The sequence below is a fragment of the Grampus griseus genome, assembly GCF_964374135.1.
Source record: "Grampus griseus genome assembly, chromosome: 21".
NCBI classification, from domain to species: domain Eukaryota; kingdom Metazoa; phylum Chordata; class Mammalia; order Artiodactyla; family Delphinidae; genus Grampus; species Grampus griseus.
Genome location: NC_139015.1, coordinates 12353333 through 12497511, shown reverse-complemented (window position 1 = coordinate 12497511; position 144179 = coordinate 12353333). Strand labels below are relative to the sequence as shown.

At 42.4% G+C, this 144179-nt stretch overlaps 1 protein-coding gene across 1 annotated transcript; it reads right to left on the bottom strand.

The window, feature by feature from the left end:
* Positions 1-38996: 38996 nt before the first annotated feature.
* Positions 38997-141780, bottom strand: STOX2 (storkhead box 2). The gene is made up of 4 exons (XM_082680458.1): positions 141600-141780; positions 57113-57265; positions 45919-48184; positions 38997-40905 (listed from the first exon to the last, which is right to left on the bottom strand). The coding sequence occupies exons 1-4, from the start codon at positions 141763-141765 to the stop codon at positions 40710-40712; spliced, it is 2781 nt and encodes a 926-aa protein (XP_082536584.1). The 5' UTR covers positions 141766-141780; the 3' UTR covers positions 38997-40709.
* Between the last annotated feature and the right edge of the window lie 2399 nt (positions 141781-144179).

Genomic DNA, 144179 nt, shown 5'->3' with positions numbered 1-144179 from the left:
TGCCTACAGCCCGCTCCGTCATTAGAACGCCCTACGGGAACAGGCAGAGAGACCCACTCTAAGGTCAGTTAGTAATTTCAGACTAAAATGAATCCAGATTATTCATAAACTAGGTTATTAAAATGAAGATACCCAGGGCCGATTACTGGGTGGCAGGGTGACCAGCTGTCTGGGTTTGCCAGGGACAGAGGTGGGCTCACAGTGATGAAACCTGACAAACCCAGATAAGCCGGTCCCCCTACCGGGTGGACCAGAGACATTAACTGAAACCCACCACAGTGCTCATTTCACCCTTTCCAAGGAGACTGAAACGTGTCTTGGCAGTGACTTGCAAAGTACCCCAATATAAGGTTTCGATTTAAGTCTATGAACCTAGTTCCTCACCTCCAGTGGCAAGTACGGTAGAGTCCTGAAGCTCCAGCTGAAAGGCTCCACCTGCCTCTAATGTCTTAGTCTGCTTGGGCTGCCATAACAAAATACCAGGCCGGGTGGCTTAAACAACAGACATCGTCCAGAAGTCCAAGACGAAGTTTCTAGCCAGTTCGGTTTCTGGTGAGGGCTTTCTTCCTGGCTTGTACATGGCCACCTTCCTACTGTGACCTCATGTGGCCTTTCCTCAGTGTGTCTGTACCGGGAGAGAGAGAGAAAGCAAGCTCTCGGATGACTCTTTGTATAAGGACGCTAATCCTACTGGATCAGGGCCTCACGTTTATGATCTCATTTGACCTTAGTTCCTTCCTCAGAGGCTACACTTCATTCCAGCCACGTTAGGGGGTTAGGGCTTCAACATATGAATTCGGGGCAGATACCAAACATTCAGTTCGTAACAGTTGCGTCACTCAAAAGAACTGACCAATTTTAAATCCCCATTCTTAAAGATCTATTGAGAAAATGGGTATGACAGCCCTTGGAGACCAGAATGCCCTGTACAAGTTAATCATACTGTGATGATCAGGGTGGTGATAACCAGCCATCAGGTTGGTGTTTTCTGTCTTCCTCTCGACCACCTTTCTAAGTGTGTTTACTATTCAATGGCTTTTGTCTGCTGCTCATCACCTGTCAGCTGTGCCTTCAAATGAGCCCCAGAATGACCTCTCCCAAGACACCCAGCCTAGCTGCCAGACATCCTCTTCCTCCACATCCTCTGCCCTGCCTCCCCTCTCTCCACCCCGCTCCCATGCTCTGGTGCTGTAGCCAAAGCGCGGGTCAGTGGAGTGATGTGCTGTTTGTTCTGCATTTGAAGCTCCTGGCCCAGAAGGTTATTTTCCACATAATTGTGTAAAGTCTCCAATTACCCAGTTAACTTTATTCAATTCCCTCTCAGTCTTATTTGATAAGGAGGGGTGCCTACTGTCCTCTCTTTTCAGAAGTTTTTATGAATTCTTGAATTTATGGTTCAAGTTTTTCACCAAAGAACTCTGGAGGTGTTACCAAGTATAGTGAAGGGGGCCTTGGGCATAATCTCTCCACCATCCAAATCGACCTTGTTACCCTTTATCTCTAACTGAAAACATCCAGGCAAAGGTTTATTCCTAAATCTCAGTGTCGAGAGCCTTGAGTTAGTACCTCATTACTTGAATTTTCATGGAAACAACAGCATGACTATTTTCATAGGTTTTGCAGCTATACTTTTGGGTTTTCCATTATACGCCATGTATTGAGTGGCTTCCCTCGCTTTGTTAAGCGTTGTTTGTGACACTGCAGAAGGACAATCCCTGTTTGTCACAGGGAGTTTAATTATCCAGATGAAGTGCCCTTGTTGAATGTCAGGCCCATTGTAAGAATGTTTGTTGAATGACTACATGAACTTTGATTCTGTTATTTGCTCCTGCATTCCTGCTTTTGCTCATACTGGCTGTGATTCCATTACTGATAAAACGGGGAAGAGTTTTAAATAAGAATTCAAGCAGAGAAGAACTGCTGGCTGTTCCCAGAAAGTGTCCAGCATTCCAGCAGAAACTTTGGTTCCCCTGTCAGTGTGGTTCGTTCCCCGTGTTCAGCACCACAGCTGCAGTTTGGGGCACACACAACCTCTAAATATGTTTGCCTCCATTTGGACCATTGCACTACAGAACAGACAGCAAGGCCACGCAAACCTTCAAGGCTGTGCCTACACAAAGCATCCACTTGGTTACATAAGCAGCACAATCTAGTCACGAGAATAAGAGTTTTTGAAATTTAAGTCAGGAAGGGATGGACGAAGAGAGTAACTTTACAGTGGAGAAACCTGACAAACACTGCTTTAGCGAGGTGACCAACGTCAAGATCAACAGTCATAAATTATGTTGATCTGTACCTTTAATATGATGTGATGAAAACGGCACTTTACATCTGTGGCCTTCCTTTCAAAAACCTATAACACCAGTCTCAAAGTGAGAAAAACATCAGACAAATCCCAGTAACGGGGTGTCCTGTAATAAACCTGACCAGTCCTCCTTGAAACTGCCAAGGTCCTCAAAAGCGAGGAGAGGCTGAGAAACTGTCCCAGCTACAAGGAGTCTAAGGAGACATGACGTCTCTATGTAATGTGGCATCCTGGATGGGGTCCTAGAACAGAAGGAGAACACTAGGTGAAAACTAAGGAGATCTGAATAAACTATGGATTTTAATAATGATGTATGGATCCTGGCTCACTAATTGTACTGTACTAACGTAAGATGTTAATGATCAGGGAAGCTGTGTGAAGGGCGTAGTGTAGTATATTCCTATACACTCTCTGTACTATCTGCTTAATTGTCCTGTGACTCTAAAACTGTTCTAAAAATAAAGAATATTCATAATAGTAATAGTAATAAAATACATATAAGGCAGTGGTACTAGTTTGCCCAGGCAGAGGGGTGCATCAAGGATAGAGGAAATATTTGTTTAGTTTTTGGACCTCAATAGACCTTGACAGCATTATGTTAAGGGAAATAAGCCAGATAAAGACAAATACTGAATGATCTCACTTATATGTGGCATCTAAAAAAAAACATGAACTCACAGATGTGGAGAAGAGATTGGGGTTGCTAGAGGCAGGGAGTGGGGGATGGGTGAAGGGGTCAAAAGGAACAAACTTCCAGTTATAAGACAAAAAAAAAAAAAAGGGACTTCCCTGGTGGTGCAGTGGTTGAGAATCCACCTGCCAATGCAGGGGACACGGGTTCGAGCCCTGGTCCGGGAAGATCCCACATGCCGTGGAACAACTTACCCCTGCACCACAAGTACTGAACCTGCGCTCTAGAGCCTGCGAGCCACAACTACTGAGCCCGTGTGCCACAACTACTGAAGCCCATGTGCCTAGAGCCCGTGCTCCACAACAAGAGAAGCCACCGCAATGAGAAGCCCGCGCACCACAACGAAGAGCAGCCCCTGCTTGCTGCAACTAGAGAAAGCCCATGCACAGCAACGAAGACCCAGCGCAGCCACAAATAAATAAACAAATTTATTTTAAAAGAATAAATAAAATACCACCACACCCTTGAATATGAAAGTCTACTAAGGAGTGAACACTTAATAATCCTACTAAGTTTAATGTTTTCCACTTTATCTACTTCTTAAAGTAGAAAACGGTGCTTTAAAATAATTAACGAAAAAGTCAGGCACAAAGATCACATATTGTGTGATTCCATTCGTATGAAATATCGAATACAGGTAAATCCATAGGGACAGAAATCAGGTTAATAGTTGCCAGAGGCCAAGGAGAAGAAGGAAGGGGGGAGGGGGACTGCCAGTGGGTATGGGGGCTCCTTTGGGGCTGATGAAAATGGCTTGGGATTCCATAGAGGTGATGGTCGCACAACATTGCGATTGTACCAAATGCCACTGAGTCGCTGAGAATGGTTAAATTTATGTTAAGCAAATTTTACACCAATCAAAACTAATTAATGATAATAAAGTAATGTAATAATTTAAAAATAATGTTTAAAGAAATAGTTTAAGTATGATAATAAAATAATTAGTGATAAAAATCATAACATAAATGCTGTGCTTTTGGTTTATCTGCTATTTTTTTTCTTTGTCAGAATTCTGAATGTTAATTTAGCATTATTGTAAAAACTATAAATGACCAAATAAAATAAAAGCCCTTGTCATTTGGAAGAAGAAAGTCAGGGAGCAGTTAGATGACAAAAAGGGGGTGTGGCCAGGGGACCACATTTCGGCTGGTAGATGTGGTCTGTTGATATGATAGCAGGAGGATTGGGCCGCAGTTCCCATCCAGGCTCCGTCCTTCAGGGAATAACTTGAATTCTGTGGTTCTCACTGTCTCTGTAAATCGAGAGGAGAAAGCCAGGGTGAACATTAGAAGACCTTCCCAGGAAGAACGATCCAAGGGTTCTCCTGCAAAGCTTTAGACCATCGGTGTGTGGGGGTGTCAGCAAGGGTGAGGGATGGGGGAAAGGGGCCTTGCGCCAGGGGCCCGCTGACTGACGGCACAGGTGACGGCCTTCCCTGAACTGACCGGTTGTCCTGGCCTTGTGCAAACCCAGTGGCGGAGCCAGCCACGTGCTGTGGGCGGTTTCACCTGCGACAGGGCCTCTGTCTCACCAGTTTCTTGCGGCCCTTCGGCCATGCATCAAGGTCCTGGGATCCGGTGCTTTTCAGAAGGACGAGCTGGGAGCGGTTGAATCTTGCGCCTGGTTTGAGGGCTCCCCTTCCCTTTCCATCAGCCTCTCCGGCAGCCACAGATCAGGGCGTGCACTCTGCCACAGGGGAGAAGCAAGGGGGCCCAGCCCATTTTCCCTGTGTTGGGCACAACCAAGGAAACCCTCCACGGGTGAAGGGCTTAGGGTGCGGACCAGGGGGCTCAAGAGACTGCTACTTACCCTCCCTCTGCAGCACAATGTCCTTTTCTGGATGGGCGATGCCAGTGAGGACAGATTCACCACCACTGGCAAGGGGACCTACCGCCTGGCAGGTGTGGGCGTTACTCTGGAGGAGGGGGCTCTGAGGTCTCTCTCCCCACGCTGGCAGTCGCCTCCTCACACCCAGGACCATCCTCTGGCGAGGTGCTCAACACTGATGGATCCTTGCTCCCTTGCAGATTCGTTTCCATCCTCAAGAGTTACTAAGCCGTCCATCATCCGGGCCTAGAGCAAGGAGAAGCTTCCCCAAAGGTGGGCCACGATTACCTAACTCAGAGCTCCCTCTTCTGTCACTCCAAGTGTCAGAATTAGAACCGGGGGAGAAAGCCATCATTTTCAGATTCAGGTCAAATAGGCCAAGTTTAAAATCTTTAGTGCCTTCAATAACCGTAAAAGATGGCAGAAAGCAGACACCTGTTTAAGACATGGAGCAAGGGGCATTTACAAGTCATTCACCTTCCGAAATGTGCCGTCAGGAAGTTCCCAAACAGGCACAGTGAAAAGCTGCTACGTGCTATTTTAGGCTGAAGTTGTCAGTAAGTTATAGCCAGAGGTAACGGAAAGGAGAAAATTTCCACCCTTTGAAGTAACCATGATAAAAAAAAAAAGAATCTCAATCACTTAGCACACCTTTCTTCTAATGCAAGACAGCATAATAACAGGGGGGCATCTTCTAGATGTGGCCATTCGGACACGTGTTCATTCATTCATTGAACAAACATGTGTCAAAGGTTTAGGATGGGCAAATTGAGGAGGCAGTGGGAATACAGGGGTAGGATCTCCACGCTGCCCAGAGTGACTTTATCAGCGAACACAGGAAGTAGATAATTAGCAGACAGGAAGTACTCTACTATGAAACATATCCAGGGTTCTGTGAGAGGAAAAAGATTCATGTCTTCAGTTTCGGGAACATTCCCAGGAGAAGTGACACCCACCGCTGAGCCTAGAAAGACCTAACCAGGCACAAGGTGGTAAGTTGGCAAGGGAGTCAGCAACATGGGAACTGAACGAGGGCCCCGGAGACATTCCGGGAAACTTGGGTAGTTCCGTGGGCTAGCCCTGCAGACTTGAGTCTTCAGTGTCTCGAGAGCAGTGTGCCTCTCAGATGGTAGAGTGAGACCCGGGTTCAAATCCCACCCCTGCCACTTATTAGCTGTGTAAGAAGCTTTTCCCCACCCCCTGCACCCTTGACCCCATACGTGCACACACATCTTGGTCTGCTCAAGAGTGTTCCCACCTGTAGGGACTGCCCTGGCGGTCCAGTAGTTAGGACTTCATGCTTCCAATTCAGGGGACGCGGGTTCGATCCCTGGTCAAGGAGTTCAAGATCCCACAAGCTGTGCAGCGTGGCCGAAAAAAGGACTGGTCCTGCCTCTTAACTTAGAATCAAGAGGTCTACTAACCACCTAAGCCTAAAATCTCAAAGCCTTAACACAAAAGCAAACCTATTTCTTACTCATATTACACGTCCAACCTTGGCTCTACTCCACATGGACACTCGGGGACCCAGGCTGGTGGAGGTGCTACCATATTGCAGCTGAACCTTCTAAATAAGTGGCCTCTGGAGACACCACGAAACCCGAAGAGAGACCTGGAGAGCCAGGTAGGGGCTGCCGAGGCCAAGCCTTGAAACGACAAACCTTATTTCTACCCACATCTCCTCAGGCAGAACTGAGCCACCTGGGCCCAGTCTAACAGCAAGAGAGGCTGAGAAACGCAGGGGAACTTGAGGATTTTCAGTAAAAGCGGATCGTTGCTGCCGTACCTGGATGGTAATGAGAAAGATGAGTCGATCAAGTAAATAAGGTCAAGGTTGCAAAGCATCTTGATTTCCAGGGTCAAGTGTTAGCACATTACCCTGGAGGCATCAAAGAGGCACCACAGAGGCACAAGGAAAAGGCCAACGTTCAAAGTGTTGCTTTAGAAAATTAAAACTAATGCCAGGATAAAGGATGGGTTAGAAGAAGGCCCTAGAGTGAGGGAGACCAGTTTAGAGGATGTTGTCACAGTCTTGGCATTTGGTAATAGAGATGTCTTAGCACGAGAGAAGGAGAGAGAAAAGTGAAGTGAACAGTGCATTTTCTATAGAAGATTGATTACATGGACTGTCGAGATTGGAAATCCAGATTTTGGAGTCAAGAGGTGATATTTGAAACCATGAAAGCCTGCAAGGGAGGAAGGAGAGGGGTCCACCCAGAGCTTCGCTTTCCCTTGGCAAATAGGGCCTGGTGCAGGGACAGTGAAAAGTCAGCTCCCTCAAGGGCAGCCAGTGTTGAGAAGGCAAGATCTAGATTTGGGCTTTCTATCTTTTTGGACATTTCTCATGCTTTGCAGGAACAATCAAGGGACCAAGGATGAAAGTCAAGATTTCCCTGGTGGCATAGTGGTTAAGAATCTGCCTGCCAATGCAGGGGACACAGGTTCGAGCCCTGGTCCGGGAAGATCCCACATGCCGCAGAGCAACTAACTCTGTGCGCCACAACTACTGAGCCTGCGCTCTAGAGCCCACGAGCCACAACTGCTGAAGCCTGCATGCCTAGAGCCTGTGCTCTGCAACAAAGAGAAGCCACCGTAATGAGAAGCCCGGGCACCACAACGAAGAGTAGCCCCTGCTCGCCGCAACTAGAGAAAGCCCACACACAGCAACGAAGACCCAACGCAGACAAAAATAAAATATAAATAAATAAATAAATTTATATTTAAAAAAAAAAGACCCAACGCAGCCAAAAGAAACAACGAAATAAAATGAAGGCATGTTACCTTTGTAATAAGATTATAAAGTAAGGTTTTTAGTATAAAGAAGAAAAGAAAAATGTCGAATTAAAAGCAAATTCCATCTCCATTAACCAATAATTCTTCCATGAGAATCATATGCATTTTAGTCCTGTGACGCCTGCCCCTAATCCTGACACACATTTCCTGGACCCCAACACCCACGGGAACTGGCTGGGAAGATTTTACCTTGGTGAACACAACATAACACACACACACACAGCCCTGTTATGGGCAACTCAATGGTTCTCTCTTTTCATCTTTATCCAGTCATTCCCTGACCTATCAATTAGTGAACTAGACTTACTGTTTGGAATAGAAAATATCACATTCACTGGATGCGAAGAGAAAATCCCCTTTCTAGTCTTCCCATACTCTCCCCTTAGGCCACCCACCCCCGTTCTTTATTTCAGGAAGCTCCTCTTTAAATGCCAGGTGTTGCAACATGTAAGCTGTTGGGCACAAGACAAGTGAAACCCACTCAGAATACAGGTGAATAAGCAAAATTCTCCTACTGTTTTTAAGAAAAAAAAAAAGAAAGCTCAACGTGTGTGCTGTATGCGCAGAGTCAAGAGCCTTATCTTCATATATGAAGGATGACGTCCTATTAAAAACACAAAGTGTTTTGCTTTCATGTTTGACACTCTCAATCCATGGTGTCTTTAGGAGACTCCTATATCAACACCCGTGATAAGCATAAATGACAAAAATAGACCATAGAATAGCCCAACACAGTGGTTAAAGATACTGGCTTTGTATTTAATCGTATTTGGATGCAGAACCTGGCTCTATCCCTCCCCTCGTGAATGACTCTGGCAGAGTCCCCGGGCCTCCATTCCTGCTTCCTCGCCTGTGGAAGGTCAGCCGTGACTCCGCCGCACAGGGCTGCTGCAGCTACAGGAAGAGACAAGCATGGAAAGTGCTCAACCTCGTGCCTCGTGCACAGGGAGCCCCTACAGATGAGGGGCCCTCTTCAAAAAACTGCCGTATGATGAGAAAGTGAAGCCCCAACGTTTCAGGGCTCAGCATGGGCCAAGCCAACCTCCTAGGACCCTGGTCCCCTGAAGCCCCTGACACTTGCTGGTAAATTCACTCTTTTACTCAGTGAGGAGCGGGACCCACTCAGGTGCCCTCGGTCTCAGACATTTGGGCTGGGGAGGGCACCCGCAGTGGCAGCACAGTCAGACTGCATCCAGTCCTGGCAGGGAAACTGAAGGCAACACACTTCTAGAGATGCCGTCATCAGTCCCTTTGGTGGGATTTGCCCTTGGCTCTCCACGCTACAGCTCTGTCATTCTGGAGATCCAGGCTTTCCAAGGCCATGGCTGAATAACCAACTCTTCCTCTTGCTTCTACTCATCCAGGGCTTCCGCTGCCTAGAGGCTCTGCTCACTGCCTTTCTCTGCTCCTCTGAACTCCCGAGAAGGGACTATAGACATGGTAGGCGCCAAAGGCATCTTCTATGTAGCTAAAGCACATTGGATAAATTAAACATAGAACTACCATATGATTTGGCAATTCCACTTCTGGGTAGATAGCCAAAGGAAAGGAAGTCATTATCTCAAAGAGGTATCTGTTCTTCTATGTTCCTAGTGGCATTATTCACATAGCCAAAAGATGGAAACAACATAAGTGTGTGTCAATAGATGAATGGATAAGTAAATGTGATATATATATATATATAAAAAAATATAATGTATATATAATTGAATTATATATATATATATTCTTAGAAAAAGGAAGGAAATCCTATCATTTGCAATAACATGGATGAACCTAGAAGGTATTACGCTAAGCGAAATAAGCCAGACAGAGAAAGACAAATACCACATGGTATCACTTATATGTGGAATCTTCAAAAAAAAAAGTTGAACTCATAGAAACAGAGAGTAGAAAAGTGGTTTCCAGGGGCTGGGGGGTGGTGGGGAAAATAGGGAACAGACTTTCAGCTATAAGATGAATAATTTCTGAGAACCCAATGTATAGTACAGTGACTACAGTTGATGACACTGTTTTATAATTGAAATTTGCTAAGAGAGTAGAACTTAAATGTTCTCTCACACACAAGAGAAATTTAAATATGGGGGGTGGTGGATGCCTTAACTGACTCATTGGGGAGAATCCTTGCATAACGTATGCACGTGACAAATCAGCACATTGTCCACTTTATCTTACAATTCTATTTGTCAATTATACCTCAGTAAAGCTGGAAAAAAATTCAGATCCTTATGTATTCCTCTATTTGAGAACATTAATTTGGGGTATGCTGAAGTTGGCCACTGATTTCTCTTATCCATGGTCATCAACTCTACATGTGGGTGATCAGAAAAGGAACAGCTCATCTGTTTCAAATTTTGTCCAAAATTCACCATTCACTGATTTTTTTTTTCACAGTGGGAAATGTGATGGACTGGAAATTTTTCCGTAATATAAAATAATCATAATTATCGGATTCCATGAAGTAAGCAATGCCACTTAGGAAATTGGAAACAGTTTTCCATTCTACTCATCTTCACCGGGCTCTGGTTTCCTTTGAATACCTCCGAAAGAGACATTGGATGTTTTCAGTTTCAATGGTATATGCTCAGTAAACTTCCATTCACTAAACTGAGTTTGAAACTATCTCTAATCCGGTTAAACTTAATATGGGGCAATCTCAGAAGGCAGGGACTAGGATATGATTTAATTAAATCAACTGTATGGTGCCTTGATTGGAGAAAGACTGGGAACCAAAGCCTGGCAGGCAAGCGCTCAATAAACTTTTTCATGTGCACAGCTTGGCCAGTGGGTGAATATACATCCAGAACTTGGAAAAAGAGGAAAGGCCAAATAACCAGGGATTGACAAGACTGATGGGGCACAACCCATGCAGACAAGCAGGGAATCAATGGACACAGATGGAGTCAGAAGAGGTAGCCAGGCTGCTGTCTTCAGGCACAAGGAACAGGTCACTCCCGTGCCTGGATGCAGCCTCTCCTGAAACAGCTCACTTCCCTTGCCTCTGAATCCTTTGCTCACCAAGCAATCTACGGATCGCTTATTTAAATTCTCAGGTGAAATTCAGACTGGGAAAGGGGTAGAGACCTGAGCATTCTGATGCCTGGAAAGGGATAAATATTTGGGAAGCACTGAAAAATGCTGACTGTGAAACAACTTTGGAATCGGTACCCAGAAATCTCTGTTTCCCATGGTTCATTCTTCTCCTACTCCATCCAGAGCTCCGATAGATTTCAAAACCAGCCGTGAGCTTTGGGAAGCAATTTGTAAGAAGATGAACAACAACACATCTGACTCTAAGCTCCAAACTCTTCTCCTTGAAACACCGTGCATCTGATTTCTCCCAGAACACAATTTCTCTTAATCCAATTTAAAAGCATGGTTTCCGTTCACTTTTCAAGAATTATGCAAAATAAACATTGCAGCAGCCAGGACTGTGTATTAGCTTCGGCTTTGCCGCTTCTTGATAGAATTATCTCACTGCCTTCCACGGTATGGCTTTCTAAGCATGGTACCCTCTGTGGTCCCACATTAGATAAATAGCCGGTAGAACGTGCAACACAGTCCAGATACGGAAGTGTCACATTTACAAAGTCACTACTCTAGCCCTGCAACGAGGGGACAATATTGATTACCTTACTCCTGGTGTGGAAAATGACGAAAATGACCCATGCAACGAGGATGTCAAACTGTCTTTTTTAATCTGACACCTGCACTGGAAATGCTAGGAATCTGTGACACTCACAATTAAATACCTGAGATTACCGAGCACAAGTTCGGACAAGGCTAATTTAGAAATTATTGTCAAGACTCACTGAGGAACTGTCATCATCTAGGGGAGAACAAAAGTTTAAAATACCAAAAAGCCCTGCAGAGGGACTTTGCACATGGTTTCCCCATTTAGAAACTGAACTGAAAGTCAAGGACATTTACTTTATTTAGACTAAAAGTCACAAAGATTCAAAGACAGGTGGGATTAAGAACAGTCAGTGGTCTTGAGCTGTTTCCAGAGAAGAGCTCTTTCCAGGAAGAAAAAGGAGAAAAATCCAAATACTGAACCTCCCTTCTCTCCTAGGTTTTGGCAAAGAACAGAGTTCGTCTCTGACTAATGTTTTTTTTTTTTTTTTTTTTGCGATACGCGGGCCTCTCACTGTTGTGGCCTCTCCTGTTGCGGAGCACAGGCTCCGGATGCGCAGGCTCAGCGGCCATGGCTCACGGGCCCAGCCGCTCCGCGGCATGTGGGATCTTCCCAGACCAGGGCACGAACCCGTGTCCCCTGCATCGGCAGGCGGACCCTCAACCACTGCGCCACCAGGGAAGCCCTGACTAATGTTTTTGTGTTAAAGTTTTGTGACATTTTTTTCTGCCCTGCACCGAGTAAAATTGAGACAGGAAGTAGTAAAAGATAAAAGTGCCAGATGACGAGAAAACCAAGATCTATCCTAAGACGGACTCAGACCCTCAACAAGTCTCAAGTATAGCCCAAGTCATCCTTTAAAAAAAAACTAAACTAAACTAAAACTCGGAGAAGCACTTTCTATATCTTACATATGACAGGAAGATATTTCTCCTCAACCCCTTACCTGGCCAAATAAAGACTCTCTGACCCATTTCAAAGAGATTGTCCAAGTCTATCTGAAATATTAGTATTCAGAATATGAAGAAATAAAGTATTTTTGAACAAGGCATGACTTAATGTAAACCAAAGCTAAGAGAGTGGGAAGGAAGATTAATCTAAGAATATTACATGCAGCATAATGACAAACTAAAACCTGGCCAAGATCAGCTACATTTCTTAGGAAAAAAAACCACCCTGTACACTAAATCATGCAGTTGAGTTTTCAGTTCAGTAGCTCATGCTTGAACAACGGCAAGGTGGGGCCCATTACAAAGGTGGGTGTTGTGCTGCTGGAAAAGTTGGTGGAGGGGGGATTATAACATGAAAGCATTTGGCATCTGTTAGCCAATGACAGCTCCAGAAAGGCCCAGGAAAACCCACAAACCGGCTGTGGGAATGACAGGTGTGAGAGGCCAGCACTGGTATTTTTTGTTTGTTTTAACGTCTTTATTGGAGTATAAGTGCTTTACAATGGTGTGTTAGTTTCTGCTTTATAACAAAGTGAATCAGTTATACATATACATGTACATATATCCCCATATCTCTTCCCTCTTGTGTCTCCCTCCCACCCTCCCTATCCCACCCCTCTAGGTGGTCACAAAGCACGGAGCTGATCTCCCTGTGCTGTGCGGCTGCTTCCCACTAGCTATCTATTTTAGGTTTGGTAGAGTATATATGTCCATGCCACTCTCTCACTTGGTCACAGCCTACCCTTCCCCCTCCCCATATCCTCAAGTCCACTCTCTAGTAGGTCTGTGTCTTTATTCCCGTCTTACCCCTAGGTTCTTCATGACCTTTTTTTTTTTTTTCTCAGATTCCATATATATGTGTTAGCATACGGTATTTGTCTTTCTCTTTCTGACTTACTTCACTCTGTATGACAGACTCTAGGTCCATCCACCTCACTACAAATAACTCAATTTCGTTTCATTGTTTTGAGAGCTTTACATCCAAGACCCCAACCAGGAGAGAAAGAAGTGGACCCACCTGCTCTCCGGAGACAGCCTTCTCCTTCCCAGGAAGCGGGACCTGACTCAGGACGCAAGGACACATGCAGGATGTGGTACTGGAGGTCAGGCTGCCTACTCCCTGTGAAAAACCATTAAAACGGAGTTGCTACTTGTTTTTTGACATTCCTGCGACCGCTTTAAAGACACAATCTCTCCGCTTCAATCCTCAGGTTACCAGCTCAAATATCATAAACGCACAGCAGGCCGGGGGTTGAACTGTGAAGTAGGCAAAGCCAGTTTCTTGGGTGGCCGCAGCTGTCTGTCACTGAGCTGTCTTCTTTCCTCTCTACCTCCGTATGTGTTGGGGTCCGCGTGTGACATGGAACAGAGCTGGCTGGTCCTCCCTTGGCTGTGGTCGATAGATGCCCTTCGATGCTACTCTGGCTTGTGGTGCTGATGCGGGTGCCTTGTGCTGCACAGGGCCCCCCTCTGCTTCTAAGGATGGAGGGCTCACTGGAGAAAGAGTAACGGGAGCCGCGGGTCAGTCATCAGGGGAGGGAGCCTCAAATTTGAACCTGGAATTTGGAGGGAGAGCCTCAGATAGGACAAAGAAAGGGACCCTGGTTTCCGGGGCCACGATCTTGATGGGCGAGTACGTTCTCGGAAGATAAGCCAGGAGCTGGGACTCAACAACGCAGACGGGCTGACCCGGTTTGTGCCAGGTCTTTGGAGGTGGAGAGGAATGAGCTCAGCCTTTGAAAGTAAGCCTGTTTCAATGTTCACATGTACAGTGTTTGCTTTTTCAACTGCTTCACCTTCTAGAACCCTGTTTGAAGGGCCCAGTCTGTTGTAGCTGTATTAATGGGAGCACGGAGAAGGCAGTGGTGCCCAGGCTTGGGCAAGAACTTTCAAGTACGTACACCCTGGGACCAGGGTCGGCAGCAGAGCCCAGTGACATAACAGAACCCCAGCAGAAGTGAAACCTTTATGAAGAAGGGAGCCCGGGGGTCCCTCTCCACCTAGAGATTCTCCTTCTGGCTCTAACCTTTGATTCTGGACTTTGGATTCTCATTCTAGATTTATTTAATTTTCATTAGGACGTTAGTTTTGCTAGTTTTACTAGGAAAGTGGTGATCTTACATTCTAGGCTCTTTCCCCCTACCTCCTAACAAAGCTCACTCCTAAGAAAAAAATCAGATCGATTTATTTAGCCAACATAGTCAAGACTTTCTGTGTGCTGCGCTCCAGGGAATGTTCTGGAAGCTACTACTGGGTGCTTCACTCCTGGCCCGCAGGGAGCCGAGATTCCCACTGGTGAGTGCTATCTCCACCAGCTGGTTCCATTCTAAGCCTTATCTCTGAGAGGGAATGAGAATGTTTTATTTTATCCTCCCTTCAAGGAATATCCGATGTCACCAGCAGTTCGGGGCCAGTTTTCCGGACCCTCGTATCTTTGCAAGGCCAATTCCGGGCACGGATGCCAGCTGACCATATTCTCTTTCGTGGCTCTACAACACTGACCAGATGAGGATACTTAGCACATTACCGAGTGACTCGATCTGTTTACCTGTGAGTAATGAACAGGCGGAAACATGCTGCACCCCAGCTGCCTGGCTTTTAATCGCACTAAGTTCAATCTCCTAACAACTGTGTTCACAATATCTCGCCCACTAACAAATTTAAATCGACACCCGGATAATAAACTATATTAAATTACAATGACTCTCCTAGCCTTTGGTAAGATACATATGCTAATAAAGCCTTATTCTGAAAGGAGTTAAAAAGTAATTGTTTCCCTCCCTCTCCCTGTGAAAGGCAACACCCAGACAGGAAAAGAGTGAAAAGACAGAACTTGAAAATAAAGAGAACATCAAGGTATCATCCCTACAGATACACATCAAAAACCAGGGAAGTCCATCCTCTTCTGAGGAAAGTCTAAACTTCCAAGCCTTCTCTCAAAGCCTTCTCACCCCCAGTGCCATTTCGGCCTCAGGCTCAACGCCCAGATTCAGCGCTTACAAAATGCTGTGAAATTAAAAACAAGAAAAAACTAACTGCCGTAAAAATACGAAAATGAAACTACAAAATTATTTCAAATTCAATTAGATATCTAATGTATTATTTTACTAATACCTAATAAAGAACCACAGATTGGGTATTGAACAGAGAAATTTATTTTCTCACCATTCTGGAAGCTAGAAGTCTCAGATCAAGGTGTCGACAGGGTTGGCTTCTTCTGAGGCCTCTCTTCTTGGCTTGTAGATGGCCGTCTTCTCCTTGTGTTTTCATATGTGCTTCCCTGCACATGTGTTTGTGTCCTAATCTCTTCTTAGAAGGATGCCAATCATATTGGATTAAGGCCCACCCCATACCTTCATTTTACCTTAATTACCTCGTTAAAGGCCCATCTCTAAACACAGTCGCATTCTGAGATACTGGGGGTTAGAACTTCAACATATGAACGTTGGGGATATTTATAAAATATTTATAAAGCACATTATGTCCATATGATTATTAAACTTAGAATCTACAAATATTTTATTTACTTGAGATATTTTATAGATTTTAAAGGTTATCACTTTATATGAATTCCTAAGTGCTCCCAATATAAAAATTATGCCCAATTGTAAACTAGATGAATTACTTGTAGACAAGTATTCATGGGAGCGATTTATATTTCCAGCCCATACTTCCCTTCCAAACGCCACACCTGTATAATCTAATGGCCTGTTTGACATTCAGATGTCTACCTGACGTGTCAACATCAACAGGTGCAAACCCCCAAACCTGCTCCACCCACAACTTTCCCCTTCATCCTCATGGCAGCCACGTCAGTCGCTCAAGTCAAAAACCAGGGGGTCCAATCCTGGGTCCTGAGTTTTCTCTCAACCCAAATCCAATATAAGGAAATCCTTCCAGCTCCAACTTCAAAACACATTCATATCTGAACACTTCTCACCTCCTCCCCTGCAATGGTAGAGTCCCCGTTATCTCCAGCCTGGTTACTGCGCTCGTGTCTTAACAATCTCTTTGACCCAAGTCTTGTCTCTCTCTCTGTAATCTCTTCTCAACACAGCAGCCAGCGCAGTCTTTGTAAATCTCAGTTAGACCGTGGCAAACCCTGTCATGCTTTTCCAGTTCACTCAGAGTAAAAGCCAAGGCCCCCAAACAACCTACAAAGCCCACAGCATTCTGGTTCCCTGCTCCCTCTTAGAGTTCATCTCTCCCCCTTGCCCAGTCTCGGGGGCCTCCTTGCTGTTTTTCCAATGTGTTGGGGTGCTCTTGCTTTAGCAATTCCCTCCACTGGGAACAGCCTTCCCCTAGATAGAGGAAGGCTAACGCCCTGACCTCCTTCAAGTCTAAGGTCAAATCTAACCTTCTCTAAAAGGCTTATCCCAGCCACCATTAGGAAACCTGTCCACTCTCCGGGGATTCCAAATCTCCCTTACGCTGGGCTGCCCTTCCTTCCTTCCATGGCGCCCTGCAGCACACCATCCGTTTCGGATGTTTATTGCTGCTGCTGCCCCACCTGCCTGCAACCTGCTTGAGGTCAGCTCTGTGTCTGCTCCCAAATGCATCACTGCCACCTAGACTGACATCGGCCACACAGGTGGCGCTTGGTAAATATTTGTGGAATGACTTACTTCACTTAGGATGATAATCTTGAGTTGCATCCATGTTGCTGCAAATGGCATTATTTCATTCTTTTTTTACAGCCGAGTAGTATTCCATTGTATATATGTACCACATCAGCTTTATCCATTCATCTGTCGATGGACATTGAGGTTGTTTCCATGTCTTGGTTATTGTGAATACTGCTGCTATGATAAACCGTAATGGAAAAGGGTATTTTAAAAAAAAAGAATGTGTGTGTGTGTGTATATATATATATATATATATATATATATATATATATATATGTAAAGCTGAATAAAAAATATTTGAATGAGTGAGTAGATAAGTGAATTCAGGTACGAAATCTTTGTAACACTTTTCAATAATACATCAAAAAGTGGTATTGAATGTAGAATATGGAGGACTTTTATGTGAGGGTGTTGCTTCTAAAACTAAGAAGGCTTAGTCTCTTTGGATATTCTGCTCTGGTGGCTCCTCTATCTGTTTTTTTTTTTTAACAGAACTTTTACAATTCCTAATAAACAAGGGTATCATCTTCTGATTTCTGAGATAATTATTCACCTCTTCCTCCTGTTTCTCCACCAAACTAACTCCAGGATTCATGTCTCTTCCTTAGGACCAGGTATTTTCTGGACAATTTCTAAAAGAAAACAACATCCCCAAAAATGTCCTTCTGGGGCTTCCCTGGTGGCACAGTGGTTGAGAATCTACCTGCCAATGCAGGGGACATGGGTTCGAGCCCTGCTCTGGGAGGATCCCACATGCCGCAGAGCAGCTAGGCCCGTGAGCCACAACTACTGAGCCTGCACGTCTGGAGCCTGTGCTCCGCAACAAGAGAGGCCGCGATAGTGAGAGGCCCGCGCACCGTGATGGAGAGTGGCCCCTGCTTGCCACAACTAGAGAAAGCCCTCGCACAGAAATGAAGACCCAAAAGAAGCAAAAAAAAGACCCAAAAGAAGACCCAAAAGAAGCAAAAAAAAAAAAAAGACCCAAAAGAAGCAAAAATCAATCAATTAATTAATAAACTCCTACCCCCAACATCTTCTAAAAAAAAAAAAAATTGTCCTTCTGGAGCCCAACAGCCTGGGTTTGTACCTGGCTTCCCTTTCCTCATCTGTACAACGTAATAATTCGCGGTCGTTTGAAGATTAAAGGAATTAACACAAATTCTCCAGAACAGTACCTGGCATACAACAAGAGCTAAGTGTCAGCTATTTTTCCTGTCAGTGTTACTGCATCATAAAGAAATTTTTCTGTTAGATATACACTTTATTAGTTTAATTTGGTTTTAAATTATATAGATCAACAGAACCAAAAATACAGCAAAGCAAAAATAAAACTTCTGTCTTTCTGTATCACACAAAATATCCAGACAGGTTTTCACCAAATGTGGAATCATGTGACTTCAATACAGTGTCAGTGGTATGGTCAAAATTCACTTTGGGAAAACGCCAAAGGAAATTTCAGAATGATAGGGGGTATTTGTCCAGAAGAGCAGAAACTCGAGTGTAACAAGAATCTCATAGGACTGAAAATTAGGAGAGACGTGCTACACATATTAAGATGCCATTGACAAAGAAAATCGGAGACATTTTGAACGTAAGCCCTAAACTGCAAATCACAAGGGCAAACACTCCTAAATGCAGATACTGAGTTGCTTTCAAGCTACCTTCATATGAGTAACTCTGTGCAGGCTGACCCAGGTGAGATAGGGGAGTTGTTACATAATGGTTAATGCTTCTCCAAAGCAACTCTAGGGCGATCGTGGATCAGGTAAAAATAAATCAGTCCCTTTAGAAAAAAAAACGTGAAATTATTCACTCACTCAACTTTAAGTCTGAGGGAGACGATGAATCGTGGTGAAGCACAGGCTTTTGGGATATAAGGTCAACTCATGAGTAGGGAAGAGATTTATAACAGAATTTAAAAATTATAAGTGACTTTAGAAATGATCATTTTGCAGTTGAGAGAAATTAATAAATGGACAGGTTAAATCCATAGCAAAAAGAAAAGAAAAATCTTCTCTCTTGGGGCTCCCTATAATGTAAGGATAATAAAAGATTAAAACTATGTTAACCTGCAGTGTCAAAGAGACTGGAGAGGGGTCACGTGCAGATGAGGGATTTCCACCGAATTCTGTAAGGCAGAAAGCCCGTGGAAAGTGATGGATGGGCCAGGCAAGGAGGAGGAGGAAGCAGCAAGTGCGTACCTGGGGGAATTTGGATCAACAGGAGGGAGAGATGGTGGGCTCAGCAGGACTCCTCTGGGCCTTAGGAACTGGAGACTTCAGAATGGCAAAAGGGGGGTGAAACTTGAGGCCGCAAACATGTGGCTTCTTTAAAGATCAGTAAATTAAGCAATCAACCTCCCAGCCTATTACACAGAATACTATTAACCTAAGCATTCCAAAGCTGAAGAATCATAGTTTCTTTTTTGGAAAATGAAATAGCTACCCTCTTCTCAAAAGACCTCCACATTCTGGTTTTTGATGGGCTCCCAGCATAACAGCTGCCTTCCTGACTGATAGACCTAAAAAATAAAACAAAATAAAACAAAAGCCCAACCTTATCCCAGTATATAAAGTTCTCAACCTACTTTTAGAATCTTACTCTTAAATATGAATGGACAACCTGGGAGCAATAAAAAGCATAAAAAAGAGAGTTCATGATAAACAGATTGAAAATGTGATCCTAGAAGGAAAGGATAATGTGGAAAATAGGGAAAGAACTAAATAAACATACAACTTTGGCATTCCCAAAGACATTGAAGAATTACATTGTATCTATAAAATGAAAGCAGGATGTTTTGATAAAGGAATGGATAAGAAATAAGTTGAAAACTATTACAAATTAAAAGTGTGGAGCCAAGATGAAATAAACCAGTTGTGTAATTGGAGGAAGAGGTCAAGGAAATCTCCTAAAAAATAAAACTGACAAAGACATGGTGTAAGAGAAACTATAAGAAACTAAGAGGAATATGCATGAGGTCTTACATCTAACAAATAGGGATTTGGGGAAGAAAGACTAGAGAAAATGGAGTGAAAATCAGCAAAGATATAATACAGAAAAATTTCTGGTTGAAAAATCAGTCTCCACATTTAAAGAGCCCACTTGAATAAATGGACAAATGGATGTATGAAAAAAGACTTGTATCCAAGCACATCATAAAGAAATTTCAGAATACTACAGATAATAAGAAGAATCTAATAACTTCTTGGGAGAAAAATCAAGTAACATACAAAATATCAGAAAAGAGAAGCAATGCTGCAGCCTAGGAAAAAGTAGAGGGAAATGTATACTTGACCCTAGGCACATAATTAATCAGTTTTGAGGGTGGATTATAGTCATTTCCAGATGGGACAATCTGCACTTACTTGAAGATATGCTTAAATTAAGCAAAGAACAGGAAAATAAAAGGTGAAGGGAAACAGAGTCTCAGGCAAAGTACAGATGGAGGTAGGTCAAGGGAATTTCCATGTAACGAGTCTGCAGAGAAAGTAACCAAGCTTCCAGCAGGAGAATCAGAGCTGTGAAAGGGGGATTTCCCGGAAAACACTGGGCACAAGAGAAATACCTACTGTTATAGAACATTTCAAAAGCTTGAGGACATAATAAAGAAAAGCAATGCAAAAAATAATAATAACTTAAAACGCCAGGATAAATAAAAGGCTGTTTACAAGAAGAAATCTCATACGTAATTTTGTGAATTTTTAAAAATTGTGGTAAAATGCACATAATATAAAATCACCTTTTAAACCATTATACAGTGGTGTTTGGTGTATTGACAACGTTGTGCAACCATCACCTCTATCTATTGAATCGTTTCAGTACTTTTTTATCACTCCAAAAGGAAACGCCACGCCCAGGAAGCAGTCATGCCCCCTCCCCACCCCATTCCCACCTTCTCCCAGCTCCAGCAGCCACTTTTCTGCTTTCTGTCCCTATGGACTTGCCTATTCCGGATATTTCATGTAAATGGAATCATACAGTATGTGGTCTCTTGTGTCTGGCTTCTTTCACTTGGCACAATGCTTTCAAGGTTCATCCACTTTGTAGCATATACTGGTACTTCGTTCTTTTTATGGCTGAATAACATTCCATTGTATGTATATACCATATCCATTCACCAGTTGATGGACAGGACATGTTTGGAGCCTATCTCAAGCTTCAGTGGAGCATCAAGAATAAAGGGCCTTAAGATTTATGATTAAAGCTAGGCTCCAACAAATAACCGTCTCCTTTTGGGAGGTAACAGCTCCTGGCTTGTCATTAGACCTGGTGCTGGGGGGACAACTCCCTATGGTCCACCAGGTGACCAGACACCTGACACTTGCCATTTATGAACTGGTGTTCTCTGGTCCACCTGGCCATAAAATTGGAAATGTCAAGAAGTGCTCAACCATTCCAGAAAGATGATATACACAGGTTGATGCCTACCTGCTCCTGAAGGCACAGATTAGACCCAGGAGCAAAGCCAGTCACAACCCAGCACGCCCGCCCTGGCCACACTGGCAAACCTCGGCCGGAACCCATAGCATCATGGGAAATTCCCAATGACCAACTGATGAAGAAAGACAGCAATTCAAGCCAGATTTAGATGGCCCTGGACCAGATGCCAGCACCAGCCCAAAGTGGGCTATCAGTCATTGTAGCCCCACTTAGGGGCAGCCCTGGACATGGGCGAAAGGAAATCCTCCCATGGGCAGTGCTTTGCCTGTAAGGGGAGACGGCCTAGAGTAAGACCCTGAATTGATCCATGGAGTGGCTAATGGCTGGCCATATGGTCAGAGGCAATGTCATGGTTAAAAGAAACCCCAGCCATATATATATATAACACGAATCTAATTTTATTAATATATATATATATAATTTTTTTTTTTTTTTTTTTTTTTTGCTGTACGCGGGCCTCTCACTGTTGTGGCCTCTCCCGTTGCGGAGCACAGGCTCCGGACGCACAGGCTGTGCGGCCATGGCTCACGGGCCCAGCCGCTCCGCGGCATGTGGGATCTTCCCGGACCGGGGCACGAACCCGTGTGCCCTGCATTGGCAGGCGGACTCTCAACCACTGTGCCACCAGGGAAGCCCGACACATATTTAAGGTTATGAAGCAAGTCTACTCTCGTGAAGGCATTGCAGGAAGCGCTCTAGCATGCCACTGGCTTTCCTCTCTGCTCTGCCTTACTTTGGGAAACGCCGTAATTGGAGAAAGAAAAAACTGCACTCATGCCGGGTAGATGAAGCTTGAGAGCCATAAAAGAGCTCTGCACTTAGAAAAGCATTTGATAAACTCCGTGGCCACAAGAAAGCCCTACACTTCACCTCGGTCCCGTCCACGATCTTCCCCCACATCAGGAGGAGGAATCCGATGCTGCAGCGGTACCGGCAGCGAGCGCTGAGTTCCAGCCGCGGCCCCCAAGGGCAGAATGAGCACTTCTGCCAACTCCACGGGGTTCGGTGACGTCACGCTGATGATAGCCTGCAATCAGCCGAGCTGGGAGCACTTAATAGCCACAGGCCCCTGCACACATGCTTTAAAGTTAGACAGGTTTCGATTTGTAGCCTGCTTTAACAATCTTATTAGCTTTGGGCCATAAGTCAGGACCACCGTGCTTTCATGAATCCTAGACCCCTCATCTATGAAATCAGGTTGCTGAATGCATCTTGAAAGGCATAATCTCTAATCTAGGAGAAGGGCCGGCATAATACTGGGGAAAAAAGGGAGGTTCAATTATTACCTAGTTCACTTTCCTTAAGGCAGCTGGAGACTTAACTGAAATTTTCTAGGAACCTGGCAGTTTTCCCTATGATTTTAAGGCAACAAGGGATAAAGAAAGTAGGAACGACTCAACCACAGCTCTGAGGAAGTAGAAGTGCAGGAGGCACAGCCATGGGGAAGGCTAGAAATGGCCAGCAAGCCACTGCCCTGCGATGCTGTTCATCCCACAGTCCCCTCCGCATTCCTATGTGAGGTCCCAGTTTGCTGCATCTGAACTATCTCCATCTCCAGGGAACCCCGAAGTCCTTTCGCCCTTAGTGCCAGCTGTGATTACTGAAATGTGGGGCAAGTTATCCATCAAGTGAGGTTATTAAGCCTCAAGCCCTCTGAATCCTTTAGAAAAGAAAGAAAAAGATATGTGTGTGTGTGTGTGTAAGAGAGAGAGGGAGGGAGTGAAGAAGAAGGGGGAGGAGGAGATGAAGGAAGGAAAAAAGAGAGGAAGAGAGAAAAAGCGCACAGCTCTTTCCCTTGATGTCATCTATTATGTCTGGGAATGATGGTCTTGCAGAAACATCTGGGACTCATCATCTGCTTTCTGCTCCACCAGAGAAGAGATGATTTCTGGATATTAATCTAACATGGGGGCACTCTATAAGCCTACCAAAGGGAACAGCAGGCTTTTCTAATTTATTGTGCCAGATGAGAGAATTTAGAGATTTGAGGGAAAGTTTTCATTGCAACGTCAATGTGGGAGTCCTCAGGACTCTCCCTATCCAGATAAGCACAAGCGGCACCTGTTCTAGGGAAGACTCAGACTGAGGAAAAGCAGCTCACATTCTTGGTTTCATGCATGCACTCGAAAGAAAAACTAAAAGTTCAAGGACTTTTGAGACTTTAGTCAGCTAGGGTAAGAACAAAGTCGCGTTTTCTAGACGCAGTCAAGCCGTTTACAGCTGCGATTCTCTTCTGTAGATATTGATGATTACTAATAGCTTGAAAAGGGTAACCTACAGAAAAGCTGGTGTTCAATTCACCTCTAGCGGAAACAAGCGGGTTCAAGCAGAAAATCACCGTCCAGAGCTGACAATGAATTTGCTATCACGGCCGCCCATTTAGAATTCACTTCAACCTCAACAGATCTTGGGACAATTCTGAGATGATTTCTGCGATGCCTTGATTTCCTTTCATAAGGAAGGAAGCTCCAAGTTCAGAGTACATGTAGGAGTATGGTTGATATAACATATAAACAGATGTCTAATAACCAGGAAAGATATCAGCATACTTGCCAGAAACAGGAGTATTTGTTCCCTGGGTATATAGAAAAGATGGTTTTAAGTCAAAAGACAGCTGAAAGAAGTGCTCTTTTCTTTTTGATGACTTAAAAAATGAAATATTTATAGGATTTATAGAATTTTGTAAAAGCAATCATTTGCTGATTGCCAATTTGACTGTTATTTTAAATTAGGGAAAGAAGGTCTCCAGCTTTTGTGTGTTAAAAATTGTAACTGTTTCTCGGGGGCTTGAGACAAAAACTCTCATTTTATTGATGCTTACGACATATACTCAGCTATTAATCTTTAACAGTAAAGGCAGAGCATTCCTTCTAAGTTTTAGCATTCAGTGAGAATCTAAACATTTTCCCCCAATATTTGTTTATTACAGACAATTTCTGGTTCAGTGAAAGTGCATGGCATTACAAGACAACATTTGAAACGCTAGGGAGAAATATTTTTTCACCTATTTATCATCCTACAGTGTTTTCATTTTCTGCTGACTGTTATGACTTGAGAATAGACGGCCTCACTCAGGGCGGGGGTGGGAAGCTATTTATGAATAGTTTGTGATTTGGAGCAGCTGCTCTTCACCACATATCATCCTTTTCTTGATAAGCATGTTTTCACGAAAAGCTACCACTAATAAGCGGGTGCGTGCTAAACAAACCGCAGCAGAGCTGTTACCTTGAAAGAAAGATGTCAGATAAAAAGCTCCTCCAGGTTGAAGTATCCTTGAGTTTCTTCATTATAAGAGAATAATAATTCTGAAAACATGTTGCATCTTGGGAGTCTAATGTTCCGGATAGAGAAGAATACTGTCAAGTAGTTTCCATGCAGCTTTCACTCTGGACTCAAACGAAAAACATAATGAGAGGTGGCATCCTCACGGGAATTAGAAATGCTTTCATTCAACCTGTACAAACAGGCTGAAAATATCTGGGTTGTATTGGAAATGTTTTCCTACCGAGCTGGAGACCTAATCATACTTGCACTGTGCTTCGTACTTGGGAATGACGAAGTGGGAACAATTCTGAATTGGAATATGCTGTTGCTGGCCATCTAGATGAAAAAGATATATAAGCCAAAGAGTTCCTTTTTCTCAAGACGTTTATAAGAAATGACTAACTCAGTTTCCCATGGTGTACTTCTAAAGGTGAAAAAGCCAAGAAATCCGTTATCCTAATACTATTTTATTAAAACTTAATTAGGAGATGTGCGATACCCTGGCCTGCTGAAGGCTCAGTCAATAGGCAGAATAATTCCCCAGATTATACACCAGAACCTAACGCTTGAATACAAATGGTAAAGGAAAGGATACAGTTGCAAAAAATACCAAACTGAAATGACCTTTAAATATGTTAGAAACTAAATTTTATTATAACTTCTGGAGGGAGTGTAATTGGACTCAACAAATTGGGAATGGTAATTTGACAATATATTTTAAAAGCCTTAAACATGCATAGAGCTTTTGACCTAGGAATTCTAATCTCAGGAAACATTCAGATTTCTTCAAGGACGTATATTGCAGCCTAAAAATTCCAACATCAGGAAAACGTTTAAAGAAAAGTCCGACAATGAGAAACAGAAGGAAAATGATTCAAGGAAAGACCCATTATGCAGCCATTTAGAGGAATATGGCGGAAGAAAATTTAAAGTCATGAGAAACGTTCACGACAACTATGGAAAAAAGCACGTTAACAAAAATAGTTTGGACTACGTGGTCCCAATTTTGTTTAAAGATGTTGTAAAAATGTTAAAAAGAAATACATACTGTATAATACTTGCGATCATCTTTGGGTGATATGACGATGCATAATTCTCGTTTGCTTCTTTTCTGCTTTCTTGTAATTTTCAGATTTCCTATAATAAACATATATTTGTTTTTAATTAAAAAAAGAATTAACATCAGTGAGGCATAACGAACAGACCAGACATTCCAAATGTTTATCTGTTCCCCACCTATGAATGGCTGTCCCATTCCTCACACTACTTGTGTGATACTGCACCACTATTGTTTGTACGTGTGAATACATACCTGTGTGCTGGAATCTTTCCGGCCAAGTACAATGCAGTGGTCATGTGGTACAAGGGGGTCAGTGGTTCAACGACAAGGCTAGTGATGGTTCAGGAGAGATTTGTATTATAAGCTTAATTCTAATTTTACTCGTTATTTTTCAAATATATAAATATGTTCTATCTCAAATATTTTTCAAATATCAGTGTTTTTGTTTAAAAAATTACTGTTAATAATGCTTCCCTAAGAATACTGATAAGAATGCCCCCCGCCCCCTGCCCCAAGAATATGTCAGGAACAGAGCCACAAGTTTTTGCTTAGAAACTTCTTGAAAGAATGGACCTTCATTTCATAGGCTCTTCATTTAGCTAGCCACTCCTTGAAACAAAACAGAATAAAATGATATATGTTGAGGGGAATTTGGTATAAAGTCAACCCAGAGCAAGGCTTAAAATTTTTTCTTAGCTGATTTTTAGTATTTGGGAGTAATAGGCAAGGATTTTGTTAGAACTCCCTGGTTAGGCTTTTAAAATAGTCACCGCTACAAAATGAGTTAGTCACATCTGGGGACACTCTTGTAGGCAGATATGACAAAGATGGTCAAGAAATCAAAATCAAGGACTTGTTTTAAAAGTGTGTGGTGGGGTGGAGGGGAGAGAAACGAGCATATTAAAAGGTACAGACTGCCAGTTATAAGATGAATAAGTCCTAGGGACGTCATGTGCAGCCTGATAAATAGAATTAACACTGCTGTCAGCTATATAGGAAAGTTGCAAAGAGAGCAAATCCTGAGCTCTCAACACAAGGAAAATTTTTTCCTATTTCTTTAATCTTATATCTATATGAGACAATGGATGTTCACTCACCTTTTTGTGGGAATTACTTCATGAGGTATGTAAGTCAAATCCTTATTATTTAAGTACACCTTAAACTTATATAGTGCTGTATGTCAACTGTATCTCAATAAAACTGAAAGAAAACAATTTGAACCTCATGTATTTATCTAGCTTTGCAAAACCTAGTCTACAACTAGAGGGCCCTAAATTTTAAAAAGGCATCTGCTTTCATGGACTACATTTTTGGGGTGATATTTTTTTAAAGTCTATAGTTGAGATATATTTATTACAAATAATGGTAAGAATTGATTAAGTGCAACATGAATTGACAAGCACTAGATTTCCAGGTATAGTAGGAAGTATCTGAAGATTCTCACTTAGATTCTGAGGGCAAATGAGTTAGTTGCGACAGATCATTTGGGAAGAATATTCAATTACGAAAGTAATGACTAAGGAAAAAGAATCAAGTACCAGCTTATACTGCGTCCACGTGATTCGTTTGTCTTCCCTGTATGATGACTCTTATTCCGCCCTTAAAAGAAGAAACAGTCCTTACCTTTAATCCTGGATTTCCCCCCTCTTAATCCTACCTCTTCTGAAGAAATTCTGGATTGCATTTTATTGAGACCAGGAGATTGTTTTTGCTCTGGAAAGCAGGAAGCACATAGATCTGCAACTTGAAAAATTAAGAAGTCTTTTTATACTCAAGAGAAATGTGAAAGCTTCAGAGTTTAGCCCCATCAGAGGTGAAGTGTCCAGAAAGTGCTGTGGGGAAGGGAAGGACTTAGTTGCCCAGGGAGGATTAAAACACAGGACGCACCTCGCTCACAATTTATGACCTTTCTTTGGTTCACTGTATTCTTAAACATTTTATGTTTTCATAAACAGTGCTCTGACTTTGAAGTAACATACGCTTACTGTAGAAAAATTAGAATATACGGAAAACTAAAATTAAGAGGTGGATTTCATAGAGGCAAGACTTTTAAGAAGAGTGGAATTAGAAGCCTCTGTTCAAGTTACCTGCAAAATCTCCCCGAGGGAACTAGATTGTGTCATCGTTGAAGTCACCTCGACCCACAACCATACCCCAGGGTAGGACCCACATCCCCATTTCTGAACCCTGGTGCCACAGAGAATAACATGGCTCCAGCACGCCTGCCCAACAGGCCAATCTCCAACACCACAGCTGAGCTAGAGCTCGAGGGGAATTTGGTATAAAGTCAACCCAGAGCAAGGCTTAAAATTTTTTCTTAGCTAATTTGAGTATTTGGGAATAATAGCAAGGACTTTGTTAGAAGTCCCTGGTTAGGCTTTTAAAATAAGTCACCGCTACAAAATGAGTTAGTCACATCTGGGGACACTCTTGTAGGCAGATACGACAAAGATGGTCAAGAAATCAAAATCAAGGACTTGTTTTAAAAGTGTGTGATGGGGTGGAGGGGAGAGCAATGAGCATATTAAAATGAAAAATTAGCTGTAGTCAAGATCTCACAGATACAAAAAGAGAAGTAGCAGGAGGTTCGGGGAAGAAATGACAAGAAACAGAAAGAAAAACATGTGGCTAAGATGGGCGAGAAAACCCCTGGAATCGAGAGCGCAAGTTTTCTGTTATACTTCTGTGGACTGTTTGCATAAACAATAGTCAGCTGTCTTTAGATCTGAGATACGCTTAAAAGGAAACATATTGTGTCCGTGGCCACAAACAGCCCCACCACTTTGGGGAAGAGCCACCCCTCACCAGCAGCCTCTTTTTCCCCCGCAAAAGGACCCCCCACATGCCACTGAGTGAGCTTTGCCCCTTTCCCACGTCAGACAGTGGTTCATTCAATGGCTCCCGAGTCACAGCCCAAGAGCAAAGGATGGGAATGCCCTTGGAAGAAGGGACTAAAGCTTCCCATTAGCTTTAAATCTCTGAACAACTTTCTGACCCTTCAAAAGCCATGCCCTCGTTACTGGTGTTCTTTTGTGAAAGGGAAGACGCGCCGAGGCAAAGCAGCAGTAACAGTAGGAAGCCCAACTCCAGAAGGCAACTTAGGTCAGACGCAGACACGAGCAAAGCCCCCGAGGTTGTTGAGATCCTGCCTGAAGCCATCTCACCGAGCCCATTCCTTGCACAGCCCAGCCTACCAAAGATTTCCAAGCTCATAAGGGCCACCAAGAAACAGTCACAAGAGAAGGTCCTCCCCCAACCCCAGGAAATCCAATAAGTACTATGACAGTGCTATAAATTGCTTAGCTGAGGTCATGGTTTGGGGTGGGAGTCCGAAGCCTTGACTTTAAGACAAAAATTGGGAACACAGGGTTGGAAATGATAAATTTACTGCAAGAGCGGGAAAGAGGCCATACTCTTGTCAGGACATGGAAGTGGGAAGGGATGTTCAGAGAGGCCTTGTGATAGAGAAGGCATTTGATCTGGACCTTGAAATATGGTTACAATTCACATATGCAGAGACTGGAAGTGGGGAGAAGGAAGTAGTGTCTTATCAACAAACACATGGGTATCGCTATTAAGTCAACACACCACTCTCTTTCCAAGTACTGACAGTGTGACATAAGGAAAGAGGCACATTAAATAATATTAATCATGACCCTTTCCCCCTCACCCTTAAAATTCTTTAGCGCAAAATCCCATTAGGACCTACTAAACCCATTAATAAGTCTGTGATCTTCCCAGTACTGTCATATTAAGTAAGGATAAGTTGAGGAAACGTTCCATTCTTTCCACTTTCATGTTTATCCATATTTATCTAATCAGTTTCACAAAATGCAATGGATGAACTATTATACACATACACTGCAACTGAACAATTAAATGAATGGATGGTGATGGTGGGAGCCAGGATTCTCACTGCTGGAGTGGAGGATATAGATTAGCGGGGGGTGGGGGTGTGGGGGTGGAGGCAGAACGGTCTATGCAGTAATGGATACGAGCTGGATACAACAGTATGAACTCACATTCAGCTTACTAGAGATACAGATGTTCCATCTGGAAGTATTTATAGACATGTACATGTACACAGGTTAGTATACACGCAGGTGTCTCCTTGTTCTATCAGTTGAGAGGGCTTAGAAATTATGGCTCTCCGATACTGGTGGGCACACCGACCACCTAGATCTTGGTTTCTAATATCATCTTTCAGTAAAAGAAACTAGGGTTCCTTGGAGAAGTGACTGATTCCGAGACTGGAGTGGGATATACAGAATGAGCCTAGAGCATCCTATAGGGCCAGGAAGTTAGGACATGCTCAACAAACGAACAGACAACCACAATGATGGGGGTATGCCCAAGGGATACAGAAGCCCACCAAAGGAGCAAACAATAGCAAAAGCTTGAAAAATTGAGGCATAACATAAATAAAGTAGTAATGGACCACATCTCAAAACATAAAATAAGTATCTGTGAGCATACAGCGATGTGAATAAAGTATTGTATAAATAAGTGGGGAAGAGACAAATTTCCTGTACAGAATTTCACATAATCTATTTAGATACTCTGCCCTTCAAGAGATGGAGCATAGCTCCTCACTCCTTGAGTGTGAGCTGTGCTTAGTGACTTTCTTCTAAAGAGGACAGTATGAAAACGAAGAAAAAGAGTAACTCTGCAGTGAAGAGACCTCACATTACCTGAAGCCAGGTGATCAACATTCACATCAACATGGTGAGTCATACTGATAATATGCATTCCTGATACATGATGACGATGACACTTTACCTCTGTGACCCCCTCCCCATAACATGTAACCCCAGCCTAATCTTAAGAAAAGAAAAGCCATCGTACAAAATTCCTGACCAGTACTCCTCAAAACCGTCAAGGTCACCAAAAACAAAGTCTAAGAAACTCCCTCAGACCACAGGAGACTAAGGCAACACAATGACCGAATATAATGTGGCGTCCGAGACAGCCTCCTGGAACAGAAAAATGACGGTAGGGACAAACTGAGGGAATCTGAGTAAAGCATTGCTTTAGCTAATAATGTATCAGTATTGGTTCATTAGTTATGACCAATGTACCATCCTGAAGCAAGATATTAATAATAGGGGAAACTGGTAATGGAGTATACAGGAATTCTCTGTACTGTGGTCGCAATCATTCTGTAATTCTAAAACCGTAATAAAATCTTTGTTGAAAAATGCAATGGAAGGACTTCTCCAGTGGTCCAGTGGTTAAGACTCTGTGCCTCCACTGCAGGGGGCACGGGTTCAATCCCTGGTCAGGTGACTAAGATCCTGCATGCTCCATGGCGTGGCTAAAAATAATAATAAATAAGTAAAGCATTTTTTTTAATATTTAAAAAATGCAGTGGCAGTGCTTTGCTCTCAATAAGCTGTCTACAAAATATTCTGACTGCTGAAGTCTTTAGGGAATTCTCTCCAAGTATTGGTAGTTCTATCAACTGGCTAGAGCAAAAGTCAATTGTAAAAGATAAGCTCTATTGTGCCCGTTTGGCTGACTTCTTAGGCGGCCAGATGGAGCCCCCCCACCATCCATCCAATTAGATCCCTTTTAAAGACAGGAGACACTGAAGGGAAACAACTGGAAATGGCATCTTCTGTTCCCAAGGTCATCTCTCTATCCCTGAGAACCTTGAAACCTTCCCAGTCTGAATATCGATCCTTTGACATTCAACACAGATGTCCCATGAACTACCATCAAAAACATATGAAGGGACGAAAGAGAAAAAAACCCTTGTCTTTTCCAGTCCATTTAGGATTTCTTAATCTGTCACACGTCTTGTCAATGACAAGCAATAAGAAGCTGGACTGCGTAGGGCAGACCAATTGCTACCTCTGCAATCTGACAGGATAGCAAAAGGGGAAATGTCGTGATTGTGGAAGATATTCAAGAATGACATTTTAAATGCTAGAACCGTTGAGCTGTTATTGATGTTAAAGGAGGTGCCTTTCAGGGGGAATTTTCCCCCGCAATATAAGATAGAGTAAAGAATGGCAGCTGCTGGCTTGAAGCACAGATACAAGAGGGTTCAAAAATAATTTCCTGGGCTTCCCTGGTGGCGCAGTGGTTGAGAGTCCGCCTGCCGATGCAGGGGACATGGGTTCGTGCCCCGGTCCGGGAAGATCCCACATGCCGTGGAGCGGCTGGGCCCGTGAGCCATGGCCGCTGAGCCTGCGCGTCCGGAGCCTGTGCTCCGCAACGGGAGAGGCCACGGCAGTGGGAGGCCCGCGTACCACACACACACACACACAAATTTCCCAAGCTAACAAATTCTCAATACATCATTAAAACGGAGTTACACTCTATCTTTCTGCATCACATCTCCTTTTGTTTTGTTGCCATTTACAGACTATAAAAAATACAGAGATCTTTGGTCTAATGCAGTATCTATGTATGTATCTATTTAATCATCTATCTATCATCTATCTATTCATCTATCTAATCATCTATCTACCCATCCATCTAATCGTCTATCTACTGATCAACTATCTATCCATCCATCCATCCAATCGTCTATCATCTATCTATAGCATATAGCTATCTCTCTATCATCTATCTATTTATATCTCTGAAAGTTTCTGGTGATTTCTCAGGCCTTTGATGAATCAGCTGGTAGTAGATTTATATCTAAGTGTTGGAGAACAAAAGACTCTTGGTGCAAAGGTGAGTGGAAATGAGTTTGAGGAAAGATAGTGGCCTTTGGATATAAGGAGTGTAAGGCACTATAAATGTGAAAATATAAGTGCTAGTAATCAATTGTAGTTATATACAAAATTACTATGTATATAACTTTTATATTATTATACCTAATATATACAATTTATATACAATTGTGTGCAAGATATACAATGTTATATTAATTATATTAATATATATGTCATATTAACATAAGATAATAGTTATTATTAATACAATTAGTGTTATAGTCTATATATTCTACTATATTATTATATACTACATTATATAAAAAATTGAGATCAGGAAGGAGTTCAAACATTAATAGACAAGAAAGCATAACAAACAAAAATTCTTAGTTTTATACAGAGAAAAGAGTAATAAGGTGAAATAAACCCAAGGTAATAGAAAAGAACAATGATGTCCAGAACTTTATAACAAGGAAGGAAGAGAAACAAGGGGGACATGAGGTGGCCTTGGAGGCATGTGTTTGAGGACTTTGGGGGCTGCCTAAGTAACCCACGTACACATTCACCTAGACAAGCCCAGGCTGGCACACCCACTCCAGCTGAGCCACAGACACTAGTCCTAGATCCGACGCTGAGGAAGAGAGAATCTGCTCTTCACTGAACATCAGTAGTTCACTTTTGCCCTTTGAATTACCAAACTAACACCTCTGGCCTTACTTCTCTTATTTAACACATTGCCCCTCCCTCCCCCTCTTACCATCACACTTCTAATGCAACGCTTCTAAGAAGATCACCCCAAACCCTACCCAGCCTATCTTGCGTGCAGGTGCCTTGGATTTTTCTTGAAATTCCTGCACGGTGTGTTAGGCTCTGTGAACGCTAATCACACACACTTATTCCATGTGTTCGATGACTAGCTATTTGCTTTACAGGAAAAATCTGGAGCCATGGAACCCAAAGAGGGGGAATATCGCTAAAGCCAAGTATTCCAGTAGTAGGGATAAGATTTCACAGTTAAATACATGATTAAAGTCACCAGGTGAATAACTTTATTATTCAGTGGCTCTCGATTCCACAGCTGTAACAACAGAGATGGCAAATACCAAGGACTCTCTTGGATTTTCTTTACAGAGGAAAAAACCCCCAACCACTCCAAACACTTAAAAATAAATTAAAACCACACCATTTCCTTTGGAAAGAAAAGATTTTTATGAACTGTGACCATTCTTGCAAAGGAGTCAGAATCCTGCCTTCCAGCTTCTTAGTGAGTCACTACATTTCCTTCATGTGTGCAGCTCACTGGAAGGTTCTCAAAGGAACAGACAATTACCTCTCCTCCAGCACAGAGGTTTTTGGTCCTAGCAGAAAACTCACAATGTACTTCCAGCATCCTTGTTTTTCCTAGCTCCATGCTTGAAAAAAAATGAAGCGTCTGTATTGAGACAGTTTAAAATACATATAGACAAACTTAACATAACTAAAATAAGGCTTGTCCTTCAAAGTAGTCACCTTGGGTTTTCCACACTTACCCAAATGACACTGTCATGGTTCAAGACATTTTGGGAAGCCTGCTTTGAGTATTGCCTTTACGAGACAATTAGGCTCAACGTTACAGCTCCATATACTGGTTTTGACTAATAATGTTGTTTCCTAGCTTAACCGTCTGCTTGACAGCAGATAACTTTTGGTTTGCAAAAATCAGGTGCATTCCCCCAGGGCAGTGGTGACTCTCGCCGCCACTGGGGAGAGTCAGAGCAGTGCAGAATAGACTCTGAGGGCAATTAAACATGGAAGCACTCCAAACTGGTGCAAGGGCCTCACTGGAAGACGTGAGTAGCCTCTGAGTACGTTCTGGAGAGGGGATCACATTTGTTTGGGGGTAGCAGTTGTGATATGAGTGATAACAGAACAAAACGAGAAAACCAACCACATTATAATTTCATTTATAAAACTTAATTATATGCATCCATAAGCCTCACTCAGTCTCCAATTCGAATAGCTAGCTAAAAATGGGATTTTTCAACATTCCTCGAAAAATTTTGATCAGAAATTTCCATTTTCAGTTGTTTTAATTCAAAAGCTCTAATAACCAAGATTGTGCAATAAAAATTTGTTATGACATCAAATTAACTGAGGAGAGAAATAAAGTGGTCTCATGTAAGGTATTTTCTCTCAAGTACTAAAAAAAAAAAAAATCCACTTAGACATATAACCAAATGTTATTTAATATCTTAAAAAGTAACACAATCCAAAATGGATATTTCACACAACACTACATAAACATGAACACAATATTACCATATGGAGGGACTTTCAAATATAGACTTACAAAAATCCCTGTGCTTTTTTTTCTTTTAAGTTATTATACTAAGCATGACAAGTAATCATCATTTACAATATGGTACACTGACACGATAAAAACCATGTTACAAATGTGCTGTTATAAATCAGTAACATTAGGGAAGACATTTCATGAACTGTAATTATTTCATATGAAATACTATACAATATAAACAGAACATCCATCTTGGATGACCTTTACAGCAACCAGAGACCAAGTCATTTAAAAATTTTTTTTTCAGTGCAAACACATTTTATTCAAGGCAGTCTTGGCTGCAAAACTCCTTTCTAACATACAGTAAATCCCACTTGCACTTCTTAATTCATTTACCCTAATGCAATAGTCACATTCAGTCACTCAGAGAAAGATACCTGCAGAATTATGATCCCTTTAAACTGAATGTTGAAATTTAATTCTCTTCTAGACAGTTGTATCTATGTCAACTACGCTAAGGACCTTAATTTGTAGCTGTCAGTACTTACATGAAGGTGACCCTAGGGCAGCTCTAGTCCTAACCCATCCTTGTGTGCACAATACCACACACTGCTTTGCCCTTCCAATGTGGAAACCACGGCGGTGTATCGGTATATAAGTGGGGGGATGGGAAGGAGGCAGGGAGGGTGGACCTCGGAAGCAAGGAGCCGTAAGTGCGTACACCAAGATGAACTTCCTGTAACTGCAGAGGATTCGTGTTGGAGGAGACCTCAGATCTCAGATTTGGTAGCTCTTTTTGGTGGGCGCAAGGGAATAGGCATGCCAAAGCCAGCCTCTGGACAGGGAGGGAGGCAGCCGTACACGGACCAAGCAAGCTCTTAGCCTTACACTGGCTTCCAGAGTCACTGCCGCCTCACCTAGGAAACCCCCTTTCCCTAGTTGGCAGGGCGTGTGTGTGTGCGTGTGTGTGTGCGTGTGTGTGCGTGTGTGTGTGTGTTCACATTTGAAGCCAGCAACGAGCAGACAAAGCCCTGTAACTGATCATAAATACACAATCATCATCAGAAGGTTTAGTTCCCCTTGTGCCTTGTAGAATTCTGAACCTTGCAAATCAGCAACTGTAAGTCCTAGGACAAGTGTAAGAACACAGGATTCTGTGTGAGAGGGGCACTGGCTGGGGAATCCCTCCCTGGGATGTTGCTGTAAAAGATGCAGAGATTAACTCCATCAGGGAGACGCCAATGTCTATTTCCAACACACCGGGAAATTTAATAACGAACTTTCTCATGGATGTAACTTATGAAATGTCTCCCAAATAAAATTCTATGGCAAAACATTGGATGTATCCTTAATACTGTTAAGACCTTCCGAGAGAGTTGACAGAGTGATGGCTGATTCTTTTCTTACTTGGCAAAGATCAGACTGATAGTAACCTCTTTCCTGCCCGTATTTTACTAACCCAGAGCAAAGCAATGTCTTCCATGGCTTTTGCATTCATTTTTCCTGTGTTCTAGCTTCCTTAAGCCCTCAACGTGTGCAGAAATTTGCTCAACAGAAGAGTATGGGTGGGAGGGGCCTGGGGAGTCGGGGGGAAGGAAGGGATCGCTTCTGCGGGGGTCCACTGTCACCTGACAGCGCACTGATAGCTGGTTCTGTGACTGGCCTGTGATACACGGAGAAGGTCCCCGACCAGGATCTTTCATCTCACAATTTGAGAAAAAACGCTTAGAACTAGATCAGCTTCCCTGGGAAATCCAGATTCTTCAAAGTAGGGCTCAACAGAGTGTACTGAATTTCAGTTGTGCTAACGAGAAGCACTGTGCAGAGTACTTGATAACGTTTTTAATGAAAATTTCTGTCTCAGCACCTTCCACTGCCAGGAGCAGTCGTGTTCCTGAAAGACAGTATTTTAGCACAGGATTTAGAGAAGCCCAATATGAAACTGTAAACGAGGGTGTATGTCCAGATCTACCTTGGACCACAATAGCATTTGGGTGGATTTCTGTAAAATTCCCAACACCCTGAACTTTTTGAATGAAAATGGACAAAAGTATCAAGTTGTATTCGTTTTCTTTGACTTTATTAGCACACATCAGAAAAATAGCATTGTATTTCGTGATTTCTCATGATGGTCTATCAAACAGATAGAAAATAGATCACTGATAGCTGCCACTGTGTTTCTGGGTAATCTTATGTCACTCCTCCTGTTTATTCATTTCAAGTATGGGTATTACAAATAGGACCTGCTTTGTTAATTGTGAATCCGAATGCTTTGGAAGCACTTTGAGATCCCAGCATGAGTTTGCAAAGTCCTCATAGGTTGTTGTTGGTTTTTAATCAAGCTCCAAATACTGCCCGTGTTATAAATTGTTAGACTTTTCAAATCAAGATCACTACTGTACTGTGAGCAATATGCCTTTCATTTAAGTTCAAAACTTTATTTTCAAGTACACTTTGTGGTGATAAGTGGTTTATCCTGGGTAGAATTTTACAAAGCTGTGCAACCTAAAAAACAAACAATGCTTTCGTTACCGCTGAACAGGTTTTTTTTTTTTTCTCCCCATGGTGACTGCAATATAATTAAATTTATATTTTAGAAATGCTGGTTGGGTTATGAAAAAGGGAGACTGGGGAACAGCTGGTGTTCAGATTGTTGTGACTCCAGATTAACTCTCAATGGATGCTTCCTGAACTTGAACTTCACAACACTGGAGAAGCCTTCATTTGTTAATTTTATCCAGCTAAGTCCTTTTTCTGCTCTTCTTGTTTCCTTTTTTTGATGGACCCCTCCCCCTTTTCATATGCTTATGAAGATCCCCTGAGATGTGCAAAATATATAAAATGAAATACGAGTTATGGAACAGAAGTTGTGGATACAACGCACAGCTCTTTTAATTCAAATGAAGTCTGAGCTCGATATGGTAGCATGCAAGTAGTGAGGCCCAAAGTGCTTCGAAGTTGGCAGTCCAAATTTCTGGTGTGTCTTGTGACCGAAAACCTAGAATTCAGATCAGATTTTATAGGAGTCAATAGCTTGCTAAATTATGTTTATCAAGTGGCTCTTCGCCGGAGAGAACTTGTAGCAGGAATGAGGTCCCGGCTGGTCCCGGGGCAGGGGAGACAAGAAATTTAAACTTCCTTTTTTCATTCACAACAAATTCAAGTGTGCTTTTGTGGGGAAGAAGAGAGACAGGTTTACAGATGAGAGTGAAATAATGCCGTCAGAGAAAAACCATGGCAATGAAACAGTCACAAGTCCACGTAATCACTGACACACACACAGAACGCCATGGCCTAATGGTTAAGAAAGTTTTCAACTTTGCTTTTCCAAACAATACACTTGAACGCACTGCTGCCGCTTCATCAAATTTATGGAGGTAGTTATATGTAAAAATAAAAATTACCATAAAGTAATATGCTGTATCATAATAATACATACGTGTGCAAAATGCCGACAGATGGGTTGACCCTTTAAAGTTGAACACTACACAGAGATTCAACCAGATTCAGTTTTGTAAACCTTTCAGTTGATAAACTCTAAGTGAAGTCTAGATAAGCAGCCATGGGCCACAAAGCTATCGTTTCCTGGAGGAAAAGGATGCTGGCAAAGCTTGGAGTGGGTCACTGAGAACATCACTGCAGACCATCTAGGGTCACATTTGTAATGTGCTTCCCGCCACCGCTTCTCCCCCGTTCAAGAATCCCGATTCGATTCAGACGGGCATATTTCTACGTGGAACGTCTGCTCACATCATATCCTCTTTGAAGTCCATCATTTCTACGCTAATGGCTGCTGGTCTAAGGGAGTTTTTTTTTTTTTTTTAATCATGTACCTCATAGCATCAGGCAAAGCGTGGTACACATTTTATTCCAATGTCTTCTGTAAACCTATTTCTTGTGAAATATTGATAAATTCATATTTTAAAGCTTCTCTTAAAGGTAATGCTTTCTTTTCCTGTTCACACAGTATTTGATTATTATAATGGCTACTTTAGGAGGATCAACTAGAGGCTGATGTATTGTTTCAATGGTTCTATTATTTATGAACTGATAGTATGACAGACGCTGGAGGGCAGGGTTTTGGGGAAAAAAAAGAATTTAGAAGAATTTAGTAATTGTGTGGCATACAACTCCCCAAGGAAACAGACTCTGTATAGTCTATCTGATACATTATCATTCCTCCCAGACAAATTTAAGCAGTGAGAGAAGAGTGCATTTCTGAGCAATCAAGGCATGCCTTGGAGGAAATAAGGCATGAGACTGAAAGCCAACCGACTTAAGCATCTTAAAGGTGCGGGAGTTTGCCAAGAAACGTGCTCACGTTTCACTATAAGCACAAAAAAAGGAATCTATGCTAAACTTGATGAGTCCAGTTTGACCCAATGCAACTTCCAAATATCTGAAAAAGCATGAGGAAGGACCCAAATGTTTCAAGAAACAGTTCAACTGTGTACATGACTCCACGCTTTAAACAGATGGCTAGTGATTCAACCTAATACCGAAGCAGAAGTGTTTCACAGATTCTATGCCAATTGCTGAAATCTGAGGTGAAAATTTTTGGATATATAGTTTACGGTATATGGCTCCAAACATCACATGCCACTTAACTAAATAAAACTTTCTGTCAGACCATTTACTTGTGTCACATGTAACCCTTTTGTGGATAATTTTCCGTTATCTATAGATTTATTCCGTGGTTCTCATAAAATAAGACACGGGAACTTGGAGGTGCCTCTTTCTTAGAAGGCTGAATCTTGGTTATGTGTAATCCCTTTGCTGCTGAGAACCGTCTTTGTATTCAACATGACATATTGTAAACCAAAGCAAAACGTTAACAAACCATTCTGAAATAAGTTGGGCTAAAAACTATACATCTACCTAAAAATGCCTCCTGGAACGGGTTACGAAGTATCTGTAAACATTACTCTGGCATAGTTCATGTATGCATAATTGTCATTCTAATAAATTTTAGGGGCGTACAAGTTAGGATGACACCGCACTTGCAGAATGATCACATTCTGTTGTTAATTACATGGGCACATGTATATTTCTAATCAAAAAGTATTTTAAAGTTTTCTCTATAGATATCTTCCCAGGAATAAAAGGCCTGAAGTTCAACTCCCCCTAAATTTGCTCTTTCCTATAACCACTAAAAATTATCTCCCACAGCCTAATTTAGGCATTCTATTTAAAACTACATAAAATAGATTTATGTCCTTCCATTAGAAAGAATAACGTCCCCAGGCCGTAGTCTTCATTTGTATCACAAAGAACATTTTGATTTTAAACAAATTATCATATCTATTATAGTAAGATAGCATCACCGTCAAGTATCACAAGGAGGAAATGATCTTCCTTCAGTATCTGATGAACACCTCTACAGGTCCCCGTTACCTCTCCCATCACTTAGTGCTGTGCCCCAGCCAGGCTGGGAGACCCTTCCTTTGTCCATTTCAGATTCCAAGGCCTATATTCCTGTTTGTGATTATGGAAGGTTAAAAAAATCAGACAAGCATCTGTGACACTTAAAATCCTGAAAACAAACACTCCCAGTATTTGGATCACGACCCCTTCTGACACACTTCCATGGGCACCTGCAAAATCTTGTCACGAAAACTCACAGTGCAAAATGACTGGGGCCTAAACGGTTCACACACGAAGGGCTGGGGTCCCCTTTAGTCAGTTGGCATTGATTTCCCTAAAGGTAGACCCTTGCATTTGACATTTTGTGGAGGCTTAGTTTTTGTTTTGTTTTGTCTTTTGTTTTTGGAAGTGTCAAGGATCAGTGTTCTGTGGTACCACTCGGTCACAGACTGGGAGCAACACGCATCTGTGGCATTTCAGAATGGACTTGGCAACTGCATGACATTGAAAATGCATATTACACTGACAGTGTCTAGACTTTCCTATGTGTGCTCAGTTACAATTAGTGAAGCAAAAGTATACATATCACCCCTACTGCTATTCTTGTTGCTACAGAGCCATACATGTGAAAAGCAATACTCTGAAATAAAGATTTTGTTGTTGTTGTTTTTTGCCCTAGCCTACTTAGCAGCACAGTTTAAGTCAACACAAAAACTGCCGTTGAGATGCTTGTCTTTCCGAAGATGTAAACAACAGTCCCAGTGCCGTAAACTTGGCTGTATCGAATGAGACAGGAGATCTGAGGCAGAATGACTATCACACGCTAGTAACAGAAGCTTGCAAGCAGCTGGAAGGTTTCTGTAATTTCTCAGCTTCATTTGTGGGGCTGTCCGTACTTGTTCGGAAATTGAAGGCCGGGCCAGCTCCACCGTGGGCCGGGCTCCAGGTAGGGTTCTGACGACGGTTACTTTCAACAATGCTTGATGTGTTGGAAGCCAGGCTCTCCCGAGTGCTAAAAGAGTAAAAAGGTTTTGTTTGGTTTTGTTTGGTTTGGTTTGGAACATAAATAATTATATATTGAGCCCTAGAGGAAGAGCAAATGATGCAGTTAATGGATTTCCTCTGTCGGTTCATCATGTCATGTATATACCATCTCATACTGATTATTCACATATGCTCCTCCAACTTGGACTTCGGCAGCGTCCACAAGACATGTTATAATCAGCAGCATGCTGAATAAAGGGTTTTTATACAGCTAAATAAATGTCTTCCCTTGCCTTTCACGCTCAAGGAAACACCTTCAAGATCTGATGTGCTAGATGGCTATCGCGTTCGTTTTTAAAAAAGAATAGTCTTCATAAATATACACAGGTAGTGATTTCATTTCAGGCTTGAAACTCATTGATAGAACTGCTCCTGAATAAACTCCATAATTTTACCCTGATGATTTTGTTTTCATTCTCGAGTAGCAGATTTTTGACTTTGGCGGTGAACTTCAAGTAGGCCACTAGCCAGTATGCCACACTGATGGGAATAAAATTCTTTTTAAACACTTCATACCTCTGTTTCAAACATATAATGTTATAGTAAAAAATACATTCTATTTTCAGATAAGGAATCTTAGATTTTCCCTGTGTACATTGATTTGGTAGAAATATTTTATTTTTTAAAGGATTCTTACAGAACAGAGGTGGTTTAAAGGCTTTAGTATTTCGATTTCTCTTTTAGTTTTTCTAATTTAGAAATACTTGAAGCGATTTTATTGTTCCAAGAGGTTTATAACATTTAACATGTCAGATGTGTAGGGCAACAGCAGAAATAAGATTACTTGGCCTGATTGATCAGAACTGAATGGGTTTCACGTTCAAGGTCCTCAAAATGGTAGTAAGAAACATCAGCTTACAAAGAGGTGGAAGAAACCACAATGATGCTCAAAACATCCACTCTACTGGATAGATTCAAGATGTATAAAATATTCTACAGGTGGGTCCCCATCACTGACTGAAGGTCAAACTACATAGGGGACATCCTCACAGCTCACTTTCATTCCCATCCTAAACTGATAGCAATTTTGTCTGAACATTATACCGTGGCAGCCATTCCTGACAGGCTATTTCATCCTAACCCCCTTGTGGCCTTAAGTTTGCTTCTCATCAAAAAGCCAAGAGTTAATTGTTTAAAAGGAATGTTGTTCACTGGCTACCAAAGAGACAACTGGACCCTTCCTGACTGCAGAGGGCACGTCTGGAAGGTTAATACATTCATAGAAGTGAGTTAAGTTCTCTCATGAGGCTTACCGTAAATCTGGGCGTGCCTAAGGAATACATCATCACTAAAGCAATGGAAAGTGCTAGACTTACCTACTTACCTGCTTTACACCTCCTCTAAGAAAATTCCTCAGAGGTTTTCCAGGACTACAACTGAGGGTCAGGTGGAGGAAGGAAGAAGGGCAATAAACATGTAGAACCTCAAAGAGGTCACGGCGCGTTCCTTCAGTTTCATTCTTAATCACAGCGATAACTTTTTATGGCATTTGACTTCCTCATCTTTAAAACAGGGCGAGTTATGTGTCATACCTACTCACTGAGTGACTCAGAAGAAGAAATAAGCAATAATGAGGAATCCGTACACCAAAAAGCTAGAGAAACATAAGCTATTTCTGTAGCACATCTGGCATCTGATGAATTCAGCAGCCACTGTGGGTAGGCCTGGGAATCTATACGCTACTAATGCCGTTTTATTTCTATGGGAAAATGCATTTTGAGGTCTCAGGGATCCACTTTTAAACCAGCTTTTGAGGCGGGAGTTTAATTTATCAAGACCCTACTGTCTTCCAGGCACCATCAACACACATCATCGCAACAGATGGTCTAAGGTAGGAGCTCTCTGTACTCAGACCCCCCTTGACCACGGCCAACATATTAATAGTGATAAATACATAGAGCATTCCAGTGTCTCCAGAGGGTATATCTCATTATTGCCGTGACACTGAGTACAATGTGTGACAGTCATATGGAAGGCTGTGGATATGATGGTGAAACAGTTCATGGAGAGGGACGGTTAGCAGTAACAATAGACCCCCAATTTAAAATTCCTTACTTTTTTAAAGAGAACTAACGGAGTACGACATTAAAAATAACATCTCAGGAATTTGTAGGCAGAAAAACTGAACCAAGAGGCCCTGCTGCGCCTCTTGCTGCACATGTTGCCCTTGGACCCACACTCGGACGGCACAGTACACTGTGCACACACATCCCTGGCAGCCTGAATCCCTCTGATTTTCATATTGTGGTTATCAACTGGTTTTTGGCCTCAGATTTGGAATAGCAGGCTTTGCATGTCGGGATTTTTCATTTGCAATATTAGATCTCACAGCACAGTTTAAGTTTCTGCCTTGTTTCCTTCTCTCAGTGCCCTTTGGTTCCCAACAAGAGGGACTGAAGACTTTCGGAAATGTGGCTGGACATGACCTCTGAGCCAACACTGAAGACTGAGAGTATGAAGATCATCCTTTCTGATTTTGATTTTTCTCTTTTTTTTGGCAGCGGGGAGGAGGTTAGATTGTAGCTGCTCTGTCAATTATTTACTGAAAAATCTGAGTAAACGGCCCACTTAAGATTCCTTTATCTTGCGGTGGTGGAGAGGTGTCCGCGTGATAATACTATACGGCTAAAGTACTCCTCACGCTGGAGAATAAAACTCCCTGTAACTCAAATATTCTCCTTCGCAGACCATCTTCATACATCAGAAAGGTAAATTAGGGCATTTGTTGAAGTATAGGGAGATACTTCAAATGAGATAAAATAAAATTTTGAAGTAGTTTAAAAATAGATATAGAAAATAAGTTCGTCACCCAGCTTCTAACCAAAGGATATTAATTACGAAAGGGGTAAAATTAGGAATTGTTCTGTAGATTCTCTAACTGCATGAAATTTACGGGTGATCTACCTTTTTCTGTAGAGAAAATTCCCCCTCATAACACTGGGCAGATACGTAGCTCCTGGGTGAAGACCGTCTCCTTAGGAAGACCTTTTTCTTCTACCAGGACAACGCATTTGACCTTGACTACATTATTAAAGCAATGCGAATAAGCTGAGTTCAAGAAGTAATCCCATGCATAAGTTCCATATTCTGCTCCAAACCTAGAGCTGATAAAATATATTCTGTGGAGAGACTGGTTCAATGATTACATGAACGTTTCTTTTTACTTGTTCCCAAACAAAAACTTTCAATATTATGCAGTGGTAAAGTTTTAAGTTAGAACCCACTAGACTACTCTCAAGGTCTCCTTAGCAGCTATCTCTGGAGTATTGCGGTTTTCCCTCCGTGGAGGTCCAGGGGCCAAGAGGGCCAAATGAATTGCTGGAAACTGGTGCAGAGAAGCGTCAGGCAGGGAGAGGCTATATAGTAAGAAACAGTAGAGCATAACGTCCAGGCAAATAACCCACACCTTCCATAAGCGATGGTACTGAGCTTCTACCATCAATAGCAGACTCTCAGTTATGCTTATCTGGTATCCCTACTAGGAAATCAAGAGGAAAAACAAGAGTTGAAGAGGGAAGTAGAGAGAAAAGAATATATAAACTAATTGGTTAAGATTCGATTTGGGATTAACAAATATTGAGCAAAAATTACGTCTTAGAAAAGTCACTTAATAGGCCAGTAGTTTTCAGACTGAGTGCCATGCCCCCCCGTAGTCTCTTAGGGTCCTTGAGGGATGGGCAGAGGAGATCTGGGGCTCCTGGTCTCCACTTTAACCAGAGTGCCATCTCTGTGGTTTGTTTAGACATTAGACTTCCACACATGTGTTAACTTGGAAAAGAAGGTTACACGACAATAATAAAAAAAATTAATAATAATAATAAAAAGAACTAGCCCTTTAAGAAATAACAAAGGCCCAATAAGGGACAAACAGAATAACGCTTCCCAGTTCTGATTCTGGGATGCTCTGTCCCCAGGTTATCCATAGATAGAGTGAAACGATTACAACATAACTAATTTTAACTCTTAATAATTAAAATAAATATATGAACTACATAATCATATATTGGACTTGTTAAAATAATAAATATTGTAAAAAGTTGGGAATCACAACTAATGGGAGATGTCAATCTCTCAATGTTATTTCTGCATCTCAGAGTCACCAATCTGGAGTAGAATTTAGAAGCAGAATCAGGTCCCAAGTTGCTCTTGGAAGAGAAGGAAGAATTAAGGAGAAAAAAGGAAAGTTGCAGACTCCCTTTTGTTTTCGAAACCCCTGAACCACTTCACTGCATTGGACGTGGCCATCGGGCACTGCACACTCTTAGCCTCTGCTGAATTACCAGCACCTACTGAAAAGAAGACACCACGACCAGCATGCCTAAATGGTGTTAGTTCTGCAGGAGGAGAAAGAAAAGTGCTGGCACATGCTTTGAACTAATGGCGCACAGGCCCCTAATCTTTACGTAACAGGAACAGGTTCCATGTGTCTGCAGACTTTTGAGCGGTGAGAGGAAGGTGTATGAGAGCAAGGGGCGAGGGCGGCATAAAAAGTCGGGATTAAAATAGTAACAGGCTTCTAGATCCACTGGAAAGGTTTTGAAATTGGCTATTATATTCTCATTAGAAGGACTCCCCATCCTTGAGTCAATCCAGTTATTCCCAACCCCTACCTCCCACCTCCACACTGACTACTCATTCTACTCAAAAAGTTACTATTTTTGAAGGACCTTTAAAAAACCCTTCCTTTATCAGCATGGTGGCAATATAAACATCGAAGGAAAAATACTGGGAAATGTTGGTCTTAGATTGGATGGGAAGGGGCCAACCCACCAGTCCAGATTGGTGATCTCTACAGCTGCAGAAACATTTGTTTCAATTCCTGAAAAAGAAGTCAGAAACAGGCTGTTAACAATACAACTCACACAACTCTTAACCCTCATTCACAGAACTGAGACTGTGAAATCAGAAACCTTCCGAGTTATTTTATAAAGCCCCAGGCCCCGGCAGGTGTATGTGTGTGCAGAGAGATGCCTCTTCCTACCGTGGGGAGTTGAATCCACTGTCCACCGTGATACTGCTGCTGTCCATGCTGTCCAGACGCGCCGAATGGGTGGCCCTCTGGTTGCTGCTGCTGTCGGTCTCCTTTGGGGCAAGGAGGGTGAGGTTCTTCTCAAATTTCCTCTGCAAGTCTCTTTCCTTCTCCCTTTCCAGGAGCCACTGCATGGTTCCCACATCGTCTCTGTTTTTCTCCTCCTCTGTGTTCTTGTTTGCCCCTTCCTCAGACTCATCATCATCAGAGACGTTGTAATAGTCAAAAGAGGCCTCCTGGTTCCCCACTGACTCCTGCTGACGCTGGGAAGCTGGCATGGCTTGTGCAGCCGAGGTCCCTAGGGACGGCTCCAGTTTCTCACATCGGCCTGGCAGTGTGTCCGCAGGTGTCTTCGGGTGAGATTTGAGGACAGACAGGCTTGATTTGTGATAGCTGTTTACAGACAAGGTGCTGTGAAGAGGTTTGAACAGTGTGTCTTTGCTGAATATCTCTTTCCTCTTGTCCAGGCTGCTGGGCTCGGCACTGTGATGCTGGATGAGGCGTCCATTGGCAACCCCTTCGGCCACAGCGCCCGAAGCTGCTGGGCCCCCGCCCGGCCCCTTTGGCGACTCCTCCTTGTGTCCTACAGGCTCCCTGGAGGGATGTGGGGCCTGCCTGTCAGACAGAGGCAGCTTTTTCACCCCTTCCGCCAGGGTCAGAGTGTCATGGTCCTCTTTGTTCTTTCCCAGAGGTGACGGCGCCGTGAGCACCGTCTCGCTGGAGGTGTTACACTGGAAATAGTCATCTGCAGCTGTTTTTGTTGGACAAGAGTTGAGTTCACCAAAGGATGGCAAACTCTCGGGCAGTTTGCCTGGCTCCAAGAGGCTGCAAGCACTGGGAGGTTCCTTGCTGCCACTGACTATTTCTGGAATACACACCTCTTTGTAGCTTGTGGACGAAATGTGAGCCCTTTGATGACTGACAGTCTGTGCAGGCCTTAAAGTACTGTCGTCAATGTAGGATTGGCTGGGGGTCTGGTCGTCTTGGCTACAGCCTTCAGCCAGGTCTTCAGGCATCCCCAGAGAAGAAGCACCCAGAGGACCTTTGGAGTTATCCATGGATCTGGACCTCTCCTTGGCCTTGTTGGATCTCTCATTCCTGGACCTTCGGTCCTGGGTATGGCTGTGGCTTCGGTGCACTTTTGAGTGGGAGCTTCCCCGGGAAGGCTCAGGAAAAGGCATCTCAGTTCTCCTTTTGGCCAGTTCCCCAGACACGTCCCATTCCGGAGTCATGGGGAAATGAGACTCAATCACGTTCGCATTGCTATGCATGATGAAGTTATCACCTTTGTGTTCGATGATGAAGCAGCCTTCCCGGGGAGCCCTGGTAAGAGGATCGCAAAAGTCATACTCTCTTTCACCCGGGATGTCCAGATGGGAGCCATCTGACGGGTCTCCTTTGGACACTCGCGTCTTGCTGTGCGACCGAGACTTTCCGTGGGACTTGCGATGAGTCCGACTCTTTTTACTTCTTCCGCTGTGATGGGCGGAGGACCCGGCTTTACTCCTATGCGCTTTCTCTTCTTCAAGTTTCTTCATTAGTGCAGTGTGCCTCATGACATTTTCCACGGTCAAGTCTGGGTTAATACGCCTAATGATCTCCATTTCCACCTCCCGAGGGATAGTAGTTGGCGTGTCCTCATCTCGCAGGGGCCACTCTTCGGGAGGAAACTGGGCGGAAAAATTGGCTAGCTGTTTGGTCTTGTCTTTTTTAAAACTGAGCCGGAATAACTTGAGTCCGAATTTTTTGGACTGCTTTTCACTATCTTTAGGTTTGGAGAGAGTTTCCGTCTTATATGAAAAGTTGACAGTATTTTTGCTCTTTTCAGTGGGTGGCACCTGGCAGAGGGAAGGAGGGCAGTACGGGTCTTTGCAGTCCTTGGCGGTCTTCCTCTGCAGGGTGGCCGTGTGCACGCCGTGCACATCTTCCCTACAGCAGTGGCAAGAGTCGCAGTGGTTCCTGGGCAACGTTCTTTCCCTGACGCAGCCTGAGGCAGAGGGCGTGATGGTCCCGGGCTGGGGAGAGGTACACTGAGACCTGTCAGGTATCCTCTCATCCAAATGGTACCATTTACTGTTAGTTCTTATGAGGGAAGGAGTTATGAAATAGGTCTGCGGGGTTACGATGAAGTAGCCATCTGGAGTCGGGTAGATCTTCCGCTCCCGGACCAGCGTGTTCAGCGTATGCCGGAGAATTTCTTGGCTTGGGGTGGGAACACCTGAAACCCAAAGGACACACTCGTGAGAATGAAGAGGGGACGTGGTGTTGATTCCGGAGTTTTCCAAGTATGCTCTGGACTGAATGGTCCCCCTGCCGACCCGATCCCCACGTTCAAGCCCCGAACCCCAATGTGACAGTAATAGGACGTGGGGTGTTTGGGAGGTGATGAGGTCATGAGCGTGCAGCCTCTGTGATGTGGCGTTATGAGAAGAGAATAGACTAAGCCCTCTCTCTCTCTCTGTCTCTCTCTCTGTGACTTGAGGGTACGGCTGCCTGCAAAACAGGAGGAGGGCTCTCACTGGACACCAAGCCTGAAGGCGCCTTGGTCTTGGACTTCCCTGCCCCCAGAGTTGTGAGAAATAAATGTCTGTTATTTCAGCCACCCAGTCCCTGGTATTTTGTTACAGTAACCCGAACGGACTAACACAGAATCTAACTAATTTTGCAAGCCTCTAAGTAGTATCAGACAGAAACTAAGCAGGATTCACAGGTGTTCATCGAGTTTAGTGTGAATCCTAGTTTTCTCTGATAACTCTTATGGAATATTACTACCAACAGAACAGGAACATATAAAGGCTGGGAAGAGAGACAGGGATGATAGATGGCGTTAGGTGCCTACTGTTGTTAAAAACCTTTACTGAACTGAATCGTTAAAGACAGAATTTTTATTTTGGCCTCCCGGCATGTGGGATCTTAGTTCCCCAACCAGACATCGAACCTGTGGCCCCTGCAGTGGAAGCACTGAGTCCTACCTAACCACTGGATCACCAGGGAGTTCCCAAAGACAGAATATTTTTAAATGAAGAAAAAACGTTTTCGGTATATATAAATTTACAAAAAAGACTTTTTCAATAAAAGCAACTGGGGAAACAGGGTTGAAATAGCCATCTTGGTATTGAAAAACAAATCTAAAATACATAGAGGCTACCACGTACACTTGGAGTTACTCCATGCACTCATTCTAAGATTAAGTTTACTTAATAAACTTAATTTTATAAATTATATCAAAGGGCAACTAGACTTGACCATTGTTTAGGATGTACTCTCCAATTTTGAAATCATCACCTTCAAATTTGAAAATGATTGGTGGAATTCAGGTGAGAAGTTCATCCTTGTTGGCATGAGCCAGCAGGATGAAGGTGGTTTCTCAGATTCATAACCAGAGAGCTCTAATAAATACACCAGTGAAAGCTTAGAGGCTCTACATCTATCTGGTCACTGAGTCCCAAACTGCTGTCTTTGCTAGAATAGAAATTCCAGAAAAAAATCACAGATATTCCTTTGTACAGGGACTGATATCTTTTTCAAAGGGTTTTGTGTGCACATTTAAGCATTGTCTACTTTGAGATAATTAAGAACATACATTCTTAAGAGAGTATAAATTCTCTAGGCTGTAGTGCATTTATTTTATTTCTTTAGTATTCTCCCTGCCTCAGTGCCAGGCAAATCACGGGTGATAATATTTCTAAGACTGACCTGAATGATGTCATTTGGAAATAGGTCAGGTTGAATCATCCTGGCAATATTCAACCGTGTCTGACCCACAAAAATGGCAATTTCAGTGGAGACTGAAAGCGCGCCACTCCCCATTCATATGTTTAAGTCCTAAACCCCAGTACCCCAGAATGTGACCTTATTTAGACATGTGGTCTTTATAGAGATAATCAAGTTAAAATGAGGTCATTAGAGTGAGCCCTAAGCCACTATGACAAGGGGAAATTTGGACACAGAGACATCACAGAGAAGAGACGATGTGAAGAGACCCTGGTAGAAGGCAGCTAACTACTAGCCAAGGGGAGAGGCTGGGACAGATTCTCCCCTCACAGCCCTCAGAAGAAATCAACCAACTCTGATGATACTTTGATTTGGGACTTGTAGCATCCAGAACTGTAAGACGAGCCACCTGTACTTTGTTATGACTGTTTTAGAGAACTACTACAGCTGGTATCACCTTAGGCAACTTGCTTAACCTCTCTGAGCCTCTACTGACTGTCATCAAAATGTGGACAATAACAGTACCTACCTTCAGAGGGTTGTTGTGAGTTTAAATGAGTTTAGTGTATGAAGAACACTGCCTGACGCAGTGAGCACTCATAAATGTTAGCTATCAGTAGTCTCAACTTTGGGTCAGGATCCATGGAAACCCCCGTTACCTTCAAAGAACATTGTGTAACAGCCTAGAACAGCTGGGTAAGCTGAGAAGTTTAGGCTCCCCCAATCCTTCCAAAACTATGAAAGTGAAATACAAAAACACTGGAAACGGCCTGCAGTTCTCAAGGGGAGAGTCCATGTATGAGTAAGTTACATACCCAATTTTGTTACCCTCTTCAGAGGGCACCCATTGTGATCAAGGCAGAAAAGATAACACTGCTTCTGAATGATGTATTGTTTAATATAATTATTTAATTTTTGAGCTGCACGGTTTCCTTTTTGTCTAAGGTTCTACTCTTGAGCAATGTATGTTGGTTTTTATGCAAATGTATGTTGGTTTTTAAGGCTGGTATAATAACAAATTTTTTAAAAAAATTTAAGGTAGTTTCTGTACAAAACAAAAATGAGTGCCAATTGAATTAGTGATACAACCCAAGCTATATATTTGCAATTCGTGAGAGCCAACATAATACAGAAAATGCTTGCACATGAGAGGAGCAACTTAAAAGAAGCTTCTATGCCCCTTCTAGTAACACTACTAATATTCTGCTTCTGATGAACAACCTCAGGGGGCACTAGTCACACAGAAATTTTTCAAAAAGTGGTAAGGCTCATTTAGAAGAATTAGAAGAATTCATGATTGACTGGTTTACTTCTCTGCTATAAAAAGGGAAAGCTGGGCTTCCCTGGTGGCGCAGTGGTTGAGAGTCCGCCTGCCGATGCAGGGGACACGGGTTCGTGCCCCGGTCCGGGAGGATCCCACATGCCGTGGAGCCGCTGGGCCCGTGAGCCATGGCTGCTGGACCTGCGCGTCTGGAGCCTGTGCTTGGCAACGGGAGAGGCCACAGCAGTGAGAGGCCCGTGTACCACAAAAAAAAAAAAAAGGAAAGCTGAAGAGTTATTCATAAAAATAGCTATTACTATAAAACAAAAATTTCACTGTATTATAGAATTTGCTGATTGGAGGCCAACCAAGTGCTGATCTTAGAAAACTCACAAAACTATATGGAATCATGACTACAATGCAATCATGTTTACTTACCACTTTCTGAGTGTTCCCAAATGAAGGAATAAGAAAGAGTTTCCAGAGAGAATTTACATTTAAAGTTTTGATGTCTTGGATTTTCAAGTGGATCAATCAAATAATGTTTAATTTGAAAAAACAAATTAGAAACATTCCCTGTCCAATCCATTTTCCATACCCCTACCTGTAAGTTTTCAAAGCTTTACCTGAAAGTCACTGATATTTATGATTATTATTTTATTATTAAGCTCCAGTATAATGATTGGTATCTTCAATTGTCTATGAAACCCAGGATTCCACTGGAAACCTGTAGGGCTCAACGGAAAAAGGGGATGTGACTGTGATAGAGATTGTCAAGGTCTGCATATTCCATCACTTCCATATTCTAGTCCCAAAGGTCATCATGAGTTTGGATTTTGATAGCGTAAAGAGCAAAGGTAAGCTTTACACTCAAATAGGGCTGGAATCTGACCTCTCTCCTTTCCTACACTTTACATCTCTCAAAGCAAAAACAGATATTTCAATACACTGCATGCCAATGCGAGGTTATTTAGACTTATATACCACTTCAATCTTGCAAATCTGACAATTGTTGGAACAGAGCGCATATGTACATGTTCTGTATGGTAAGCATCGTAGACTGAAAACTTAATGGGCTTCTTCGGATGATTTCTTCGTGTTTGTGAAGGACATTGGCTGAGGGGGAATTCAGTAGGAAGCGATGTAAACGGATGAACTGGAGACAGAACACAGTATAGATAATGTTAGTCTCCAGCAAACTCGAAAGTCAACTTCAAGCCCATAAGCAGACTTATAGGTCTAATTCTATTCCCCTTAGGGTCAGCTTTCCTCCCGGGAAGATCCAGGTGTAATAACTTAACAAGTAGTAGTCCAATTTAAATGATCACTCTGGATGGATGAGGACCTATTTATTTATTTTTAAAATGTATTTACTTTTAATTGAAGTATAGTTGATTTACAATGTTGTGCTGATTTCTGCTGTACATCAAAGTGATTCAGTTATACATATATACATTCTTTTTTATATTCTTTTCCATTATGGTTTATCACAGGATATTGAATACAGTTCCTTGTGCCATATAGTAAAACCTTGTTGTTTATCCATTCCATATATAATAGTATGAGGACCTATTTAGAAAGCTGAGAAGCAGTAATTATTCTTTTCAAACCTTTAAAAAATATTCTTATTTCTATAATGTGAACTGGTATATAAAAGTTGTTTTCAAAAATTTAACCAATATAGGGCTTCCCTGGTGGTGCAGTGGTTGAGAGTCTGCCTGCCGATGCAGGGGACGTGGGTTCATGTCCCGGTCTGGGAGGATCCCACATGCCGCGGAGCGGCTGGGCCCGTGAACCGTGGCCGCTGAGCCTGCGCATCCGGAGCCTGTGCTCCGCGGCGGGAGAGGCCACAGCAGTGAGAGGCCTGTGTACCGCAAAAAAAAAAAAAAAAAAAAAAAAAATTAACCAATATAGAAAGATGATAAAAAGGTTTAAGTATCGGCATATCAGGCATTTTTACTAGAAGACTTTTTAATAAAAAGTTTCTTTAGAATATGGATGTCCAAAACAGGAAGAGGCCAAAATCTAGACTATTCTTTCTATTTATAACATATGCATTAAAAATAAGAGCTTGAATGTTTTAATAATATTCAGTTAGACTTCAAAACTTTATTTTCAAGTAGTAAAATAATAAAAAGTAAATAGTGTTACCTTTAAAAAACAAAAAAAATGATATTTGAATCCCTCCAAAGTTTTAGAATTGCACTGAAATACATTTTTCAAACAGAATTTGAACAGTATTAAGTTTTCTAAATTGTTCTGTTCTGAAGTAACTTAAATGATAGCCAAAGAAAAGCAGAAAAATCAAAGGAAAAAAAGAAAAAAAGGAGGAAGAGAGATAAGAAAAGAAGGAAGGCAGGCAGGAAACAAAACTTCATTTCGGGAAATAGTAGTTTAAAATGCAGAGCTACTGCTGAACAAAGTTTTAAATAATTACTACCTTGCCCTAAACCAGTGGTTGGCAAAGTTTTTCTGTAAAGAGCCAGATAGTAATAACTATTTCAGGCTTGATGAGCCATATGATCTCTCAGTTGCCACTATTCAACTCTGTAGCCTAAGGAGCCAAAAACAATATATAAACTAACAGGTGTGGCTCTGTTCCAATAAAACTTTATTTACAAAAACAAGTGGAGGGCCACACACAGCCTGCAGGCCACAGTCTGCCAAGCCCTGCCCTAGACTCAGGTTTGTATGGTGTCCTTGCAAACTTCTAGGGTTGACCAATAAATCATCATATGAAAAAGGTTGTTAGCTCCTCTTGGTCCATCTGAATACGAGGGCTTGGGATTTAGGGTCACTCACCATAAAAACTAGCAAAGAGTTGTTCTATGGATTTCTCTACAAAATATTCCAACTTAGTGACACTGTTAGCAGCTGTCTGGCAGTGACCCACAATTACCTATTACATACTTGCTCTGTGTTCTTTCTTTTCTCTATTTTTTAAAATTAATTTAATTTATTTTATTTATTTTTGGTTGCGTTGGTTCTTTGTTGCTGCATGTAGGCTTTCTCTAGTTGCGGCGAGCGGGGGCTACTCTTCGTTGTGGTGCGCGGGCTTCTCATTGCGGTGGCTTCTCTTGTTGCAGAGCACAGACTCTAGGTGCGCAGGCTTCAGTAGTTGTGGCTTGCGGGCTTCAGTAGTTGTGGCTCATGGGCTCTAGAGCGCAGGCTCAGTAGTCATGGGGCATGGGCTTTGTTGCTCCACAGCATGTGGGATCTTCACAGACCAGGGCTCAAACCCGCGTCCCCTGCATTGGCAGGTGGATTCTTAACCACTGCACCACCAGGGAAACCCTCTGTTCTCTATTTTATGGCCCTGTAATGGGAGATATGTAACCAAGTTTGGAAAAGCTATGGGATCTCTCATGAACCTACATAAAAACAGAGGGATTTTAAAAGCAGCTGGGATGTTTGATGTCAGAAGAGGCTACCCAGGTAAAAGGCCAAAAAGAACAGCCTTCCTTCACAAGAGCATTAGTTCATGAACACATTTGTCCCCTTAAGTAATCTCACCTGGGATTCTCTTATCTTACTATTGAACGGAAAAGGAGTCGCCTGGAAGTTAACAGAGAAAGACAGACAGTGAAGAATATTCAGAGATAATAAAATGTTAGAAAATTTAAGATAATCAATAGGTTGAAGGGGTGGGCTCATGTCAGAGCTTTTAAAGAGTACATGTAATTTCAAAACATATTACAGTTGACACTTGAACAATGCAGGGGTTAGGGGCACCGCCCCCCCTTCGTGGTCAAAAATCCGGGTACTGCTATCTCTGCCTCAAAAACAGAGGAATTGATAAATGACTCACCCAAGGGCAGGAAGCTGAGATAGTCTGGTTTTGATTCCACATATTGTAATCTCTAATTGAACACAAACATCCCCTTACCCTTAGTTAATTTAAAGATCTATGAAAGGAAAATACAGATACTAGATTTATTGAAAAAAAATTCATGGATAAATGGACTTGCACAGTTCTAACCCGTGTTGTTCAAAGGTGATAATTAGAAAACCCCAAAAGGAGGGAAAAAAATCACTGGGAGAGAAATAGGAAGTTCCTTTGGGGCAACAGGAAAAGTGGGGAGACTCAACACGGTGGGTGACTATTTAAAAGTAGTCCCTCTGCCGTCTCCCCATGGGTGGGCTGCATTTCCCTACACCTTGACTTTGAGTTTGGCCGGGTTTGCTTTGGTCAATGAAATGTTAGTGGGCGTGGCATGACCAGAGGTCTGAAGAGCCCCAGAGCCCCTGGACTTGTTCTCTTGGGCCTCTGCCACCCCAACGAGCAGAATAGGTCCCCTTCTCCAAAGTGGACGGAGTACAGGTGGAACAGTCACCTGGCAAGTTCCAGCCTGGACCAGCTGACTCGTGGAGAACCCACAGACCAACGAGCTAAATAAATGTTCATCGTCATACGTCACTGATGTTCTGTAACTGTTATCCAGCATTTTGTAGCAAAAGCTAACAAATGCAGCCAACAGCTCATTTTACTGAGGTTTAAGGTCTCTTCTAGGTCGAATGAAAAATATGTCAAGTGTTTGTCGCTCATTTTTAACGTAAGCTCTGTTTCAAGCTAGGTATGGGTTGAGATCAGGCCAAGTTGGCAAACTGGTGGCCCAATAATGTGTTTTATTCGGCTTGTATGTCGTCAGCATACACATGTTAAAATACACACACACATGCAAATTGCCATTATTTAAGGAAATTTATAGATTTCACCTAAAACTGTGTTTCCAGATTGTCTTAAAAAATTAGAAGATTTGGCAACTCTGGGAGGGTTCTATATTTTTGGGGGGGGCAGATACAATACACTGGAGCTGAGTAGTGGGCTGCTTCTCTTGAGACAGGACATGAGAATTCCTCAGCTTATCACCACTCCTAACATCTTTTAGCACTGGAGGCATCAGATACTATTCATACAGTGGCTGGGCTATTATCTTCTTTTTATAATACTTAAGAGAAAAAGACGATCCTGCAATCCCACTCCTGGGCATATATCTGGAGAAAATTCTAACTTGAAAAGATACATGCACCCCAATGGCCACAGCAGCACTACTTACAATAGCCAAGATGTGAAAACAACCTAAGTGTCCATCAACAGATGAATGGATAAATAAGATGTGGGGTGTGTGTGTGTGTATTTTCTCCCCCCAATAGAATATTACTCAGCTGTTAAAAAGAATGAAATAATGCCATTTGCAGCAACATGGATGGACCTAGAGATTATCATACTAACTGATATAAGTCAGACAGAGAAAGACAGATATATCAATATTACTTACATGTGGAATCGAAGAAAAGGATACAAATGAACTTACTTACAAAACAGAAACAGACTCAAAGACATAGAAAACAAACTTATGGTTACTAAAGGGGATAGCAGCGGTGGGGGGGTGGTGGCAGAGATAAATTGTGAGTTTGGGATTAACATGTACACACTACAATATACAAAATAGCTAAACAACAGCGACCTGCTGTATAGCACAGGGAACTACACTCAATATAGGATAAAAACCTATAACGGAAAATAATCTGAAAAAGAATATATATATATATATATATATAATCACTTTGCTGTACACTTGAAACTAACACAACATTGTAAATTAACTATACTCCAATACAAAAATTTAAAAATTAAAAAAATTTTAAAAGGAAAAAGAACCACTTTGTTTAATTTTTTTCTTTTAATATAAGGTCAGTTTAATTTATCAAATAGCATACTCTTAAAACTCATCAGGCCGTGACATGAGCATGCAAGATAATGTTTATTTTTGACATTACTCTCTTTGTAGCTGAATCCCTTAGGACAAATTTTCAGTTGTTTCTGACCCGGTCCCATGAATGAAGATGTTCACGTACTTTAACAAGGTTGTGTTGTAAAGGTTAAATGGAATTGTGCTAGTCTTTCACAGAATTCTTCAAGGATTCTCATTTAATTTCTTTCCCTCAGTGCCAATTAAAAACTATTACAGCTGAAGAAGGCAAATTATTTTTGAAGTGACACTAGTGACTTGGTTTTTAATTACAGAACTAAGAAAAGTTACTGGTCAGTTTTGTCAAAGATTTTTCTTTTCCTATTGAAATTAAACGTGGGATGAACTGTCCATAGGAAGTCCCAGGGCAGCCAGAGCACACATCCATTTGGGAAGTGCCTCATTCTTTTCTTGTTACCTGGGAAACAGGTGGTCAGGTGCTCCATCAGTGCTTCTTGGGTGACAGGTTTTCTTGCCGAGTTCATTGCGGAGATGGCCAAGCAAAGGATTTCCCCGAGTGGGATAAACTGAGATTGACTGATGGGAGACATACTGATTGGTGACACATCACCTGTAGAAAGACAATTTTCAAGTAAGTGGTTCATTAAGACCCAGCCACTTGTCACACACACACCTCCACACACACGCGCCTCTCCTGTGACTCTCACCTGTTCCTTGTGCAATGAATACAATCAACCCTCAACACTGAGGTGCGTTACAGCCACGTCCTCTCAGGTGGAAAGACGTGCACAGAACGGCGGAAGCTTCAGTTGCTTCCGCAAAGAAGACTTGTGTTTAAAACCTGAGATCTCGTTTAAATAGACTTGCTACTGAAAGGCTTGCAACAACGGAGCCTCTTCAAATGATCTCTGCTTTTATTAACTCGGAGCTGATTTGTTTAATAACTGTCATTCACATCTCGACAAATGCACTTGTGGGAACTTGAGGATTCATTCATTCAAACGCTGGGTGCCCTTTGCCCCAGGTATCTGCTGGGGTCTTGGGAGTCACTTGGGAAAGTGAATAAGCCCCCTCCCACCAACATCTCTGCCCTCAAGGAGTTTCCATTTAAGCGGAGGAGACAGACCAACGTTCATCGTGCGCCAGAGAGGCTGAAAAATAAACTCTGGGGCAGAGAGAGTAGAGTGATGTACGCCAGCCGGAGGTGAGGACGGAGCTTAGAACCAGGAAGTGAGAGGAGGTTTTACCAAGGTTGTGCAGCCTGAATCCGGTGCTGAAGTGGGAGTGTGCCGGGTGGCTGTGGGGCGTAGGGGTATTTTCTGGGGAGCAGCAGAGAAGGGGGACAGGTATATAGGACTATTAACAGCAAAGAGCTGAGTGCCCAAGGCCTTCATTCTATGAAGGATGGTGCGCCAGAGAAGGAATTTAAGGAATGACAGTGTCAGATATGAATTTCAAGAAGAGGACTCCGGTGGCCACGTGGAGGACGATCTTACCACCCAGGAAGGGCTCTGGCATATCCTGCACACGTTTGCATCTGAAAGAGCCAATGCGGGTGGGGGGAGGCTGCAGACCCAGAAGCCAGGGGCAGACATGGCAACATTTAATGCACATAACTGCCTTCCTTTCTGCAATCTTGGCGTCACAGTGTGGTGATTTTCAAGTCATGTTCCAAGGAAGGATCCCTAGCATTCCCCAGAGAGGCTTCTGGGGGCAGGGAGGGGTGCCCCCAGCAGAGGGAGGGGTGGGAGGGCAGGGAAATCTGCTCCTGACATCTGCGTGCCACCTGTTTCCTCCTTGGGGTTCTGTAAGGTTTCACTTGAGAAAGGCCATTCAGAAAGGGGGTGAAACCATCAGCGGAGTAGAAAATCTGTGAGCTTCTAAGCTTCTTTCCCACATGGATTTACATAATCTCTCCTCTTGTTTCCAAGTATGATTTCACTCTTGTTATAAATCACCGTGACTAACCAGAACTGGACTTGGGCCAACCTGTGGCATTAAGCAACAGCCTCCAGGAAGGTGTCTGGGTGCTCTGGGGTGGACCAGCCTGCTGCACCCAGCCACAACTCCTAGTTTGATGGGGGAATCCTGAGGCCTTTTGGGAAAGAACGTGAACCCTGCTTTGATGGACTGGATGGGAAATGCTTTGATGGATAAAACCAGGCAACAGCACCTGGGAATGAAAACCAACAGGTGAGGGGGTAAGTCTAACAGGTGCACCAGATGGAGCATCAGGACCCCAGTGTCAAAGGTTGAAGCCTGACCCCCCTCATCCCCAGGCCCAGCTCAGTCCAACGCTCCCCTCTTTCCTGCAGCCCTTGGGGCTCCAATCAGCTCTGCTGTGGCTCCATTCTCTGTAAGATGTGGGTCTGACAAGAGGGAGACACTTCCTCAACAGCCAGAGAGATGGGGGAAACACACAAATCCAGAGCAGCAGAAACCAGGAACTGACCTAACTTAGAACCCACAGACTGCCGGGGCCTATGGGATGTAAGTCTCATAAAGAGATAGACCTCTGAGAGATGCTCGCAAGTATTTGTTCGGGTAGCAGAGGGCAGAAGCTGGAACACGGAATTTTGGGAGGCTGCTGAGGATGTGAGTTTCACTCACTGGCTGGTGAAGCTCAATTCATATTGGTGACTCAAAAATGACAGAACTGGGCTTCCCTGCTGGCGCAGTGGATGAGAGTCCGCCTGCCGACGCAGGGGACACAGGTTCGTGCCCCGGTCTGGGAAGATCCCACGTGCCGCGGAGCGGCTGGGCCCGTGAGCCATGGCCGCTGAGCCTGCGCGTCCGGAGCCTGTGCTCCGCAACGGGAGAGGCCACAACAGTGAGAGGCCCGCGTATCGAAAAAAAAAAAAACCAAAAAACAAAAATGACAGAATTATGTGGACTGCGCCCATCTCAGTAGGCAAGCTTGCTACTGCCTAGAAGAGTGTATTTAAATCTTTGAAAAACTGTTGTACCCTTCATTCAAACACAACCGTATTCTAAAGGCTTCTGTGTAAAGGATGAACTAATGGTGGTGGTGAGATGCAGTAGAGGGGTGTGTTTGGAGCTACTCATGTTCAAATCTCCCCTCCCCATGGTGGCTGTGTAGCTCAGCCATAGCCACTCTAAAGATCTCTCCTGTGGATCCTTCTCTGTCCCTCCACCTTCTACAGGACAGGATGAGCCGCAGTGAGGCAGGTTTCTTAAGAGTTGCTAGGTTGGTTACGTGGACTTCAAAGTCATCCGGCATTTTTTTTTTTTGGCCATGCCACACGGCATGTGGGATCTTAGTTCCCCGACCAGGGATGGAACCCATGCCCTCTGTTGTGGAAGCACGGCATCTTTTTTTTTTTTTTTAATATCTTTATTGGAGTATAATTGCTTTAAAATGGTGTATTAGTTTCTGCTGTATAACAAAGTGTATCAGCTATACATATACATATATCCCCATATCTCCTCCCTCTTGCGTCTCCCTCCCACTCTCCCTATCCCACCCCTCTAGGTGGTCACAAAGCACCGAGCTGATCTCCCTGTGCTCTGAGGCTGGGAAGCAGGGCATCTTAACCACTGGACCTCCAGGGAAGTCCCTGGAATAATTTCATAAGTCAGATGAAAAGGACAATGGGGTCAGCTAACAAGCACGCGGGGGGGTGGGGTGGGGAGATCAAAGCACATTCCAGTACCTTTGGACCTGTGCATCATTTGGGAGGGTAACACCTTCTAGAATTTGCCTGTCATACTTATGGACTTCTCAGAAGACTAAAGATACAAAAATACTAAATAGGATTTTTTTAAAATAATGCAGGTCTATTTTCTAATTTTGTATATGTTATAGGGAACTTGAGCTTTCTGTAAAGAAGGAATGACTATTAGCAAAATTAACGAGTTTAGGTCATGCTTGTCCTTATGCTGTTAGCTGAAATTCTTGTTTAGTTTAACTAACAAATATCAAACGTTTACTGATCTTCTAAGTTAATTTCTTTTCAGTCACTGCAGCCAACTGTAAGAGGCAAGTAAGCTTTAAGTGTCTCTTGAAACTCATTGGTATTGAAAAAGCTCAGTTTCACTATAATACTGAATACGTGGAATAACATTTAACTCAGGAGAGAGAATCAAATGGAATTTGGATGCTCTAAGTGACCATCTTCACGTCCTCTTGTTTTTATTTTATTTTATTTATTTATTTATTTGCGGGACGCGGGCCTCTCACTGTTGTGGCCTCTCCCGTTGCGGAGCACAGGCTCCGGACGCGCAGGCTCAGTGGCCATGGCTCGCGGGCCCAGCCGCTCCGCGGCATGTGGGATCTTCCCAGACCGGGGCACGAACCCGTGTCCCCTGCGTCGGCAGGCGGACTCTCAACCACTGCGCCACCAGAGAAGCCCGTCCTCTTGCTTTTATAGTGCACTAAGATAAATTACTTCTCACTCCCGTCCCACCCCACCGGCCATCCTGTGTCCTCTACACCCACATGCTTCCTGGGTCTCTTCCCTCCACTCCATCTGCCATGCGACTCCTACCCCAGGTCACTGTCCCCCTCACCTGGCCCATGACAATGGCTTGATGCCTCCCAGCACTCTCTCCTACCCAACACTCCGTTCTCCACAGAGCAGTCTTCTTAGAAAAGCGTAAAACACGCTGCTTCCTTGCATGAAATCCTGCAGTGACTGCCGACTGCGCCTAGGAGATCGAACTCCTTGCTGGGTCTACGCTGGCCTGAGCCTGTCCACCCACATCTGGGACCATCCGCCGACCCCTCTTCCGCTCCCCCCTACAACATGCTCACAACTTCCTCTGTTCTTTGAACTCACCAAGCTTTTTCCCCACTCAGAGCCTTCGCCTTTGTTGAGCCCCTGCCTGGGATGTGCTTCACGCAGATCTCTGCAGGACGGGCTGCTTCTCCGCCTCTGGGTCTCCATTTAAACAGGGCCTCCTAGGGAAGCCCTGCCCAGGCACCCGATCTAATGCTGTCCTAAAACCACAGCACACTCTCTCTCATGTTACTGGATACTATGGTTTATAATAAGAAATATATGTTTGGTCTTCATCCCCATGTCTGGCACAGAGCTCCTAAAACCCTTGGAATTTCCTAAGTGGTGAGAGAGATCAAGGTATCTTTGTTACATCAGTGAGGTGATTTTTGGACCCGCACCTAAGGATGGGGGCTCATAGCCAGGAGAACTAACCACGTGGTTACAGGGTTGGAACTTTCAGCCCCGCCCCCTGACCTCCGCCGGGGAGAGGAGAGTGGCTGGAGGTTGAATCAATCTTCAACGGCCAATGATTTAACCAAGCATGCTTATGTAATGAAGACTCCATAAAAAACCAAAGGATGGGGTTCAGAGAGCTTCCAAGGTTGCTGAACACGTGGAGATTGGGGAGGGTGGTGCACCTCGGGAGGGCATGGAAGCTCCGTGCCATCTCCCTATTCCTTGCCCTATGCATCTCTTCCACCTGGCTCTTCCTGACTTGTATTCTTTTATAATACACTGGCACACTAGTAAGTAAAGTGTTTCTCCCCGTAAGCTGCTCTAGCAAAGTAACTGAACCCAAGGAGGGGGTGGTGGGAGCCTCCAATCTATCACCAGTCTTTCAGAACACAGGTGACAATCTGGGCTTGCGAGTGACATCGGTGGTCAGGGGTGGGGTACGGTGAGGGCACTCCTGTGGACTGAGCCCTTAACCCATGGGATCTGATGCTTTCCAGGTAGATGGTGTTGGAATTGGGATGAACTGTGGGACACTCAGCTGGTGTCAGAGAATTGCTGGTGGAGTGGGGACCCCCCCCACTACTGGAATTGGTACCAGGGTCCTTCCAAGTCACTGTCTTCACTCTCTGAATGTGTGTATGCGTGTACTGGTATACTGTCTGTCTCACCCACTAGAATATAAGCTCCAAGACAGAAGGAAACGTGAACCCCACACTCCTACATTCTCAGTGCCTGGAATAACGCAGAGCTCACCCCAGACACCCAGTACTTGTTTGCTGAATGAATGAATATCCATTTACAACATCGGAATCCAAGGGATTGCTCAGGGTATCCAAAGAGTTGTGATTTTATTAATATATGTTGCTAAATAATTGCAAAACGAACACAGAATTTAATGAGACCAAATATACTTAACCATGAAATTTCTAAGACTCTCCCTATTAATTTTGCCCCAAACATAGCAGTTACCACAGAAAAATTATACATTAAGTGAGGGCTAAGACATGCATTTAAGATCTATATAAAAGGAATTATAGGTATCGATCAACACAACACAACATCTTATTCAAGTTTACAATGATTTTCTTTGGATCTTATATCAGACCTACTTAAGGAACAAACAAGTCATTCTTAAAATATGCTACTAGAAAATTCTTCCAACAACTGGACCACATTTATGGTCAAAGAAGAAAACAAGGGAATGTAAATACTGCTAAAATATTATTGGTCATCATAATCTATAGAAACGACCACATTTTGCATAAACTATGAATTGTTACTTGTCTATAATTTATAGGATGGATTTTTCTATTGCCAGAATTAGTTCTGAACATATTCATGAAGACAACTCCGGGAAAAGCTCACGGCTACCTTGTGGGCTAGCCAATTCTTTCTAAAATGCTATAATTCTGTCCTATTGTTCTAGAAAGCAGGGGTAAATAGGTTTTATCTCAGCTTTATTTTCTTACGAACATCCATTTAAGTCCAGTCCTCAGGGAACATTTGTCAAATCCAGGATCATTCAGATCAAGCCAAGCACGGTGCCTTGGACAGAGCAGGCATTCAATAAATTTCTGTTAAATGAATTTAAAATGTGAGAAGGCATGACGATATTACAATTCTAAGTAAATCTTGTTGATTTTAAGAGCATTTCACATTAGATTTCAAATACCTCAGGGAATATTTGGACACTTCTTTCGTTTAAGGTACTACAGTCAGGCTAAGATGTATGAGGACAAAGGTAAATGTGTCCGGTGATGACGAGGAGAGTGAAGGATGCAGCTGCCGTAGCAGAGGCGGGAGTGAGCATGTGCGGGGCACGGCGCAGCGCGCTGAGCTGGGGATGCTGACGGCCTATTCTGGCACATCTGGAGCAGGCTGGGGGTGAGACGGAGAGAAATGCAGCCTCCTCATAGACCAGAAGGCTCCACACTCTTACCCTTTATGCTGACAGGAACCCTGTGTGTGTTTATACAGGGGAATTACATGACACGTTTGTGTTAGAAAATCACTCTTGCGCAACTGTAGGGAACAAACTGGTGACTATTACCACCGCCAGGCAACTGAAAGGAGGGTCTGCGACAACAAGCAGACATCACGCGTGTGCCGACTTCCTGTCTTTTATCTTCTACAGATGGTGACTTCCACCTCAGAAATATCTTTATCAGGCCCATGCATTTTTACTATTTAACCCCCTCTATCTGCTCTCCCTTCCAACTTCTGGCCAGTTACTTTAGTTAGGATTCTTTCAAAAAATTCTCTCTCACATAATTCATCCTTTCAAGAAATTTATTTGAGTGCCTCTTAGATACCCCAAACCTCTGAAACTTGAGTTCCAAAATTGTTCCTATCTTGGTTCTTTTTGTACGAAAAAAAAAAGAGGAAGAACTATAATAAAGCTCAGTCCTCTATGAATGCCATTTTCCCCAGTCACTAATTTAGGTTCTCTGTGCTCCCCAACCTTTGCATACGCACGGGTTGGGGGGGCAGGGCGGGGGAGGGACGCAACTAAGAAGATGTGACTTCCATGACAACCTACATCCACCCCTTCCCAGATGATACCCATAGCTTTCCAAAAGATACCTACCAGAAAGACAAACGTAAATCTATTTCCTTTCATCTTAAAGTACCCATCTTCATACCCATCAAATACGAAAAGGAAAGCTGTAATTTTTCCAGGTGGATCACATCACAATAAACTATAATACAACCTTGAAAGTTCCCCAAAGTTCATCTTCTATCTTAGCCTTCTTTAAATAATCTTTTTTTCCCCAAGTACCAGCATTCCGTTCAAATTAGCCTGTTTTCCTCTTTATTTTCACATACTGTTTTCCATCGTAAATGTCAATTCACTCTGTATTCTGGACTGAAGTTACCTTTGACCCTAACGAAGTTCATGAACCAAAGCAACCTACTTACAAAGGTAGTTCTGAAACTGTACTAATTTATCATTGGGAAACTGCCAGTATAAGAAGGCATTCAGGAGATAGTTTGATAAGCGCCCAGTCTCTAATAACAAAATATAATTGCCACTCTGTGTCTGCAGATGAGGGTTGGGAGGACATAATTTCAAAGATTCCTTCAGACTCTCAAATTCTTTGATTCTATATCAATGCAGCAGAATTCTGGCATAAAAGCATAATATAGTACTGCTGTCTACCTCTGTTTCCGTCTTGCTGGAGAAAACTAGTTTAATGCTCATCCAACCGGAAAAAGTAGGCTGTAATTTTAAAAACGACAGCAAAATAGATTGATTGGCTATTAACTTTTTCCCGTGTAATAAAGGCTTCATAATTTACTCTTTTCTAACTCAAAGTCTTGCTCCTCAGGACCAAAGTGTGCCTGTTTTTGTTCTCTGGACTGCCAAAATTAACACTAAAGTTAAAATTATAGATGCCAATAAAACTACCACATGCAGTAGATACCGTGACTCATAAAAATGGTCAAACACGCCTGTAAAATGTACAGTGGGCACAGTGATAATACAGGTCTATTCCTTTCAACAAACTATTCATAGAACGACGAATGTGCCGAGCTTTATCTTCAATGCCCTTGGGCCTGGGGAAATCATTAGCTCTCTGAGGTTAAGTGAACAGTTTCTCGGAGGCAGAACGAATCAGATGAATCTTGTGTTTTACAATTTAGTTCAATTTATTAACCCCGACTTTATGTATAGGTGTTGTTTTTGGTTCTTTTAACAGACGGTTCTTTTTTAAAAAGCTGTTCTAGAAAAACACACATCCCCTTCCTATACATCCTCTTGCAGACCGAAATACCCTTACAGGAGGGCAGAACACACAACCCCCATCAACTCACACGCTGCTTCATTTTAAGTAGCTTTCCCTTGAAACCGAATTACTATACTTGACTTTCAAATGTTTGTATCTGAAATTTAAAAGGCACCCAGCATTGAAAAAGGCATTTTTACCAGTTTACTGTATGTCTGGCTTAAAAGCCACTGATCTCAGAAATTAAAGGCTGAGTCTTCATTGCAATCGTTGATGGCAGTAAAGTTGACAATAAAAAAATTTTTTGGAAAATTTAGAAACTCTCTAACAGCTTTTCTAAAGCTCCCTGGTGCTTTCTTTCAACACTTGATGGAGTTCTCTTAAAGAAGGTCTAATTCCTAAGCTTATTATTTAGATAAACTGTTTTAATTCAAAAGAAAATGTAAATACAAGGCTCTCATTAATAATACTACAGTGAATGGTGTCTATTAGCCATGACTTACCAAGAAACTTCTAATGAGAGTTAAATAAGAGTGGTCATGGTGGCAGATGGCAGATACACACACACACACACACACACACACGGGTTAACGTCCACCGTATCACCTGAATCTGCTTAGCAGCCTGTCTAATGCAGAGATGCACTAGGTGTGATGACAAATCAGCCGGCTCATTGGTTTACAGAAGAAACCTATTATGTTCCCGAGGCTACAAGCTTTCATTAGTCCTATTAGCTACTACTCTTGCTACTGAGATTTGACGACTGATGAAAAACTGTCATAGGATAAGCAGAGATGGACAAGCCACAAAGCGTGGAGAATCAGACAGAGGAGGCAATCAGTGGACAGGGAGAAGTGAGAACTCTGTAGTTCGGGAGCTGTCTTCACCATCACCAAGGATGATGACAGACATCTCTCTAATCATAGACCTCGAACACTTCTGGATCGTTCCGCTACTGCGATAGATTTGTAGCTGAAAAGTCACAATGAAAATATGAGCCATCGGGCCAATTATCCGTTTCCATAATTCAAACCTTTGCTAAGAAGTCTCCACGTTATAACCCGAGTGGGGCGTATGGGAGGCACTATGGAGTAAAACACTCGCACATCGGGCACTCAAATGTTGCTGAGTAAATAGATACCACACATACAGACGAGACAAGGTAAGACCCTGCTCACCGCCGAGATGTTTCCCATCAACAGCAGCCTCCTTGCTCCCTAGTCCCTCATCCAGGGCTAAGTGAAGACCATTTACCACCAGCGATAAAATCATGATGAAATACCAGTCCTAGATGACAACAGGTAATAAGAGCTCTCAGATGTCATGCAATTCTGCAAGGCACCTGGCTAACAAGAGTCCTGTGCAATAGAGTGTCTTCTTTTTCTTCATTATAAGCGCATCATGTAGGACAGAATCCAATGCCCTATGTTAAGCTATCACACACTTCTCTTCCTTCTCCGTTCTGTATCAGAACCTAGCCTAACGCCAGAGACATCAGATGCTCCAAATTCTGCTGATGATGATCCTCAACTATAGTTCAGTACGTCAGCGTCAAGTATCCAGGGTCACCCGCTTCCACTCTTTCTAAGTTAGAAGCACCACAGCTGATGCTCAACCTTTGTTTTCTTTGCTTCATCTGTTTAGGTCCCAACTATACTGTAACCAATTTCTGTAAAATACAGTTGTAATAGAACCAGAAGGCCTAATTAAGGGCAGTTCAAATATATACGTTGATAGTTCCCAAATTACAACCAAATCATACAGAATGACTGCCACCAACTCCCCAACGAAGGAACACCTACCACCCCTTCAAGCTGTCATTGACAGAACTATAGACAAGTACACAGGGATGAAAGAGTACAAAAGGCCAGACAGACACACACACAGAGAAAACTCCCAACTCACTGTACCGGAAGTACCTTTTCTCTCCAAAGTCTGGCATTACAAGACAGTGGCAGAGGCCATGGACTCTAAGCCACAACTTTAAGTTCAGAGCCCAGTTCTGCTCCTCATTAGCTGTGTGATTTGGAGCAAATTAATTCATTTTCTGAGTCTCACTGTCTTCTTTTGTAAGGTGTACACAGTGATGTTCACCTTGTAGAGTTATTGAGGGGATTAAGTGCTGACATGGTCCCTGACACCTAATAGATATTTAATAAGTAGTTAGTATTAACATGATTGTCCCCAAGCCTATCTAAATTTATTCAACTTACTCTTTTTTTTTTTTTTTTTTTTTGCGGTATGCGGGCCTCTCACCGTTGCGGCCCCTTCTGCTGCGGAGCACAGGCTCCAGACGCACAGGCTCAGCAGCCATGGCTCACGGGCTCAGCCGCTCCGCGTCATGTGGGATCCTCCCGGACCGGGGCACGAACCTGTGTTCCCTGCATCGGCAGGCGGACTCTCAACCACTGCGCCACCAGGGAAGCCCAAACTGCCTTTCTTCTTAATCAACTATTTGTTGAGTGCTTTCCACGTGCAGAGAACTGCTAGGAGATGGGAATTGTAGAGAAAGGCACAAATCTTGATCCTTGCCTTCAGTGAGCTTATAATTTAGGTGGGGAAACATGATATAAATGTGTAGAAATGTAAGCAATTATAATATGTTCAAATTACTGTTTAAAATGTCCTTAGAAGAGATGTAAGAAGAAAATCCTTGAATGGCTAGCAAATTAACTCCTATAATTCCTATAATAGGAATCTGGTCTAATTATATCTATGTAGCTGTCTATCTAGAGAAGTTAATTCTATAACAGGACTAAGAAATGACCTCCTGCTGGAGTATCAGAGAAAGCCCTTCTGTGGGAGGGAGATTTTGAATAAGGTGTTTAAGGATGAGTAGAACTGATGCGTGTGGGGACATTATATTCTCAGCATGGTATGATGTGATCAGACATCCTTTGAAACTGACTCAACATCCTCAACTTTGCTTTGAAAATGCCAAGTACTAGGCACAAACAAGACACATCTTTACAATGAAGAAAGGAAACAAACATTCTTTCCTTCTGTGAGAGGGCGAGCTATGGGGGTGGATATGAGAGCAAAGAGAAAAGAGATGTTTGAGGGTCCTGTCCAGCGTACGGTTTGCATTATTCTAAAATGTTCTAATTATTATTACAAATGCATTTAACATTCTCAGAAATATTTTTTTTAACAGAAAGCGCTAAAACCATAAATTGGATGAAGTGGTAAAACCATGCTTTCAGATTTGCCAAGTTTCGCTTTGGAAAGGTAGCATGTCATGTACATTGGAGGACCAAATGTTACCACCTCACTATTTAAAAAGAAAAAAGAAAAGCTTTTGTGTGAAAAGCCCATGGACGTCGTAAGAAAACAGCTCTGTAATCGTCTGGATCCTACAACAGACTATGATGAAATACGCTTACTTCCCCAGCAGTTAACAGCTACCTCTGTCTGATGCTGGAAGCAGTCCCCGAGCATATAAAGCAGGCTTTCTTGGATTTTAGTGCATTGCGTGTAGGTTAACAGGCCAAATAACACACCAAATTTAGGGACTATACTGAAAAGAAAAAATTTCAAAAAATATTTACTGAATGCCTCCATCCGAGGAGTGAAAGAGATATTACCGCTGATGGAAATCTGGAGCCGTTTAATTATTTCCTATTTGCACATCCTACAGCTGACTCTGGTCTCTGATGTGAGGCTGTGACATGAATCATGCTGGCGAGGCTGCGTCTGGTGGGCACCTCCATGAAGCACTTCTACTGCCTAAGACTGAGGTTGTGGAGGGATTATCACAGCAAGACCATGTTTCAGAGGACAGGGCACCCTTATTGAGGGAGTTGATTACCATACATTTGTATCCATTTCCATACAAAATATGGCTACATTTTACCATATTTCTTTGCACACAACAACTCTTGAAAGAAAAGCAGGGGAGACCTACCTGACCCTTTCTGGACTGGCTCCATCCCCCAGGTAGCTTTGGCACTAAAGCCTGGTGCATGCTAGGGGGTAGTATTCAGGCACAAGGAAGAGCCAGTAACAGAAACGGATGTCCTAGAATCTGGAATAAGAAGAAAGAGTAAACTTTCAAGTCATAATATCCTAAATGAGCATTTCAGGTTGGCTACTGAGGGCACGTGGAACCCAACAGGAATCTGGTACTTTACCTTGATACGTCTACTTGGAAAAAAAAATGAGTCCCCCAACTCTCAGCTCTTCTGACAATTCAGGGCTGGAGATGCTGATACAAGTTCAGTTCAAAAGCTGGCAGAAAGCACCTTTAAAAAGCTTTATGAATGGACTTTGCTGGTATGATTTTAGAGGGAAAAAATCCTCTTTTCCGTTCTTTCCTCCTATTTGCCTGGAACAGCTGGCGTCCCGTCCCATACCTATAGTCCCGTCTATCGTGGCCACCGGTCCTGAGCCAATATCCCACTGCAGTGCCTTGGGCATCTGCAGCGTCACTCCTCTACTGCCTTGTTCTCTGCAAAGTGAAGTCATAGGGCCGGGTCAGCTAACCTGACTTCTCATTACCCTGCCCAGAATCCTTTGTGAGCTGAAGTGAGTCATCACTCCAAGAAAAGCTACAGCCTCTGGTTGTCGGCAGGGGCTCCTTTGTCTGTGAAATGCGGAGACTCTGGGCTGGGAATGCACCCCAGGCCCGGGGCTGCCAGGGGCACATCCTCCTCTCCAAGGAGCCCAGGTCCCCGCCCATGCATTGAGCATCAACTCAGATCTTTTCATCATGAAAACAGGGAAAAGGGCAAATACCTCCGGATGTTTGGAGAAAACACACACACACACGTTAACAAGGATTTGGCATCATACACTCACCAGTTCATAATTATAAACCTGACACATGCGCTCTCTTTTTTTTTTTTCTTTCTTTTTTTTTTTTTTTTAAGGCTGGCTTTTCATTGCAGAGAAGGACGTGTCTCCCTCCTGTGTGTAAGAGGCGGTTCGACTGTATCCCGGATCAAAGTTCAGCTGCAGCAAGCTATCTGTCATAAATTCCAGTTGCCGGGCAAGTCCTTGCAAGCCTAGGTCGCATCATTCCCGATGCAGTGCCGGCCGCCTTGCAGCAGAGACAGCCCGGGAGCCAGCACAGCTTCTGCCAGGAGAAGGGCGGCATGGGGAATGAGGTCACTGTGTCAAGAGCTCGTTCTCCCCGTGAGGTGCCCCTGAGCTCCCAACACCACGCAAACCACGGCGGGGAGGGGGGTGGGATGATGCACAGGGTTTCTTTTACATTGCTGCTTCCTCGGCTTTTTCTCTTTTCTTTTTTAGAATTTCTGTGCCTCAGATCGGTAAGGCACAAAAAAGCCATTCCAGATCGGTGCAAAAACATCCTTTTCACTGCACTGTTTGCACTGCACCACACGCTTGGTGAGCCCCACGCTGAATCGCTCAGGCACAGGCACGTGTACACATTGTATTTACACACCCACGGACACACGGACACACAGAGGAACTTATTTCGACAGAACCGTAGAGAAAATGATTCATATCTGTTTACAGTACAAGAAACGACACAGAAATGGCTCGAGACGGAAAAGGGGTGGGAGTTGGGAGAGAGGAAAGGAGGAGAGGAGTATCCACCATCCCGTTAAGACCACAGAAAAATGGAGTCTGAGAGGAAAAGAACAATTAAGAATGACGTGAATGCTGCTGTGTTGGTACTAATTCTGCCCAAACTCCCCCAAACAAAATAATACCCAAACAGGCACCTCTCACTAGCTCCACTCAGGAACCAAAGAGATACCGATCAATTATCCCCCACTCCGAATTGAAGTAGATTTGGGTAGCTGAGGATGTCTGCAGAGCAAATTCTCCCACATCCTCATGAATACGGTAGCTAACCAACAATAAAGATGAAGTCTAGGATGAGACTGGAGCTGGGAGGTACAGCAACGTAATGGATCTCTCAGCAAGGCTATCCCGAATCTCTGAGTTAGAAGGTTGCCGGGCTAAAGCTCCACCAGAATCACAGGGTGTCTTCGCACCTGTGATTTAGCCCGTCTTCAAGGCCCTCTTCCCTCAGAGCTCGGGCCTCGTCCAAGCCAGGCACATCCTCCGGTGAAGGCTTCCCCCGCCAGCTGAGTCCTGGAACCCCACACAGTGGTTCCCATTCTGCCCTCGGAAAGCTAAATGATGGAGAACCCTCTTCTGTCTGCTAACTCAGCTGATGGCTACACATAATAATCCCGTGCCTACACTCTAAGCCGTCTCTTCTCTAGCTGCCCACAGTGTGGGACACCGTAGGTACGTCTATGTGCCTTTATGGATCTGCTGGTATGTTCCATCTCAACATTATTAAATAAAGCTTCTTCAGCTCCTTTGACCACCTGACACTTTTCAAATCCTCTGCCCTCCTGGTTCCTTGCCTTTGCTCCCGCTCGGGCGTATCAAACTCCCTCTAAAAACGTCATATGAAGAATGAGATAGACTCTAACTGTGTCTCCCCACGGCACCATCACCTCCCCCGCTCCGGGCTCTATATTCACCTGATCTAAGACAGTGGTAGGCGTTCGGCTATTGTCACACTTTCAACCCCTAGAGAACTTTTTCACATTATCTGCGATTAAATCAGGTCTCATTTATGCAATTTTAAAAAAAGAAAGAAAACGTCATCAATTATGCTGTATTTGTCTTATCAGAAACAGTCTGGTTGTGATGTTCCCTTCCAATGTACTAATTCCTCTCCTTGGACATGCCACCTGAGCTCCCATCCGTGACAATGACTCAGTCTGCGGCCCAGCGCCAGGGCCTCCTCCCAAGACAGCTCACCTTTACTCAACACTCTGAGCTTGTTTATGTTGGCAGTCATTATAAATCCACTGAAATCCACCTAACTCAGCCCATTCCTCTTAGGCATAGTCTGATCGCTATAAGGTCCGAAGGCACGCCTAATAAATAAACCCTGCACCTTAAGAAGGCAATGATGTACTATATAAAAGCTAAGATCTATATCGAGGTATCTTGACCTCTGGCACTCTAAGAGCATCTAGGGAAGCAGCTCTAGGTCACTGGACCACCTCTCGACAGCTAAAATCTCAAGTTTCCTCTATGACATAGAAAAGGTTAAGTAAGTGGACAAATATTTTCTAATATCCAAGCGTGTATGCTTCCATCTCTATGTGGGCCTACTATGCCCGCATATAAAAACTCATCCAAGCTTTATAAGGACCCACTAAGATAAGTACTGTTATTAGCACCGTTTTAAAAAGCAATTAATTGCCCTCCTCAAGCTTCCACAGCTGGTTAAGTGGCAGAGGCAAGATTTGAACCTGGGGCAGGAGGCCTCAGAGGTCTGCCTGTCGACTACAGCCACTGGAAACAAAATTTAAAAAAAACCAGAACTCCATCCCTCAACTTTTACCTTTAAATGGAAGCCAATTCCCTTTGTCAGCACATGAGGCCAGTAAGGTGAGGCTCCCAGGCTGGGAGCAGGTGCCTTTGCTCAGTTCTCTAGCCCCTGACGGAGTGTGTTCCAGCCTCAGCCACTGACTGTCATCGAATGGCCATGCAAAGGGGTGCAACTGACCCGTCAAAGCCATAACCTCCTTTTGCAGTCCTACTAATACGGAGATGAGTTTTACGATGGACACTCATTAGCCTCAACTCAGAAATAAAGGCAAGAAATCAAGGCACTCTGATGTCTTAGATGCCAGTCTCTGATGGAGAGGTGCACACAAGAATCAACTACAGACGTAATTAGCAGGCCTTCTCCTCCGCCTGGTACCTTCTGCTCCTCTGAATAACAGAATCAGTGTTACAGTCAAGACTTGCGAACCTCAGATAGAATATCACAGAGGTGATCTCCTCAGCTGATGAGGTGTAGGCAGAGGCTGCGCTCGGCATGTGGCTGGTTCCTCAGCAGAGGGTTAAGTAGCAGCACCAGTAGTGACACAGTCACGCAGGATCTTTAAAGAACGCTTTGATGCCTAACGGTAGAGCACGGTCTTAGGGCGACCGTACTTGATAAAACGGAGAGCCACGAAATGCCCTCAAATCAATGAAAGATATTTATTAGGGGCCTAACTGCAAACATTTAAGACAGTGTACACAAGGCAGGGTATATACGTGAGTACACAAACCTTTTCATGAACAAATGACATGGTATCCTCTCTCAAGAAGCTTCTAATGAACTCGAGGAGATAAGATATTCACACATAAAGAGCACCAAGAATACAAGACAATGTCTGTCAAAAGGGAGGAACAGGTAACAGGTGCCTCTAAAAATGCAGGAGAAAGAGCCTGTGCTGAAGCAGTCAGGAACGGCTTCCAGGCAGGACAAGCTCGTCCTAGCATCTGGACAACAGGGAAAGGGCATACCACCAGTTAGAACGTGAGCTCCGTGGAGAGAAGGATTTTTGCATGCTCTATTGTTTACAGATGCATTCTTTTTTTTAATTGAAGTAGAGTTGATTTGCAATGCTGTACCAATCTCTGCTGTGCAGCAAAGTGACTCAGTTATACACATAGAGACATTCTTTTTTATATTCTTTTCCATCATGGTTTATCACAGGATACTGACTATAGTTCGTGTGCTATACAGTAGGACTTTGTTGTTTATCCATCCTATACATAATAGTCTGCATCTGCTAATCCTAAACTCCCCATCCATTCCTCCCTCACCCCCACTCCCCCTTGGCAAGCACAAGTCTGTTCATACAGATACATTCTTGAACGGTGCTTAGCCACCGGCAGGCAATAAATAAATCTGTGCTGAATGAATGAATGACCTGGAGAGAGGAAGTATGAACCAAGGTATGGAAGTACAGATGGGAGGAGCATGAGGCAGGAGCAGAGTGTTCATAGCAGGGCGCACAGGGAGAGGAGGGAAGAAGAGGTGTCCTCAGATCCGATTAAGAAGAGTCTTCGAACGACTAAGAAAATGACCCACCTGATACTTGCAATAAATTTCACTTACTTTTTATAGCCTTAATCAATCTCCCCCCCTAAGAAGCATTACCCTATCTCTAAAAACAAGTATTTATAAGCTGACGGCAGCTCATTAGAGGGAAGCTATGTTGACGGCATGGTCAGACGTTGCCCACCCCCGGGGTCTTCTCCACCTCCCATCACCACGGAGAAAGAAGTCTGTGATGCCAGGACTCTCTTCCCTTTGCAAAACTGTACCAATAGAGAAGAAAAAAAAATCCTAGTCTGTAGCAATATTATATTAAACCTACCCTAATTCAATGTAGTTCAACTCGACCAACATTTACTAAATACAACGTGGAAGACTCTCTGCTTGTCGCTGAGGTCAGTACAAGGATGAAGTTACAGCTCCTGTCCTCACAGTTTGGCATCAACATCTGAGTCATTCAAGGCAAAGAGGGACGGAGTGCCACAAGAACAGCGAAGGATGGTTATTTCTCATACAGGAGAAAGACGGCAAGGAAGCATGGAGAGAACTGGGTGGCGTTTCAGGAACAAGGCAGCAGTTAAGGGACCCCAAAGATGGGTAAGGAAAGGGGAGGAAGAGAAAAGCTGGAGACGTCTTTCCAGGCAGTGGAGCAGCGTGCACAGTGCTGACGTGGAGCAGAGAGTCCAGGAGGTTCTGGAGCATGGCTGATGGTCTGTCTAGCGTGGCTAGAGTGGACTCACAAAGGAGGTGGGTAGAGATGAAGCCAAAGAGTAAGTCAGGCTAGATAAGATTTTGAAGAGCATGAAATTCTAGGAGAAAAAGGCAGTTTTTACAGGGGAGTGATGCTACCGACGCTGAAAGTTTAGGTTACTCTGGCAATGGGGTATGGGACGCATGGAAAGAGAGAAGATAATTAATTACTGAGACAAGGGAAGGGCCAATGATTGTGAGAGACCAAATGAGATGCAAAGAGGGCTTAAACAAGGAACAGAGAGAGGCACAGAGATATGAGGTACTTTCCTGTTTCACAAAGGGACTGTCCAAAGTTTCCAGCATGAAAATCAGAAATGCATTTCTCGAAGTACCATGTACACCAAACACAACTTGCCTAGAATCTATCCAACTGTCTGTGCTACGGTGATAGTCTGACATCTGGAGAAGTGCCCAGGGTAGAACATTAGTTCAAACTGACAGATAAAGGGAAGAGACGAAACCCTGTAAACAAAAATCCTTGGGCACCCGTGACAGATCAGACTTTCCTGGTTACACAAAAGCTGGGGAAGGGGTACAAATTAAAACTGCAGTGAAAGTGGTTTCAAAAACAGAAAGCTCCAAAGTTTTCAAGGTCTTTATAGCCCAGGGTTTACTGAGTTATGTGCATTTTTATTACGGTGGAAGAAACAATTTCAATTAAGTTGGATTTGATGCAGCACGGTATAGGCAAGGAAACTAAACATTTAAAGAACACATACACTTGGTACCCAAGTGTTAAAGAGCATTGGTGTGAACACAAACTGAAGAGCGTGGCTCTTCCATGTAACTTCATAAAATTTTCAAACGTCTTTGGATCAGTCAATTCTCATAGGATTAGGAACACAGAATAATGGCATTTTCGAGCTGGAGGAGACAGAAAGTCATCTCGTATGTTATCATTTTTGATTGAAGATAATCCTAGGGGCCAAGTGGGGAAGATGACTTGCCCAAGGTTACACAGAGTTAGTAGCAAAGCTAGAATTAGCATCCAGACCTCCTGATTCTCAGTGCAGACATCTCCCCACTACTCCACAATACCCTGTACAACTGATTCAAAGAAAATTAAACTCTAAGGCTTCTCCGATGCACTCTGGATACAATACAATAAATTAAGGAGGCAGATGCGCAGTTCTCCATACTACACACTGTGGGACAGATTATTTCTCTGTTCTCAGTTCTTCTAATCAATGTCCAAAGAAGGCAAGGAAGGAAAAAGATGAAAGTGAGAAAAACGGAGAGGCTGTGAGTTTTCAGTTTAAAAGACAGAGTTTAAATTGTCATGTTTTGATATTAAGTGGTAAGAAAACTATGGAAAAGTGTGGGGAAATGAGAGGTTATCCTTCTCAATTATGATTTTATTACAACAGCATTTGGATTTGTGGACTATTCACTTCCAACACACCTGAATGTATCTCAGACATTTCTACTTAGTATTTTCCATTGCACAGGATAATGAAGGGATGCCCAGAGAAGTTTGCAATACACAGAAAAAAAAAGATTCTGTTTGGAAGTCTCCCTGAAATTCATACAAGCTCTGTATTATACTCTCTAACATATCGCTTTTGTCTTAATAAAATTTTTAAAAATTGTATCCATTGAACAACATTCAACATTACTTTCCAAAACTGACAAGTGAACTGACCCTCTGGGAGGACCTCCACGTTGATCTTGAGGTTGTATAAACCTGCAGTATAGGGCCCCGGTCCCCGGAGGCAAATATGCCCTCAATTTGAGAAGCAACAACTACATCTGAAAATACACCTGAAAGAGGTATTTCCCAATTAGCTTTCAAAGTTATCATCAGTATTTCTGTTGTTTAAAGATATACCATGATTGGGTCCTAGAGCTCTTTTAGCTGGAATTAGTTAGAAGGTCAAAGAGCTGAGAAACTGAATTACTTTATCACTGGCTTATTTAATTATGACCAAGTTATCCTCTCTGTGGGTTGCATTCCTCCTCTGTAAGATGGAATCGGGGAAAAAAATATGAAAGTTGCAAAGGCTGCCATATTTTTTCAAAGGAGACATATCTCCAGAGCTAACCTTTGACCTCAAGGTGCTTCCAATTAACTAAGGAATGAAAAGTAAACACACATGAAAGGAAGGTATCACAATACTTCCCCAAGAAAACTATGAATAAGAGGGGAAAAATGACTGAAACTAAGTCCAGATGGACTGGAAAGTAAAGAAATACCAGCCAAATCTTTCCATCATGAAGCTGAACTCGGCGTACTGGGTTATATTCATATTTCCTACAGGCTCCCATAGAACCTGTCAAAAGGGGTGAGCCACTAAACCAACACACGCTTCAGAGGAGTTGAGTCTTTCCATGGACTGCTTTCCTGACATTTCAATACACCCTGGTCTGACTGCAACTAATGGCTACTCTATCCCTATTCCCAGAATGAGAACAGGGTTCACTGTATCTTCAGTACCCCAAAGAGTGGTTTCAGCCCCTAAAGTGATCACATATTTGCTGACTGAAAACAAAACATTATTTGGGTTCATTATCACACACTTCTCCGTATCCACTAACTTCTTTTGCTGACGTCAATCCTCAGGGTTACCTCCACAAATCGTCTTATAGAATTTAGATCATATACCTTTATTAATAAAGTGTTTATAAAGCTAGGGAAAAAAAATCATAAAATCCTGATGTCAAAAACTACAAGCCAGTCATATTTCGCTTTTATCTCTCTATAATGAATACATGAAACTAAGAGCATTTCTTTGTTGCCTGGGATCACAGTGTTTATACAATGTATTTGCTCAGTGTAATACAGTAGCTACTGGCCACATGTGGTTACTTAATTTAATTTAAACGAAATTAAGTTTAGTTCCTCTATTTCACGTGTTCAGTAGCTACATGGCGCTAGTAGTCAGCATACTGGACACAACACATAGAGAACATTTCCATCATTTCAGAAAGTTCCACTGATCAGTATGATCTGGTTCACTGAGAAGCGATCACAAGACTATCAGGTATCATTCACTTTGACCATGAAAACCTATCATTTTTAAAACATAATTTAAAAAATTAACATATGCAAAATCAAGGACTTTTTTTTAAATTTATTTTTTATTTATTTTATTTTTGGCTGTGTTGGGTCTCTGTTGCTGCACGCGGGCTTTCTCTAGTTGCGGCTAGCGGGGGGCTACTCTTCGCTGCGGTGCGTGGGCTTCTCATTGCAGTGGCTTCCTTGCTGCAGAGCACGGGCTCTAGGCGCGCAGGCTTCAGTAGCTGTGGCACGTGGGCTCAGTAGTTGTGGCTCCCGGGCTCTAGAGTGCAGGCTCAGTAGTTGTGGTGCACGGGCTTAGTTGCTCCATGGCATGTGGGATCTTCCCAGATCAGGGCTCGAACCCATGTCCCCTGCATTGGCAGGTGGATTCTTAATCACTGCGCCACCAGGGAAGCCCTCACACATCTTAGTTTTAAACATAATCAGGAAAAATACTGGTTGGAAATTTGCAAACACAAAAAGTGCTTATCTTTTGCTTGGTGAGATTACAGCTGACCAGATTTGAGATTTTTCCGAATTTCCTAACGCTTCTGTACTGAATATGTGTTACTTCTTTAATTAGAAAAAAATTTTTTTACTGTCATTTAAAATATTTGCCCCTTAAATCAGACATTCTGAGGTCCTTTCCAGTCCTTTTTTTGCTGCAGTGGGGACGGCACACTTGCCTAGAATTTTGTACTCCTCCTCCAGGTACGTGATATTGACAGAGGGATGTTTGGAATACCAGGGCTACTGCTCAGAGAATTCTTCACTAATTTTTATGGGGTCAATCCACTTCTTTCTCCCAAGAAGGCTCCAGGTAAAATGCTTCGCCCTCTGATTAACTGCAATTTTCTCTTTGTTGTCTTTCAGAAGGCTGACTGGTAACACACACCATCCAGGGAACCCCTATTTTTTTTTCTGAATTTTATTTTATTTTTTTATATAGCAGGTTCTTATTATTCATCAGTTTTATACACACCAGTGTATACATGTCAATCCCAATCTCCCAATTCATCCCCCCCCCACCCCTGTCACTTTCCTCCTTGGTGTCCATACGTCTGTTCTTTACATCTGTCTCTATTTCTGCCCTGCAAACTGGTTCATCTGTACCATCTTTCTAGGTTCCACATATATGCGTTAGTATACGATATTTGTTTTTCTCTTTCTGACTTAATTCATTCTGTATGACAGTTTCTAGATCCATCCACGTCTCTACAAATGACCCAATTTCGTTCCTTTTTATGGCTAAGTAATATTCCATTGTATATATGTACCACATCTTCTTTATCCATTAGTCTGTCAATGGGCATTTAGGTTGTTTCCATGACCTGGCTATTGGAAACAGTGCTGCAATGAACATTGGGGTGCATGTTTCTTTCTTTCTTTTTTTTTTTTTTTGCGCTATGCGGGCCTCTCACTGCTGTGGCCTCTCCCGTTGTGGAGCATAGGCTCCGGACACGCAGGTCCAGCGGCCATGGCTCACGGGCCCAGTCGCTCCACGGCATGTGGGATCTTCCCGGACCAGGGCACGAACCCGCATCCCCTACATAGGCAGGCGGACTCTCAACCACTGTGTCACCAGGGAAGCCTGCATGTTTCTTTTTGAATTATGGTTTTCTCTGGGTATATGCCCAGTAGTGGGATTGCTGGGTCATATGGTAATTCTATTTTTACTTTTTTAAGGAATCTCCATACTGTTCTCCATAGTGGCTGTATCAATTTACAATCCCACCAACAGTGCAAGAGGGTTCCATTTTCTCCACACCCTCTCCAGCATTTGTTGTTTGTAGATTTTCTGATGATGCCCATTCTAACTGGTGAGAGGTGGTACCTCGTTGTACTTTTGATTTGCATTTCTCTAATAATTAGTAATGTTGAGCAGCTTTTCATGTGCTTCTTGGCCATCTGTATGTCTTCTTTGGAGAAATGTCTATTTAGGTCTTCTGCCCATTTTTTGATTGGGTTGTTTGCTTTTTTAATATTGAGTTGCATGAGCTGTTTATACATTTTGCAGATTGATCCTTTGTCCGTTGATTCGTTTGCAAATACTTTCTCCCATTCTGAGGGTTGTCTTTTCGTCTTGTTTATGTTTTCCTTTGCTGTGCAAAAGCTTTTAAGTTTCATTATGTTCCATTTGTTTATTTTTGTTTTTATTTCCATTACTCTAGGAGGTGAATCAAAAAAGATTTTGCTGTGATTTACGACAAAGAGTGTTCTTCCTATGTTTTCCTCTAACAGTTTTATAGTGTCCAGTCTTACATTTAGGTCTCTAATCCATTTTGCGTTTATTTGCATGTATGGTGTAGGGAGTGTTCTAATTTCATTCTTTCACATGTAGCTGTCCAGTTTTCCCAGCACCACTTATTGAAGAGACTGTCATTTCTCCATTGTATATTCTTGCCTCCTTTGTCATAGATTAGCTGACCATAGGTGTGTGGGTTTACCTCTGGGCTTTCTATCCTGTTCCATTGATCTATAGTTCTGTTTTTGTGTCAGTAGCATATTGTCTTGATTACTGTAGCTTTGTAGTATAGTCTGAAGTCAGGGAGTCTGATTCCTCCAGCTCTGTTTTTTTCCCTCAAGACTGCTTTGGATATTCAGGGTCTTTTGTGTCTCCATACAAATTTTAAGATTTTTTTGTTCTACTTCTGTAAAAACTGCCATTGGTAATTTGATAGGGATTGCATTGAATTTGTAGACTGCTTTGGGTAGTATAGTCATTTTCACAATATTGATTCTTCCAGTCCAAAAACATGGTATATCTGTTTGTATCATCTTTAATTTCTTTCATCACTGTCTTATAGTTTTCTGCATACAGGTCTTTTGTCTCCCTAGGTAGGTTTACTCCTAGGTATTTTATTCATTTTGTTGCAGTGGTGAATGGGACTGTTCCCTTAATTTCTCTTTCTGATCTTTCCTTGTTACTATATAGGAATGCAAGAGATGTCCATGCATTAATTTTGCATCCTGCAACTTTAGCAAATTCATTGATTAGCTCTAGTTGTTTTCTGGTGGCACCTTAAGGATTCTCTATGTATAGTATCATGTCATCTTCAAACAGTGACAGTTTTACTTCCTCTTTTCCAATTTGTATTCCTTTTATTTCTTTTTCTTCTCTGATTGCCATGGCTAGGACTTCCAAAACTATGTTGAATAATAGTGGCAAGAGTGGACATCCTTGTCTTGTTCCTGATCTTAGAGGAAATGCTTTCAGTTTTTCAACATTGAGAATGATGTTTGCTGTGGGTTTGTCATATATGGCCCTTATTATGTTGAGGTAGGTTCCCTCTATGCCCACTTTCTGGAGAGTTTTTATCATAAATGGGTGTTGAATTTTGTCGAAAGCTTTTTCTGCATCTGTTGAGATGATCATATGGTTTTTATTCTTCAGTTTGTTAATATGGTTTATCACATTGATTGGTTTGCCTATATTGAAGAATCCTTGCATCCCTGGAATAAATCCCACTTGATCATGGTGTATGATCCTTTTAATGTGTTGTTGGATTCTGTTTGCTAGTATTTTGTTGAGGATTTTTGCATCTATATTCATCAGTGATATTGGTCTGTAATTTTCTTTTTTTGTAGTATCTTTGTCTGGTTTTGGTATCAGGGTGATGGTGGCCTCATAGAATGAGTTTGGGAGTGTTCCTTCCTCTGCAATTTTTTGGAAGAGTTTGAGAAGGATGGGTGTTAGCTCTTCTCTAAATGTTTGATAGAATTCACCTGTGAAGCCATCTGGTCTTGGACTTTTGTTTGTTCGAAGATTTTTAATCACAGTTTCAATTTCATTAGTTGTGATTTGTCTGTCATATTTTCTATTTCTTCCTGGTTCAGTCTTGGAAGGTTATACCTTTCTAAGAATTTGTCCATTTCTTCCAGGCTGTCCATTTTATTGGCATAGAGTTGCTTGTAGTAGTCTCTTAGGATGCTTTGTAATTCTGCGGTGTCTGTTGTAACTTCTCCTTTTTCATTTCTAACTTTATTGATTTGAGTCCTCTCCCTCTTTTTTTTGATGAGTCTGGTTAATGGTTTATCAATTTTGTTTATCTTCTCAAAGAACCAGGTTTTAGTTTTATTGATCTTCGCTATTGTTTTCTTTGTTTCTATTTCATTTATTTCTGCTCTGATCTTTATGATTTCTTTCCTTCTACTAACTTTGGGTTTTGTTTGCTCTTCTTTCTCTAGTCCTTTAGGTGTAAGGTTAGATTGTTTATTTGAGATTTTTCTTGTTTCTTGATGTAGGCTTGTATTGCTATAAACTTCCCTCTTAGAACTGCTTTTGCTGCATCCCATAGGTTTTTGGATCATCATGTTTTCATTGTAATTTGTCTGTAGGTATTTTTTGATTTCCTCTTTGATTTCTTCAGTGATCTCTTGGTTATTTAGTAACGTATTGTTTAGCCTCCATGTGTTTGTGTTTTTTACGTTTTTTTCCCTGTAATTGATTTCTAATCTCATAGCATTGTGGTCAGAAAAGATGTTTGATATGATTTCAATTTTCTTAAATTTACTGAGGCTTGATTTATGACCCAAGATGTAATCTATTCTGGAGAATGTTCCATGTGCACTTGAGAAGAAAGTGTAATCTGATGTTTTTGGATGGAATGTCCTATAAATATCAATTAAATCTATCTGGTCTATTGTGTCATTTAAAGCTGTGTTTCCTTATTAATTTTCTGTTTGGATGATCTGTCCATTGGTGTAAGTGAGGTGTTAAAGTCCCCCACTATGATTGTGTTACTGTCGATTTCCTCTTTTATAGCTGTTAGCAGTTGCCTTATGTATTGAGGTGTTCCTATGTTGGGTGCATATAAATTTATAACTGTTATATCTTCTTCTTGGATTGATCCCTTGATCATTATGTAGTGTCCTTCCTTGTCTCTTGTAACATCCTTTATTTTAAAGTCTATTGTATCTGATATGAGTATTGCTACTCCAGCTTTCTTTTGATTTCCATTTGCATGGAGTATCTTTTTCCATCCCCTAACTTTCAGTCTCTATGTGTCCCTAGGTCTGAAGTGGGTCTCTTGTAGACAGCATATACATGGGTCTTGTTTTTGTATCCATTCAGCGAGCCTGTTTCTTTTGGTTGGAGCATTTAATCCATTCACATTTAAGGCAATTATCGATGTGTACGTTCCTATTACCATTTTCTGAATTGTTATGTGTTTGTTTTTGTAGGTCCTTTTCCTCTCTTGTGTTTCCCACTTAGAGAAGTCCCTTTAGCATTTGTTGTAGAGCTGGTTTGGTGGTGCTGAATTCTCTTAGCTTTTGCTTGTCTGTAAAGCTTTTGATTTCTCCATCGAATCTGAATGAGATCCTTGCCTGGTAGAGTAATCTTGGTTGTAGGTTCTTTCATCACTTTAAATATATCATGCCACTCCCTTCTGGCTTGTAGAGTTTCTGCTGAGAAATCAGCTGTTAACCTTATGGGAGTTCCCTTGTATGTTATTTGTCGTTTTTCCCTTGTTGCTTTCAATAATTTTTCTTTGCCTTTAATTTCTGTCAATTTGATTACTATGTGTCTTGGCATGTTTCTCCTTGGGTTTATCCTGCCTGGGACTCCTCTGCACTTCCCAGACTTGGGTGGCTATTTCCTTTCCCATGTTAGAGACGTTTTTGACTATAATCTCTTCAAATATTTTCTTGGGTCCTTCTCTCTCTCTCTCTTCTCCTTCTCTCTCTCTCTCTCTCTCTCTCTTCTCCTTCTGGGACCCCGATAACGCGAATGTTGTTGCATTTAATGTTGTCCCAGAGGTCCCTTAAGCTGTCTTCATTTCTTTTCATTCTTTTTTCTTTATTCTGTTCCGCAGCAGTGAATTCCACCATTCTGTCTTCCATGTCACTTATCCGTTCTTCTGCCTCAGTTATTCTGCTATTGATTCCTTCTAGTGTATTTTTCATTTCAGTTATTGTATTGTTCATCTCTGTTTGTTTGTTCTTTAATTCTTCTAGGTGTTTGTTCTTTAATTCTTCTAGGTCTTTGTTAAACATTTCTTGCATGTTCTTGATCTTTGCCTCCATTCTTTTTCCAAGGTCCTGGATCATCTTCACTATCACTGTTCTGAATTCTTTTTCTGGAAGGTTTCCTATCTGCACTTCATTTAGTTGTTTTTCTAGGGTTTTATCTTGTTCCTTCATCTGGTACCTAGCCCTGTGCCTTTTCATCTTGTCTATCTTTCTGTGAATGTGGTTTTTGTTCCACAGGCTGCAGGATTGTAGTTCTTCTTGCTTTTGCTGTCTGCCCTCTGGTGGATGAGGCTATCTAAGAGGCTTGTGCAAGTTCCTGATGGGAGGGACTGGTGGTGGGCAGAGCTGAGTGTTGCTCTGGTGGGCAGAGCTCAGTAAAACTTTAATCCACTTGTCTGCTGATGGGTGGAGCTGGGTTCCCTCCTTGTTGGTTGTTTGGCCTGAGGCGACCCAACACTGGAGCCTACCCGGCTCTCTGGTGGGGCCAATGGCAGACTCTGGGAGGGCTCACGCCAAGGAGCACATCCCAGTACTTCTGCTGCCAGTGTCTTTGTCCTCACAGTGAGCCACAGTCACTCCCCACCTCTGTAGGAGACCCTCCAACACTATCAGGTAGGTCTGCTTCAGTCTCCTATGGGGTCACTGCTCCTTCCCCTGGGTCCCGATGTGCACACTACTTTGTGTGTGCCCTCCAAGAGTGGAGTCTCTGTTTCCCCCAGTCCTATCAAAGTCCTGCAATCAAATCCCACTAGCCTTCAAAGTCTGATTCTCTAGGAATTCCTCCTCCCATTGCCAGACCCCCAGGTTGGAGAGCCTGACGTGAGGCTTCACGTCACTCCAGTGGGTGGACTTCTGTGGTATAAGTGTTCTCCAGCTTGTGAGTCATCCACCCAGTGGTTATGGGATTTGATTTGATTGTGATTGCAGCCCTCCTTCCGTCTCATTGCAACTTCTCCTTTGTCTTTGGATGTGGGGTATCTTGTTTGTTGAGTTCCAGTGCCTTCCTATCGATGACTGTTCAGCAGTTAGTTGTGATTCCGGTGCTCTCGCAAGAGGGTGTGAGCACATGTCCTTCTACTCTGCCATCTTGAACCAATCTCCTCAAGGACTTTCTTGATGTACACATTCTATAAGCTTTAGCACCTATGCAGATTTGTGTAACCATCGTCACTATCAGGATAGGGTCAGATATAGAACAGTTTCATCACCCCAAAAAACTCCTTCACACTGCTCCTCACACACCCCTAATCCCTGGAAACAACCAATATGTTCCTTGTTCCTCTCATTCTGTCTTTTCCAGAATGCCATATAAATGAAGTCACACAGTATGTAACCTTTTGAGACTGGCTTCTTTCACTGAGCATAATGCTACTGAAATTCATCTATGTTGTATGCTGGGTCATATGATAAGGGTATAAAAACCTTCATAAAAAACCACCAAACTATTTTCCAGATTGGCTATACAATTTTGCAATGCAACTAACAATGTAGTTCTAGGAACTTTTTTTGTGGATTTCTTGGGATTTCCTACATGGTCAATGATGTTGTCTGCAAATTGGAACAGTTTTATTACAACTTTTAAGTGTTTAGTTCTTTTTTATTTTTTTCAAGAAATTTTTTTTAAGGAATTCCAAATTGATGCTGAACAGGAATGGTGAAAGTGGCCATCCTTGCCTTGTTCCCAGACTTAAGGGGAAAGTATTCAGTTTCTCTATTAAGAATGATGTTAGTGCAGAGTTTTGTTCTTTATCACGTTAAGGTAGCTGCCTGATACTCCTAGATTAAGAGTTTTTATCGGGAATAGATATCGAATTTCATCAATTGCTTTTTCTGAATTAACTGATAACATCATGTGATTTTTCTTGTTTAGTCTTTCAATATGGTGTATTACACTGATTGATTTTCAAACGCCTTGCATTCCAGGGCTATTCCCCACCTGGTCGTGGTTTATTATTTTTATAAATTGCTGGATTCAATTTGCTAATATTTTGTGGAGGATTTTTCCATCTATGTTTATGAGGGACATTGGTCTGTAGTTTTCTTTTATTATACTATCTTTGTCCAGTTTTGGCATAAAGATAATGCTGGTTTCAAAAAATGAGTTGTGTCACCTCCTCCTCTATTTTTGGGAAAAGACTATGTAGAATTGGTGGTATTTTCCCATAAATTGTTTGGTAGAATTCTTCAGAGTTCTATCTGGACCTGTCTTTGGGTTTTGGTTTGTGGGGGAGGGTAAATTTTAACCATAAATTAAATGTATTTAAAGGATACAGGATCATTCAAGTAATTTATTTCTTCCTGGGTGAGTTCTGATTTGTCCTAAAAGAAACAACATTTCTTTCCATTTCATCTAAATTGTTGAATTTATGTGCATAGAGCTGTTTGTAGTACTTGCTTCTCATAGGTTCGATGTCTGGGGGATCTGTAGTGATATATCCTCTTTCACTCCTAATATTGACAATTTGTGGCTTCTAATTTGCTTGTCCATCTGGCTAGAGGTTTATCAGTTTTACTGCTATTTTTAAAGAACCAGCTTTTGACGTCATTGGTTTTCTCCATTTGTTTTGTTTTCAAATTCATTGGTATCTACTCTTTACTATGTCTTTCCTTCTTCTTTAGATTTATTTTGCTCTTCTTTTTCTAGTTCCTTTACGTGAAAGCTTAGATTGTTCATTACAGATCTTCTTTTCTTTTTGAACATGAGCATTTAGCCTTTATATTTCCTGCTGAGCCCGGCTTTGTCTTCTTCACATGAATTGTGATACGTTGTATTTTCATTTTTATTCACCTCAAAATACCTTCAACTTTCCCTGACACTTCCTCTTTGGTCTACGGATTACTTAGAAGCACATTGTTTAATTTCCTAGTATTTGGAGATTTATTGTTATTGATTTCTGTTAAATCAATAAATTTATTTAAATTTAAAATAAATTTAAATCAATATTGATTTCTGTTATTGATTTCTTGTTAAATTCCACTATGATAAAATAACATACCTTGAATTATTTCAATTCTTGTAATTGCTTTTAGGTTTCCTTTATGTCTCAGGATATCTGCTATCTTTGTGAATGTTCTCTGAGGATTTGAAAGGAACGGATATTTTGCTATTTGGAGGAAGAACTTTTCATAAATGTCAGTTAGATCTAGTTGCTTGATGGTATTGTTCAATTTTTCTATATCCTTACTGCTTTTCTACCTTTTTCTATCAATTACTGACAGAGTGGTTGAATTCCCAACTATAATCATCCATTTCTCCTTTTAGTTCTATTTGAAGCTCTGTTGTTAGGCACATACATGTTTAACATACTCTTTATTTTAAAAAAAAATTATTTTGATAAGAACTGTTTAAAATGAGATCATCCTCTTAACAAATTTTAAAGTGTATGATAGAGTATTATTATCTATAGGCACAAAGATGTACATCAAATCTCTAGAATTTACTCATCTTGCATTACTGAAATTTTGCACACCCATTTCCTCACTCCTCCAGCCCCTGGCAACCACTGTTCTGTTGTTTGCCTCCATAACTTTGACTATTTTAAATTATTCATATAAGTGAAATCCTGCAGTATTCATCCTTCTGTGACTGGTTTAGTTATTCAGTTACTAGTTTGTTTCTTTGTTTGCTATTAAGTTACAGGAGTTCCTTACATATTTTGGAAATTAACTCCTTATCAGACACGTATGTGGTTTACAAATATTTTCTTCAGTTCTGTGGTTGCCTTTTTACTCTGTTGATTGTTTCTTTCGCTGTGCAGAAGCTTTTTAGTCTGGTGTAGTCCTACTTGTGTAATTTCGCTTCTGTTGCCTGTGCTTTGGGTGTCATTTCCAATGATAATCACTGAAATCATTCAATGACTATCATTGCCAAGACCAATGTCATAAAGCTTTGCCTCTGTTTTCTTCTAAGAGTTTTGTAGTTTCAGGTCTTATATTTAAGCCTTTATTCCAATTTGAGTTGATTTTTCTGTATAGTGTAAGAGATAAATATTGGGGAATTTACCCAGTTACTTTTATGTAATGTTCTTTATCCTCAGTAATTTTCTTTGCTCTAAAGTCTACTTTTTCTGACATTGATATGTCCACTCCAGCTTTCTCTCTTTTTTTCCAGCCCTGATTAATCCCTTCTATGTAATATTAGCTTCCATTTATTTATTTATTTGTTTGTTTTTTATTTGCATGGCATATTTTTTACCTTTTAACCTACTCATATCATTATATTTAAAATGTATTACTTGTAGGCAACATATCCTTTGGTCCTTTTTAAAAAATCCATTCTAACCATCTCTGTTATTCATTTGGTATGTTCATTTATATTTGGTGTAGTTATTTATATGTTGGAATTTAGAGCTACCATTTTATTATTTGTTTCATGTTTCTACTCTCATTCTGTTCCTCTGTTTTCCTTTCCTATTTTCATTTGGACTATCTGAATGCTTTTAGTAATATTTATTTATATAAATGGTATAATTATTCTATTTTATCTATTGAGTTTTTACTATATTTCTTTGTACAGTGCTTTTAGTTATTGTTCTAAGCATTTCAGCATACATATTTAACTTCACAGTCTACTTAGACTTAATATTTTACTGCTCCAAGTGAACAACCTTACCACCACATTGGTTTCTTTACCCTCCTCTCTTTATGCCATATGTATTACATGTATATACACTGAAAACTGCATCAATGCTATATCTGTTTTCCATCATCATACATATTTTAAAGAACTTAAGAGAAGAATGGTTAATTACATTTACCCAGATACTTACCATTATTGCTTTTCTTTCCTTCCTGACGTCCCAAGTTTTCCTCTGGTATTATTTTCTGTCCTTCAACATTTCTTTTAGAGCAGCCCTTCTGGAAGTGAATATTTTTGTTTTCTTTTATCTGAAAATGTCATTATTTCACCTTCTTATCTGAAGGATATATTCACTGGATATTTTAAAAATACTTCATTCTGGGCTTTGTGGTTTCTAATGACAAATCTGCAGTCTTTTCTACTTGTTGTTCTATTATACGTTGTTTTTCTCTAAATGCTTTTAAGATTTTTCTCTTTTTAGTTTTCAGGAGTTTACAAGGTATCTGAGCATAGATTTCTTTCCATTTATCTTGATTAGGATTTGCTGGGCTTCTTGAATCTGAAAGTTTATGTCTTTTACCAAATTTAGGAACTTTCTGGTCATTATTTCTTCAAACATTTTTTCAAATCACACTAGAACTTTAATGACACAAATGTTAGACATCTTTGGTATTGACCCACACACCGTGAGGCTCTGGGGTTTTATTTTTGTTTTTTTTCAATCTTTTATTCTCTGTTGTTGAGATTGGATAATTTCTATTGATCTATCTCCAAGTCCACTGACTTTTCTATTATCTCCATTCAGTTATTGAGCCCATCCGTCAATGTTTAATTTGGGTTATTACATATTTCAGTTCAAAAATCCTACCTTGGTTCTACATTATACCCTCTATTCCTCTCCCCTCTACTTTCCCATTCTTTTCAAGAGTGTTTATCCACAGTTCTTGGACCATAATTATAGTCGTTGATTTAAAGCCTGTCTAATAAATCCAGCATGTGACACCTCAGCATTGGCAACTGTTGACTACCTGTCCCCATACAAATTGAGGTTGCCCTCCTCCTTCCTACGTTGAGGAATTCTGAGTAATATTAATCATTGTGTCATGAAACTCTGATTCTTTAAATCCTAAGGAAGATGCTGATCTTTTTTTTTTCCTTTTAAGAAGGTGATCCATTTGGTTACGTTCCAACTGCCGTTTCCAAATCACCTCCTGTCAGGTGAGATGTGAATGTCAGTGCGCTCAAAGCTTGTGCAATGCTATCTGGATCGGTCCCATGTGTGTGCCATCCAGGGGTCAGTCTGAGAGCCCGGTGGTGGTCAAGTTCGCATTTCAGCTCTCAAAGCGTCTGGAATGCTGCTTAGGGTCAGATGCACACACGCACAGCTCCGAAGCGAGCCGCAGTTCATACAGTATTTTACGTGGCAGCTCTCCCGAGCTCCCTCCTCTGTGTGATTGTCCCAACACTTTCCAGTTCCCTGGGGCCCCCTTTCATGGCTCTTCTGCCAGAGCCTGGGGCTTCAGTTTCCTTGCTCAGCTGCGTACTTTTAGCAACTGTGTCTCAGTCTGGTGCCAAGTGGTGGGAGGACAGAGGGAGGAAGAAAGCAGTAGGAATTCACCCCACACTCCTGGGACTACAGTTCCTCTCATCAGAGAGAGGGATTCCCCTACCTGCACAGTCTTAGTTGGCTGTCCAGCACCTCCTGCTGCTGCCTCTGCAGGACTGACTGCAGGTTGGACGGGAGAGAATGAAAAAAGAGGAAAAACTCACTCTGAACATAGGAGTCCGTTCTCCTGGTCCTCAGGCCGGAAAGTGAGGACTTTGATCCTGGAGATCTTTTGTGCATATCAGTGTGTCCTACTGGGCTCTGGGCTACCTCTATGCCACATGATACTAGAGAGGGGGACACAGGAAACTCACGACCCGTTTGGTGGTACTTCTAATTCTCATCTCCTTCCCCAAGCGGCCCTGCTACCACGTACTTTTCAGAGTCCTAAGAGCTGCTCCACGTCCTCTGTCCAGGGCTCCTGCTACAGTCAGTGGGAAAGCCAGGGTGGAGGGTACTTATCCCACCCTGCTCAGAAGTGGACTCTTCTTTGTGTTGTAATTACTTTTCATTGTTTAAATAACAATAATAAATAAATGATAAATACGCACTGCTAATAATAGAAGCAAATACGTTAACGTTGGTCTTTGTTTTCCTTTTATAGGGACTTTCTTTTATTTTAGGATGTATTTAATTGAGTTCTTTGAAAAAAGTTCAGTCTCAAAAAGGTATCCTTTCAGTTCATCTATTTGCCAACATACCAAACAAGTCCCCCTGCCCACCTCTGTGGAAATAGTAGACAGACATGTTAACTAGAATTTACCTCCTTTTTTTGGTCCTGGCCTCTTTGGCATAACATTTGCTTTAGACTCACTAATGAGCAGCTGAAGTGACTGACGTGGGTGCTGTCCTCTCATTCGCCAAGTCCATGCTCTGGCACGAGGACTAATGAGCTTTGTTATCAGTGTCAGAGGGACCAGGAGAAATGAGGCATGCACGCTACCCACACACCAGATCATTAGCAACAGATGTAATTACTGCCTGCCCTGCTTCCCTCTCTGACCCTCCCTCTTTCATCTACGCCTCCCAGAGAGAAGCAATGGGTGCTTCAAAGACTCCCCCCGCAGCCTTGGCTAAGGCCATTACAACTGAGACACACTGAGATTTTTACTCAAGTACGTCCAGTCCTCCTACTTTTACTTCACACTGTTGGCACTTGTGGTCCCCAGGGGCGTGTCCCTCAAATTGGTTCATATCTGAGCCTGAGTAGCTTCTGTCCTCTATCCACTCACAAAACTGCACCAAAAGCAAAACTCTCAAACGTTACCTCCCAACAATTATACCCCCAGCCATAAATAACGTGACCCCTAAAGTCTAATGGCCTCCTCACCGGGGGATGCCACCCGATGGTTCCATTAAAAAGAGCTCTATGAAGGCAGTGTTCACATCACACGTCAGATTGTGCCTATCACACAGTATGATGTAGCTATGGCAGTTTCGTCATAACGGGACCGCCAAAGGCACCGTTGAACAGGAATTGTTAGTGGATCGCATGATGAGCGGGCAAAGCATATGTACAATCTACTCTATTCCTGAGTGGAAGCTCAAAGTCCCATCTGCAGCATGAGTACATTTGTTGGACAAGGTTTATGTAGAGGGGATAGACTTTCCTGCTCGGCCCAAACGAGGATTTTAATTCTGGCTACTGGCAGCAGCGCGTGGGTGGGGAAAATGAGGAAAGAATGAAGGGCCACTCAGCTCAAACTGCTTTACGTGGAGGCCCCCATGTTGCGAGTGGGGAGTCACCACACCTTCCTTAAGCGTATGCGGTGACTGCTCTTCCTTCTGCGTGATCCCCCCGTGACCCTTGAAGGGCAGACTCAGGTGAGGTGGGGGACGATGATGTGACCTGGGGTGGGGAATGGGGCCCCGGGGTGTCCCCTCAGTGAGTGACATGCTGTGCCTGGCGGGCCCTGAGCAGTGGGACGCCCAGAGGAGCTCCCCCAGCCACCTGAGAAAGCACAGCTCCCACTGTCCACCCCGGGCCTGGGAATCGTCGCAACGGAGTTATCAGTGTGGACACCTCTGAGAGGTATTCAGAGCACGAAGGCCACTGACAACGTCTAAAATGCGACCTTCAACACCATCGTTTACTGAAACAATGAGAAATTATAAAGTGAGTAGAATCTGATTTCTAAGTCAAACTCAGGATAGAAAATTCAACTGGAACTACACACACACACCCACCCACCCACACACACACACACACACACACAGTTATAGAGAGAGAACGAGAGAGCTGGCAAGGATGTATAAAGTATTTTCTCATATCTGCGCAAAGAGCAGCGTGCATAGTCTATATAGAGATGGGAATGGGTGACTGATGAGCTCTTTCCTAAGGTTTATTTAAATCTGTAGCCCTAGATCAATAGTTTCCATAACACCAGGGATGTACATTTACCATCTAAAAACTGCAAAGCCTGCAAATCATAACACCAGAGTCAATATACCACGAATAAGTACAAATCAAACTCCTTTTTAAGAGTTAAGTGTTTCTGAACTATTGATATAACATAATTCTAAATTTATAAAATTTATCAGCAAAAGTTATCTGTATGCTCCTTTACAAAAAAGAATCATGGTACATTTTTTTCTTCCACATTTTAACTTTTCTTCTTTTCCTTGCTGATACAACCACTGCCATACCAAGTTTTCAAATTTTTATCGTCCTTTTGTTTTTCTGCTAATGTCTTTTTCAAGTACCACAAACACTGATGAAAGAGACTGTTCTCTTAATAATCTGTTCAGATTAGTAAATGTTTGTTAATTTTTAAAAATCAGCATGTCTACCACATTCATATTTTTAAATAAGGGAGTCAATTCTTATAGGAATAACAAAACTGTCCTCTTTAAAGTTCCACACCCCAGAAAATGCTTGTTTTAAGACCAAACAACTGATGAAGACACCATTCCCACTGTGATACTATATACTATTACTTTATGTTAGAAGCTAACATATTCTTGCTGCTATAGCGTAAAGATGTGTGTACTTTTGCAAGTATTTAAAATTTCACGTTCTTGTATTATACTATTTACCTTTTATCCCTTCCTGCCCCCACCAACCCAAACTAGTCTTAAGAAAGAAAGAAAGAAAAACTCCCTGGCAACAAAGCTCCTTTTGATCGATCAGCTTTGGGGCACAAAGCGGTCCGGAAAAAGTGTTAGTCTTTTCAGCACTGGGCTTGCAGCAGTGGAAGTGCCTGGATTTCTGTCTCCCGAGCTGTCCTGGGTTGGTCACCTGGGAGCTGGGTGGTCCAGACGGCTGGACCAGTACTTTCCAAATTCTGGCCCTACCTCTGTGCTTGACCGGACAATGATGTCACCAGTTCACAATAAAAAGAAGGAAAAATTAGGACGCCGTGGAAAATTGTTCATTGAAAGCTGCCTTTTACCATGCTGTTCTTTCCTCTTGTTTGCGTGTGTGTGTTCGTGTGTATATGTATGTGTGAGATGTCCTCGCTTTTCATGTTAAATGTCCTCTCTTTTATGATGATAATAGATGATATTTTTTTTAAAAAGTACTTTCTTGCCAGAACTAAAAGTTAGTGATCTTAAGTTGGTCTACACAAATCTCACTGAAATGCTTTTGGTCTCTGTGAGAACCGTCAGATTAGATTTCAGATTGACGGGAGGAAGGACATAGATTAAGTTGACAGTCCTAAATTGACAGCCCTAACACACAGCCTGCAGCCATCCCACACCCCATTTGTGAGGCCCGGGACTTTGAAAGCAAAGTGTTACGGATGCTGATATCTTCTTGATTCATAAAAGGCATGATTTTCAGCTACTTAATCAGCAGGTACTAATCAATAGTTTTTTACTAGATCGCCTCATTGTTTTCCCTTAAGCTTTGTCTTCTTCATTTTGTCTTTCTCTGCTTTTAAAAAACTGGACTTTCATCTTTCAGTTTCCAAGATTAACATTTCTAAGTCACCGGTGTGTAAGTTTTAATGTTCTCTACTTTTTTAGCACTCTATATTTCATAATCCAGAGCTGTTGATGTTTTGAATCCAATACAGGACTCTCACTACTTTGCTTCTTAGTATCACCGTTTTCACTACGCCCTAGAAGCCAACTATGTCTGACTTGAGAAAACTAAAACAAAACCAGCAAGACAATTGGAGCATAGGGCAATCAACAAGTTATCTAAGTGAGGTACACCTTGGGCCCCAAATATACAACTGTCAAGCTATGGTCAACCCCCTGGGTGGCCGGTGTATGTTCCAGTGTCTTTCCCACCGTCCTTCATTCATCCTTAAGGACAACCAAATACTATCATGTTCCCCTTTCCTCCTCTTGCACCGTTTACACTTTTCTGATAATGGCACACACTATAAGCTTTTTCACTTGTGTGCACACACCCCAATCATCTTTAACCACTTTCCTCTCACTTCTAATGCCCACCTAGTACTTCAGAAGTTTTCTCCCTTCCCTCCTCCTATTAATAACAATATCTACACTTTATTGAGTGCCTGTATGTACCAAGCATTATCAAGGGGGCTGTAATATGCCATTTCATTTATTTGTCACAAGAACCTTATGAAATAAATACTATTATCTCCATGTTATACATGAAATCCAGGAGAGTTAGGGTCCCAGTCAATAAACAGGTTTAATAACAGATGATCATAATAACTATGATATTGATAGAGTTATATCAAGGGAAAAGGAAAAGGTTTTAAGCAAAATTTGACAAAGGAACAATATGCTTCTTCTTCTTTTTTTTTTTTTTTTTTTTGGTACACGGGCCTCTCACTGTTGTGGCCTCTCCTGTTGCGGAGCACAGGCTCCGGACGCACAGGCTCAGCGGCCATGGCTCACGGGTCCAGCCACTCCGCGGCATGTGGGATCTTCCCGGACCGGGGCACGAACCCGCGTCCCCTGCATTGGCAGGCGGACTCTCAACCACTGCGCCACCAGTGAAGCCCAACAATATGCTTCTTTTAATAGGTCTCAAAAGTACTTAGATTAAGCTGCAATTTCCACACCTGTCCTAGGTCAGTCCCTCGAATTATAAACTTATTTATGCATTCACACCGAAGATGGCTAACAACTATTTTTAATTCTATGTTTCTGTTTTAGTGTTTAGTGTTTTCTATTCTCCACAGTCATCTGTAGTCCTTTTATTTCATGAACTGAATTGTGTGGTTTGGCCTGAGTACATAACCACCGCTGAGCCCAGCTTCTGGAGAAAGCGAATTCCTGGAAGGGTGCAGCGTGATGAAATGGCAGGTCTCTGATGGACGCGGGAGACCATCAGTCCGTCAGTCAAACGCAGAAGAGCTGACTTACATGACTGTGGCTCATCCCAGCCTTGGCTTTTCAGTTCCAAACAGCTGACTTATCAATTTCTCTAGGGAAATCAGTCATGTGTAAACCATTAAAAGGAAATCTGGATTCTAAATTCACATCTTGGGTCTGAGTTTCCTTTGGCTGCTTCTAGAAAGGAGTGCTTGCCAGGGCTCCAACCTTTACCTTCCTCTCTGCCCTGCTACGTCCCCATCAGAGGCACTCCCATCCACCATCCCGGTTGTAACTCTCAGCTCTATAGACGTGATGGGGGCCAACTCTCCCTCTCTGGTCCTGAAACTCTCCCTGACCTCCCGACTCATCTCTCTCTCCTCTGTCCTTAACAGACAACTCCATCTGCATGTCCCCAGTGCCTCAAACTCAACATGTCCAAAACAGAATTTGTGATCTTTCCCATAAATCCTGCTACCTCTGGTATCTCCTAGTCTGGATTATAGCACCATCATCGAGGTAGACACACCGTGAATGGAAGATTCCTGTTTTCTCTTCATCGACCATCTGCCCTATTCCGTTGTATAAAAAGTCAATAAAGCCAGTCTACTCACTGTCTGGATGTCTCTAAATCTGTTCCTTCTCTTCTGCTTTGTTGTTAGCCAGATTTCTGCCTTGTTGGACCACCAGAAAACACTCCTGCTGGTTTCTTCCACCCACTCTAAGCATGACTACCAGAATACTCTTCCTGTCTGATACTCCTGTATTTATCTAATATGCTTGGTTTCATCCACTTGAACATAGGGATGTAATCAATATCAAATACTCTAAATACGTTGATATCAATGACATCCCTAACTTCAAGTAGATAAAACCAAAGATGTTACATAAACACAACCGATAAAATTTTCTTATCATATCAGAAAGATATCCCTCTAGAATAACATACCAGAGTTGAAGAACAAATCGTTTTTCTCTTATCCCAGCAGGAAAAATATCTCAGGAAGGCTAGAAGAATTTGGTCACGGGAGCAATTAAATGCCAACAGGAAATAAAGAGCACTGGCATTTACTGAGCAGTTACTACATGGCAGGTACTATATATCAGGTACTTTATGCAGGTAACCGTAATCAATACAAGCCTGAGGGATAATCCTCATTTAAAGAACTAAAATTAAGTAATCTGTTCTATGTCTCCTAGTAAGTAAGTGGTACATCCAGGATTCAAATGGGGTTCTGATCAGTATTCCAGACCTCTACACTCATCACCACCCCACATCCCGTCTTACCAAGAAAATGCTGAAGCTTACAGGAGCAATGAGTGACTAAAAGATTCACATACACGGTATAACTTTACATTTAATTCGACCACAATACTTCCTTTCTTGCTGACATTTCAAATTTCAAGAACATAAGATTTGTATGTTGATTGAAGGAGGAACTAGGTAGAGATGAGAAACTATTTGATGATAAGGAAATTCAACTGGCAGAATAGGTAAGATTTCAGAGATCCCTTCCATTTCCTGTGTCTGAGGGTCAAGAGTCACTTTTCCACATAAAAACCCACCATTTTTTTTTTAGCAGCCTAATAAGATATATGTATCAGCACCTATTTTATACTTAGCACTAGGTGAGGTACCATGAGGAACAAAAGGAAAATGAAGACATGGTGCTGCCCACCTCCAAGTAAATGATCAACTCAGGGATGCCAAGATAAACGTGCAGTAATTGATAAAGTCAGCAACTGCTATTCCAGTACATGACGCTATATATTACATACAACTTTACCATGTAGTCAATCTAAACAATAACAGTTCCAAATATAAAAGGATTTGACATATTAAAACCACACAAATGGGTACATTACACCATAATAAAGGAGATTCTACATCATAAAGACCTGAAAAGTAGTCCTTTCTAAGCATGACATATGAATATTAATTAATAACCCATCTGAAGAACTGATGTGACTTGAAAAGTTTATTCCCTAAAGCAGATACTCTCCCTTGCGTAATTTCCAGTGCTGTTAACTCAACTAGAAAACCTTCTCTTCTTGAATGGAGGAGAAGTACATTTCATACTAGTTGCTGTTTCAATTATTAACATGCTGAATTAGCATGCTGTGAATTGCTAAGGTTTTATTTTTATCATATTAGAAAGAATACAACATTTCTAAATGAAATCAACATGTAACACTGAGTTCCCTATTACAAGAAGTTGTGCCTCTTATAACGATTACTTTAATAGCACTTGATTAATGAAGTTAAGGGTTATACAAATGAAACTTTTTGATGTCATAATAAAGTCCATGAGAACAGAGACAACATTTTTTTTCAATTGGGGATAAGAGTTATTACTCTCCTCATGTTTCCATCTGAAAGAACTTCCTTTAGAATAAAGAGCCGGGTGTGTACATGGGTCCCCCTCACTCCCACCCCTGGGAGGCAGTGACTTTTGTGACTGGGGGGGTCAAGGGAGAAGGATCAACTTAGAAAGGATAAGTGACCAAAAGTCACACTAAAGGAATGTAGAACAATTAGGATTTTGTCTAATTCCACAGCCTTAAGACTTCTGATAGTCTACCTTCCAGAGCCCCTAATTTTATTCTCCTTCTTTTAAAGTTTTGTTTTTCCTGCAAAAACTTTTGTTTCCACAGCTCAATAAACCCCATTTTCTAAATATGGTAGGCTTGTGATAAAGGGTGAATTTTTAAAGAAAAGTATTTTTTAATCTCTTAAATCCCTCAAATTATTTTCCCTCTAGATGTGCCCAAAGGGTCATATTTTTGAAAACTTTACAAACCATCAGTAATATCAATCACATGTCACTTTTGAGCAAAGCCCTTTGCTAAGCAATTAGCTTCATTTGATAATATTAGTGATGCAAGGGAGGCCCTGCAATACTGTATCTGCCATTAATCTCTAAGCATCAGACTTTGCATCCATCAGAAGTCATTTACTGTGGAGCCTGTCACAGGATGTAATGACTCACGCTAGTTGGAACTTGCCATTCCTCCCCTTCAAGAGGGCTTCCAAACTCGTAAAAAGCTTGTGAAATAGTAAATTAAACGGCAACTTTCTTGACTTTTCATTTCATCTTTAAGATGTTAATTTTGCATGTAAAATACTCTAAAGTGACTTAATAATGAAGATTTTGCAATATCATAATCTGACCCACAGAGACACACTAAATCCCCGAAATAAAAGAGATTCGAATTTTACGACTTGATGAAGGGAAACAAATTAGCATGGAATCGCATGAAAGAAAGATGCCTTCTCAGAAGGATGAATAAATATGATTTCCAAGTCTTAAAGTAAGGCTCTCTTACAGCCTGCAAGACAGCAAAGGTAGCAAATCCTGCCAGTAACAAGTGGACTGTATTACAGAGTAGCCAATGCTATGAAAACTCTGCCTCATTAATGAATCTGAAAACTGTTTCAATTAGCAAGGCATGCCTGAGATTTGAAGCTACGTTAGTAACTTATCACCAAAGAAATGAAGGTAACAGAACATCAAATTTCTCTTAGAGAAAAAGTGCCTGTCTTATCAACAGGTGGATTTTTCTCGCATGCTTCACAGGATCACTGCATCCTGCTTTGTTTTAGACAAAGGACTCTGGCCTCCTTCCAAGGCCTCCCCATTTATGGAGTAAATGCAGGCTGTTTGGCTTGGGCATTTGAGCCACTAGACAGTATCAACATGTTGGTGAAAAGTCACAACCCAAGATCCTATTGGTGCCACAAGTCTTTTGAACCAAATTATTTAAAACCTAGATATACTATCACATTTATTTATCCTTGGCTCTGCTTATACGTCTTTGCTTACTTTACTTATAAACAGAAAACATCCAGAGGGGTAAAGTGAAAGCAGGCTTTAAATTCTTTTGAAGAATAAAGAAAGCGTGGTTTGCAACGAGACCAGATTCTGACTCCTGCTGCCTGGCCTCGGATTCTGTGAACTGTGATGGTGTGGCTGGAGAATCATCCGGTTTCAACCACATGCCCGTGGCCTGACCTCAAATAAAGCAAGGTAGCTGGCAGAGTTCACTGCATTATGCAGAAGCAGCAGAAACCATTTGTTACCGTTAAGGTTTTTACTCTTTTTTAAAATCCATTTAAAGGCTTATAAATTTTTATGAACTCTTTGTGCGGTAAGTACGACAGGGTCGCAATACGACAGCTCGATGAGCTCTGTCCAGAAACCAGTTCCCCTCCTTTGCATCTGTGACAAGACGGACCAGGTCATCCACTCAGCCTCCCCCTGGTTATACCTACAGCGTTTGGAGATGCTGCCCTAACCTTTCCAGGGCACTAGGTTACTGTTTACGAATGTGATGAAACAGCCTCTAGCCACCTGAAAAAAACCCTGGAGAGAATCCAAGTCACGGTATTATTGAGGACCAGAGTTGGGGCTTAGAATTTTAGCTCATGTGTCTCTGTCACATCAGCACCTTAATGTATTTGTTTCACAAGCCAGCCATAAACACTTCTAGATCTCTGCATATGTAAATACAGTTCCCCTTTAGAGCTTTAAGTTTTAACTGTCAAACCATTATTCAGCATGTTACTGTGGAACAGTCAGATACTACGTTCAATTAGTAAAAAAAAACACAAAACAAAACTATATAAGATCAATATTACGATATAAACCGGCCAATTTCAAGGAATCTAAAACGAACTACACCTCCTGACCAAGCGAAACCAACACTCTTTACAACCCCCTTTATATCTATTAAAAGACTTATAAATAAAAGACTTCCGAAAGTAATCAACGCCAAAATATTCTCTAGAAATGAACAAGTTTGCTTACCCAACATAAATGTACTTTAATACATCATTTATCCATCAATAGATACTGCCACTGATGCCAGCAATCAAAAGAAATGTTGACTCTAAGCAGAATGACTAATATGGAGGGTGATCTCTTTTTTTAGAATACGCTTGAGAGTCTATATGCAACATACACACGTGTTATCTATAATACACACATGCACATATAAAAGAATGAATAAAAGCAGCCGTAAAACTTCTTAACATGTTATAGTCAGTAATTAACGCAAATAAGAATGAAAACACTCGAGACTGCAGTCTTTTGGAGGCAGGAGCTCATAATCCCCAAAGATTCAGAAGCATTACCTCATTGCAGCCTTGAGACAAGCTGAGCATTCACTGTAGGTCTTACCCAGCATCCCCTGGTTCACACAAAGACAACAGAGGCGTGACCAATCACATTGTGGCTAGCAGGCACTGTTTCAAAGCCCTCTCCCAATATTACCCATTGACATGCTGGCAGCCTGCTGAACTTGTCGTCATGGCAACACATCCCAGCTGCTCACCGAGGCTTGTTATATTACTTTCCCTTTTCACCACTCACTTAGCTAATTAAAAATTTAGGACTATGTTTTTGCATGTTGGACGCAAACTGAAACAATGCGAGGTCCTTTTTTCTTCTCTCTCTTTTTTTCTCTCCCCCCAACGGAGCTCTTAAAAATGCTGGGAAAAGCGATTTGAAGGACACTCCCATGAAGTCCCAATATAACCAATCAATAGACAGACTGCATGTAGCTTCTGGCAGATGGAATTTGTCGCTAAACCTAGTCTGCAGCAAAGCAAAACCACACCGTGAACGTCGAGAAGGATGGTCTTCCTGTTTTGAAATAGACAAGCCAATTCGGCAAAGATGATTTATGTTGAGATGTTTGCGCTATTCTTGGTCAAAAATGTTCTTTAAATATTTTTTTAAAATTTTGATTCTGATTTAAAGCAGCCTTTTACCCATAATTCCACAATGCAAGCAGAGTAAATAAATAAATAAAGCACAGAGCAAAAGATCCTGCAAAAACTGCCAATAGGGCAAATGCCAGAAGAGGTTCTCAGCATAAAGCATTGCCTATGAACCTGCCATATGTTCTTTATTTGACCACCAAACTGTACCACTGCTGGAGCAGCTCTGCAGTTGAAAACCCATGGAAAGAAAAACGCCAGCTTTTGTTTACCACAGCTCAGAGAAATAAATTAAACCTTCCAAACTCTTTCAGAGATGATGGCTGCCTCACAGAGATGGCCTTTTAAAAACTCCCCTTCTATGTCTAGTTACACCTCATAACTGGAGTTGATACCAAAGGCATTCTTAGAATTCTAAGGTCAAAATTTCTCTTGCTATTTTAGTGCGCCACTTAACATATAGTAGAAAGGACATTAAAATGTGAACCTCCTTCACTGTCAAGAAGCAGAGATAACGAACATGAAAGTGGTTTTGAAAATCCCAGTGTTATAGTTTATAGGAAAAGTCAGCCCTCATTTCAATTAAATGGGAAAATCAAGATATCAAAATCAGGCCTGGGTAGGCAGCTTGGTCTCTGCTTCCTCTCAGGTAGGTCTACTCATTTCTCTGTCTGAAGTCACCCAGGGCTGCCTGACTGGTAACATTCAGCCCACAAGCACAATGCTAATTCAGAATCAGACAGGCAGGGCATCTCCTCTCCAGTATTACCCACATCTCTGAATTTTCAGGTCTGCCAACAATTACCACAGAAAAGAAGTCCCACCCACTGAGATGGTTAAAAATGGAAACATCAAGGAAGCCATAGAGAATTCTAATTTGTCTGGGAGGGCTATGGGAAGCATACCAGCTGTGAAATTGAAGGAGAGGTGATTGGCATGGCCATTTTGGGTATCAAAGGTAAATATTGTTTCCTTTCTCTCTGTCTTCTGACTCCAAGTAACCAACAGATGGAAATATCTATGATGAGGCTCTTGGTTAAACATGGTAGACTGTCAACAGTAGCTCCCAATTCCCTGTGAAATGACAGTAAGAGGAATATAAAAGAAGAGAATGAGAGAGAAGATGAAATCCTCAAATAATTCTGGAAGCGGGACAAGCAGATGGATGAGAGGTAGCTGAGTTAAGAGAGTGAAGAAAGTTTAAATATAATATAAGAGGAAAAGCGAACCACGGATGGTGGTGTGGGTGTCGTGATTCTGAAACAACTTTGTGTGTATGCTGAGACGGAGAAAATTTGTAAATATACTGTGGGAGAAGGAGTACACAAATATACGCTGGGGAAAGGAGAGAAAGAGCTCTGTGATGGATGCGTGTGTGTAATATGTATGCGTGTAGCTTTCCCCCTAGCTCTGTCCGCTGAAAATCCTAGAAGCAAGGTTACCCCAGTAGCAATGAGCACATTTAGTCTTCATGAGCTTTGGTTCTAAATACTGTTCCCCACTAAAAGAAAAAAAGGTTTCCTTAGATAAACGACTGCTTCTCGGTCTGAGGCAGGAAATGCTTAAGTGCATCAGGAACATCTTTTTGTGCCAGGAAGCAACAAAAAGGCTCAAAAACCGACGGAGACACCTCAGGTGACTCGGCGACGAGACGGAAAGGGTTTCCACAGCTAAATCGGGAACAAGTTAAGCATCAAATAGCATGTATGCAAAAGACTACGACACATTGAATAAAAAAAAAAAATCCATGAGTTCGTTGTGATAAAAAACAAACAAAAAATTACAGGGTGTGCAGAAGGGGAGAGTGCTTTTTCTGAAACGAGTGAACGCCAATTCATAGCTTTAGAAGAAATCATAGAACCAGAATTCGCATCTGTCACCACCATTGTAATAAAAGTAATACAAGCAAGAATTATTGATGCATGGCAAAACCATAGGGTAAAACATTGTTGGAGATTCACATAGTCTCAGAATATCAACAAATAAATTACTTTTTTTTACAGCTTTATTGGAGTATGATTGCTTTACAATGGTGTGTTAGTTTCTGCTTTATAACAAAGTGAATCACTTAAACATAAACATACGTCCCCATATCTCTTCCCTCTTGCGAGACGTCTCCCTCCCTCCCACCCTCCCTATCCCACCCCTCTAGGTGGTCACAAAGCACCGAGCTGATCTCCCTGTGCTATGCGGCTGCTTCCCACTAGCTATCCATTTTACGTTTGGTAGTGTATATATGTCCATGCCACTCTCTCACTTCGTCCCAGCTTACCCTTCCCCCTCCCCGTGTACTCAAGTCCATTCTCTAGTAGGTCTACGTCTTTATTCTCATCTTGCCCCTAGGTTCTTCAAGACCATTTTTTAAATTTTTAGATTCCATATATATGTGTTAGCATATGGTATTTATTTTTCTCTTTCTGACTTACTTCACTCTGTATGACAGACTCTAGGTCCATCCACCTCACTCCAAATAACTCAATTTCATTTCTTTTTATGGCTAATATTCCATTGTATATATGTGCCACATCTTCTTTATCCATTCATCTGTCAATGGACACTTAGGTTGTTTCCATGTCCTGGCTATTGTAAATAGTGCTGCAATGGACATTGTGGCACATGACTCTTTTTGAATTATGGTTTTCTCAGGGTATATGCCCAGTAGTGGGATTGCTGGGTCGTATGGTAGTCCTATTTTTAGTTTTTTAAGGAACCTCCCTACTGTTCTCCATAGTGGCTGTATCAATTTACATTCCCACCAACAGTGCAAGAGGGTTCCCTTTTCTCCACACCCTCTCCAGCATTTATTGTTTGTAGATTTTTTGTTGATGGCCATTCTGACTGGTGTGAGGTGATACCTCATTGTGGTTTTGATTTGCATTTCTCTAATGATTAGTGATGTTGAGCATCCTTTCATGTGTTTGTTGGCAATCTGTATATCTTCTGTGGAGAAATGTTTGTTTAGGTCTTCTGCCCATTTTTGGATTGGGTTGTTTGTTTTATTGATATTGAGCTGCATGAGCTGCTTGTAAATTTTGGAAATTAATCCTTTGTCAGTTGCTTCATTTGCAAATATTTTCTCCCATTCTGAGGGAATAAATTACTTTTTAATTACGAAGGGAAGAAAAACAATAGGGAAACTATGCTGACACCACTGCAACCAAATGATCAAATTTGGCATCACCAATGACACAAAGAGCCACCATGCCTCCCAATGCCACACACTGAAAAACACAGCACAACCTATGAAGTATTCTTGCCCCCAAAAGGTGTTTAAATCTAATCATAAAGAAATAATCAGACAAACTTCAAATTGAGGAACACTCAGCAACACCATCAGCCTGTAACATTCAAAAAGGTTAACGTCATAAAAGCCAAGAGGGAACTAGAAAGCTCTTCTAGATTAAGAGACTGGAGACAGGGCTTCCCTGGTGACGCAGTGGTTGAGAATCTGCCTGCCGATGCAGGGGACACGGGTTCGTTACCCGGTGCGAGAAGATCCCGTGAGCCATGGCCGCTGAGCCTGCGCATCCAGAGCCTGTGCTCCGCAACAGGAGAGGCCACAACAGTGAGAGGCCCGCGTACCGCAAAAAAAAAAAAATAGAGCTTTAATAAGTTAATAGCTTATCCAAAGGCTACACGGTCCCTAGGGCAACAGCCCTGGGAACCAACCCCCGAGTCCCTGCCTAGTGATTATTCCCCAAATTATGTGTTAAACTAACAGTGATGTGAATCTAAATTGGAAAACACTCCACCTGCCCATTTTGAAATGCTACATATCAGTTTAAGGACAAATAATATATGCGCAACATAAAAGTTGTCTATCTACTGGCTTTTGCTTTTGAAAGAAAATAAGGCTCCTTATACTTGACAAGCATCGCCATCTATTTGACTCCTAAATAGAAGCTCGTTACAACAGAGTCTTGTTATAACAACTTAGGAGAGCACAGAATCAAGTGAAAAGCCAACGGATTATAATTCGATGCACCCAGTGCTATAATATTTGTCTGTACAAAACGGTGTTGGGACACACAAGAGGGAACATGGAGCTCTGCTTGGCAGAACCCTAAAACATGCAACAGACACGGTGACCACCAAGGAGGCTTCAGGAAGGACTAGGGAAAAGGCATTTCAAGGAAAGAAAAGAGTATATAACGCCCAAAACAGAACAAACGTATTGAGTGCTAAACAGTAAGTCAACTATTACTTTATTTCATCCTCATGACAACGCGGTCAGGTGGTCCCATTACTGTCACTTTTTACAGATAGGGAAACGGAAGCACAAAGAGAGTAAATAACGTATACAGCTGGTGGAATTCTGTGTACTATAACCAAAGGGCTGAAACAATACGGCACATCTGGGGATGTGCATCATATGAGAAGCAAAAGACAGACCCGCCCCACAAACTACACAATTAATACACCAGGAAATGCTGAGACCAACAGTTAAGTATTACTCACTATTACATTCTTGCTCTGTCCTTGGCACTTTTCACATACATAATCCCACTTAATCGTCACCACAATAATCTCTGAAGTAGTTATTCTTACGACAGTCATTTTACAGACGAGCAAATTCAGGGCAAGGAAAGGTGATTTGCCTAACGTCACACAGCAAATAAATGCTGGACTCAGAACTTGAAATCAAGTCAGTCTGACACCAAGCCTAGGATTTCAACCTCTAGACTATCCTGCTCTTTTATTAAACACTGAGAGGTCATTTGTGGGAGGGAGACGCAAGAGGGAAGAGATATGGGAACATATGGATATGGATAACTGATTCACTTTGTTATAAAGCAGAAACTAACACACCACTGTAAAGCAATTATACTCCAATAAAGATGTTAAAAAAAAAAAGCATTTGTGACCCCGAATTCAGCAAATACCTCGCATTTGTTTTAGAACCAGACCAGTTATACCTAGAAAATATGACTGCATTCTTACCAAAATCACTTTCACCCTAAGTGCCCATTTGCATAGCAAATATTTTAAATTGTTCCATTTAAAAAACTGGAGTCCTAAGGGAGCTATGTGGCTACATTCAAAATGTATTATTCAGGTTTAGAATAGTAAGCATTTCATGAGTGAAGCCTTTTAAAGGGCATAAAGAAATACATTCTAAAAGGAGGATAAGATGACTACGGTTCTTAGCAAGGAGAGAGATGATGCGTCCTAGCAAAACAAACCAAAGATGAAAGAATATCCTGAACAAGGACAAGGGATCATTTCCCAAAGTCTTAGACCCTAAACTACAGAGCCCCTGATTCGCCACTAAAATGGTGTGCTTTGGCTTCAGGGATGTAAAACAACTTCACTGTACATGGTTTTCCTCAACCCTCTGCATCATTTATAATCTTCCAAGAAAATCAAACCTTTTTGTATTCACAAAACTTTTTCTCCCGAGAAATGCCAGGGGTCCCATTTCTAGGTGCACTTCTATAGGCACTCAGAGCACCTTGCCCCCATCAGAACCAAGGTGAGCGCTACTAACTTTTGTTCAAAATACACATGCAACCTGGAAATGACCTATAAAATCTAAAGGACAAAATTACTTTTTGGTCTAAATAAAGAAAGAAATCATGCTACAGTCAATAAATAATAAGTCACTTTGCTTTCTCACCAACGAATGGCTGTCCTATCACAGCTCTGTCCTCTGCTAAAAGGAGCTCTGTCTCTCCCATCTCCATCCCCCAAATTCTGCAACTGGGGTTCTCCTGTGTTTTCCCTTGTTGGAGAAATTTTTAAAATACAAAGAAATTTTTAAAGTAATAAACACCTGCAGAGCCACGACCTCAAATGGGCAATTGTTGAAATTTTGTCATTTTTTTCCCCATTTTTGTCAATTTTTTCTATAGAAGAAATGAAATCTTTCAGGTAAAGATGATGCATTCATTGTCTCCATACGCAGAGGCAAGCACTCTCATGAACTTGATGTCAATCCTCCCAGTACATTTAAAACACTTTTCCATATGTAAATGTACGTACAAACAATATCTGGTACTTCTGGGCGCATAATAAGAGGCTAGTTAAATGGTATCATATTGTACGTTGTTCTGTAACTGTGTCTATCTTCTTTGTTGATGTGTCCAGTATCTACTACAAGGTCTGGACAAGGTAGATATTAGATAAATTATCTGTTGACTGAATGAAAAGTTTATAATAGAGCAGTTCCACAATTTGTGAATAAATAAGTTCTTCTAAACATTTCTTTACTAGTAGACATCCTGGTGCTCAAATGCCAATAGAGAATTTATACTTAAATGACTTTTTCACTCATATTTTATTTATTTATTTATTTATTTATTTATTGTTATTATTTTGCGGTACGTGGGCCTCTCACTGCTGTGGCCTCTCCCGTTGTGGAGCACAGGCTCCGGACGCGCAGGTCCAGCGGCCATGGCTCACGGGCCCAGCCACTCCGCGGCATGAGGGACCCTCCAGGACTGGGGCACGAACCTGCGTTCCCTGCACTGGCAGGCGGACTCTCAACCACTGCGCCACCAGGGAAGCCCTCACTCATATTTTAAATGCATAAGATGCTCAACCTCATTCATCACGAGGGAGATGCAAAGAAAACCACAGGGAGATATCACTTCACACCTGTCAGAATGGCCAGCATCAAAAAGACAAGAAACAAGAAGTGTTGGTGAGGGTGTGGAGAAAAGGGGACCCTGATGCACACACAGTTGGTGGGAATGTAAATTGGTGCAGCCGCTATGGAAAATCGTACAGAGGTTCCTCAAAAAATTAAACTACCATATGACCCAGCAATTCCACTCATGGGAATTTATCCAAAGAATATTAAAAACATTAATTCAAAAAGATATATGCACCCCTATGTTCATTGCAGCATTATTTACAATAGCCAAGATATAGAAACAACCTAAGGGCCTAATGACAGACAAATGGATAAAGACGTTGTGGTATATGTACACAATAGAATATTGCTCAGCTATAAAAAAGAATGAAATCTTTCCATTTGTGACAACATGGATGGATCTTGAGGTCACTAAGCTGCTGAGTGAAGTAAGTCAAATAGCGAGAGACAAACACCATATAATCTCACTTATATACGGAACCTAAAAAAAAACAAAAACCCCGCAAGCTCATAGATGCAGAGGACAGACTGGTGGTTGCCAAAGCCTGGGGGTGCAAAATGGCTGAAAGGGCTCAAAAGGTACAAAAGCTACATCTATAAAATAAATAAGCCATGGGATATAATGTACAGCATGGTGACTAGAGTTAATAATATTGCATATTTGAAAGTTGCTTAAGAGAGTAGATCTTAAAAGTCCTCATCACAAGAAAAAAAATGTGTAACTGTGTGGTGACCAATGTTAACTAGGCTTCTGGTGATCATTTCCCAATATATACAAATATCAAATTGTTATGTTGTGCACCTGAAACTAATATAATGTTATATGCCAATTACACCTCGATAATAAATACATTAAAAAAAAAATAAATGCATGCTCTATAATGAGCATGCATGAGATCACCTTAACGTAGTATTTGAGTCTTCGCTAGAGATTGGAAGGCTCACGTATCAGTACCACGTGAACTATTCCAGTTCAGCACTGATGCTTGTATTTCCAGGATAAGGAGAAGTAGGGGAGCTCCCATCCGCATTATGCACAATCTGGCCAAGACGCTCACATTGCAATAGGGATACACTCATAAATAACTACTATTTTTTCCGGCTTATCATTGTGACCTATTTGATGATGTATGTCCCAGCTTCCTAGGAAGGTTTAGTTCTCTCCTCTCTGTATATATGTACTCTGTTAGAGCATTTATGACACTGTAATGTATTGATAATTTGGGGGGGGGGTTACACTTCTGTCTTCTGTACACCAAACCATGGGTTCTCAAGAGGGGCACCAATTTGTAGACATCTCTGAATCCAGGGTACTTAGGTCAATGGTCAGTAGTAGCTGCAGTACGGTGGATCTCCTGGGTAGATTTTTTTTTTTTTTTTTTTTTTTTTTAATTTTGGGGCATTTAGGAATCACACCTTTATTTTATTTTATTTTGTGGTACGTGGGCCTCTCACCGTCGTGGCCTCTCCCGCTGCGGAGCACAGGCTCCGGACGCGCAGGCTCAGCGGCCATGGCTCACGGGCCCAGCCGCTCCGCGGCATGTGGGATCCTCCCGGACCGGGGCATGAACCCGCGTCCCCTGCATCGGCAGGCGGACTCTCAACCACTGCGCCACCAGGGAAGCCCCTCCTGGGTAGATTTTTAAACTACCATAAAACTCAAGAATGATTTCTGCATTTCCATTTCTCCTCATATGTTTTAAATTCTTGATCACTTTACTTCTTTATATTTTTATTCTAAAAACATTTTTAACACAGAAAATTCCAAACACTCAAAAGTTGACAGATGATTATGCTGAACACTCTATCACCCAGTTTCGCTAATGAACTCATATTCATCCTTCCTTACAGAAACCCAAACTGGAAATCATAGATGGTGTATTGTGGGTATGATTTATTCAAGAAAAACTGTGCAAACTTATATGAAAAGGAGAGTCCTTGGTCCTACATCAAAAAAGGTATTTTCAGTTAAAATAAAATATTTCAGATTTTTAAAAAATGCCTCCCTGCTTTAGCTAAGTTTATCAACTGAATAACTTAGTTACTGGTCTTGCTCTTGAAGAGTGTGTTCCTGGCTTGTCACCTTTGCAAACACAAGGTCATTGCCTTGTGTTTCTTAGTTTCATAATATCCTATGTGTTTCATAACATCCTATACCAACAATTAATGTAGTTAAATGATTAAACGTGTTTAGTAATGAAGGATCAGTGTTCTCTTCCAGCCTAGACTTCCATTTGGAATATTGAAACTTATTAAATTTGGAATCTCTTGGTTTCTTCTGTATGCCACTCTGAAAGCTGACTGCATCCCAGATTCACGTTTTTCTAGAAAAGTTTTAACTCACTACTGCCAGAATTGTAATTCAAAGCCCCAGCAATTAGATGAACTGACCTGTAATACGAAACAGCAATACAAAGACAGAGGCCTATTTCTTGATGACTAGGATAGTGTTAATAACTAACTTCAGGTCAATAAGAAATGCTTTCAAAATTAAATTCTTAAAAAAAAAAAGATGTTTTTTAAAACCCACACGATAGAGAAAATCGTTATAACTGTCACCTATCTCTCCATTTGAACCTGTACTAGCCTTGCAGTTCTACAAAGGTTTTGACTGTCATCTGTTTTCTCAAGTTGAAACAGTAGTTGGCCCATGTTTTACAAACAAAGAACCTTATTTCTTCTGTTTTCGGAGTTCCTGAAAAGTCATCTTACCAATATATATTATGCAATATGGAATTACTTTTTTAAGAAAAGGAAGAGGGGCTTCTCTGGTGGCGCAGTGGTTAAGAATCCACCCGCCAATGTAGGGGACACGGGTTCGAGACCTGGTCCGGGATGATCCCACATGCTGTGGAGCAACTAAGCCCGTGCACCACAACTACTGAGCCTGCACTCTAGAGCCTGCGAGCCACAACTACTGAAGCCCGTGCTCCACAATAAGGGAATCCACCACGATGAGAAGCCTGTGCACCACAACGAAGAGGAGCCCCCACTCGCCGCAACTAGAGAAAGCCCGCGCGCAGCAACAAAGACGCAACGCAGCCAAAAATAAAATAAATAATTTATTTTTTTAAAAAAGGAAAACTATAATTGAAGGGGAGCTGGAGAACTAGAGGTTTTTGTATATAGTTTATAAAAATGAAAGAAGGAAGCGTAAGTATCACATAGGTATGAGCTCAGAAGAATCAGAAGCCTCTTAGTGATCCTTCAGTGAATGCTTGAGACCAGATCTAAGACTTGAAGTCTGGTGCAATGGGGTGAGTCATGAGTGTTCTATAATTATCTAAGGGTTTTTTAATTTATGTCTTGCTTTTTTAAGCAAGAAGCTTTGCATATATGTGTATCACGAATGCATGAGAAAAGTGCTTTACAAATGTCTAAACTAAAAGGAAATGAGCTGGTTGATCGACCAACAATAAATTGGACTGGCTTGTCTACTCTCAATGTCAAAGTTTATTTAACTGTTGGCTGCTGAGCTGTTAACATCAAAATTACACTGATTGAGCCAAAATCAAAGATTCCTCTGCTGTTTACACATTAGGGATGAAGGCTAATTACTTACTAATCCTTGAGGGTTTTAAACACGTTTGATGTACTAAATACCCCTGAGGACCATACATATTTTTTAATGGGTTGAGGACAGATCCTTCAACACATGTGCAATCTAATAACTGACGAGCAACAGTCAGTTGCCAGACAAGATGATGTGACAAATGTCCACAGGGGGACCATCACGGCTCTTATCACAGAGTAGTCTCCCACTCTCTCTCCAGCCAAGGTTTACAATAAAAAATTCACAATCTATTGATTTGTATGTCATCCCTGTGTTCCCGCTGGTAGAGCTTTTTAATGCATAAGACATAAACTTAATAGTATTAATATGAATTCCATCTACCATTTGCTGAAGACTTCCTATGTGCCAGGCGCTGTGCTAAGTACTTTAAGTATATCGCATGATATCCATCTTGCTTATCACCACATGCTCAGCAGGCTTATTCGGTACAGATCCCCAGTATACGAATACTAGGGTGCTCAAGAAATATTTTTTGAATGAATGAAAGAATTGAGGGTAGGAGGAGAACCAGAAGAATGGGTGAGAATGAGTATTATGAACAAAAGCATATTACTCAAAGACTCCATCTGTACACTGAACCCAGAGTTCAGGACGGTCATCTCCTAGAGTAACAGGTTTGGTTCATGAAAAGATAAACTAAAGATGACCAATGCTTTTTTACTAACTCACCATCCTTATCTCTGGGCTAAGTAAAAGAAGCTAGATCAGAGTTTACTTCCTAAAAAATGGCTGGATAGCCATAGTGGATCAAAAATAAAACAAACCAAAATACCAAGCTCTGTGTCTCCTGAATGTTTCATCTTGGTGTCAGCCTGAATGAAAACTCATCTCTTTGACATGGTATTTACCAACATGCATTTACTGAACAATTATTTGATGCAGGAAATAGAAAACAAAATTTTGAAGCATTAAAATAAATGGGGTCGGACATTTAGAAAAGGCAATTTACGTTTAGAATAAAATATAGTATGTCAATTACTTTGGATAATGAAGACTAGGACACTCTATTTTTTTTTTGCTGTACGCGAACCTCTCACCGCTGTGGCCTCTCCCGTTGCGGAGCACAGGCTCCGGACGTGCAGGCTCAGCGGCCATGGCTCACGGGCCCAGCCACTCCGCGGCACGTGGGCTCTTCCTGGACCGGGGCATGAACCCGCGTCCCCTGCATCGGCAGGTGGACTCTCAACCACTGCACCACTAGGGAAGCCCCTAGGACACTCTTAAAGTCTGGCTTTTACATTGCTGATTAGGGAGTAAATTTAGTATCACCAAATTAGAAAATGTGACTTGACCTCTGTCGGACATCATGCCAACAACCAGCTGGGGTTATCTTACGGTTTCAGATTAGGTTGTGCTACAGTCCCGCTGAAAGCAACATCTCCGAGGAGCTGGCTTTTGGGTGGTGGCTCTGACAAAAAGCAGTGCAGTATTGTGCAAAAATCGGTATGGAGTATGAATAAGGGTGACAATGACCAATCTCATTCCCAGGTTTGAGAAGTCGTGCAGTGCCCGGCATGTGCACACGCACCCTTAGGAAGTTACTGGGGTTGCTGTTAGGACATCATTTAAACACTCCTTTAGTCGTTTGGACCTAACTAATTAGTAAACACAGCAACGAGGTATTTCTTTGGCCCCAGGAGTGCAATAAAAACATTACTGAGGCACGAAAGGCACCATGAATCCACAAAGTCAGGGAACCAGTGGTTGATTTCAAGGGGCCCCTTGATTTTGAAATGATAAAAATGTGCATCTTCAAATAAGGGAACACTGTTAATTATGATCACCCCTGACATATCTATCACACTGTTCAGAATTTTCAGGAATATCGCCATTTTGCAGATGAGGAAGGTGAGGTGCAAAGAAACTAAGAAACATCTCCCCGGGTCACAGAGCTAGAACACTAGAACCCAAACCCAAATCCAGGACTGTCTACCCCAACATCGGCCCCCTTCATTCTACCACAGCTCACATCCCTCTAGCAAGTACTATGGCACCTTAGATATGACACTCAAGAGATGCTCAGTAATTATTTAAAAAGCTGTTATCGGGCTTCCCTGGTGGCGCAGTGGTTGAGAGTCCGCCTGCCGATGCAGGGGACGCGGGTTCGTGCCCCGGTCCGGGAAGATCCCACATACCACGGAGCGGCTGGGCCCATGAGCCATGGCCGCTGAGCCTGCGCGTCCGGAGCCTGTGCTCCGCAACGGGAGAGGCCACAACAGTGAGAGGCTCACTTACCACAAAAAATAAAAAAATTAAAAAATTAAAAAAATAAATAAATAAAATTTAAAAAGCTGTTATCATCTGTAGTGGATTGAGTGGTGGCCCCCAAAAGGATATATCTCAATTTCAACCCCTAGAATGAGGGATTGTGTCCTTATTTAGAAAAAGGTCTTTGTAGATATGATTAAGGATCTTGAGCAGATCGTACTGGATTAGCTGGGTGGCCCTAAATCCAATGACAAGTGTCCTTACAAGAGACAGAAGAAAAGATACAGAGAAGAGGAGAGGCTGTGTGAAGACAGAGGCACAGATTGGAGTCTCAAGACAAGGACAGCCTGAAGCCACCAGCAGCTGGAAAAGGCAAAGAAAGATTCACCTCTTAGAGTCTTAGGAAGGAGTGAGGCCCTGACAACACCTTGGTTTCAGACTTCTGGCCTCCAGAACTGTGAGAGAATACATTTCTATGGTTGTGAGCCACCCAGTTTATGGTACGTTGCTATAGCAACCCTAGGAAACCAATACACCATCCTTAGGCCCAAGGTACCAAATGATTAAGTTTGGTACCTTGGGCCTAAAATCCAAAAGCAGTCTTCTACCCTGTATGTACCAAGGAGCTGACTCTGACCAATTTTATCACATGGCTCTCTTTTGAAAAATTTATGAGTAGCCTATTAAAAGAGCATTTGAAATCAGAGCTAATATAATGTAACAACTGGTGTTACTGTTCAAGGCTAGAAAAAAATCTAAGATACATTTCAAAACAATCATCCTAAAATTAGGCAGAATGTGGTCTCCAAGGTCATAATGAGTTTAGAGACCAAAGTTATCACACAGAAGCCACAGCAGTTGAAAGAGCAAACTTTGGTAATAAAACAAATTCTACTGTAAACAAAGTGATGGGAAATTAAATGGAAAGAAAACACTCTTTCTTTTAAAAGAATAGAAAAAATAATGAGGATCCTGCATGTCACAGGAAAATCCCAATGTACAAGCATTCACCAGAAGCGCCTAGATAAAGGAGTGTTTCTAAGATGAGCTTACAAACCAAACGTCTGCTTGTTTCTTCTACTTCAGAGGGATTCATTACACCAGCACTTCTCAAACTATCTGTGGCAAAGGATATTTTTGCAAAATATAATAAAAATGAATTTCTGGGGGAAAATGAAATGAAAGACAAAAAAAGCAATCCCACATTTTTTCTTTTTTTCCCAAATTTTTATCATTATATGCAGACATAAAATTACATTTCAATAAGTATAGTCAGAACAAATAAATCACAGGAAAAAAAGACTTACAAATATTGCACATTGCTGAAAGTGTGTTCATAGACAATTAATTTAGAGAAATGCTACTATACTTGTAATTCTCTGACTTTCTGTAATTGTGATGAAACAAAATTTATGGAAGAAATAGTATTCCACATACTAAATGTCTACAGACACACCCTGAACAAACTAAGTGTATCTACAAAGTTTTTAATGTGACAAATGAGCTTGCTGTTTGCTTGTTAATTTTCTAATCTAAACTGGATTGATGGCAGTGCTACTTGCGGGAGATAATGCGGCTCTAAAACGCTTCTCTAAAATGTTATTAAAACTTTTTGCTTTAATAACAGTCACAGTAGAGAAACCAGTCTCACAAAAGGTACGTTAGTGGGAATGGAAATTTTAAAACAATTCAGCAAGTTTGGGATTTTTTTTAAACTTTTACTCAAAGCCAGAGATGCTGTATTTTCAAAACTCATCTTTAATCCTCCATCAGTAGTCGATGCCAACAATTTATCCAGTAAAGTTAGAGGTAGGTTTAAATCATCTACCAATGAAATAAATGGTTTCCAGATTTTATAGCCTTTTGGGTTAGAGAAGCTAATCTTAAAATGAGGTGTCCCAGTGAGGACACACCATCTGCAGTTCACACCATGCCTGACTCATGAGACAGGTGCTAATAAACGTGCTTGGATGTTGCTGAAACATCAAACGGCTATCAGCTTTTAGATGCTGCTCTTGATTTTTTTAAATATATTTTATTTTTATTTATTTATTTATTTATTTTGCGGTACGCGGGCCTCTCACTGCTGTGGCCTCTCCCATTGCGGAGCACAGGCTCCGGACGCGCAGGCTCAGCAGCCATGGCTCACGGGCCCAGCCGCTCCGCGGCATGTGGGATCTTCCCGGACCGGGGCACGAACCCGCGTCCCCCGCATCGGCAGGCGGGCTCTCAACCACTACGCCACCAGGGAAGCCCTAAAATATATTTTATACCACTTTACTGAGGTATGATTGACATACAAAAGGCTGTCGATGTTTAATGTACACAACTTGATAACTCTGGAGATAAGCGTACACCCGTGGAACAGAATAATACCCATAGTATTAACTACACTGTACTGTATACTTAAAACTTGCCAACAGGGTAGATCCTATGTTGTGTTCTTATCACACACACACACACACAATGACAGTAAATAAAAAGGGCAGGAGGAAACTTTTGGGGGTAATGGATATTTTTATATTTGTATCACATAGTCTTCCAGGAGTGTATCTCACAAACTAAGGTATAAAAACTTATGTATACGGCAAGAGGCAAGATTATGTTTCAGATTACCTTGATTAACAAAATTTCTAGCTCTGCCTCCAAAAGAAGAGTATTTCTTTAAAAAAAAAAATTTAGCTTTATTGAGGTGTAACTGACATGCCTACTCTCAGTTTGTGAATGTAAGTCCTCAGGGACTTGTCTGCCAAGCCCACTCTGAGTAGCTCGCAAACTAATGCTGACATCCCCAAGCAAATAAAGGAAGGGGCTTATGGCTTCCCTGTGCACTGGAAGTAAGGCAAGAAGACACAGTTTTCTCTCCACTGTAAATTCTCTCCTTCAAGTCAGATGAAGAATTTATTACAGCCTTTCAAGAAAGCTATGTCTAAATGGGGAACTGAAATTAACTAGGAGAATTCTGGGTTAATAATTTTTTTTTTAATGGCAGGTATTTATCTCAACTGAACCATCATGAACATTAACCAGTTTCAATGTGCTTGGGATTTTCTTTGTATGTTACTAAGATTTCTCTTAGGCAGGGCACGACCCAGGGAAAGAAAAGCCCAGTGAATGTCCGTTAAATGGAATGGAAATCGCCACAGTCCCCATCAAGGGATGCTTTAACTGTGCATCAGACACCCATGCACTGCTTGGAGTCCATAAAAATATATGCACGTGTAAATTCAAGATAATGTCATGTCATGATTATTTCCCTCCTTACTTATGATGCCTATTTCAGAGTTGGTTAAAATGAATAAGATAATGCCTTTGTAAAGACAACTCATCATACCTAAAAGCATCAATCCTCCGGTCACAGAATTACATTTAAGGATTGTTCATTCTTATAAAACTCTTTTCAATCATTAGTTATAATGGAAATAAGGTGACATAGCATTTACAGGACACATATAAGTGTTTACAACAGATAATACTGCATGAAGTTTGAAATAAGACCAAAGGTCATATAGCACCAAATGTTTATACGGTACCTCTAGGAATACAGGCTGGAAATTCTAAATATCAAAGAGTTCCATGCACCTGGCATTTCTCCTTTAAATAAACTTATTTATGATTAAATGTACTCAAAAAAAGTTCTTGGTTTCTCACAATCTAGTTTTTTCACTTGTGGTCTTCTGACACAGTTCTGCCGACAGAATATGCCTGTATAATCACAATTTCAATGCTTTGGTCTGTATTTTCCATTTTTGAACAACTTTCTTATACAAAAACACCACCACCACCACAAGGGCTTACAATAAAGTGAAATAACTTAATACACTAGAATAAAACCGTTCACTCAATAAATTCACGATCGACTTTGAAAAGAAAAAAACGTATGCAAAACGCTTACAGGAGAAATACAAAATCAATTCCAGCCCTACAGACACAGAAGAGCCGGGCTGAAGCGATCAGAGTGACATTTTATACCAGCATGGCTTCAACAGGACAGGTAAGAAAGTTTCACAAACATGGCACAGAAAGATTCCAGAAGGAAGAGCAGGCTTCGCCAAAACCAGGAGGAATACTGAAGGAGTAACTTACGTTTAAATTCTATTATAGTAGTTGGCCATCCTCAGGAAGTCGTATTGGGGTGATGAGGATTTCAAGTTTCAGTTTATTTGCAAGGGTAATGCTTGAAGTTCCTACAGCAAAGTATTTCTTTTGTGATTTAAAAATAGCTTTTTTTTCCCTCCAAGATATGTTTTGAAGTGTAAAATCCACATCTAAAATGCAGAGGGTCCGTTTCAACCAAAATTCAGGCTGCTTCAGGGTATATAATGTACCATCTATCAGGTTTTCTACCTTAAAAATTAAGAACTTAAAAATTAAGCACCTAGAAAAAATGGCAGTGGAAGATTACTCATACATTCCCTCTGCCCCACCGCCCGGAAAGGCAAACAGCATTATTATAACTCTCTGGAGGAGAAGGGAGCAGAGGAAGCCAGCAGATCTTAAGTACAAGCTGGGTCCCAGGCACAATGTCAATTACTGTAATATATTATCATCCCATTAATCCCCATATCAACCCTATAAATGAGGCATAAGTGCTTGTGTTACAGGTGAAGAAAGAGGCTAAGAGAGTTTGAAAGGATTTTTCCAGATCGTGCAGCTACCAAGTGCCAGGGATTCGGTTTGGTTTGACTTCCCCGAGCTACCAAATTGTTCTGCCCTTCCTATGCGTTGCCTCTGACTGCTCACCCCACCTTTTGTGCCTCTCACCTCAATACCCCTTCTATTTTTTCTGGAACAGGTAGACGGAGGTATTCACTCCTACGATTCTCTAGGGAGTTGATCCCCAAATGCTACATTCCAGGCCTAAGGGAAAGACAGCCCTAAACACGAACTTGTAATTGCCTTTCTTTGTCTTCCTCTGCTTCTCCTTCAGCAGGGTGAGACCCATGAGAGAAGTCTGGGACATCTGAGAGGGCATTTTGTTTGCCACCAGGCTTGAGAGAGCACCACTGTGTTTCGGTGTTCGAGCTTCCCGGGATGCTGGACGCTCTGACGTGCGCAAGACAGACCCTCAGAACACATGTTCCTGCGTGTACCTCCCAGCGTCCTGTGGGACATCCACTGTGCGAAATATTTATTTGTAATTACTTGCACTTAGAACTCCATTCTACATGTTAACACAAAACTGTTTCACGCAGTTTTAATAAACGCTGAATTTTCCAGGATTATAACTGGACGTGGAACAAACCCTGCTTTGTTTGAAATGTTGCCTTGAGTTAGTCCGCATTTCAGAAAACTGTGTCCACAACGGCCATGGCGATTATGGTTTCAGCCACGCGTGCAGCACAGCTGGATCAGCTGCCTTTGCACTTGTGGTGACTCCCCTGACAGCGCAAGGCATCTGACGACTTCATCATAGTTTCCAGTGTGGCCCTCTCCAAGCATTTACATATTAAAAAAAATGGGGTTTTTTTTGTAATTAACAAAACATTATTTTATCATAAATTATCTTCTTCTTATCCCTACTTATTTTACAATTAGGTAACAAATCTATTCTTTTGAAATTATGTATGTAGGTAAGATTATATTTCTGGGTAGGAAAAGCAGCATCACCGAAGTATTTATTGTACAAAAAAAAGGAGGTCTGTGGAGGCTAAGAGAGTTGAAAACTACTGCTCTAAATTAAGGAACTGCTGAATAAAAGAATCTGGATAGTTGTTTTAATTAATTCTGTCACTAACTGCTGTATAACTAGGTAAGTCAGTAAAGGAGACAGAAATAAAAGATAGACTATAGGAAAATAAAAGATGATTATACACTTAGATCAAAATGCCGAATAAGCCTGATCCTGATTTAAGAGAATGGGGGGCTTCCCTGGTGGCGCAGTGGTTGAGAGTCCGCCTGCCGATGCAGGGGACACGGGTTTGTGCCCCGGTCCGGGAAGATCCCACATGCCGCGGAGCGGCTGGGCCCGTGAGCCATGGCCGCTGAGCCTGCGGATGGGGCAGGCATTCAGGAAGGAGGGGCAGTGATTGTTCAGTTAAATATCATATTTATTATTATTATTTTTAACATCTTTATTGGAGTATAATTGCTTTACAATGGTGTGTTAGTTTCTGCTTTATAACAAAGTGAATCAGTTATACATATACATATGTTCCCATATCTCTTCCCTCTTGCGTCTCCCTCCCACCCTTCCTATCCCACCCCTCTAGGTGGACACAAAGCACCGAGCTGATCTCCCTGTGCCTTGTGGCTACTTCCCCCTAGCTATCTGTTTTACATTTGGTATTTATACCAAATGTAAAATTTGGTAGATCCCACATGCTGCGGAGCAACTAAGCCCATGCGCCACAACTACTGAGCCTGCGCTCTAGAGCCCGCACGCCACAACTACTGAAGCCCGCGCGCCTAGAGCCCATGCTCCACAACAAGAGAAGCCACCGCAATGAGAAGCCTGCGCACCACAACGAAGAGTAGCCCCCACTCGCCACAACTAGAGAAAGCCCGAGTGCGGCAACAAAGACCCCAAACAGCCAAAAATAAATAAAATTTAAAAATAAAAAAAAAATACATTGGGGAAAGGTATGATAGCTCTGTCCATAAATTTAAATACATGTTGCATGCAGAACAGATATTCTGCTTCTGAAATCTTCCATGAGCTTAAGGAGAAACCTTTATATTGACGCCCATTAAAAATGTACATATTAGGATAATATAAACATTAACCAAGAAAACATTCAGAAAGCATTGTCATATTTATATTTTTCATTGCCACTTAGAGTGTATATCTGCCTCTTGCCAAACTCACATGTATGTTCTAAGGCTATATGGAAAAATATAGTCAAGCTGTTTAGAATACGTGCTTTGTAAATACTAGGTATTTTTGAAGTAGCATTCTGCAAAAGGCTATACACATTGTTCAAATGAGGAGCTCTCATGTGGGACGTTACTTTAAGTCTAAAGCTGCAGAAACACCCAGATCTTCCACAGTTCCGACAGGCAACTGAGAAACACCGCTGCTGTAGGAAGCTGGGGTCCTCTTTTCATAGTCAACTTTAAGTTGCTTCAAGAGGACCAGCCATACTACTTCTCCCAAGGCTCAAAATGGGGAATAGATTATTGCAGATTGACATGATTCCTTGAGTAAAACAAGGCAAATCTATGGGCTCAAGGTCTTGATGGGGAACCAAAATCATACGTAACAATATTAGTATGCTATGCAGGCTGATTTTCAGGTTAATGCATAAGAGAAAAAATGTCTATCAAACATCTCTACTTGTTCATCTGCATAAAAGTGCCTCAAACACAACACATCCAAAATGGAAATCACCAACGCCCCTACCCCAAACCTGCTTCTCACCACTGCCATCTGAGCAAATGATGTCACTCTCTTCCCCAGAAACCTGGGGGCCACCCTCGACTCCCCCCTTCCTGCTCAGCTGCCGCATCCGATCCATCACCAAGGTCTGTCGGTTGGGTCTCCAGAGTACATCTTAGGTCTGGCCACCACTCTGCCTCTCTGCTGTCATCATAAGCTCCCAGGGGTCACCTTCTCAGGCCTGGGTCCCTGGAACAGCCCTTACTTGGTCTCCACGCCTCCCCTTTGGCCTTCCACAAACCCAAGTTTTACTACATCACTTTCTAGATTAAAAGCCTTCCGTGGCTCTTTGTTGACTGCCTCTTGAATAACATGCAAATTCCTTAACTCTATAAGTAGGGTAACCATGTGTCTCATGGGAGAGTGGCAGCTTCTGCCTGCTATTCTGGTGTATTTATTAATAGCGCCCCTTTCCCTGGCCCAAGCATTCCAGTTTGGGTGATAAATTGTATAGTACAATGCCCTTCTGATTTGTCTGACTGTTCAGACTCAGTTCCTGCTTCTCCTTACCTTGGACACTACCTTCCAAGGAATAGTGAATTTCTTTCAGTTCCTTTCTTTCCCAGTACTCTGCGGACGCTATGAGAACAGGAGCCTGTGTCTCTTACCATCCTTAGACTCCTGGCACCTAAAATATTGCTTGTATATAGACACTAGATCATTGAATAAATCAAGAGAAGAGTACCAGGAATAAGGTAGCTTCCTAAGGAATCTATTGTAGTAGATGATAAATGAAGATCTTTTAGGAAATTAGAAGAAAAACTCAACAAGCTAGGGTATGGTTTTAATACAGTCACTTCAACAACAAACTCTAGTTTCTAGATTGAATGTTTTAAAGGCTATTTTGATCCTAATAAAGACACTTTCATTATCCCCCAATAGAAAATTCTATTGTGGCTTTAGCTCAGCGTCTCTGATTTAAAGACACCCATAGAAGCCACACATGTTTCCTGGATTATCATGCAAGCAAGAAAGAGAACATTGTAGATCTGGGTCAATATCTGAACCAGGTTTTCAGAAATACTGATGGATGGCATAAAAGAATATAGCTTCTTCCTCCAAAAAAAGAAAAAGGAAAGAAATATAGCTTCTGTTATTCTATTAAGCTTTAAAAACGAATACTGAAAACCAATTTCCTTCTTAAAAACAAAAGTTATATAGTTAGGATAATTAATTGTAATAGATGTACAAAAATAATCAGCGGCCATAATGCAAACAAGACAGGTGTTGTTATCTCAGAAATGCATTTCACTACAAGCTCATCAATGCCTCGGCCCTCCACCATCCAGTGCTGCTAAATGGCCTTCTTTGGAGTACATGAGGCGGGTGAAGTGAGAGTTATGAATCCTTAGAAAGAGTCTCTTTGTTCATTTGTGTTTTGGGGTTATTTCTAATTTTTTTTTTTTTGCGGTACGCGGGCCTCTCACTGTTGTGGCCTCTCCCGTTGCGGAGCACAGGCTCCGGACGCGCAGGCTCAGCGGCCATGGCTCACGGGCCCAGCCGTTCCGCGGCATGTGGGATCTTCCCGGACCGGGACACGAACCCGTGTCCCCCGCATCGGCAGGCGGACTCTCAACCACTGCGCCACCAGGGAAGTCCCTGTTCATTTGGTTTTAATGTTTCCAAAAGACTCAGAAGAACCAGGTGTGACTATGACCGGAGATTCTATCACTTTCTCAGTCTCAGAATACTTGAAATATATGCAACAATCGGTTATTGATAGAAACTCCACCTCAAAGTTACGCTCAGATAGGTAATGACCCAACATATTTGCACTTAATGTTGTATAAGGAGAGAATACGTACTTCTTCTAAACCCACCAGACCAAGCGCCATTCTCTTCCTTGAATTCCTAAAACCTTTGTATCCAAATATGTACTGGGTTTTTCGAGGGAAGGCAGATGTCACCACAGAATCAAAAAATAGCACAAAGTATTGAATTTAATTATAGCTAGTTACTTGATATACCGGGTACAGTGCTATAGTCTTTTGGTCTCACCCTCTATGCTGTACAAAAGAAACTAATCGTTAGTAATGAATAGGTCCGAAGACTTCAGCAAATCTCTACTACAGTTTTGAATATGACTATACTCCATGTAATTTTTCCAGTAACTAAAAACGTTAAGTTACTTCTTTATGTCTTCAAAGATTGTGTGTATGAAACTGAAGACAGCAATTAAAATATATTCATCTGAGTACACTCTCGAGATGGTTACAGGAGTTATTGTTTCTGGCCTTAAGTTACATCACAGATCCAAACCATCACCAAATTTTGTATTTTACACTTTATCCTAAGCTTGTTTTTCTCTGGATAAAAACTATGGCTTTCTCAGACATCTTCATTGCCTCCTAATTCCTATCACCAAAAGTAGTGGCTGGGGTTCTTTTCAGGACCATTTCCAAAATGAAGCCAAGTTTTTAATGCCCTCTTGTCTCAGAAACTTTGAGAATAGAACCAAAGAGCCCCAGGGTGCTGGATGCTGGTGACAGGTCATCACGGTGTTAGTGGTCCACATCCACACTGACAGGACACACGAGTAAAGTCTGTGCTGAGCAAAATTACACATTTAATCTAGACCTCCTTCCCAATCACCCATTAATAACTGAAATCTCTACTAAGTCTCTGAACACAAGGCTTTCCTCCCCACAGTATTCTCCACCTGAAATACAAATTTCTCAAGGATCTTAAGAGGGCAAAATACAAACTCCTTTAGGCACTGAAGTAACCTTATGCGAATGTGTTTTATTACTGCTGTCTTCCACCCCAAGAAGCTTCTCTTCTGCACATAAAAGCAGGAACTGGGGCTATGAGCATTTAGTGGCCACCTCTGGGAAGATGCAGTGCTGGACAGGAGGTAACACCAGACACAAAAGTGTCCCATGGTCAGAGCTGCTCTCCTTCCTAACCGAGGTAAAAGAAACAAATGCACTTAAGACAGATGTCCTGAACTGAAAACGAATCTATGAGAAAGAAGCAGCCACAGAGCTCGTCAGCAAACAATGCAGGACAGAAGCACTGAAATAATGCACCGCGGCTCCTTAGGGCCTCTAGCCAACTGGGAGCACACCTGCAACTGCGTCTTCTCTGTGCAGGACCGTGACCACCACGCCGGCCCCATCACAGCCTCTGCCAGACCGTCATCAACAGCAGGGAGGGGCACAGAGGCCAGTGAGATTCTAAGCGACGTGGAGGGAAGCCCGTGGCCTGCTGGAGGGTCTGCTCACTTACCTGCAGAGAGGAGGGAGGGTCTCTCCAAAGGGAGCAGAGAGAACAGACTGATGGCAGCCCCTCACCGTCCTGGATAAGTCCCAGAAAGGGCAAAACAAGGCAATAAATTAGGATGTGGCACCAGTGCACACGCGCCCTCCTGCCTCTTGTCAAAAATGTCAGCTGGCAACCTCATGACTATTAAGTCCTAGTTGCTGCTTCCAGATCAGTAACACATGTACTGGAAAAAGCACCACATCTATCCTGCAAAGCCAATCTATTCTATACCCACTGTGTTACACTGCTCCCCATGGGTCAGCGGGATTCTAGTAACTGGCAGTGAAGCCTTTCCCACCTCTAAGAAAAAGGGTATAGTTCTAAGAAATAAATGACCCCTTTTTAGAGACCCAAAGCTCCTTATTGCTATACGCAGACCATATATTTATTATTAATAATAATATTAACTATTACTGAGCACAAATTACATGCCAGGTGCTGCTCTCAAGGTTTTACATGTATTAAGGCATTTAATCCTCAGAACAATTCAATGAGTAGGTGCTATTACGACCCCATGTTACACATGGGACACCGAGAGGCCAGGCTGCACAGCTGGCTACGTGCAGAGCCTGTATCCAAAGCCGGGCAGCCTTCTCCCAAACCTGGGCCCGGAGTCAGTACCTGATGTCGACTCTACATTCAGAAAAAATGAAAAGTCCAGTGTGCAAAGAATCGATAACTGGTCAGAAAAATAAAAAGATCAAGGTCAAATGAAGAACACTCCTCACGATGTAGCGTTCTGACCCGCATGCCACGCCGCCATTTTTGCACTAATACCACTCTTCCCCTTTCTGTTCATAGCACGCTGGTATTTTACTCACTGCCCCGTTTCCATCTCCTAATTCTCTTACGGATCTGGTTAAAAACATCATCTGCTTTATTCTAACTGTAAGGTGGAGGATAACATACTAAAGGTTTTTACCAGGAAAACTTAGATCTGGATTTGAAACTTAGCTTGGGTGCTTATCAGCTGTGAAATGTTCAACCCCAGACTGTTCATCAGCAAATTGATATAATAATAGTACCAACCTCATAGGATGGGTCGTCGTATTAAATGAAAGAATATAATTGCATCTAAGAGGCCCTCAATAAATGAAGGATATTATCATCATGAATTCTAAAGTATTCTTTAGGGAAAACAATACGTTTATTATTTATTTCTTCTGGGATATTTACTTATCATTTTGAATGTTTTACTTATTTTTAACTTTTATTATTTATTTTTATTTGGATATCATTTTTTTTTTTTGTGGTACGCGGGCCTCTCACTGTTGTGGCCTCTCCCGTTGCGGAGCACAGGCTCCGGACGCGCAGGCTCAGCGGCCATGGCTCACGGGCCCAGCCACTCTGCGGCATGTGGGATCCTCCCGGACCGGGGCACGAACCTGTGTCCCCTGCATCGGCAGGCAGACTCTCAACCACTGCACCACCAGGGGAGCCCTGGATATCATTTTTTTAATTTTATATTTTAAAATTTATCTTGAATAATTAATCTTGAACATCTATTTATGTCATATGTATGTATCATGATGTATTATTTATGAATTTTTATAACTTCTGTGAGGGAGACATAAAAGGGAGGAGATATATGTTTATGTATAGCTGATTCACTTTGTTATACAGCAGAAATTAACACACCATTGTAAAGCAATTATACTCTAATAAAGATGTTTAAAAAAAAGAGAAATATTTCTTTTTAAAAAGAAAGCAAAAGACCAAAGATGTCTTTAAGGATGCAGAATTATCCTCCCATAAGACAAAATTTCATTTTAATTTGAAATCTACAAATTTGGAATTTGGGGATTATGGAATAGAGTTAGGCTGAAGGTCACCTTTAGTTTGTACAGATAAGTGGCATAAATAAGGTTTCAAGGGACCATACAATTTCTGAAGAAGGGAAAAATAATCTGCTTTCAAGTACTAAAGGAGCAATCTCTTATATGGCAACAATTGATATGCTAATTATAAATAATTTATCCATTCGTTAGATAGCCTAAGGACATGAAAGTAATGACCCCATTTCATTAAACATTCTATAAAATTTAGGTCTTTCACTTATTTAGACAAGTTTTCCTCCTAATTAACCCAAATTAGTGCAATTCTAGTCCTAGTTATGTTTATTACATTGTCTAGTGTGGAACATTACATACATGGCAAGTTCCATCTGACAAAGGCCTAATCAGATGATCAATTTTTCTTGACTAGAGCTAGAAAAGAACACCAACGGTTCTTAAAAAAAAATTCCTAGGGATACCATACTCAGATTTCAGTTATTCTTGAAACAACTTTAAAAGTGAGTTTTGGACAACTTAGCTTGAGAACAAGATTCATATTTTTGCCTATTGTATTTCTGCCTAATTTGAGTTCACCTTTTGAGTATTTAGAATACCATCATCAGACAACTGTCCAGAAGATAAAGCAGCATCCACGGATCACCTTCCTGAACGCCATCAAGACCACACCTCCAAATGACACGTTGGCTCCAGCTTCACCCAAAGGGAGAAAAGGATCAACGTCCTTATCCGTCTTGATCCTTCTGTTTGGCAAAGTGCCAAGCCTAGAAAAATCCGAATATCTGGTTTTTCCACTTCTGCACTCAGATTAAAGAACACTAGTCCTGAAAACACACTCAATCAAATTAAATTAACTTTAAAACTAAATGCCGGGCTTCCATAGTGGCTCAGTGGTTGAGAGTTCGACTGCCGATGCAGGGGACGCGGGTTCGTGCCCCGGTCCGGGAAGATCCCACATGCTGCGGAACGGCTGGGCCCGTGAGCCATGGCCGCTGAGCCTGCGCGTCCGGAGCCTGTGCTCCGCGACGGGAGAGGCCACGACAGTGAGAGGCCCCCGTACCGGAAAAAAAAAAAACAAAAAAACATGACTAAGAATGAGCCTATAGAGTTAAGTATTCTTGTACCTGAGGGGTCATCTCCCCCCAGCAGCAGAGCACAGTGAATTTGTGAAAGTTCTAGCTCAGATGAATGTAATTTCCATACATTTAATTTACTGCATAGTGTTAAAACCCTTTTCTTTAAGGAGGCGGTTTACTAATCAAATCTCTCCCAGACGCCCTCTTGGCAACAAGAAGTTAAAACAATCGTTATGCAAATATTAAGAAATTCTAATCTAAGAAATTGAATACAAGTAAATTTGACCTTTTTCGTTCTGTGAGTTTATTTTGGTGCCTTGATTCTAAAGTTAAAAATACAGAGAAACCATAAATTACATTTTTTAATTTAAGACGTGACAACTTTGTGTTATATTTGTTTGGTATTTTAAAGTCTAGTATATAGAGAATTTTAAGCGTTCGCTAGTTAACTAGCCATAAAACTGGGGGGTGGGTTAAGAAGAGATATAATTTTTAACTATTACGTAGTGTCTAACAGCAATTTTTGTTTTATTGAAAATACACAGTATATCATAAAGCTTTGGGACTGTTCTTAAATATTCTGAAGAATGGGAGTTGGCTCCTGTATTTGTATTACTTTAAGTATTACGTACTCCAAGGATTATGCAGGTGCTAAATCCTGCAAGTCCTCCTACTAGCAGAAGTACTAAATGGAGATTCCGCATTCATATTATTCACATTCATTCCGTTGCCATGGGTTACTGAACTCACCCTCCTTGACCACTGAAAAACTAGGAGAAACTGTAAAAGACTTTCTCAGTGGGGAAATCACAAGGACAGATTTTTTTCTTTTCCCCCAAATCGAAGATTTTATAAAACACATCTGATGTGTTCTAAGCCAGTTAACTGACTCTTATCAAAGTTATAGTTCATTTACTCAATTTTAACCATCGATACTTTTTTTGAGTCATATCCACCAAAATTCCTAGTTTATTATTGTCTTGACTATCTTGGACTTACTCCTATCTTATACCATTCAGACCCATATAACTCCTCCTTTTTTGACCCCTGATAGCATTATTTTAAATTGTTGTGCTGGGTACTGTGAAATTATTCCATTATTTGGACCCTGGCCTATTGCGATGCTCAGAATGACTGCTCAGTGTAAACTCTTACAACAGATGGCAAAAGTTAGACGGCACGAAATCTCATGTTTCTTCAGTTTTTCCTAACAGAAAAAGTACAGAAGAGAATGCGTCAGCAGAAGAAAATGGTTTACGAATGAATGAAATTATGTTTACGTGGGGGGACTTCTTTCCATTTGAAGTTTCCATGTTCTTGTCCGGTGCCTTTTGTGCCTAGGAATTGTGCAAGCCCAGCGATTTCATCTCCTCCAAGAATCAGGGGTGTTCACTGCAGGACAGACACTTCCTGATAACACCGGGCCAATTAAGACAGCGAGGAACTCACAGCGGATGGATGAGACACCCCCTCCAGCGTGATGAGAAGAGGAAGGGTAAGAAACAGCAGCACAAAACTATTCCAGCAATAGCCTCCCACGCCCCCCAACGCCCTGTCAGGTTTTAGGAGACTCTACGGTTCTTTAGGCAAAGCAAGGTAACTCTCAGAACATCAGCTGGCAGAGTAGATTCTTTGCCGATAACATACACAAATATTTGAGGTGAGACTCATTAGAATAGGCAGGGAACTCTGAAATCTTTCCTCTCGGTACAAGCCAGGCCTCTCAAGCGAGCTCCTTAGGGCAAGTGCAAGATGAACCACTGGGGTAGTGAAAGAAAATATTTAACGTTTACATAAAAATAAGAAGGTAATTTTACTAACAGGTGGCATGTAGACTAAGAGTCGAGTACATACAAGATTTAAAGTGTGTGAGCGTGTGAGCGTGTACGCATGTATAAAATCCCAGTGTCGTCTTCTGTGATGTTTCAGATATTCATTAGTGGCTGCCTCCCAGGGTTGTTCTGAGACTACATGAGGTCATTCTCATGCGCTGGCTGGTACCAAGTACGTGCTCAGTAGACACTGGTTCCCTTCCTTGTGGGGGAAGTGAATTGGGGGTAAAAAGGCTCCCTCTTCATGTCTACATTTCAGGAGCACACAGGAACTCTGTTATCTTGATAGGAAGCATGTCCTCAGACCAACAGAGGAAGGCTGTGCTCATGGCCCAGGACCTTTGACCTCCGGCTTCCCACCGCCAGGCTCAACAGAAACCTCCCAGGGCCTGTCTACACAGCACTGTGGAAGGATTAACCACAGCTCTCCTAGGCCCTCAGCACAGCCCCAGCCCAATGACGCTCTGCACAGCTTCACTGGAGAGAAGGTGCTTTCCCACCTCCGGTGGCACCTGACAGTGCATACCTCCACTTCTGGCCCTTCCGCTCAGGATGGTACACCATCACGTACTCTGCCTTTGGCATCCTGAACAAATGTTCTTTGAAATTCTCCACATGTTGAAACCACCCACACCAAGCAGGGTACAACATACGGGAAAGCAAGATCTGCCACCTCCCCAAACCACGCTTCCACCAGCAAAAGCCAAGGCTCTTGTCATACTGCGGCTCTAGAATTAGAGGAGGCTTTTGAAGTTCAATTAGTCGGCCGCAACCCTGTAAGGCAAGCTGCTTAATATATCAATACTTGAGGTTCTTCTTGAGCTATTTTCACTGGACTTGCAGGCAGGGAGAACTGGGGAGGGCCAACGTGTTGAAGACAGGAAGCTTTGGATTCCCAAATCCCGGCTGGCCAGGGTCGGCGTGTCTGTCTCTACAGTGAAGTGAAGCGGAGGTGCTGGCAGCTCTGAAAGCTTCGGAGGAGGGAAAACCCTCTCTCCTCCCCCAGCTCAGGCTGTCATCCCAGAGCCCCGAGTCCTGCTGCCAAACCATCTGCTAGAAGGAAAGCTGCTGAAATCTTAACACGTGAAAAGCGGATCCCAAAGTGTGGCACTCCCTTTCCGCAACCCAGGGGTACGTGCTGACCTGAGATTCCAGCGGACCATCACTACTATTTAAAGCTCACCAAGGGAGGAACATGCACTTGATTTGGAGGAGAGAAGGCACGGGGCTGCCCTTGAAAGATGTACCTTAGCCTCCCAGCTTTCCCTCCTCACGTTGCGTTTCTGCGATACTCGTTTTATTGCAAACGCAAACGCATACAAACACACAGCTCAACCATAACCTTGGAAGAGGCTTTTTCTCTTTACCTTATTTGGAAAAGTCCAAGTCAATAGCTCTGATTAGACGGGGCACCATTTCCCTGATTTTAGGTGAAGCCAAGTTCTCTTAGATTTCTAACTCACAGGAATACTGAATATACAATGACTCTCCACCATGCTTCCTAAGATGGAAACTCCAGGACAAGTGAGTCCCCTTAGGTAAGTGAATAATTCTGTGGATTTCTTAGAAGACCACATACCCAAATCAATAGGTAATGGAATATTTGATCTGTGATTAAATGAGGACCAAAGTATAAGAATCAGATTGAACTCCGATTTTTTTAACTCTACCCGACCCTGGACAAGTCGCCTGTCATCTCCCTTCTTCTACAGCCTCAGGTGTGAAATATTTAGGAGTGGATCACTCTCTTAGAGTTGTGTCCCCCAAGAAATAATAATACAGTAGCAAAAATGTACTAAGTTCTTACTATGCGTCAGGCACTCTGCTAATTATTTTACATGCATTTGCTCATTTAATCCACATAGCAACTATAAATTAGATACTACTGTATCCTCATTTTATAAATGAGAAACAGAGGATACAGTGCCAAGATTACACAGGCAGCAGGGGGGTGGCGGGACCCCGATGTCCTGTCTGACTTCAAAGCCCTAAATCAAAAAGCTCTGCCACTACATAAAGGCACTTTACGAAACTAAGAAGCCACTATTACAAATGTGGAAAAGTCCACCTGACACTACAACCATCTTCATTGTTTGGCTCTTCCGGGCATGTTCAAGTCCTTAGCTAAGTGGACTTTTCAAAACTTTTTATTTTTTTTAAGATAATCAACAGCTGTCCATTGCCTTCATTATAAATAACCACGTAGCAAGTGTGGGGGGGAAAGATGGTCCAAATACTCCTTTCAATTATTTTAAAACCAATCAAAATGAAAATTCAAATGAGTTCTTTAGGTTCACAGGAAGCCCCCCTATCATGACAAGCGCCAGCATCTAACCTAAAGTGATGTTTTATCTTAGAAGTTCGGTGGATTCCAAAAAGATATATTGTTTTTTCATGGAACATCCATGCTGGAATTTTTAGAATCCCAAGACAGAAGCTTGTATATGTACAACCCAGTGGATATCTAAAACGCCCCAGCGTTCACTCCTTTGGCCCAGTGTGAATGGATCAGGCTTCCTGATAGGACACAAGGACCCTGGAGGCCGCTTATCATCAGTCCCCAGGGGACTAACTACGAATGTGAATGCGGTTAAAGAAGGAAGTGAAACAAAGAGGTCAGAGATTTCACTGAAACTATCAAAAATGTTCGCAAGACAATGGGTCCCCATAGTTGTACACTTAAATTCCTACTGTATGCCTACTACATTCCTAGCACTTGCTGGAACAAAACCAAGTGAGACTAGAGCCAAGTTCACAAAGAGCTTCACAGTCTAGAGGGAAGATCCGACAAGAAGATGAGGACAGATGCGTAAATGATGTCAGAGGCAGACAAGGGTGCTACGGGAGCACCGGGAAGGGGCAGCTCAATCAACAGTCCACCAGGCCAAAGAGGCTTCCTCGAGAGCTAAGACCGGAGCTGAGTGATTATATTTTCTTTTTGGCCATGCTGCACGGCTTGCGGGATCTTAGCTCTCCGACCAGGGATTGAACCCCGGCCCTCGGCAGTGAGAGGGCAGAGTCCTAACCACTGGACCACCAGGGAATTCCCTGGAACTGAGTTTTAAACACTAAGTAGCTAGATGCAAGGAAGAGGGAAACTGGGTGTTATTGGAGAGATGGAAACAAGGACCCCGGAAGCTTTTACAAAATGAAGCCAACGTGGTTGCAAAGTAAAACTCAACTATATTTCTTTGTGTAGCTCATATGCAATTTATTCTTGACAGCATACTTTGAAGTGACAACTTTGAGATCCTGTTGAGAGTCTATTTGCTTCCTTTGGGGTTCTTCCATTCTTATGCATGGAAACCAATGCAGTGCTTTACATATATTAATTCACATAATTCACCCCAAACCTCATAGATACATAAAATTATTATTCCCATTTTGCAGGTAAGGAAACTGAGGCCCTGAATAAATAGGTAATTTATCCAAATTTACCCTTTCAGTACTGGAAAGGCTGGATTATGAAGCCATCTGGACTACATGTCTGCTCTAAATCACTCTGCTACACGGCCTCTCCAAAAAGGAATTTACTGAAAAGTATTGAGTAACTCAGGATTGCGGGGAGGCCTGGAGATCTGGGCTTGGAACTCGGTAGTCACGCCAAGCACAAACCCTGCAGCTGGCATCCACCTCCACTGCCACACACGAGACACTGCCTGCAGAATGCCATCTTGCTGCCACACAACTGCCAGCCAGGGAACGTGCCCCAGAGCCCCCCTACCCTGCCCCACAAGCACCAGATGCAGAGTCTGGAAAGGACTGTGTAATTGGTGAAACCATGACCTTGAGCCAGGCGGGCCAGGACAGCAATTCCATGGCCAAGTTCGGTGTCCACATAGAGAAATGAGGTTCTGCCTCCCCGCAAGGTCCGTAAGGTGAGTGTTTTGGTCTCCTAAGACGCTGAAACAAAGTACCACAAACTGGGTGGCTTAAAACAAGAGAAATTTATTCTCTCACAGCTCTGGAGGCCAAGAGTCAGATGCAGGATTGTTTCCGTCTGGAGATTCTGGGGGAGAATCCCTTCCATGCCTTTCCACTGGCTTCTAGCAGTTGCCAACAATCCCTGTACTGCCTTGGCTTGTAGACCCATCACTCAAATCTCTACCCCCACCCTCACATGGACGTCTCCCCTGTGTCTGCGTCTCTTTTCTTCTTCTCATAAGGGCATCAGTCACACTGGATTCAGGACCCACCCGACTCTAGTACGACCACGTATTAATTCCATCTACAAAGTCCCTATTTCCAAATAAGGTCATATTCAGGGTTACCAGGGGTTTACGGGGGCACACGTTCAACCCACAACAGTGGGGAGATACAGACAGGGGAAGGGGGTTCAGATGCTGGACAGCCAAAAAAAATGACAAGTATCCACAGAACCTCAATTGCTGCGGCAGCCTTCATTTCACCTAATAACGAAATAAATGACTTCAAAGCAAAAGCTGGATGTGCCGAAAGCAATGAATTGGTCTGTGAGCTCTCTTCGGGGAATCAACTAGACAGGAACTTGCAGTAGGGGTGAGGTGAGGGTGTTAATTACAAAGCTAGAAGGGTCCTCCCTCTGAAACTGTGGCCATCAGAAGGAGACGGCCAGGCTTAAGCCCTGCTACCTCTAATGCCCACAGGCACCTGCCAGATATTTCTCTTTTATCTTCAAAAAGAGAAAACTTGGCCTGGAGGGGCCATCATGGATTTAAGTAGGAAGATAAATGGAGATTTTAACTGTGTATATGTGTTAACTAAGCCATAAATTTTCAACTAGATTGGTATATGACAGATGTTTGAAATATATGTTATTTACATAGCTGGTCTAGTCTTTTGTGCTGCTGCTTGCATAGCTCTGAACCCTTTGCAAACCAGAACTAGAGATACCAAAAGCACATCCCTTTTATCAACACTACAATGGCTTCTGAATAAATGCAAACACTAATCAAAAACATCCAAGCATTAAAAAGCTCTTCACTTTTAGGAAAAGAGAGCAGATGATCTCCAAGCAATCCTAACCTTGAGTCTCCAGGTTTTCAGAAACCTAAGTAGGACTCAGTGTTAATGGAATCCAACTGACCCTCCATCTGCTGGAAATAAAAATAGGCAAGTCACCTGTTCCCCTCTAAGAAGCGGAACATAAAGTACAAAAGCTAAACTATTCCCGTGTTCTCACTAACACTGCTAAGTGGTTGACCCCCAAACTATACCTGGAGCCTCTACCAATCACGTGAGTGCCTACCTCTCTGCTTGGACAACCAAAACATTACGTCCAACATAGAACTCATCTTCTGCTCCATTTCCCCCAGCCTCCTGGTCACTTATTGCATTCTTCCAACAAAAATCTCTGATTCACCTTTGATTTTCTCTCCTCTCTTCAATCCAGTCACTTAAAGGAACAGCCTCTTGGTCCTCACAGATGCTCCCTTTGCCCTTCATGCCCATCCCTCCTTCCTTGGATACGGGTTTTCACTATGAGGCATGAGTACCACTCAGGTATGTGAGGGCATTTCAGGTGGTACCTGGTTGAATCATTTTTTACTGAAATAGGAATATATGAACTGTAATGGGGGTTAGAAAAATAATTGTCAAATGAAACCCATAATTTCATATAAAATTAAAAATTTTTCTTTTACATCCATTTAAATATAAAGTGGGTAGAGTTAAAGAAAAGTATTAACTAAATAATAGCACAGATAGTATATGGACATGGTTTACAAATTCTTAAGGGTGGTGTGCTAATGCCTAGCAGTGTTGCAAAACACTGCTCTTGGGTGGTCCCTCATCACCCTACTGCTTGATAACCTCTGTTCCCTCAACCACCTCCCAGCTGGTCCCCTAGCCTCCCAACTCCCATCTCTTCCATCTGTCCTGTAAGCCATAGCCAGACACCTCTTCCTAAGATGCTCCTTTCATTATTTCTCTCCCAAACTCACAAATCTGATTCCTACCCCGATAAACTCCACCTACATTTCAAGAGCCCACCTGATCTAGCTACACATTATTTCTAGTTACATCCCAAATTTACAGTATGGCAAATTTCACACTGACATTTTCCTTGCCAGCTGAATGTCTTGGTTCATACTGCTTCTACAACCTTCCCCCAGTCCTCCGCCTTCTCTGCTCTTCAAATCCTACCCAGTCCTTCGAGAAGCAAGTAAGTCCTCCCTCCAGGCAGCCTTTTTTAATTGACATCTCTCCTCTGAAGTCCTATTCCACTTACACCAACCCTATCAACCAACCTCACTTAACTCTTTTTTTTTTAGCATCTTTATTGGAGTATAATTGCTTTACAATGGTGTGTTAGTTTCTGCTTTATAACAAAGTGAATCAGTTATACATATACATATGTCCCTATATCTCTTCCCTCTTGCATCTCCCTCCCTCCCACCCTCCCTGTCCCACCCCTCTAGGTGGTCACAAAGCACTGAGCTGATCTCCCTGTGCTACGCGGCTGCTTCCCACTAGCTATCTACCTTACATTTGGTAGTGTATATATGTCCATGCCTCTCTCTCGCTTTGTCACAGCTTACCCTCCCCCCTCCCCATATCCTCAAGTCCATTCTCTAGTAGGTCTGTGTCTTTATTCCTGTCTTACGAAATTGAGCTATTTGTAATGAGATGGATAGACCTAGAGTGTGTCATACAGAGTGAAGTAAGTCAGAAAGAGAAAGACAAATACCGTATGCTAGCACATATATGTGGAATTTAAGAAAAAAAAGAATGTCATGAAGAACCCACTTAACTCTTGATTATATTCCAGTATTTCCTGCTTTCTAATGGTCAACTCATTGAGAGCTGGTCCTACCAGCCACGATAGGAAGTCCTTGAAGAGTAGAATCTTCTGTTACAAAAGGATGACGCACATTAGGAGTTCAAGACATTTCCTCAACCAAGTTTTTAAGAGAAGCCATGTTTTATTCATTTATCCAATAAATATTTCCTGAGTCCCTGATATGTGTCAAGCTCTGTGGTTGCTGGCAAAATAGAGATGTGAATAAAACACATACTGTAACTGAGGAACTCACTGGCTAGTAAACCCGAGGTACAACACAATGTCACCATGCTGTTGTAACACAAGTACAAAACAACCGTCATACGAGGGATTCGCTCTAGGAAGAGAAGGGGTGTATGAGCTTGTTCTGGAAGGCTAAACTGGATGAGCCTTATATATTTTAGCTAAATATCAGACTTTTAAAGATGGCGAGCACACTCTCAGAGGTGTCACATAAATCACAAAAGGCAACAAGATATTGCAGAAGGCAAAGAGTTTCCAGAGCCTGGAGTGCAGGGTGGTGGGGGAGGGATGGAAGGAGGGGTGGGAAAAGCAGGGGAGGTCACGCCATGAAGAGCCTTGGTCTCAGACTTCACCCATAGGCATGAGAAACGTTGAAAAGAGTTGGAAAGTAACATGACCAGTTTTGCTTTAGGAGGGATTAAAAAAATAAAAAACAAAACCCCTCTGGGGACCCGTAGAGCAAGAATTGGACATGGTCAGTTCGGAAGACACTGTAATAGAACAGAAGGATTTCAACAACAGAGATGAAAAGGGAGGGGGAGATTTTAGAAATATTTAGGTGGTAGAAATCAATGGGATTTTCTGGCCAACTGGTTGTGCATTCCAATGTCAAATAAAAATAGTCTGGGGATTAACTACTTAAGGAAAAGTTCACTATCTACTTAAAAAAAATTACCCATGCCATTTCTCTCCCATGTTACTGTGGTGAAGGTTAAGTTAGCATTGACTATAGTCTATAGTCTTACGAACGACAAGAACCTCTACTCTAAACCTGATAGACTAGGCATCACGCAGTTTCTATGACTGATGTACAAAGCCTGTCCTAGTTGCAAAAGTCGGCATCTGAACCCACCGGCGAGGATCCAACCAGACTCTGCTCCTTGGTTATAGCTGCACTCAGCATAAGCAATCTTGTACCAAAGAACATACAGTTGTCTGAACTGCCCTAACTCTCTGGGGCTATAGAGAATTTAAGCCACAATTGCTCTGGAGGTGTAAAAATGCTAAGGTTTTTATACAATATACTCATATTCCTTTTTTCAAATAAAAACGTTCACAAGAGTGTAAAAGATGTTGAAATACCAAGAGAGGTGACCTTTTGTAAGCACATTCACGTTCTCCTGGGAAATAAAGAATAAAGTCATTCACCACCAAGTGTAATATTCCTCACTTCCACAGGCCTGATGAAAGGAGTCAACACAGGTAGTTTCAAATTAAAGCACAGTTGGAGCAGCGAGGCTGGAAATGTATCTCTGCGAGGAGGTATAAGGAGGCAACAGGATGCTGTTCATGAAAACTTGCACGTGATCGGAACCTGCCAGGGCTTCATCCCTGTCCCCTCACCCCCATTAGTTTGGTCACCAGGACAAGCCCTAATGCAGCCACTTAATGTAACATCTGGGGATGACAGGAAATAAGACTCCATTGCAAAATGAGCGCTATTCCCACACACCCCACATACGGAAGCACATGACTCCAATAAGCAGAAAGGGCAAAGGTTATTTCTAACGATTTCTGTGTAAGTGCTGAGAAATCCTGGGCTTGCCCATTACAGAGGCGCTGCGGAGCCCAATTCTGTAATGGAAATGCGGGCCAGGAGGGCCCGTTCCAGACGGGGAGAGGTCATGTTACCCGCCAGGGACACAGCTGGTTTGGGGCAGGCCCAGATTAGAACCTCAGGTGCCCATCCTCCACTCCCAGAAAACTCTCAAAATAACAGAACGTAAGGAACTGGGCCCCACAATCCACTGTGCCCCAGAATTAGTTTCTATAAAATGAAAACTAATAACTCATCAAGGTGGCGTCCTGGCCATTCCTCCCCGCTGATTTATATTAGTGAGATCGGCAGACAAAACTGGTTTATATTTTCTCAAGATGTCAGTTTGCGGCTTGTGTTTTCTTTCTTTTCAAATCCTTTAAAATTGTCTGCCTTATTGTTCCTTAACATGACAAACGTCCATCTAAAAGTACTTTGGGGGTGTCTCGTTCACAGGGGACGCCTTTTATGCACATGCTCTATAGGACCTTTATAGTGGAAAACAAATCACTTTGCAGTCCTGATCAATGAAATGTCCCCAAACTTGGTGGCATGCCATGTGAAGCAGCCATCCCCAGGGCTTGGGGAGAGGAAAGTGAAGTAGCATCACTTGTATAAAGAGGTCACAGTTCACAAGGTCCTGACAGAGAAGGTTCTAACACCTTCATTAACAAAGGTTTGGTGCCTTGAAAATCATTTCATGAAGGTAGGTGAGCATATTTTCATGTATAAAGCCCTGAGGATTATACAGCTATGTGCCTCTTTATGGGGAGTTTTCTTTTCTCTCTAGTTAATTAATATCATAATTTCTAGTTTTAGAAACTGTGGGAGAATAATCCCACGTGCATTTGGCCTAACCCCTTTTCTTATTCAGCTCATGGATGCACATTTTATTATTCCTCTTGATTTGAACAAAAGGCAAGATTTTCCCCCCTTCTGCTCAGAAACTACCTTTGGGAAATTAATATTCAAGATGAACAATGAACTCATCTCATGGCCTGTGAACTTGCTGGTTGCCAGGAGGCCTGTGAATTCTTAGGATTATTTTCGATTTGGTAGCATGAATCAGGGGCTTAAATAGTCATATAAGGCATGGTCTTCAAAATTTAAAGTTTCAGAATTCTCTAACTGTCCATTTGTAGGATCTCCTTAAGTTTGATATGTGTCTATTCTAACCTCTTGAGCTTAAGTGTAGTTTATCCCAAAGGTACGTGACAAAGCCAAGGCTAAATGTCAAGCCTGTTGCTATAAATCACATTTCAAACTGGTAGTTACTTACTAGTGAAAAAAGACTGTTTGAAAAGGTTCTGTCTCATTAGAAAGCGATTATGGAATGCCTATAATTTTGGCTTAAGTAAACAGAGTTAAACTTGAAATACCTACTGTGCGATAGTAGGCCAGATCAAAAGGACAGCTATTCAAATTTCCAAGGACCTCTCCTTTCCTAAAGTTAAAAAAAAAAACAGTGATTTTCACCATATTTTTAAGGAATATTTGTTGGAGGGGATTTCTAAAAACAGTCTCCACTGAAGTTATTTCAAGTCATTTAGTATTTCTCTGAAGAAGCTTATCTTGTCCTTTGAACCCAACAAAAAACCTCTTTTTACTGAGAATAAGTATGATAAATACTAGTAGCTATTATGGCAAAATGACTGGACAAACAGAAAGAAGAAGTATGAAGAGCTTCATGTGTTTCTAAGCTGCTTCATTTTCTATTTCATTTTATGTGACAAAGGCTCTGTTTGTATCCAGAGTCACTAACTTGATATAAGTGGACTTTCTTACATTTGTTAAGGGGAAGACAACTTCTCCCAAATGATGTCAAAGTGTCTCAATATACCATCTATTACTATCAACACTGGTATTTGGAAAGGAACCATATTTGAAAAGGAAATTGACAAGCTACTCTCAATCTCCCCCAAAAAGATATGTATGAGAAAGATTCCACCTACTCTCCCAGTGTTCATTGTAGGTGTTTGTCTTAATATTTACTTTATCCTTCCATGAGCCCCAACCCTTTTTATTATACATATTGGCTAATAATTAAAATAAAGAATAAATAACAGCTTCCATCCTTGGACAAAACCATATTATACCCAACCCTGCAGCCCCATGAGAATCTAGCAAGGCACTTTGCTTGAGGTGGGGGGAGACTCCGTAAAATGCTGAATGAATAACACAGCTCTTCTTCCCCCACCTTCTGGTTTTCTTTTCTCAGTAGTAACCTAACATGAAACCTGCACAGACAACCACCAACCTGAAAGAGCTGATCCTTCACTATCCCCATAGGACCAGCTTACTATTTACAAGTCAAGAAATAAGAGAATCAAAGAAAATGAAAAGCTTCTTCCTCAAGCCCTCAAAAATGCCTTGAAAAACTGGCAATAGCAGAGAAGTTCTTTAGCAAAGAATAAAAATGTGATCATAATGATGCTATGACAAGATAGGTGAAAACAGGCTCCATGGGAACGTGCCTGAAATCATCACAGAGTCTTGCAGGTTTGTTGAAGACATTATGGCCACCTGCCCTCCTACAGCCTCACTCTTGGTATCAGTACTGATTCCTGAAGAGGGGCAAAAAAGAGGCGAAACTCTTCAGTGTGGAATGAAGACATTCAAACCCCAAGGATATGAAACCTGAGATTATCTGAACACTCAGTGTAGACATGGGTTTATGGACATAGCGTTTTGAGGTTACACTTGGATTTAGGTGTATTTCAAAATTTACTGCCACCAGCCTGAAGAATAAAGCGACCACAGCAGTGACTGACTTCAATTACTGAAGTATAAACTGTAGTTGTCACTTCCTTTACAAATCTGGCATTTCATGACAGGGAAAATCAAGGGAGCCTTATTGCCAAGACAGTACATCCTTATGTCACCAGATTTTGCAGTAAAAAAGACGGTTATTTTATTTAGGTTTTACACTCACAGAAATGCACTCACAAGACATTTTTAAAGCATGAGATACCGGCCCCAGTTTTTTTTTTTTTTAAACTTGCTGTTTTAGGAGAAAGATAGTAGAGCTAGACTTTGAGTACCAACTGCAAGCTTAAAGCAATCTTCCCAGGATTTAGAGTGATTTGGTATAGATGTGTTTTCAAATATAACCTCGGTTTTCCCAGGACATTCTGTTTAGAAGAAAATGAATTCATTCAGAATGAAAAACAAACCAAAATTGGTGTCTTACACATCATTACATACAAGTGGTCAACAGTAAGGAAGGAGAAAACGACGAGAAGAGTTTCAGGATTTTCCTCCTTCAGCCTTTCAAGTATTTTATCCCTGGGTTTCCAAGTCACACAGCAAAGCCATCCGCTGTATTTCCAAAGGGAACTAACTGGCGCCTTCAGAAATGCTTCTATGCGTTTTAAGATGAAATCCTTCATTCCCGTTTACCGTTTTGTTTGTCCTTCCTGTCTGACATGCAAATACATGACACAGCCTCCATTCTTTCCTTATAACCTGATTCAAAGCAACATATGTTAAATCCACACAAAATCATGTGAGCATTCAATCCGCATACACACCATTACCCCACCGAATGCATTCAGTGGGCTGCAACACAGTTCCCTGCGTGCAAGCAGACCAGCCTGAGACCTCTTCCCTGACTCAAACCATCCAGAACTGTGCATGGAACCTGTTCCCTTTTGAAAAAGAAAGGCTGTTTAATACCCACTAGGATAATAACTGGCCACAATGCGGGAGCGAGCAAGCCCGATACTGCGGGCAACGGCGGGCGCAGGCTCTTCCACAAGCTCAAGGAGGCTGGGCGCCCGAGCTGGCGGTCATTTATCTGTGCAGCCAAAACGCCCGGCACGTCCCCCTCCCAGATTTCACCTAACTAATAGCTCTCCAACCCCATATTGAGAAGGCCTGCTGTGGATCTTGCGGAGGTACAAAATGGTGGATGAGAGCTAATTTTTTTTCCTGCTTTCCCCATAACTTATCGCATCCATCACAGCCCGTCCTCCCGGGGAAGCACCCCGGCCGCGGCGCTCGGAGCACGCCCCGTGGCCCCGGCCTGGGGGCAGGGACGCGGTTACCAACCTGATGTCATGTAGCCCCGCGAAGCCTGGGGCGCGAAGGCCGCGGGGAAGCGCTTGTGCAGGCGGTAGTCCTTCTCGCTGCGGGACCTCATGCGGTCCGAGGCCCGGTCCGAGAAATCCGAGCTAGGCCAGGCTCGCCGCAAGGTTGTGCTCCGGGTCTTCTTCATGGTGGGGAGGGCGACCCGCTGCCCCGATCCTCGGGGCCTCAGCGCCGGGGCGCAGCGCGCGGCTTCATCCGTCTACGGCGGGCACGACCCGGGCGGACTCTGCGCGCATTTTCCCAGCCCCTCCTCGTCGGCGTCTACACCGCCAGCGGCGGGTCCGGCCCTCCCCACGCCCCCACACCCCCCCACAGCGAAGGCTCCGATTTTACACACGTCCCACAATGCATTACACTTCATTTGCAATCCGCCCGGCTTATAGCTTCCAGATTCCTGGGGGGAAAGGCACGTTAGGAGGCTCCCCGGCCAGGAGGAGGCGGGGAGGGGGCGGGCGGGGTGAGGGCGCCGAGACTTGCAGCGTGAAAGCAATGGGAGCGCAGACAATGGCCCGATTCAGCGCAGGAGTGCTTAGCCAACTGTGAGCCACGGCACAAAAGACCCAAACAAATGAGGAAGCCCAGGCCTCCGGGGGTGACCCGGGATCGGGCGCCCGGGAAGCCGGAGGGGCGGCGGCAGACCCTCTCCGCACCGAGCGGCTCAGAGCGAGGCGTGGGGATGACAGTGTCCAAGTCGTGTCCCCCTGGGCCTATCAGCCGCGCGGCCCGCAGTCCCGGGCGCGGGCTGGCTCTGCCTCCCCTGCAGTCCTCGGGAGGCAGTCTTCATTACAGAGGCTCGGATGGGGGCGCGTGTGCACAGGATCCGAGCAGGCTCTGCAGTCAGCAGCTGCGGCGGCGGGCCCCTGCCGAATCCAGGAAGAGTCCTCGCGACTGCAGCGCCTCGTCGATCTTCCTCCTTCCAAGGCTCAGGGTGGTGTGCGTGCGTGTGTGCGTGTGCGTGTGTGCGCGCGCGCGCCGACACGCATGTGCCCCCCTACACAGGCATGCTCCTACTTACTGGCCGCGGCGGCGACGGGAGCCATGGCTGCCAAGGATGCGGAGCCTGCCGATCGCCACCCGCACGGCGGCACCGCTGCTCAGTCGCGAGCGCGCAGAATGGCTATTGAAGTACAGGAAGCCGGGAAGCCGCTCAGCCTCATGCTAATCACCGAGCTGCCTTAAGTTAGAGCACGGATCCTGTCAAGCTTCTCATTTTCATGTAAAACACCCTGCGGCGGCTCTGGGACTTGGCTGGTTCCCCAGCCAGGAGTCAGCGCTCGGATATTTACATCTTTTTAGGATGGCGCCTCCCGCTTGCAGAAAGGGAGAGAAACCGCTCGGTGGGAACAGGGCAGTCTGCGGTGCCCTGCCTTGCCCACCTGCGCCAATCCCGGAGGCAGCTAGATCCGGGGGAGGGGGCGCCACCCGGAGCTCCGCCGACAGCCGCAAACGCCCGGGCACCTGGTCCACGCAGCGAGGGCGTCTCCGGCTCTTCCTCGCTGTCCCTCGAGCCCCCGGTGTCAGTCACTGCCAGCCCGCTAACCTGCATTCAGGTCCACAGCCCCACTACCCGGCTCGGCTCTGCACCGCTGTTTCTGGTCCAACAACCAATCGCTAAAGGACAACAATGCGCGCTGCGCGAGAGGGGAGGAGGGGGCGATGCGCCGCCCCGGCCGAGGCGCCGGGCCCGGGATGCCGGACCGGGACGCGGAGGTCACTGCGAGTTAAAGGCGCGCGGCCACATTGCGGAGAACCCCCGACCGCGCTGCGCTGCGGCCGTTTTGTCAGCTTGGCTTCTCGTTTGGGTTTCCAATAACGCTTAGGTGTTGTAAACAACAAAAATAAACCTGATTCTTCTTACGTCTTTGCGCTTTTTTCCATTTGTGACGATGCAACGTTCAAAATCATGTTTTATGCTGTTCTACATATTCGCAGGTGTCAAGGTACGGAGACAGGGTTATGAAATCTTTATGAACCTATGATCTTTCCAGGTTGATACTGCAACCCCCCCCCCCCAAAAAAAACCGCACTGGGTTCTAAATGGTTAAGATTCAGGAGTTTTAGCACAATTTGGTGCTTTTCCAAGGCTTTAATTCTTTGCGGGGCGGGGGCGCAGGTTCTCGAAGAACGACACAGAGGGAGGCGAGGTTTCAGCAACAAACATTATAGAACCTAGAACTTCCATTCAATATCTAAGGGCTGCCCTCTGTAACCTGGGGCCAGTGTAACTGATCTATCTCCCGGGAACCCGGGGGTAAACAAACAAAAATCACTAAGCAACTTGTATTTACACTAATCAAAATTTATTACTTATTAATACAAAATTTATTACCGTAAACCAGTTAGCTAATATTCAATGATATTTTTTAAAAGTTAGAAAAGGACAGTCTCCCAAAAGGCACATTTTGCTAAATTGTCTTCTTTACTGTAAGAGGACTGCTAAGAACAGAAAGCCTCCAGCTTTAGAAGCTAAAGAAGACTAAATGTGTAAAGAACCATAAAGGTAATAAAAAATAATTGTATTAATGAATGCATGAGATATTG

Bases quoted from the DNA above. Each gene is read 5' to 3' on its own strand.
- STOX2 (XM_082680458.1), bottom strand. From the start codon at position 141,765: ATGAAGAAGACCCGGAGCACAACCTTGCGGCGAGCCTGGCCTAGCTCG. The intron at 57,266-141,599 runs GTTGGTAACCGC...GTCTTTCTACAG, and splicing joins GCGGGGCTACATGACATCAG to GTGATGTGTCACCAATCAGT. The intron at 40,906-45,918 runs GTAGGAAGAGGC...TTACTCTTTTAG, and splicing joins AGTGGATTCAACTCCCCACG to CACTCGGGAGAGCCTGGCTT.